Source organism: Centruroides vittatus, unplaced genomic scaffold (assembly GCF_030686945.1).
Source record: "Centruroides vittatus isolate TY-2023 unplaced genomic scaffold, ASM3068694v2 contig_377, whole genome shotgun sequence".
In the NCBI taxonomy this organism is placed as follows: Eukaryota; Metazoa; Arthropoda; class Arachnida; order Scorpiones; family Buthidae; genus Centruroides; species Centruroides vittatus.
Genome location: NW_027122198.1, coordinates 14960 through 155066, shown reverse-complemented (window position 1 = coordinate 155066; position 140107 = coordinate 14960). Strand labels below are relative to the sequence as shown.

The 140107-nt window shown below is 32.8% G+C and overlaps 2 protein-coding genes, 2 long non-coding RNA genes and 1 pseudogene across 6 annotated transcripts; 3 read left to right on the top strand and 2 right to left on the bottom strand.

Annotated features, from left to right (window-relative positions):
* Positions 1–23098: 23098 nt before the first annotated feature.
* LOC136975669 (uncharacterized) lies at positions 23099–24094 on the top strand. Its single transcript, XR_010880807.1, has 2 exons — positions 23099–23164; positions 23771–24094. It is a non-coding gene; the product is annotated as an uncharacterized lncRNA (long non-coding RNA).
* Positions 24095–29449: 5355 nt separating this feature from the next.
* Positions 29450–30258, bottom strand: LOC136975691 (uncharacterized). Its single transcript, XR_010880810.1, has 2 exons — positions 29936–30258; positions 29450–29519 (listed from the first exon to the last, which is right to left on the bottom strand). It is a non-coding gene; the product is annotated as an uncharacterized lncRNA (long non-coding RNA).
* Positions 30259–38351: 8093 nt separating this feature from the next.
* On the top strand, positions 38352–78145 carry LOC136975659 (nitric oxide synthase-interacting protein). Of its 3 annotated transcripts, XM_067270764.1 has the most exons (9): positions 38352–38401; positions 38550–38756; positions 49962–50073; positions 65690–65786; positions 67499–67620; positions 67695–67808; positions 69363–69433; positions 74990–75098; positions 77994–78145. In XM_067270764.1, exons 2-9 carry the CDS (start codon positions 38581–38583, stop codon positions 78063–78065), a joined length of 873 nt encoding a protein of 290 aa, XP_067126865.1. In that variant the 5' UTR covers positions 38352–38401; positions 38550–38580; the 3' UTR covers positions 78066–78145. The 3 variants fall into 3 exon arrangements, with proteins under 3 accessions (XP_067126865.1, XP_067126866.1, XP_067126864.1); XM_067270765.1 differs by lacking the exon at positions 38352–38401 and having other exon boundaries at positions 38441–38756; positions 65690–65777; XM_067270763.1 differs by lacking the exon at positions 38352–38401 and having other exon boundaries at positions 38444–38756.
* A 65-nt stretch (positions 78146–78210) lies between these two features.
* On the bottom strand, positions 78211–117539 carry Arl1 (ADP ribosylation factor-like 1). Its single transcript, XM_067270772.1, has 6 exons — positions 117391–117539; positions 92803–92937; positions 92531–92612; positions 84588–84699; positions 83719–83897; positions 78211–78533 (listed from the first exon to the last, which is right to left on the bottom strand). Exons 1-6 carry the CDS (start codon positions 117392–117394, stop codon positions 78503–78505), a joined length of 543 nt encoding a protein of 180 aa, XP_067126873.1. The 5' UTR covers positions 117395–117539; the 3' UTR covers positions 78211–78502.
* A 10398-nt stretch (positions 117540–127937) lies between these two features.
* LOC136975682 (deoxyuridine 5'-triphosphate nucleotidohydrolase pseudogene) lies at positions 127938–132562 on the top strand (annotated as a pseudogene).
* Positions 132563–140107: the final 7545 nt, after the last annotated feature.

The following is a 140107-nucleotide window of genomic DNA, read 5'->3' as shown; positions in this document are numbered from 1 at the left end:
TTCCTGAAATATAATTAGAGCGTATTAACTAAATCTATGTCTATGTTATCAGTGGTGGATGAGGAAATGTCTGTAGTATCATTAGTGGTAGTTGTGTGTGTGCTATAATCAGTCTTGTTGCTGGACTATTCTGACAGGTTACGTGATCTTCATTAATGTTAAATGTTTCTGTCTGTTGATGTATTTGATCAGCAACCTGTTGTTTGATAAGTTCAAGTGTTGTTTGTGAGATAAGGTTGTTGTGTATAATTGTTCTTTTTTGATCAACAACCCTTTGTTCGGTGACAGTGAGGTGAGGATATTGTTGTGTGAATTTTAGGTGTAGTTGTTGTCTGTATGTTGTCATGTTTATTTCCAGTTTTGTGATGGAGTAGTAAGTACGGATGATAAACTCATTCATTTCCATTGTCCATTTCATCCGTTGGCGTGGTTTTCTAGCCTTTGTGGTCTGTGGATGCATTGCCACAGAAACACCAAGGCTAGATTGGTTCCTCACATCTGTTGAGGGCATTGCTGAGCCATGCTTAAGCCGGCGCTGCTTTCGCCACCGGTAACCAAGGGAGAGTATGGCATATTTTTCGAACGTGAGCCTCTGCCTAACCCATGCACGCGAACCTTGTTAACCTGGGCGACGTCCAAGCCGGTATCACACTTTGATCTGTTACTATCATAATAAATATCCCACAAAATGTGGATGTGGTCACTCTTAGCTTCATTTCCTCCCATAGACTTTACTGGCATGGGTGTCCCTACCATGAGCTTGTGCTCCAGCCTGCATATGGATCAGTAAAATTACTGGGATCTCCGTCCACGACCAGGTGGTGACCACGGAAAAGTTATTATTATTATTATTATTATTATATTATTATGTAATATCGAATAACTGTGATAATTTTAAACAATAACAAAACTGTAATAATTATTGGATGATTTCTCAATTGTTAAAAGATTTGTTGGGTATTCTTTATCTCTTTTAACAAGTAAGAAAAATTAAAATTACACGAGTGAAACATTGTTTACGGAATTCAATTTCTTTAATCCTAATGTCCAATTTATATCCATTGATGAATACAATGTTTCCGTTCGATTCGCCCGTGGTGACACTCACATTAAAAGACACGGATCATTCCGTCTGCCTGGACACCATTTTACAATGCCACATCGATTCCAAATTAGTCAAAGTGCTTCGAAACAACGAGGAAGTGGGTTTGATCGACCACTGCGTCGAAGGAAGTCAATCGGATGGCAGAGATAAATCGAAACGTCACCGTTACGTTGAATTGCCGGAGGAACAAGAAAAATTCGCTTACGTTTATCCATTCCTTCTTCATTTTTTGGAAACAAAACACTTGATGTATCCGCGCGACAAGGACGTCGTCCTGAAATTCGTCCAAGCTCTAGAATACTTCGACGTCATCAAAGACGTCCAAGAGTTGTTCGTCGCCAAACACACGCGGGAATTAACTAATCGAGAAGTGACCCAAGTGCTGTTGGAAGGATCCATCAAATTAGTCGAACAGAAAGAAGAAACTGTAACGGATTTGGACGAATTCAACTACGTCGTTTCCAAGAGGGTACACAGAGAGTCCTTAATTGCCGTGACTAGGATTCGCGAGGACGGAAAGAGATTTGCCGTGTTCACCGTCTACGGCCAACACAAGACTCTAAAGGAGATGTTTCCCGACAAAGAGGTCGAGGAGGACTTCACCTATCGCAACTTGACCTCGGTGGTCCGTCTCGGCTCGGATCTACGCAACGATAGGGACTTGGTGAGCCAATTGGGCAGCATCTTATTGTACAGCGTTATGGGCAGACTGGGTTTCGGATTGACCTGCTTCTCAACCTTCTATGGAGACGAAAAAGACGTCTTCAGTGGATTGTGGCTTTTCTATAGAGAAAGACCCGGCGGAGGTAGGACCAGGAAAATCGTCGGACTCTCCCCTGGCAAAAAAATACCAGAAAAACCGTGTTTCTCTAAATGCTGCTCAAAGAAACCGGCAAAGTAAAATGACATTTGAGCATTTTCCGTTAATTATAATAGATTATCGAAATTTTGTCGTCTTCGTTTCATATAAATATTAAAATAGTGTCTTGCTATACTAAATTATAAATAATTTTAATTACATCTTTAAAATTTTCGTTAATAAATTTGGATACAACTGCAATTTTTATTGATATTCGTTTCATCTTTGTTTAATTATCCGAAATGTCAGAATTCACATCAGACACAATAATAACAATAAAACAACTTTAAAAAAAGGAACAGAAAAAAGTAAAATTGTGAAAAATTAGAAAAACTATTACATTTTATTTTTACATTCATTCATCTGGCTTTGACTTTCTTGGGAGGAACGGGAGAGTAAAATTAGTAGAGCACAGAGCGACTTCTCTCAACTGTAAAGTTTTCTACATTCGATATCTCGGTAATAACAAATTGAAAACTTTCTTACATTTGGATCACACTTTGTTTTAAACAGCATTTCTTACTTTATTCCACGTAAAATCGATGTCCATAAGCGAAGCCTCGAAAGTTCAGTGCGCCTGTATGTACTCTTCAGTGAGTCACGTATCAAAACAGTTAATCGACTCACTTTACTGAACTGATTCGAATTTTTCAAAACAGTTGAATCATTTTAAAGAACACTATTAGATATTGTTATGGTTGTCAACTCTCCCGGATCCGTTATTTCAATTCAAAGATTTTCCCCCCCGAAAGGAGTTACATAGATGACGGACACAACTCCATTGATAACGGAAAAGTATGATGTACAGGGGAAAGACATTACTGTACTAATTTGAGATGACGAGCATATATTTTAAATTAAATAAATTAAAAATACGATTAAAATGGCAGCTCGGCATTGGGACGACATCACAATAAATATTTGCTCGTTTCATGTACAGCATTAATTAATAAGCTAACATTTAACTGGTCATTATTTAATCATTACAGTAGAAAGTCGTTAATCTGAACCCCGGTAATCGGAATCGCCGGTAATCGGAACGATTTTCAGTCGGACTGTGTCGTGCTAAATCGAACGTTTTTGATACTAAATTTACTTCTAAAGTATAATTTTCATGTTTTTATATTCTTCAATATATTTATTTTGTTTGTACAAAATGAAAAAATAATTTTTAACGATACGATAGCCTCGATTATTATTATAAAAATTTTCGTTAGACTTAAAATCGACGAAAATTCAACACGAAGCGACACGCAACGGAGAAAAATTCAACACGAAGCGACACGCAACGGAGAAAAATTCAACATCGGATAGGTTAATATATTTTTTCGTACATAATTGGTAATCCGAACAAATCACTAATCTAAACAACCCCAATCCCCAATTGATTCCGATTAACGACTCTCTACTGAATTTTGCTCTGTAAAAGTATTATCTGATTAGTAGAGAGCTTTAATACTCGGTCATTTGGTCAGTGTTTCACTTCGATTTGATTAATAAAAATATACAGAATATTGCCTTATTAAAGCAAGCTCTGAAGCAGTAATACAGTATTTTCGTGCAATGTTATTTACTAAGTACGATCGGGAAAATAGTTCTACTTGCTAAGGAAAAAGTGTATTTGTTCGGAATTAGTGTAAGATTCGCCGACTTTAAAGGGGGATACAATTAATCCCGCGTCACTCCCACCAGTGTGAGATTTGGACTGGTGTAGACTGGGCTTAAATATCCCGCGTCAGGATGAGCTTAAGGGAACCCGTGTATGTGGGCGGTTGTGAAGGAGGCAAATGACGACAAGTGTTTACGTGCGGAAAACCGTTTATTTGGACGAATTCATGCTTACATCGGTTTGATCGTTCCAAATCTCAGCGATCTTCAGTAACGTGCACGAGTTCGGCTGGTCGATCTATCCAGTCCCGGGCGGACGAGAAGGGCCGTTGGACGATGTTGACGGGCGGTGACACACTTAAAGTTCCGAGCGACGACACTACACACACTGTCTTAATCCACAAGAGGCATGTCCGTCATTCCGAAAAACTCTTTTTTGACCTTGAAGTCCCAGTTTTTATACGTTTTTCTCGTGTACTATCCACCTTGCGGATTGGTCCCTCGTCCTTTTCCTTGCTTTCCGATTGGTCTCCCCTTTGTTTTCAAGCGCAAAACGAGACCATGTCGGGTCGCGGGAAAGGTCCGATTCGAGGTGTCTATTTGACACCCTTTGTCGACTATGCTCCAAGATTGTTGATAGAACCACAACACCTGCACTCATAATTTAATCCGTTGTTTGCAATTGATGTCATTTTGGAATTCGGTTAATGTTACCTTAGGATCCAAAATGGCGTCCAGGGATATTTTTCCCTACTTATGAGACTGCGACAGGGAAAAAATTTTTCCCTAGAGTCGCGACGTCGACGACGTGGGGAATTTTTCCCCGTTCGGTTTCTACCCTGCGTTCGACGTTGCCGAGTATCCTGTAACCTCGAAACGGTGATGGTAGTGTGTAAATTTGTGACGGTAGAGGGAGCCTTTTCGTGACGTCGTGCGAGAGTAAAATCGGCGGGAAATTCGTAGGTGTGTTACGAACGAATGTGCAAATACATGATCTGTGACGTGATTTCTGTTCATTTCTGGGCAATTTTATGCAAATCGACTAGTTTCCAGTTGGAATCGTTTACTGCTGTGTTGCGACGAATTGCGTATTGGATTAATTGCTGTTTTTTTTCGTAACGATATTTCATTCGCACACAAATCGCTATCGTTGAATATTTATTATTATTATTTCCTCCAGTATTAGTAAGTACTGTTATTTCTTTTATAACAATTTAATCCTAAAAGTTAGAGAACCAACTAATCAGAAATTAAGGAAAAAGCGTGTTTTTTCCCTATCCTTACCTCCCCTCGTTTAGTTTATTGCCAATTGTTCGATAATGACTAGTTTTGCCGATTTGAGTTGCAACGACGAATTTTGGTCGAGATGCACTTCCCGTGATTTCTACAAGTTGATGGAAGACGACTTTTCGGAGCTAGGTTTGCCTCCCCGTATCGATAACGCATCGAATTTTGCTGTAAAATTAGGCATACAGCCGACCGAGTCCGTTTGCATTCATTGCGATGAAGATAAGAATTGCTTCATATGTCAGGTGAACGACAGATCAGAAAACACTGTGGATTGGATCGTTTATAAATACGTGAATTCCGGCAGTACGATAATAACGGACGAATGGAAAGGATATATGCATATTGACGACATAGAAGGAGTAGTGGTCGAACATAAAACTGTCAACGATTCGAAAAATTTCGTCGACCCCCAAACAGGAGATCATACTCAAAATATCGAACAATAGAAAAGTGAGTAAAAAACTCCTCTTTTTGTTGTTTTTTATTGTTTATTTCGGTGAAAAAATCCGCGGAGTCTGCAGAGAAATTCAAGATAGCCGCGGTTCCGGCCGCCATCTTGAATGGAGGGAAAAAATTTTCCCCGTTGCAGTCTCCAACGTAGGGAAAAATTTCCCTGGCCGTCATTTTGGATCCTAAGGTAACATTAACCTGGAATTCTAACGATCACGCGATATTTTTCTATCTCTCCAATTTTTCCCTTTTTCTGAAATTGTTTTCCTAAGTTCAATTTTTTTCTTTGAATACTTGTGTCAACCTTATACTTCTTTATGAGTGCGTGTGTCAGAGTTCTACCTTTGGATTAAACATTAACAGGTCGTTTAACACGCGTTGACGTCATCCCGAGACTCGTTGTTTACATTTTTCGTTACGTTGTTTTGATTAAGAGTTTTTTCTTTCTCTCTCTCTCTCTCTCTCTCTTACATAATTTATCGTTATTTTTTTTCACAACAGAATTCTGCATTTTTGCGATTTCGAACTTTGTCTGGGTCCTCACATTAGAATAAGGTACGAATAATAGGAGAAAATTGTTTCTATTCAGTTGTTGTTGTTGAATTAAATACATGCCAACAACATTTCATCATTCGTTCTCTAAATATATTAAAGACTCGCGAATCACCCGTAATTATTAACACTTATGATAGTTACGTTTATTTATGTTGTGGAAATTTAATTTTAAGAAAGTTTAATATTACAAATACTCTCGACATCAAAGGGGCATGTAGTGTATTATTAATCAATAAAACTAAATTACAAGATACAACATGGAAATGGAATTATTTAGTTCATTTGCTATATAGCATTACACGTTTCGGCCACGAGTTATGGCCCTCCTCAGACTATAGTAAACGATACAAAAAAAAAAAAAAAAAACAAAATGTAAATTATTTAGCAATTTTACATGTAAAAAACTTATTGTATATTGTAAACATTACAAATTAAACAAATAATTTTTAAAACATTATATAAACATTTTAAAAATTTTAATCAAACGTTTTCATCTGTTAACATGTTTTATATATGTAGATGTCCTACCGCATCACATTTAATCTAACTGATGGTAATTTTAATTGAACTGATTAAGTATCAACTCGAAAATAGTAATTTGGCTGTATATTTATATACCGAAAATCAAAATTGTACTATAGATGAAAATTTTGTAAAATCGTCGCAAAAGGAAAATATATGTTTAAAAGAAAATATTTGGAGAATATACAGTATATATCCCAATAAGTGGGCCGTTGTTAGCAGTAAATGTTAACAACGGCCCACTTATTGGGATTTCATTCGTTTTGTTCGCAACCTGGATATTCTACGTTCTAACTACTAGGGTACTAATGGCCAGAGGCAGATCTACATTGGGACTAATAGGACTTCAGCCCTGGGCCCCCAAGTATCAAGGGCCCACAAAAATTGAATTATTATCATAAATTTTTAATACTTTTTCATTAACAATGAGCGCTTATCGTATAGTAAAAATAGCTAATATTAATAATATAATAATAATGATAATTTATAGTATTATTTTTTTTATTATAATTAATGTAAGGACAGGTCGCCAAGTTGCAATTTTAAATCCGCTGTTTCGAATTCGAATGCTATAAGGAGACTAATAATAATGGCTACTGTGCCTTATAAGGCAATGGCAATGCACCTCTTTGCAAGAAGAAAAATGAAAAAAGAAAGAAAGAAAAAACTCCAGAAATGGTAAAATTACTTAGTGTACGGGGCAAAAAATGGGGCCCCATTGGACTTCAATAAACCCTAGGCCCCAAAAAACCTAGATCCGCCCTTGCTAATGGCGGAGAGCTTTGCTTGCGGTTAAGAAAAAGTATTATCGATGTAGTTTTTGATAAGAATTTTGTTAATTTGTGCGGGAATTTAGCAAAATCTGGGACATTTATAACGAACTTCCCTCGAACGGAATTAGAACAACACAATATGCAAAAGAGAGGGACAGGCTGACTCCAGAAACTTGCCGGCGAAGAACTTTTTGAAATTGCTGATTCTAATTTGTATCGTGTAATAGTTTCGGTACAAAACGTAGGATTTTTGAAATCAAGAGAACGTGAACACACCAAGTGTAAATGTTCAAATTTGTACTTTTTTGAACCTATAAGAAAGCAGGAGGATGAGTAAATTTCACCGAGGTCTTTGTGTAAGTCGACGTAAGAAAATTTCTCAGATATTAATACACAGTTAAAGAATATTGAAGATGAAACAACCCTTAAAGACGACTATAAAGCTTCACGGGCTTAATAATTCTTTTCTACTCGGATTGGTAGATTAGAAGATAACGTAAAGAACTTACGAAGATAACAGAAATTAATGGGATCTCCAATTAGACAGTATAAATAAAATTCTAACGTAAATTATAGTAGTAGTGAACTTCCCATTTTATTCGTCAGACTATAAATCCGAATCGGTAAACTTCGTCAGAAAAGAGTTAGAAATATCGGCAACACCCACTAATATTTTAGATAAAGTAAATCGTAATCCTGATTTTTTAAAAATATTATCAAATTAACATTAAGACAATTTTGGAGGATAACTCCAGTATTATTTTAAAAAATACTAGCTGACCCGGCAAACGTTGTTTTGCCATATAAATTATTTCTAGGTAATTTCTAGCTGACCCGGCCACGCGTTGTTGTAGCTCAAAATGTATCTATTATAAATGTATAACACTTCCCCCGTGGGGGGAATTTCAAAAAATCCCTTCTTAGTGTACATTCTCTTGGCTTTTTATAGATTCGTATAGACTTCTGTACTCTCGTCGGTTTGCTTTGGTATGTGGATAAGTTGTGCTTATAGATTTTGGTTTGTAAGTGCGGGAATACATTAACCATTGTGTTATTTTATGTATAAAGAGTAATCGGAAGATTAGGGGTATAGAATTGTATCAAGTAAGCCTAAAATTTTTCAGACATTTTTGAAATATAACGTCAATAACAGCTTTGACCGTTTATCCGGAAAAGCTGTAACCGGTAAACCGGATTTAGGTGCAGTGGAGCTTTCGGCCTCTTATCAGATATAAATTCACCAAACTTCTAAGTTGTGGGGTCAATATTTAACTTAGAAACTCTCTTTTTTGATTGACCTCCGGGCGGTCATCGAACGCGTTTTGTGGACTTCCGGTCGAAGATTTTTCTTTGATATTATAACCTCTCTAAGTACACACCTTAAGCAACATGTGTTTAAAATTTGGTTAAAATCCGTTGATTACTTTTTAAATTATGGGCATTCTAATATTATATTCTATTTTCAACGTCTTCATCATCTATAAGGTTGCCATGGCTACGGTTACTTACCTTAGTTTGATAAATGTGTAAACCGAATGAAGACTTTTTCTGGCCGAATTTTAGCTATAAGTATATTGTGTAATATATTTTTGTCATATATTTTTGGACTTGGCATCCTATAGAATCTATATATATCTGCTATTAAGCTAATTTTATTATTATATGAAGGATTTGCTTATACCTATGAAATTTGATAACATGGAACCAACCATGGAAAATACAACTTTAGGAACTTTTCATAAAAACGCTCACGATATTTTAGAAGAAATTAAAAGATATATCGCTCGCAATACAAACGGGAAGCTAGGTACTGCTGTGCATTCACAATATATCACTGATCAATTCACTAAAGTAATTGCTTTAGCTGAAACTAGTCTTCGCAATATCGAACTACCAGAAATACTCGATAACAAATTTACCACTCTAGCTAAGAAAGAGGATTTACTGCAAAACTTTAATTTTGAGGGGATTTTTACCACCCAGAAAGTAATCTTGGAAAAATTAGATAAAATTGAAAACAAAACAACAACTTATGTTACTGTTGAAGATTTTGCTGAGGCCCAGAAAACTACTCTTGACAAACTTGGTGAAATTCAGAATAAAACAGCCCAATTTACCCCTACTGAAGGTTATAATGATATTCAAAAAGCTGTTCTTGAAGCATTGAACAAAATTGAAGACAAAACATTGGAATGCATTCCTTCATCACCATTATACAGTTCAATTGTGAAGACCGGTAGAAACATGGGAACTGGCAATAATTCTAGAATAAATTCTACAAAAGAAGTAATACTTGTTTATAGTAGAGAAAAAGACAATAATAACAGTGAAGTCGTCAGGAAAATTATGAATATTAAGATCAAGCCCTCCAACATACACATCGGCATAGACAAAATCAGGAAAATTAGAGGCGGGGGACTAGCTATCGAACTGGAAACCAATAGGGAGGCAGCAATTTTAGAAAAAACCATAGAAGACCAGATACCTGAGCTGGTAACGCGTCGTCCAAAAAAGAGATGGCCACATGTTGCTGTCTACTCAGTTCACACTGATATAATGAAGGAAGAACTCCCAAAGTTAATATATCAACAGAACCATACAATTTACGAAAACATCACAGAGGAAGACTTCATGAACCAATTTAGAATCAAATTTGCTTTGGGGAAAAAGACCTACACCTATAAAAACTGGGTAGCAGAAACATCACCATACGTTAGAAAGCTCCTCTTGGTAATGGAGAAGATTAATGTTGAATGGTCGCGCTGCAGAGTTGTAGATTTTTATCCGATTCTGCAGTGCTTTAAATGTTGTGGATATAACCATTCGGCACGTGATTGTACATACTCTGAAATCATTTGTAGTCATTGTACGGAAAACCATCTTTACAACGATTGCCCAAACCGGAATAAAGAGCCTATATGCTATCACTGTAAACGAGACAATCTACATAATCACCAACACAATGCTCGGGATAGTTCGTGCCCCATAAAGAAACGTATTAAAAAGTATATTATTTCACGAACAGAATATGGAAAGAAATAACTTTTATAAAATGCGTTTTCTGCAGATTAACGTAGGAAGAAGCATAGCTGCAACTTCCCTTTTAAGTAAAAATATAAGTGATTATGATATAGTGTTGGTCCAGGAACCATATTGTCTCAGGAACACACCTAAGTGCCTTCCTACCACCTGTCCTATACTTCGAGGGACTGATTTGTACCCATGGGCTATAATTCTAGTCCCAAATATCTACATATCTATCATGCACCACACTGAGTTTAGTAATCAGTATATAATTACTGTTGAGATTAATATAAATGAGGTTAGACTTATTGTGGTGAACGTATATATCCCTGGTCACGCTGATTCTGCGGATTTTATTAATAGACTTCAGAGAATTGTTGATGCATTTAGGGGTACACACATCTTGATCGCTGGTGATATGAATGCACACTCACCGGCTTGGGGCGGTGATGTTTTAGATGGTCGTGGCAGCTTACTGGAGGAGTTTTTTACACACAATGATCTTCTAATTATTAACAATCCACTCTCTCCGCCAACATTCACTTCACATAGAGGTGAGAGTTGGATTGATGTTTCTGTGGGATGCAATAGTACTTACACTAAAATTTCTAACTGGAGAGTTCTGACTGACGACAGCCTTACGGAACATGCTTTAATTACTTTTGATTTCTCAAACTCAGATGATGCTCAAGATCCAGTGTATGTTCTACCATTAAAATATGCTCTTAACCGTGCGAATTGGTTGGAGATGAAAGATTATTTGGAGGCACACCTGATAAGTCAATATTCAGAAAATCGCAATGAAACCTGTCAACAAATAGATAATAATATTAATACAATAACAAATGCTTGTGACCTATATATCCCGAAAAAGATACCCCAAAAAAGACAGGTTTCATGGTGGACTGCTGAACTCGAAAACCTTCGAAAAACAACACGACGACTCAGAAAAATGTACCAAAGGTGCAGAGACGATCAAATGCGCAGAATACGTAAAAATAATTATCTCACAAACCAATGGATGTACAAACAGGCCATTAAGAAAGAAAAAATAAACAGCTGGAAAGATTTTTGTACAGAAGCTTCTAAAAAGCCGTGGGGCTACATAACTAAAATGTGTACAAACAAACTAAGGCAAACTAAAATCATTAAAGCTCCCACGGGCACTGAAAATGAACCAAAGACATTAATTCAAACCTTGACCTCCCAGTTGGAGACGTATTGCCCGGGGGATGATCCAGAGAACGATACGAACTTGCAAAGGCATATCCGTACAGAAGCAGATCTAATAGATGGCACAGAAAATATGCCGCCGTTTTCTATAGGAGAAATAAGCCAAGCTTTTTGCAATTTAAAAAAGGTAAGGCCCCTGGCCTAGATAACATCACAGCTGATATTGCGAAAAAATTATGGTTTCTTATACCACGGCACTTTGTTCGACTCTATAATACATGCATCCAACACGCAATCTTTCCATCTGCCTGGAAGATTGCGAGAGTCGTACCGGTACCAAAGTCGGGGTCCCCTGATGAAGCAAGGCCTATTTCATTGCTGTCAATGCTTGGCAAAATACTTGAAAGGTTAATCACAAATAGACTTTCCTGGTTTGTTGAAAGAAATAAATGCCTCAGTAACATCCAATTTGGTTTTCGACCACAAAGATCGGCGGAGGACGCAGTAGAGGATATGGTTAAAAAATTAAAATGTTTACTTGAGAATAATAAGTATGTCCTTGGAATTAGTTTAGACATAACCAAAGCTTTTGATAGCGCATGGTGGCCGCTCATCAAACTCCAACTGCGAAAGATTAAATGTCCACGCAATATCTTCCAACTTATTCAAGATTATCTACGAAATAGAGCGGCTGTTCTACAATATGGACAGCATTATGTAAGAAAATCAGTTTCCAAAGGATGCCCTCAGGGGTCAGTATGCGGACCCTTACTTTGGAACATAACCTTTGACTGCTTCCTTAGAGAAGACTTTGGACAGGACCACTCTACTGCTTATGCGGACGATGTCATGATGTTGATTGGTGGTCGCTCAAGAGCGGATTTAGAGAACAAAGGCAATCTTTTGATTCAAAATGTATACAACTGGGGGATAGAGCATAAACTCCATTTCAATCCCATCAAAACAAAGGGAATAGTTTTTAATAAACCAAGAGGCAGTAATCTATACCGGCGACCACCTCATCTCGTAATGAACGGAAATGTCATCAAAGTGGAAAAAACATTGAAATATCTGGGAGTATTTATAGATTTTCGACTAAGCTGGGACAAACACATCGAGTTTATTACAAACCGCACCGGTCTTATTTTTCAAGCTTTCGCACAGGTAGCGAGGAAAAATTGGGGCCTTTCCACAGACGCAATGGCCATTATTTATGATGCTATTTACATCCCCATCATCACATATGCATGTGGGACTTGGGGATGGGCTACTAGTAAAGTTCATACAAAACGAAAGTTAATATCGTCACAGAGACGTGCCCTACTCCTACTTACTAAAGCCTATCGCTCTGCGAATAATCAAAGCCTTCAAGTGATAGCTAGAAGGCCACCAATCGATATGTTTGTTATTCAGCGATGTAAATTACAGCAAGTTAAATGGGGAAATACGATTCAAACAACCTTCCGAAATATAACATATGATGAAGTCGAATGGGCATTTCCATTTTACGAAACAACTAACCCAGATATCTTAGTATATTGTGACGATAATAATGTTCAAAAAACCGACATTCAAATTTTTACCGATGGTTCAAGAATAAATGGTATGGTTGGATGCAGCTTTGTTGCGTATATTAATAATGATGAAATTTATAATCAGACAATTAGATTAGACACTTGCTGCACGGTTTTTCAAGCAGAAATGCTCGCTATTAAATTGGCAATAAATTGGACTAAGGATTCATATGACAATGCTTATATACATATATATACGGATTCCCTGTCAGCACTTAATATTATAAACAGTACTAAATTGCACCCAATTGCTGAGGAGATTAGACAATTAATACGCTTATCTAACTGTAATTATACTGTTACCTGGGTTAGAGCCCACCAGGGAACAACTGGAAATGAAAGAGCTGACACCTTGGCCAAGCAGGCTGCAGAGAATACCTCTTTGATAATAAACTATAATAAACTCAGTCAGCGTACCTTACGACGAATGTTATGGGAAGACACAATGTACAATTGGCAAGATAGATGGAACGAAAACAGAAGTCATATAACTTATGATTACATACCGGATATACAACAATTTTATAAATTAAAATGGTTTACCCCGAATTATTATACCACTCAATTCTTTACTGGCCATGGGAAGTTCGCCAGCTATCTGGCCAGATTCACTAATAGGACATCGAATGAATGCCCTACTTGCCATATCATAGATGGCTCGAAACACTACTTCTATAATTGTGTAATGACTGAGAGAGAAAGACAAGAACTAAGGGTACTGATGGAGGAGCTTGGTGTGAGATGGCCATGCAACTTATCAGATATTTGGATAAACAAAAATGTTTACAATGCTTTTATAAAACTTGCCAAACAAACTGTTAAAATTGCAAATCAACTCATATATAATTAGTATATCTTTAGTATAAAATAACTTGGTGTATCATTGCTTATATTCAATTCCATTTACATACTACATCCATTATTGATATTCTATACTCAATTTCTCTTTAATAAAAGTGTCTATACTTTGAGTGAAGCGATGACCAGGTGCTTTCTCCTAATCAACTAAACATTAACTATCTTAGTGATTGCCCTACGAAAGGAAGTACTGTATTAACTATATGTACTGACAGAATACATTTGTACTGGCGAGTTCTAACTACCAGCTTGTACCGCAGCCTGTTTTATTAATTTGAGTACTAACAGAGCACACACTAAGAACGGCAATCTGTGTACTGATAAAGCACACTCTAAGAAGTGTAATACTCACCAGCTAGAAATGTACTTTTAACAGCTTATGATGGAACAGAGAAATTACTATGTCAGTGTCAACCCTTACGGGTGAGATGCTTAACGAACAACCTACGTTATTAATAAAACGTTTCGATGGAGAAGTGCTCCTTTGATATTGAACTTATAGGTGTGGTGAACTACTGTAATCTTCAATGGTCTCGTCGGGAGCAAACCGACCGACCTTTTTTTTTTTTACAGTGGTGTTCATTAATTTCCTTCAACGCGCTTGGCAGGTTTAGTGAGATCAACATGTCTATAATATCTTTCAACGAATTCTAGACTTTTAGTTTAGCTTTCTTAATTTACCACTTAAGTGCCTCAACGTCCTCCAATGTGTCTTCAGTATGTTCATAAGTGTTTTAATGTGCTTCGTATGCATTAGTGTGCCTAATAGGCTTAGTGCTTAGTGTGTTTCAATGTTTAAATCAATTCAATGTGCTTGAGTGTGTCTCAACATATCATTGTGGTGTTTTCAATGGGTCAAGTGTGCTTCGAATAAGTTTCGGCAAGCTCCTAAATCTGTGCAATGGGTTTTCTCTGTGTGCCTCGATATCTTAGTGTTCAGCGTGTTTCAAGTAATCAACGTGCCCTGATGTATACGACGTGTTTTTAACTGTAGTACGAAATTTCAGTTTTTTGTGGAAACCAATGTGTTTATGTTTGCTTCAGTTGTGCATTGAGAGGTGCTGCTTTTAGGTCGTCCCTTAGTGCGTGAACTCTACATCGTCTGAGAGTTGCGCCTTGTTAAAGGCAAAGTGTCTTAAACTATAGACATACTGGATCACCTGTAGACCACTCATCAGGCATTCTCCATTTTGGATCTCTGCTTTTCCTACAGGCAAACATTTCGACATTTTAATTGCTGAATAAAACTATGACTACCACGGATGTGCCTACAGTTTTCAGCAACTATAATTACCTATAATAACTATAATCTTTTTTTTTTTTTTTTTTTTGTTTTGTTTTGTTTTTTGTTCATTTAATTTATTCATTTAAACACTATGAATTATTATTACAAATACTATATTGTTCTTACATATACATATGTACTTATTCTATTTATTCTTTAATTACTTTAACTGTACTAATGTATATATATATTTACTCAATGTTACTCTATTTAATATTTTACAAACCTCTCGGTAATGCATACGCGGGGCCGAGAAATGTACTTTTGTACCTAAATAAAGAATGTATGTATGTATGTATGTATGTACATTCTCTTGACCCGGCCACGCATATTCTAGCTGACCCGGCCACGCGTTGTTGTGGCTCAAAATGTATCTATTATAAATGTATCACACTTCCCCCGTGGGGAGAATTTCAAAAAATCCCTTCTTAGTGTACATTCTCTTGACGTACCCTATTAAAACGCAATCAAAAACGCATCTAAAATAGTATAATAAAAGCCGAGTTCTTCACAGTAAGTCTTAATCCCGTCATTTTTCCCGCTGGGGAATATCGAAAAATCTCTTTTTAGTGTATATTCTGTTGACGTAACCTATTAAAACGCAATTAAAAACGCAAAAAACCGCATGTAAAATAGTATAATAGAAGCCGAGTTCTTCACGGTAAGCCTTAATCCCGTCCATCTCCCCCCACTGGGGGGGATTTCGACATGTATATTATATAAAAACACGTGCGTATTCGAATGCAACGTTGTGTCAAAATTTCAAAGGAATCGGTAGGAACAAACGAACGTTATATTTTATTTATATAGATAGATAGAAAATGATCTGCTTCAGTCCATTCTCACAGAAAAGCAGAATGCCTCACAGAAAAGCAAACTTAGGTCGTCGGAAGTTAGCGCCATCTGTTGGACATAAAAGCCTTAATCCATATATAAATATATTTTTGAAAGGGGGAAATGGTGTAGGGGTATATAGGGAATTTTATATATAAGATATTATCTAGTTTCCTTGCAGACGTCTGTTGGAGCTAAATACAGGAGATGTAAATTTGACTTAGGATGTCGAAGTCAGAGGAAAAAAAATTTGCTACCAGATATTATAATTTTATCGAAGGAAATACTGTTTACTGTAGACATTACGTCCGATAAATTAATACAAATTAGATTTTTTTTTTTTTTTGGAAAAGGTGTTTTGTTTGCCCAAAATCTGAATAACGTGATGACACAGGAGGATTAACGACATTACAGAAAAAATTACAAAAAACTAATAATCAAGATGTGACTACACTCAAACCTGTTTTTGTGCGAATTTTTATTTGTGCGATTTGTTTTGTGCGATTTTTTTGTGCGGTATATGAATTTCAATCGAATTGGTATACTGCACAAAAAAATTGCACAACACAAATCACACAAATAAAAAATCGCACAAAAACAGGTTTGAGTGTATAATTTGGACAATCATAGTACGCGGGGTGCTGCGAAAAGATTGGATGTAAAAATAAAAAGGTTTCAGCCTGTTCCAGCAATACTTTTTAAAAATTTTCTAATGTTTTCGGCTATTTATGCAGCCATCATTAGGAACGAACATATAATAGAATAGTTTTTAAAATTTTATATAAATATTATTATATAATAATAATAGGTATAAAGTGTATGTATGTATGTATGTATATATATGTATATATATATATATAATTTATTATTATTATTATTATTATTTATTTATGTTATTTCAATTGTATCATTGATCCATATTTGGAACATTAAATTTAAATTTTAAAAACTATTCTATTATATGTTTGTTCCTTGTGATGGCTGCATAAATAGCCGAAAACGTTAGAAAATTTTTAAAAATTTTGCTGGAACAGGTTGGAATCCTTTTTATTCTTACATTTATTACAGTTAACTTTTATTATTAGTATTTGGATGTTTGAGATAAGGATTTTAGCTGACGTACAAACAGTCGACCGTTTATAAATGTTGCTCCATCGAAACTGTTACTCTAACGTACAAGATATGAATAATAAAATGTTATTTTTTTAAATTTTGGGCGGTCCAGTTAGATTATCATTGTTTTTGTTTAGTAGACAGCTGACATTCTAAGTTCCAAATTATGTAAAGGGTAAATTTCAGCTAAATAATTTTGCAATTAAGGAAGCAAGTAGAGTACTGTACGTCCTTCTTTCGGAATGCACATTGGTTATAATACTGTACAGTCGTTACTCTTTCTTCCAAATACGTAACCATCTTACAGTTAAAATTACACAAGTTAAAATCTTGCCTATTAATTTAGTCTATGATCTTCCGGCGGAAATACAAATATGATTTTAGAGAAACGTTAATGCAAATTGATAAATATTCGCATCGTAGAAAATACGTAATTATCGGTAGAGTTTCAATAGTAGAATCGGAGACCAAACACTCATCTATGGTTTTGACAATTAGATCGAGTCTCAAGAAAATCAACGAAAGAAAAATAATTAGGCTGCATTTTCAAAAAATTGTAAAATCTATAAATTTCCTCTGTCGTCCATATGTCCGGTTGTCTGCCTGTTTTTTTTTTAATCTCGAGAAAGTAGTTACATAAATGAAAGATGAGACCAGGCCTTAGGACCAGGAGACCCCGATTAACTATATGTGAGGTCGCCGAACCGCGTGTGACGTCAGAATTTCCGAATCATTCCGAAGCGTGAGTGGAAGCGTTTGGCGTAGAGACAAACTCGACAGTTACAAATAGTTACCTGGTTTATTATAACCACAAGATTAAGCTTGCAGCTACAATAGTTGACAGTAGACGAAATCAAGTCTTCTAATTTGTTTCCTCCCTCGAAGGGTGAATCCAACTGGAACTACTTTTTCGGATCCCTTTCGGAAGGTAGCAGGCCCCGGGGCGTTAGGAGAAAGTTTGTTGCGAAGTCGAGGTGCAATCCAGTTCGATACCGTGATGCTGAGGCTTTTTCAGCGTATGGTGCCAGCGATAGGAAGACGGGGAGAAGCTCTCCACGTCCTTGAAATTTCCGTTATATTGAAACTTATAAAACTCCGTTTTATAAGTTTTTCGATAACATTCCGATAGGTCGATGCCGACTCGCCCCGCTTTCCGATTGGTATTCACTCATTACGAAACGTAACATGATCAGATCCCAGATGGCGGGAAAAGTCAACACCGACTGACAATTCGATCCCTATCGATGTTGTTCTATCTTAGGACTTAAATTCATCTATTGTTTTAACTTGAGAAGTACGTATTTCTCAGAAATTTCCACCAACGTGTCCTTTTATGGACATGAAATTCATACCTTTTTCTTAAATGGCTTTATAAAAAAATATTTCTACAAAGAAAATGTATTTTTTTCCTTTTCTTTTTTATTTTTAGTGTGGTATCAGCCCACTTCTGGAGCCTCACATATATACGAACTTCCAATGCAAACCAAAAGTCACGATATTTCAATTAAAAAATTTTTTCGCCGACGGAATTAGATACATCAATGGCATGGCTTCAGTGTTAACAGAAAAGTATGATGAATGGGAGCAAGACACTACTAAACTTAAGTGCATTGTGACGAAAATTTGCAGCCCGACATTGTGAGGATACCACAATAAACAATTATTTATTGATTTACAGCATCCCCGCGTTAAGCGGGGGTTTTACTGTATTTTAAATTAAATAAATTAAAAATTGCAGTCCGGCATTGTGACGATAAGCAGGGATGCGTTTCAAGACGACAAACCGCTAAACGAAACAGCGTTAAACGAGGTCATTTTAACATACAATAAATAGGGGTAGAGGAACACGCAACCAAAAATAAGCAAATTTTATTATAATTTTAAGTTATTTTTATATTGATTTGCATAATAATATATGTTAAATAACACATAAACATATTCATACAGAAATGTAAAGGTCGTTTTTTGTGATAAAAATCCGGGCTTTTCTGAAATTCTTGTTTTTTGCGATAAAGTCGTGTAGTTTCATTTGTTGCTTTTTTTTCTTTCCTTAAGCAAATGTCGGTAGCAGAAGATCGCATCCAAAACTCCTCGTTTTGCTTTTTCTCTTCTTTCAAAATCTGGATCATTCGCTACAATTTGATCAACGATTTCGGTTATTGTTACCAAACTTTTACTATAGCAAATTCTTTGTGTACTTCGTTTTCAGAATCTATACTTTCCAGTTCCACGCGGATTCCTTGTTCTGCCAGTTCTTGAAGGTCCTCGTTGGTAAGGCTCTCATCAGAAACCTCCTCAATATCCTGCTCGTCTACATCTAGTCCTGCTGTATCGATTAGGTTGACAATTTACTCAACCTAACGATACAGCGATAGGCTTTTCTCGTTGAGAATTCTCGGATACCTTCAGCCATAACTTCTTCCACACTCCGCACTCCGATGTTATACCTTTTCCAAAATTGCACAAAACAAATATAGATTTAAGAGAAGTACAGCGCTACGACGAATTCCTACCTTTTGCTGATTGGTTCGTGTTTGGGAATAATCGTGTTATATACGAATCAATGAAATGCCTCGTTATATTGAATCAGCGTTAATCGAGGCAGTGTTAAGTGGGGTCTTACTGTTTATGTTCTCCACCTCAAATTAGTAGTGTTTTATCCGGTACATCATATTTTTCCGTTAATAATAGAGTCGTTCCGGTCATCTAACACCTTTGGGAGAAATAGTTGAATTGATATCCCGCGTGACTTTCGGTTTGAATCGGAAGTTCGCATACAGTTAATCGGGGCCTCCTGCACATACGGTTTTCGAATGTAGTCTCGGATTTAATCTATCTAGCTTCGTTCTCGAAATTAAAGAAGGATGGACGAACGGACGACTGGAAATTTATAAGTTTACGATTGTTTCAAATTGTAGCTTAATAATTGCTCATATTTTTTAATGCTTTTGTAACCTTCCAACTGTCATTATTTTTGTTTTTTCATTTAGTACTTCTTCAGCTTAATTTGAATTAAATTTCTTACTTTTTGGACTTTTTCTAGTATCATAAACTTTCTACCGATACTAGAGATGTTATAGCCGAAGTTTTAAACGCTAAAACGTGTACGTCGGACGTTCAGCGCCGCTTTCCTGTAAGTCTAGAAGTTTGACAATGGTGTTTGGAAAGTCAGTGGAATCACGCTCGACATTCTAAACGCCATTGTCAAACTTCTAGGCTTACAGGAAGGCGGCGCTGAACGTCCGACGTACACGTTTTCGCGTTTAAAACTTTGGCCACAACCTCGCTATTAAATAAAAATGTACGTACACGTTTTCCGACGACATTAAAACTTGTTATTTGAAAACGTATTAAAATCGATAAAACCGCTTTATACACAAGTCGGTAATTTCAATACTTTTCTCAATTTCTAACGAACTCGTTATAACTTGTGTATCTAAAGAAACTACAGTAGAGCGTCGTTAATCGGAACGTCGGTAATCGAAATGGCCGGAAATCGGAACGATTTTCAGTCGGACTGTGTCGTGCTAAATCGAACGTTTTTGATACTAGATTTACTTCTAAAGTATAATTTTCATGTTTTTTTATATTCTTCGATATATTTATTTTGTTTGTACAAAATGCAGAAATAATTTTTAACGATACGATAGCCTCGATTATTATAATAAAAATTTTCGTTAGGCTTAAAATCGACGAAAATTCAACACGAAGCGACACGCAACGGAGAAAAATTTGAACATCGGACAGGTTAATATATTTTTTCGTACAAAGTCGGAAATCGGAACAAATGACTAATTGGAACAACCCCAGTCCCCAATTGACTCCAATTTTCGACGCTCTACTGTATTAATTTTAAAAAATGCGGTTATTTCGGGTTTTGCACACACGCTCAATCCCTCCTTATTCTTATTGTGGACCCGGTTGAACTTACGACGAGTAGCCTACCGTAAAGTTTTCACGTCGATAATAATGTTGCGCAACAATAGTGCGGTAGTCAAGAATATAATTAAACACACAAAATTAAGAATAGGGAAATTTGAAGGAAACCAATCGAATGGCGCATTATAGTTTTATGGAGTGCGGGAAAATTTGAATTAGGAGCTCCATGTACTGTACAGTGTTGGCTTCAAACATTTTTGTTAGGGGGAATTTTTGAGGAAATCTCCCGGTGTCCTCGTTCGTTTTCTAACGCCACCTTTCTTCAATGCTAGTCTTGCGCTTGTGGCAAAATGGCAATTAGAGTTTCCAGATATGGCCCAAATTTAAATTTCGATATTCACAGTAATTAGATTATAAAAGATTGGTCGAGGGCCCTCTTATGTATATAAACCTCCGGGGGATAACCCACACCGAATTGCCCCTTGACTAGTTAGGCGACCCCGCACCCCTGACGTTTGTCGTGTTCCTTTGTGATGACACAGACCTGGAGGCACAAAGTTACGTTTCATTATAATAAAGTTAAACAGTACTGGCTCAGCAAATAATTAATTTATCATACTACACGTTTTGTGTTGCCGAGTTAGTTTTATTGAAAAACTAATGTTTTCTGCCTACTCTATAGGCCAATGTTCCATTTCTCTGGTTAAGCCTGAGGACGGCCTATACAGTAGGCCGAAAACGTTAGTTTTTGAATAAAACTAACTTGGCAACACAAAAGGTGTACTGTGATATAATAAAGTTAATTATACGCGTTAACAAGAGTCGTTTATTATACGGATACAACAGGCCTCTGTCGGTGGGTCCAAGGCAATTGCCTATTTTGTCCGTAGGATAACGCGCCACCGAGCGGATCCGTTATTTTTCCGTTTGAAATCAAACTGCAATTAAATAGAAAGATTTATCCACCATTACCATTTAATTTCTATTTTATGGTTCTAGTTTGGTAACAGAAACGACGCAGCGGAATATAAAAGTCGTACCAAGTAATTATTTATAATGGGAGTTCCTACTGTTACATAGGCTATCGTTATACGAACAGAAACACACTCCGATTTACTTTCTAATTGCATCGTTTTCGACATAATTACGCCAACGGCAGCTGGAAATATATATTTTCTGCCTTTTCATTCTACTAATTTACTAAAGTTAAAAACCGTTAACTTTAAATGCGGAATAATAAACATTTTTAAGATACAGCGATAGTTACTAACGTCATTTTGCGCTTTTGTCGGACACATTTCTCTAATCTCAAAACAACGAAACGGAAAGTTTATCATTTGGAAACGAAAGAAGATATTAATGACGTTGGTCCATCGTCGAAATTTACTGTTTATTCGGACGAAAGCGCCGCCTTTCGTTTTGTCCGGTTCTGTTATTTGCATTACCCAAAACTCGTGGGAGAGATTTGGCAGATTAATGGCGAACTCCATTAGATAGATGACGACTTGGACAGGAGTTTTCGTAGACTTTAACCGAATTTCGCGGAACTGCTGAAGGTTCCTAGATTTACTCCTGACGCCACATAACGTCCAGATTGTTTTCCGGCCGCCAACCGCGGACACGTATCGGAAATTCGTGTTTTTGGCGCGTATTTACATTCGAAATGGAGTACAGTAGAGACTCTACTCCATTTCGAATAGAGTAGAGTAGAGACTTTAGAAAAGTAATGGACGAAAACAACAGGGAGGCGATTCGGTCCAAAACCCGAATTCGTATCGAATTTGAATCGAAAAACACGTCGGAAGGAAAACGGCGGGTGCGTCCGAGACGGAAAATTCTCGTCGACAACATAGATGTGACATCACACGTGCCGTGATTTTCATTTTTATCAGCGTAATGATGGTGGATGCATGCGGTGTCGCTACGGGCGAGACGGCGAAAAATCTGGGTTGAAACTAAACTTTCGTCCCGTTGCTCTATTAATTAATATACGGAAAGGGGACGCGGGAAGAAAACGTCCGTATTATTACATCGTCGAGCTACGAGCGTACGTAACAAGTTTAGACCCTCCTTTAGATGGTAATTAACGTACTTCAAACGGACGAAGTATCAAATTTGGAAGCGTGCCAAGGGAAACGCGTAAGCGCCGTCGAACCTTTCGAGTATATAAATATATGTCACCGTCGACAACGACACGCTTAGCTTTTTCGGAGATGAGAAATCTAATTGTAATCGTTTTCTCGGTAGCCGTGGCAATACACGGTGAGTTACTCACTCGTTCTATTTTAGACTTACACAATTAAGCTTTAATGTGTTACGCGGAAATACTTCCATGACCGTTATTCGTAATATGAACGGCAATGCAACTCTAGATGTATTTTAGATTTAATTTCCGAAAGAACTATCCTCACGTCATTTGATCTTTGGATCATTTATCGAAACTCTTCTGGGACATTTACGAAAGAATGGTCCACATTTTTCAAATTTTTCTGTACCAATGGATAAGTTTCGGTTTTCTTCAGATGAATAATCGAAAATTGTCGAATGCTTCGGATGAATTTTCAATTTATAAACGTCTTCTCTAATCCGTCGAATATGTTATTATTGAATTAATGGTGAAAAATCTGTAATTTGCAACGTCTGCGAATGAGGACGAAACTTGAGAATCGTTGTTTCGATTTTGTAATTTTCGAGCATTGATGGGAAATATATACTACATTTAAAGATGGGAGGAACAATATAATTGTCGAAAAATTTATATTTAAGTTTTAATATTATTTATTATATATAGACTATTATAGGCGTTAACGTAGTTTTTATATAACTATTGTATACAAATAATGCCATAAATTGTGTTTTCGAGTTTAGAAATGAAGTGTTTGAGGACGGGATATCCGATTAGAGAAAACGGTTGCAGAATTAGTTGCGTAGCCGGCGTAGAAGACGACTTATGCAATACTTACTGCCAGAATAAGGGAGCAGAATGGGGCATTTGTCAAGAGCCCGCTTCGTCTTGCTATTGTGAGAATAGGCCCCTCACAATGGCCACTTGGAATGTCGATTACGCGAATTGTGCGGCCTGGAAAGAAAATTCCGTTCAATTCTACGTTGACGCAAATTAAACTCCACGAAAGGAAAAACTGTTAAATGTTCACTAAGACGTTTATTTTAAATAAAAATTGAAGAAGTTAACTTGTCTGTCCGTTTGTTTCTTAAAGACTTTCTCGTAAACACAACGATTCTCTGCAAATTAGTCCACACGACTAAATGTATAAACTTGAAATTTTGGACTTTTAATCGAGCATTTAATGTACTCATCAAATATTTCAAAATTATAAGTTACGAATGTACTCGAGTTTTAAAACGCAATCTTTCGCAATACGAATATTGACTTTATAACGTGTTTCGACGTTTCTCTGGCTTTTCGGGAGGTGAAGGATTGGTGAAGTTGGATTGGGAGCGGGTGATAAAAACCGTGGTCTAAGTCAGCGGTCGGCAACCTTTCTCACCTCATGGACCACTAAACTCACAATTTTGAATCCCACGGACCATTATCATGAACTTTTTAAACAATACAAAATCTGTAGAATAATGATTATAAAAGTTCAATTTTACTATATTAATATGAAACTCGCGTGTTTAATTATAACAAATTAATGCAAGCCTAAAGTTCATTGCTGCTTGTTTGAAACAAGTTTATGGATTCTTAACGCTTTCTGCGAAGGACGACAATCTCATTCACAATATTGTTTATTGTTCATTATTTATTGATAGCAGTCGCTTCGTATTTGGTTTTAGATTCGAATAAAAAACCCCCAATAAGTGAAAAAGTCACTAAGCATTTTGCATTTCTTTCGTAATACCTCGCGTAACCTTCTGTTGATCAATATCCAAATTTCTCCACGGACCACCCAAATTTTCTCGCGGACCACCGGTTGCCGACCGTTGGTCTAAGTCAGCGATTCTCAAAGTGGGGGTCGCGACCCCTAAGGGGGTCGTGAAAAATATTTGGGGGGTCGCTGAAAAATTGATGCCAGATCAATTTTTTCAAATATTTTATAAATTTACTATGGATTCATGTTTAGAAATAATAGAAATAAAAACTATATAAAATAATTTTTACTTAAATAAATTGCACATATAAATAATAAAAATAATATAAATATTTAAATACGAGCCTAAGCCCCTCCCTCCGGGATGTTTTTTGACACATACTTATTCTTCGGGGGTCCTTTGAAATTTTTAAGTGCAGAAGGGGGGTCGCGGTCCAAAAAGTTTGAGAAACACTGGTCTAAGTAACTAAAAATGTACATTTATTGACGCGAGATTTTACGATAATTAAACTGCGAACACACACACAAATTGCTCCGGCTAAAGTTAAGAGTGAGCTTTAGGGATGTTTGGGTTTCGTCCCCAAACATCCCTAAAGCTCATTTGGCACGAATATTCTTCGAATCCCTAAAAAAAATAATGTTTATTTTTTCTAGGGATTCGAAGAATATTCGTGCCAAATTTGTTGAGAATACGTTAAACGGTATAGCATTATTTGCCTAACGCACATACGTACATATTTTGACTTTTATATATAGATTAAAATTTCTGTTATTGTACAGAATAAAGTAATTGTACAGTAGAACGTATTTTTCGTTAAATTATTAAGAATGGGTTAATAATTCTTGTAGTAATAATAAGTTTCAATTTTCATAATTAATAATTTGAACATCAGTAACCTTTTAAATACAGCCAGTCAGTTGTAATTTTATACTCGTATTGGTTAATTCTTAACGTTATTTGCCTGTCTCAATTTTTTGGATCACCGGTATAGTGTCTACCAGAGTAAAAAAAACGTGCGTGTAAAATTCACATTGTAAGGTGTAGGGGTAGTGAAAATATTTAGAGGGGACCTCAAAATTGCATTGCGCCTGGGCCCTCTCAAGTGGTAAATCCGCCAGGCCGGATGGCCGAGCGGTCAAGATGGCAGCCTACCGCTCTGGGGGACTCGGGTTCAAATCCGGACGGGCCAAAAAATCCCCAGGAATTTTTCGGGGGTGGTCCGACCGGATATGTCGGTCCCCGTCCCTCATCACCCAGTCGTCTCATTGTGGGCCTGGACGAACCCATAATGGGTTTGCTAAAAGGGGCCCTCTTAGTGCTCACAGAGATGAAAGAGTTTAAAAAAAAAATTAAAAAAAAGAAATATATATATATATATATATATATATATTTTAAATATACTTTGTACTTAAATGTACAAAGTATATTTGAAATAGTACTTAAATGTACAAAGTATATCGGGGCCGAGAAATGTACTTTTGTACCTAAATAAAGAATGTATGTATGTATGTATGTATGTACATTCTCTTGACCCGGCCACGCATATTCTAGCTGACCCGGCCACGCGTTGTTGTGGCTCAAAATGTATCTATTATAAATGTATAACACTTCCCCCGTGGGGAGAATTTCAAAAAATCCCTTCTTAGTGTACATTCTCTTGACGTACCCTATTAAAACGCAATCAAAAACGCATCTAAAATAGTATAATAAAAGCCGAGTTCTTCACAGTAAGCCTTAATCCCGTCATTTTTCCCGCTGGGGAATATCGAAAAATCCCTTTTTAGTGTATATTCTGTTGACGTAACCTATTAAAACGCAATTAAAAACGCAAAAAACCGCATGTAAATTAGTATAATAGAAGCCGAGTTCTTCACGGTAAGCCTTAATCCCGTCCATCTTCTCCCACTGGGGGGAATTTCGACATGTATATTATATAAAAACGCGTGCGTATTCGAATGCAACGTTGTGTCAAAATTTCAAAGGAATCGGTAGGAACAAATGAACGTTATATTTTATTTATATAGATAGAAGATAGAAAATGATCTGCTTCAGTCCATTCTCACAGAAAAGCATAATGCCTCACAGAAAAGCAAACTTAGGTCGTCGGAAGTTAGCGCCATCTGTTGGACATAAAAGCCTTAATCCATATATAAATATATTTTTGAAAGGGGGGAATGGTGTAGGGGTACGAAAAATAGATAGTAGCCGATTCTCAGACCTACTGAATATGCATATAAAATTTGGTGAAAATCGGTAAAGCCGTTTCTTAGGAGTAAGGTAACTAACATTGTGACACGAGAATTTTATATATAAGACTAGCTGACCCGGCCACGCGTTGCTGTGGCTCAAAATGTATCTATTATAAATGTATAACACTTCCCCCGTGGGGGGAATTTCAAAAAATCCCTTTTTAGTGTACATTCTCTTGACGTACCCTATTAAAACGCAATCAAAAACGCATCTAAAATAGTATAATAAAAGCCGAGTTCTTCACAGTAAGCCTTAATCCCGTCACTTTTCCCGCTGGGGAATATCGAAAAATCCCTTTTTAGTGTATATTCTGTTGACGTAACGTATTAAAACGCAATTAAAAACGCAAAAAACCGCATGCAAAATAGTATAATAAAAGCCGAGTTCTTCACAGTAAGCCTTAATCCCGTCACTTTTCCCGCTGGGGAATATCGAAAAATCCCTTTTTAGTGTATATTCTGTTGACGTAACGTATTAAAACGCAATTAAAAACGCAAAAAACCGCATGTAAAATAGTATAATAGAAGCCGAGTTCTTCACGGTAAGCCTTAATCCCGTCCATCTCCCCCACTGGGGGGAATTTCGACATGTATATTATATAAAAACACGTGCGTATTCGAATGCAACGTTGTGTCAAAATTTCAAAGGAATCGGTAGGAACAAACGAACGTTATATTTTATTTATATAGATAGATAGAAAATGATCCGCTTCAGTCCATTCTCACAGAAAAGCAGAATGCCTGACAGAAAAGCAAACTTAGGTCGTCGGAAGTTAGCGCCATCTGTTGGACATAAAAGCCTTAATCCATATATAAATACATTTTTGAAAGGGGGAAATGGTGTAGGGGTATGAAAAATAGATAGTAGCCGATTCTCAGACCTACTGAATATGCATATCAAATTTGGTAGAAATCGGTAAAGCCGTTTCGGAGGAGTAAGGTAACTAACATTGTGACACGAGAATTTTATATATAAGATTATATATATATAATATTTTAATATTATATATGTATAATATTAAAATATATTCTCTTTAATTTTTCTTTTTAATTTTTTATATGGTGGATTTACCACTATATATATATAGTGGTAAATCCGCCATTGCTTGTGGAGCCATTCACCATAAGTGACAGATAACGTCATTTCCGATCAATTTTCCCGTTTAGCAAACCGCTCAGCCGGTCTAAGCGTTCAAAATTTTCGCTTTCCGCGTTTTGTAATGTCGAGCAATTTCGCTTAGCGAATAAAAATTCCTTTCCGGTTTCCTTTTTGCTATTTGCTTTTGGTGCAGCCGACCTTTGAAATGTCGTTCTCTCACGCGACTGGAGTTTCGGCGGAAGGAGACAACTGACTCGACGAGTCGTAGAACACGAGAAATGAATAAAAGTTGATCGATTTTTTTAAAATTACGTAACATAATTTCGTATTTTACTTTTCCTATTATATGATGTTCGAATGAAGGCTATTAGGTACACGTAGAAAATCGTGAGATAAATTCAGTAACGGTCGTGGTCGGCGTTACTTCTTGTCTTGCAGTACTTTTGTGACGCGTGTATTTCGAGAGAAATTCAAAAGTAGTTTCGCTTGTACGTTTTTCACTTATACGATATTTAAGTCGGTTCTTTTGAAAAACGTACAACGTTTGACTGTATTTATTTTCGGATGGATAGATATGAGCATAAGAGCTTAAAACAATTGAAACAGAATAAATAAAATTAGAATAGATCAGTCGAGAGCTTGTATAGATTCCCAGATGGAGAGGCCCCTTTAGCGTTTTCTTTTTTACACAAATGTTCCTTGTTAATAAGTAACAGTCTTAAATAAATTTATATTTATGATAGTGACACTACCGCAAATACAAATTTATATACATGTTAGTTTGATACTCTCACCGAAACTCATTTAGTTTGATAGTCCGGTCGTAAGTTCTGTCAAACTAAAATTCAACTTATATCTTTTATCATTTATCATTTATGACTATTCGCCCAGTGGGCACTAACAGGACCTTATTCCGTATCCATTGCCGGTTCGGCCGACGTGTCTGGGACTGACCATCCCCGGAAAATTCCAGGGGTTTTTCGACCGTCGGGTTCAATTCGGGATTACAACTCGGGAGCGGGCAACTGTTGTTCGTCAGTTTTATCCAGTGTATAAAGAGTGATATTATTTGTGTGCAGGAAAGGACATTAAAAAACAAGTAGGGAAACCAGTTAACTACTTTAATTCTCATTTAAAATGAATATTTGAATTATTTTCGATATATTTTCTGAGAAAATTAAATGATATCAAACTAAGAATTTAACCGAATTTTCGTTCCAGTACGGACATTTCGAGGAAGCCGCAACCCAGGTCATCATCTTATCGGGTGCATTAAAACAGAGGCAGGCCGAAGCCATGGCACTGCAGACAGCGTCTTCCGCTCCCAGCTTTTGGCAATAAGCAACACACAAGTCGTCCTCTTCCAACGGTACACAACTGATTCTGCAGCCGTTTTCCGCTATCGGATATGCATACTCTAGAAGACATTCCATTTCTGAAATCAAGAATACAATTTACCTTATTTTTTATACGGGCTCACGGTAGCTACATAAAAAGTATAATAACGCTTATAATAGTCTATACAAAGATAATATTAAAACTTAAATATAAATTTCTCCCAGCTTCTGCTTTTAAATGTATAATGCTGAACGAAACTCGAAAATTTAAAAGCACCGAAACGACGATTCTCAACAGTTTCGTTCTTATTCAGAAAAGTGAATTTAGGCTTTTAATCATTACCATTATGAAAGTCTTAAATTCCGTTTCTCCTATTCGTTTATTTCTTTCGGAAATTAAATCTAAAATACATCTAGAGTGTTCATATTACGAATAACGGTCATGGAAGTATTTCCGCGTAACACATTAAAGCTTAATTGTGTAAGTCTAAAATAGAACGAGTGAGTAACTCACCGTGTATTGCCACGGCTACCGAGAAAACGATTACAATTAGATTTCTCATCTCCGAAAAAGCTAAGCGTGTCGTTGTCGACGGTGACATATATTTATATACTCGAAAGGTTCGACGGCGCTTACGCGTTTCCCTTGGCACGCTTCCAAATTTGATACTTCGTCCGTTTGAAGTACGTTAATTACCATCTAAAGGAGGGTCTAAACTTGTTACGTACGCTCGTAGCTCGACGATGTAATAATACGGACGTTTTCTTCCCGCGTCCCCTTTCCGTATATTAATTAATAGAGCAACGGGACGAAAGTTTAGTTTCAACCCAGATATTTCGCCGCGCGCTCGGTCAATTCGGCACCAATTTAAAAAATTAATTAATAAAAATTTAACATCGGAAAACGGGTATTTTTACTTTAATCCAGTTTACTAATATGTTTGTAATCGAATTCAGTCAAAAAAGTTTTAATTTCATCATAATTTATTGATGATTTTAATTTTTTAATATTAGAAGGTAATTAGCATAAATTACAAAGTGTCGTGTTTCATCTTCGCTCCTGTTCAAGTTTATTGCTCTAGGCACGCGCCGATGTTTGTTTTTAGTTCTACTGGTGATTAGGCTTTTATTTCAACCTCGTCCGTTTTGGTTACAGAAGATGGGGAGACGGGCGTCACGTGATCGCTTACCTCACATTTTACCACAGAAATTACCTTACCTTGAAAGTTTTATTTTTTTTCTCAATTTTAATTATTATTAACTATCTTTTTTTGATGGATTCTCATACTTATATGTGTTATGAAGTTGTAGATATTTTTTTTATTAAGTTTTACAAATTTATGTTTTTTTCTTCGATTTTTATATATAAAATATACGAAAATTCAGATATTTATTAAAATTTATCAGAAATGCTAAACTATAAGTACAGTGTGTTTTACAATACTATTACGAACAGATATCGTCAATTATTTTATAAACATATTTATAATTTTAATTTTTATAAATTATTTAAATTGATGCAACGCGAAGCGCTCAGAATCAATTAATTACTGTCGCGCGTTATTAAAGATGGCGATGGGACTCGATTCAATTACTTCTTCATTTCAGATGTTAATTAAAAAGTGTTATTTTCATATAATATTAAATAGTGTATGTTTATTATAATTAATAAATCTATATAGGAATAATATATATTAATTACTGAGTGTATTTAAAAAATAAAAAAAACGGAACAAAAATATAATAGAAAAAAATGTTTATACTATACCAAAATGTTTTTTACATCTATTCTATTAGATCTATAATAATCCTGACGATGGTGGACTTCACGCCGATCTCTGAATAAGCAAGAGACGAGAAAATTGACATCCAGGCGACACTTAACGCCTAGATGTCAATTATCTCGTCTCTTGCTTACATCTATTCTACTTTCAATACAAGAGTTATATAAATAATAATTAAGATAAACAGCATAAATTGGTAATACAGATAAAATTATATTATATATTATTTATTTATACATTTAAATATTCATTTCTATTATTCGTTTATACATTTTACATTATACAATGCTAAAATTTTATGTACATCTTGTATTGCAAGAATTATAATTAACGTATGCAAAAAAAGTTAATTTTTTATTTTCTGGGTTAGGCATAAGGGGTTGCTTTCAGTGACTTGCAAACAGGATTTTTTAGATGCAGTATTCAACAAATAAACAATTTTTATTGATATATATATCTATAAATATCGTTCATTTGTTGGACAATATTCAAAAGGTCCTGTTTGCAAGTCACTGAAAGCAACCCCTTATGCCTAACCCAGAAAATAAAAGAAATACAGAAAAATAGGTAATATAAAAAATGAATACGTTCATATAGTATTAACTTTCTAATTCTATTGTTCTTTCTGAACTTTCTATACATGACTTACATAAATTATGTGAGTGCTCACCACAAATGTATTTATTACATCGAAAACATTTATTTGTCGTCTTTCTGCCTTTTTTATAACCGCAATCAGAACAGGATGATCGCTTCCGTGATGTTGATGCTGCAGATGTGGATGCCGCAGATGTGGATGCTACTGATGTTGATGCCGGTGATGTCCCTGTTGATGCTGTTGTTGATTCTGATTCCGATTCTGATGTTTCATGTTGCAATTTAGAGAATTGAAGGGCTGCCGTTCTAATGTTTCTGGGTAAATTTTCTTTTTGTGCACGTAATTTTAATTGCGGAGTCATTAGTTCGATCGATAGCAGTTTCATGAAGTGTCTTCTGCGTTGATTTTGTGGAAGTTTATTATTCAGATAATAAATGACATGAGAATTTACGGCCGAAATATTTAGCAAACTATAAAAAATAACAAGGGGCCAGCGTCGGCAGTATCTTGCGCAATTATAACGTGACGCCAGTTTATCAACAACGTCGACGCCTCCCTTTGTAAGATTGTAAAACGTTACGATTTCGGGTTTGTTTTTTTCCTCGGTTGAAGAATCAATGCTATTGTTGTGGTGTAAAGTTGATAGTAAGAGAGTTACTTTATTTCTTTTGGGAGAATATGAAACTAAAGTACACTTTTTTTGGAATCCAAACATGCTACTGAATACAGTTCTGTTTCTCGAAGTAATGAACTCTGGCGGTATTTCTCTTTTATTTTTTTTTAAAGTACCGACTGACGTCAGCTTTATGTCTAATAATTTTAATGCAAGTTCGTAACTCGTAAACCAATTATCAAATGTTATATTCCTTCCAGAGCCTGCTACGGGTTTACATAATCTTAACACAACATCTTTAGGAGAATTACTTGTGAAATATTGGCCCTGCGGTTGCATTCCCGCATATACTTCTAAGTTGCTACTATAAAAAGTCCTTGAATCTGTCAAGGCAAAAATTTTTATCCCATATTTTGACGGCTTGCTTGGAATATATTGCCGGAATTGGCATCTGCCCTTAAATGCCTCCAACATCTCGTCTATAGTTAAATATTCCGATGGGTAATAATTCTTTTGGCAATTAGTAACAAATTTCTCAAAAAAATCTCGCACCGCAGCGAGTTTGTCAGTATTACGACGATCATTTCTAGTAGCTTTATCGTCAAATCTTAACGCTCTTATTAGAAAACTAAATCTTTTCTCTGACATCACAGGTTTTATAATTTCTATTCCGAAACCATCGGAGGTCCAAATATCTCGCAAATTTACTGTATTTAATTTCATCACCGCACATGCAAACAATATTCCTATAAAAGCTTTTATTTCACAAATATTTGTTGAGATGGCATCACGCTCGCGGCTAAATTTTTCTTTTATTCTCTCTATATACTTATTTGTATTTTCGACAATATGATTTAATATATCGTCATCAAAAAATAACTTCCAGCATTCCGAAGGTGTTTTGACGAACTTTGCTCTTCCATTTGGGCCAGGCAAATGAGTTATAATATTTTCTTTCTCTCTCCTCTGAGTTTGAAGGGGCATTTCCTTATTCCACCTAGTTACACGGTCTTTACCCATAAAAAATGAACCAGAAGTACTAACCTCGTCTAGGTCTGAACAAGATTGTTCAGATTCAGAGTCCGATTTTCGCTGCTCCAAAATATCATCCTCTTCCTCCGAAGAAAAAACATCATCATCATCTTCAATCATCTCTGTTATCTCCGAAGATGAAAGCAAGTAAAAATTACTTTTATCCATAGCGCTGTTTTAACACAATCGTAAAAAAGAAGAACTATACTCGAAACCAAAAACAGCAACAAAAACAATGACGAGCTAATGCGAAAAAACTGCACTTATATAGTATCAGAGTAAAAAGTCACGTGACAGAGAAGGGAGAGGACTAAAATTTACCAAATATGGAAATATGTGAATAGGGTTCCTTATTTGGTAAATTTTTTGTAAGCTCCCTTTTCTGTCACGTGACTCAATAATTACTGCCCTAGACCAAGCCTAACCTTGTTTGGGAATCGAAGTTTTAATTTAAAAAAATACAATTTGACAGGAGATTGATTTATTTTATTTATTTGTAGTTTGGTATCATCTTACGAAGTTTTATGACAGTAGTTCCAATAAAATTTTTATTTATTTAAGTAATTATAATTATTATTTTACCTATCATTCAGTGTTTTTACGGCAAAAATTGAAAATTTTAAAACATTCCATTTCTGGATTCATCTGAAGACAGGTACTAGAGTTATACCATTTATTTGAAAGTTTATTTACATTCTTAGAACAATAATACATATTTGAAAAGACGGCAAACAAAAAAAAAAAACCCTCATAAAACCCATATGATCTATAAGTATTAAACCAACAGCAATAAAAGAATATTCCAATTCATGAAAGACAAAATATAGGGGAAAAAATGTATTTTATAAAACTTAACATTTTCGATGCTACATTTTTATGTGCATAGTTCATATGTATTTTACAAGCGATTTTTTATATCGTCTATTGAAATGTGTACTATTGTACATGTGAGATTCCAGACAGGGTCCAAATACCTCGCAAAACGTAAGAGAAATAGAAAAATTTCTCTAGAAAAAGGACTGTGTAACATCAATATGTCGTGAAGGTACGAAATAAACAACGTAAGTCGCAGGTGTGACTTGATCATAGGTGTTAAATGTCAAATAGAAAGATTGAACTTCGACTTGGACGCTTGTATCAACGACAAAATTTATATAAAACGCAAAAACAGCATGGCCGGGGAGAAGAAAAAACAATCGCGTGATGGTCATAAAAATGTCATTACATCCTCGATTTCTCTACTATCTAACAGAATAAAATACTCGTTGGTGTAATAAAAAATGAAATTTTTATTATATTTTCTGTAATTTGATTTGTAAATGCAAAAATTAAACTTAAAAAACATCAACTCACTATAAATAATTTTATTTATTGACATCAGATTTATTAAATTTCACGAAATTGTATTATTTTTAACCTCAGAGTAGTAAAGCTTGTTTTTTCTAGCAAAAATAATAGACTCGCTAGTCCTCAACTGTCAAAAAGAAGAAACTACTAATCGCTTTATTACTTTGTTTTCAAAAACTCCCCTTTCTATCAGCTGATAGTAAAATGGCTAACAAATTGTTTACTTTCACTTAGAAAAATGTGATGATGTCATAAAACTTTATAAAAACATTTAAAAATACCAATGGAAAAATTTAAATTATTTCTGATCAAATTTCAGTTTATTAGAAGTAATTCACTTTAAAATAACGCCATTATAAACAAAGAAGCGCGCGCGCGCGCCACCGCTGCGGCTATTTTTAGTAACAACAACTGGCGGGAAATTTGAAAATTGAAATCCGAGATAACGCGCGCCATAGTGCCGATTTGGCACCAATAATTAATTAAAAATAACGGAACGCTTTAAGCAAAAAATGAATAGCGCATCATAAAATTGAAGAAAAATTAGACAGGTAATAATTTTTTCAGATTTTTCGGACAATTAGAATTTTTACACGAACTAATTAATAAATCGATTGGTGCCGAATCGGACGTTTTCTTCCCGCGTCCCCTTTCCGTATATTAATTAATAGAGCAACGGGACGAAAGTTTAGTTTCAACCCAGATTTTTCGCCGTCTCGCCCGTAGCGACACCGCATGCATCCACCATCATTACGCTGATAAAAATGAAAATCACGGCACGTGTGATGTCACATCTATGTTGTCGACGAGAATTTTCCGTCTCGGACGCACCCGCCGTTTTCCTTCCGACGTGTTTTTCGATTCAAATTCGATACGAATTCGGGTTTTGGACCGAATCGCCTCCCTGTTGTTTTCGTCCATTACTTTTCTAAAGTCTCTACTCTACTCTATTCGAAATGGAGTAGTCTCTACTGTACTCCATTTCGAATGTAAATACGCGCCAAAAACACGAATTTCCGATACGTGTCCGCGGTTGGCGGCCGGAAAACAATCTGGACGTTATGTGGCGTCAGGAGTAAATCTAGGAACCTTCAGCAGTTCCGCGAAATTCGGTTAAAGTCTACGAAAACTCCTGTCCAAGTCGTCATCTATCTAATGGAGTTCGCCATTAATCTGCCAAATCTCTCCCACGAGTTTTGGGTAATGCAAATAACAGAACCGGACAAAACGAAAGGCGGCGCTTTCGTCCGAATAAACAGTAAATTTCGACGATGGACCAACGTCATTAATATCTTCTTTCGTTTCCAAATGATAAACTTTCCGTTTCGTTGTTTTGAGATTAGAGAAATGTGTCCGACAAAAGCGCAAAATGACGTTAGTAACTATCGCTGTATCTTAAAAATGTTTATTATTCCGCATTTAAAGTTAACGGTTTTTAACTTTAGTAAATTAGTAGAATGAAAAGGCAGAAAATATATATTTCCAGCTGCCGTTGGCGTAATTATGTCGAAAACGATGCAATTAGAAAGTAAATCGGAGTGTGTTTCTGTTCGTATAACGATAGCCTATGTAACAGTAGGAACTCCCATTATAAATAATTACTTGGTACGGCTACTCATTTAATCGACGCAATTAAAAACCGGGTTTACTTTGTCAAAAGGGACGAAGAGTCACGTCGTCTTTGCGGTTTTTTTAAAAACTCTTTCTGGCCTTTGGACAGTAAGAGGGCCTCTTTAAGCAAACCTATTATGAATTCGGTCAGGCCCACAATGAAACGGTCGGGTAGTGAGGGACGGGGGCGGACAGATCTGGACGAACCATCCCCGCGAAAATTCCTGGAGATTTTTCGACCCGTTCGGATGCCCACCCGGGTGTCCCAGTGCGGTTGGCTGTCACCTTGACCGCTCGGCCATCCGGCCGCTTCTTTCAGTCTATTCGCTTGTGCCAGTAAATATAGGTGGCGTATGAGTCGACCAAAATGGCTGCCACAAAGGGGATAACGTGCTTGACAACGTACGAGAGTTACTTGTGTGTTGTCTTTTTAATAACTTTTCTCTCTGTAGTCAAAACGTTTTATTCGCATTTGTATCCGACATTCATCCTAGTTGATTTCGTAGTTGTTTAAGTCACGATGATTATTACACTTTGTGACATTTTAGAATATGTGGCTGATCGATAAAGATGTCTTACAGGAGAGGAAATACTAAAACTGATAACTTCACATCTATCCAGCTCTTTCTCAGCAAACAATTCACTTTAGTTTCACTACAGCTAATTTTGCTGAACTTAAAATTCTTTTATACAAATGATTTCACTCTATCTAATATAGGCCATCGTCAGGTTTAATATTATAAATGTTCCAAAATGGAACGTACCGTTTTCGAATATTTTACATATTTAAAATTCAAAAAAATAATTTAACTTTAAAATAAATTGAAAGAAGTGTGTATATTAAATAAATAAATAAACAAATAAAACACAGAAAACAAAGCTAAGTAGAAAGAAATGATTTAAGGGTTTTTAAATGCCATTTTTTTTTCTATTGTATATTTCCACGCTGTTGGAAGCGCATTAGCATCCATAGCATTCAGGCAACGGTTTTTCATTTTACTTTTATAAATTTCCACCTTTTCCATCTCCAAGGTCCTTTTCCATGGAGAGTGCACCGTTTAAATGACTTTAGCCTCTTCCCATTTTACAATCGTTCGTTCAGTCTGTGCCATAATTGCTAATAGTGTTGTGTCCTTTGTCAAAATTGTATATATGTTCTCGCAGACGTACCGCCAGGTTTCTTCTAGTCACACCACATAATCTTTTTCGATTCCTAACTGTTGATTTTCAAATGGAATTTTATATACCCCAGCTTTACCTTCCTTTTTTACGCCGTCTTTATCGTTTCGTAGCAAGCTACAGATATTAGGTGCTCTTTTATATATCATTCTCGATTTTTATAAAAAAAGAACATTTGATACAACGTTTACAAACGACACAACACAATATTATCAATTATAGCACAGACTGAACGAACGATTGTAAAATGGGAAGAGGCTAAAGTCATTTAAACGGTGCACTCTCCATCCATTGCGTTGGAGATGGAAAAAGTGGAAATTTATAAAAGTAAAATGAAAAACCGTTGCCTAAATGCTATGGATGCTAATGCGCTTCCAACAGCGAGGAAATATACAATAGAAAAAAGAATGGCACTTAAAAAACTCTTATATCATTTCTTTCTACTTAGTTTTGTTTTCTATGATTTATTTGTTTATTTATTTCTTTAATATACACACTTCTTTCAATTTATTTTAAAGTTAAATTATTTTTTTGAATTTTAAATATGTAAAATATTCGAAAGTGGTACGTTCCGTTTTGGAACATTTATAATATTAAACCTGACGATGGCCTATATTAGATAGGGTGAACACTTTCTATTCTAACAAACTATTTTATACCCATAGCAGCCGCCATTATGTAGTTCGCGCTAATACCATTAGGTGTCAGATCTATCGTTGGCACAAGCGAATTGTAACAGGCCATTCTGAGGAAATTACTGTTCTACAATCGTACACAAAGCTTTTCAAATACTCGTTAAATTTAAAATTTCTAACAGTTGAGAAAATTAAATAATTATTTTGGAATTATATTATAATTTAATACAAAAATAATTATGTTGAATTTTCCAAAGTAAGTTAACTTCTGCCGTATTAACCATTTTAATTTCTCGGTGGCGCCAACGTCGCGTAATGCTCGTCGTCAGGTCACAGTGAATTAAGGAGACCGGTAGAAAAATGACTCGACACGCCAAGAACTGTACTGCGGGTGCCGTGTACACTTACCACGAAAAACAGAAAGATACGAAGACTTGCGGATACGGTACTCAAAAGGACCGAATTGGGAAGGATTCTGTCAAGGATTTCGATTGCTGTTGTTTGACATTGCAGCCCTGTCACAACCCCGTGGTGACGTGAGTATTTTCTTTCTATCTCTGTAAGGTTCTGGCTCCCGACCTCCCTCCGTCGGACCTACCATCTTACCTGTGCTTTCGTTTTTATCTGTAATTGGGCTACAGTTTGAAAAAATTGTAGACCTATAGATTTTCACTGTCGTCCGTCTGTTTGTCTGTCTTTCCCGAATCTCGACAACGGAATTTGATAGATGTAAGGCGAGATCAGGTATGGAAACCTTAAAGGCAGGAGGCCCGATTAACTATATAAGAACTTCCAATGCAAACCGGAAGTCACGTTATTTCAGTTAAAAAATTTTCCTTTCAAATGTGTTACATAGATCTAGGGTGGGCAACCTTTTTTATAACATGGGCCAGAATAAATTTTATGCTTTTTCCGTGGGCCACAGTAGTTAATTGACGCCTTCTTGTGACCTGTAATTTTTTAGTCTGCGAATATAAAATAAAAAAAAAAAGAAGTTAATTACTACATTTATTTCTTACCGTTTTCGAAAAATTACAAAGAATTGGAAAAATAACTATTAGTTAGTTATTTTTCCAATTTAATAATCTATTAAAGATCTCGCGGGCCGGATAGAAACTTTTCGCAGGTTGTAGCTGGCCTACGGGCTGGAGGTTGCCCACCATTGAGATAGATGACCGGCACAACTCTATTGTTAAAGGAAACGTATGATGTTTCGGTAGAAGTGCATCTAGGTAGCCTTAATGGCGGTACTTCCAAGACTGTGGCATTTAATTATTTAGCCCATGTGACTATGCTGGTTTCGAGTAGCCCACTTGACTATTTGTGAAGTACTTGATGTTATATAGTTCTAGGGGTGGGACTCGCCTTCACCCAGGTGCTGAGGTGCAAGCAAAAGCCAGCACTGAGGTGCATGTCTATGTTCCAAGAATGCAGACTAGGCAGTAGACGACACAACACAATATTATCAATTATAGCACAGACTGAATGAACGATTGTAAAATGGGAAGAGGCTAAAGTCATTTAAACGGTGCACTCTCCATCCATTGCGATGGAGAGTGCATATTTACTGTATATTATCCAAAACGTGTTAAAAGCTGACCTTCGTCCCATGGGGACTACATTATAATTAGGATCTGGATTTCTAGGTGCAGTTTTAGAATGGATTGGGTGGTTTTTTTTCTCTGTTTTGGGTGCCAGTTTGGATTTTTTTTAAATGCTATATTATTAAGACAAAAACCAACAAGATGTACTATATTTACAAACTACATAATTGTTTATTGCAATTTAGACATAAAGATGAGCATTGTAATTTTTACGATAGTAACCATTTTAATGTTCTTAAAAGTGACGTTTTCTCGTTTGGAGGATAGAATGTTTTTATATAAAGAAAAAGATTTTTTTACATTGACTGAGACTAAGGGGACATGTTTCAGTTTTACTCAGAATTCTAGTTTGGTGCAATCCAGAATATTTTTCAAATCAGGAGTTTTTGATAAACTAGATTTGAGTTTGTCCAGAGCAAAACCTTCCAGTACATCAAGCGCCTGACTTACAACATTCCACTAATCCTGCATTTCAGTTCCACGTCTTTCCAGTTTGTTGATTTTATTCACCAGTAACTTGTACGAATGCACGGAGTAGAGCTCTGTGGTCACTACTAGATCGGCGACTAGTTTCTTGACACTGTCAACGGCTGCAGAATCGCCAGGAGGAAGTTCATTGATAAACACATGAATTTTTTCGAAGTTCTCACACAGTAAAATACCACACTGTTTATCCAAGACCCCAACGGATGACCAGATGTTAGAGTTCGTTGAGTTTGTATTTTCAAGTTGGTACAGTACATTCTGAACAACATTGGTTGTACATAGTGCCTGGTTGGTGATGCAACAAGAATGTTCAGCGCGTACTGTTTTGTGGAATCAGTTGTTTCTTCCAGTATAAATACTACAGGATTGTCTCCAACAACCAGTGGCATAGCTAACATAACTGGCGCCTGGGGCATGACACTTTATTGGCGTTCGTGGCCTGACACTTTATTGGCGCCCTCCTACCCCCTCCAGAAACACATATAGTTTGTCCTGGAGACCATTTGGGCATCCCTCTGTGAGTGCAGCCTGGTGCATGATACACCCCCTTGCACCCCCTCGCTATGCCACTGCCGACGTCCAGATGCCCCTATAAATATATGCTCAAAATTCCTCCTTTTTTGTTTGCCTTCTCTATGCTTTTCCGAACTTGTGTCGCCTGATTTTCATTTCTTGGTGTTTCACATCAACCAAAATCACAATTGCAAATGGAACAGCCAAGAAACTTTCCGTCTGTGCATATACCTTCATCTTTAAACTTATTTGCTAAAATGTTCAATTTAGATGCAGACAATTTTGCTATTTTCTAATGTCACCAACACCGAACAAAGGAAATTGGAACTTGTGCTCACAAGTCCGAGTAAGGTGACCTCAATACAGAATTTTCTAGATTGTTCTTTTCTTAGAAAAGAAAACACGTGTTGCAGATTTATAATGAATCTGTTTACGTTCTTAAAACAACCCTAAGGCTTAGTTGTTTAGTCCAGAAAATTCTGTTTTACCCTCTTTTCTCTCAACAAAAGAAGAGAGTAAGCTAATTATTATAATTTTTTTCCTCAGCATACATGGTTTGGTTTAACGAATTTGTTTTTTCCCCCTCGAGAATGAATAAAAACCACCGAAAAAAGAGAGAATTGTCAACATATTCTTTGAAAAGGCAAAGAAGGGGGAAGCTGGGTGCAAAATATATAGTTTAGGTGCTAGTCACTGTTTTGGGGCATGGTTTTGGGGGGGGGGTGCATTTGGGTGCTAAAATATGGCAATGAGTGGGTCTACTGCACTAAAACCAACTTAGTTTGTCTTTTTACACTCTGCCCCTTTCAAAAATTGAGTGGGTGCAGCACCCAAAAATCCAAACCTTAATTATAATGATGATTAAACACACAAAATACAAATTATATAAATAAACATAAAAGTCTATAATGCTAATATAATAATGGATGTCAATTGGTGATGCAATGAATATTCGGTATTCAGCCTATTTTTTGCTATTCAGCCGAATACCGAATACCTAAAAACAGGAGTAAGAAATAACAAAAACACAGTAAATTAATCATTTCGGTATTTAGATTTAATGTTATTGGGTTAGTGTTGTTTGTTTATATTTATTTATAACTTATAACGTGCACAAAATAAAAAAAATAATATTAGTCACATGTATTCACAATTTATAATTACAAAGGTCAGCACACATACACACCTATTTATTTGAGAATAGTTGCACATCTGAGGGTCTGATTCTGCCTGTCCTTCGTTTTAAGCACTTGTCTTTGCTCTTCCCTTTCTCTTTCCTCTATTGTTCTAGTCCACATATGCTTATGCATACATCATATGTCTGCGCACGATACTTTCGATTCGTCACTTTTCCGTGGTAGATTTCTGATTTTACAATTACTTGACTCGTAGCCTGGTGATAACTGAGAAAAGAGACCGATAGGAGGTTGGTATAAGTCACAGTTATGATTTCACAGATTCGAGACAGCTTCGTAGCCTGAACGGCCCCATGCTTTTGCCTGTGCATGCTAAGTGACTTTCATTGCAATCATTTAGCTTTCTGAAGTCTATGAGAACAATTATTTGGCATTGATGTCTGTGAATTTCATGCCAATAACCTGCCTCAACTTGTTCGATTATGTTATCAACTCAATTTTGTATTTATTTTCACATTTTCACTTCGTAGTCCTTCGCTGTTCTTTTTCCATTATTTACACGTGTCGGTCTTTTCATTGTTATCCACATTTGATATTATCACTTATCGCATACTGCCATGATGCTCTTGTCTGTCCGCTACAACTGTCAAGAATTAATGCAATTGGTGAAGTGTAGTGAGAGTGGGCCAATAGAGAGCAGGGTCCTTGCCATAATGTAGTTTGTGCGCCAATTTTCGTAGTGCGTTAATCAAGCCGAATCGTTTGGCCGAATATTCGGCTACTTGGCCATGCTCCTGGACGAATATACTATTCATTGCAACACTAATGTCAATAAACATATGTCCAACAAACTAAAATATTCATAACTGATACTCTAATCTAGTGGTTCTCAACCTGTGGGTTGAGACCTCTTTGGGGTCGAATGACCCATTTACGAGGGTTGCCTAAGACCATCAGAAAATACATATTTTTGATGGTCTTGAGAACTGAGACATCGCTCCTCTAGGCGGGTCCACCCTAATGCAGATATGCCCACATAAGAGTACCCAGCAAGGTGATATCATGCAAACCCTGTCACATACACTCTGCATAAATACAGGTGTTGGCACCATAATGTACTGTACTTATGTGGACCAGTCACACATGTGTAAAGAGCAGCTGCTGTGTTGAAAGCAGCTACTCTGTTAAAAGCAGCTACTGTGTTGAAAGCAACAGTCTTGGAGGTAAAATGACACTTCATGAATTTAATTACTATAATTAAAATCATCAACTACTGCAAAAAAAAATATTTGTACCATGGGAACTTAATCTGGATGCTGATTGGTCTTATTATATTCAGCTGAGTACTGCCCCCTTGTGATAGTAATAGGTACGTAAAGAAAACAACACAGAGAATGGTAAATCATAGGAATCTTTAATGAACTGCATTGACTAAACTATGCTGCCATGTATCATCTTTTGTATTATTAGGCTATTGTTATATATTATTTTCATTAGCAAACTATACTATGACAATGGATTGTGTAGGGAACATTAAGAAATATTTTTTATAATACTATATTTTCTTATACAGGGTGGGCCAGTGAAAACGAAACAGCAGAGTGTTCGTGTTCGTCCACGCAAACCGCTTGGACAGGTCGATTTTACTCTCGAGGGGACATCTTTTGCAATAAAATTTTTGCGATTCTGAATACAACAGACAACAAAAAATTTTAAAAACTCATTTATTTTGTATTAACTAAACAAGCATTTATTTCGAAAAAAATGTTTGTTTAGTTAATATTCAGAATCACAAAAACTTTATTGCAAAAGATGTCCCCTCGAGAGTAAAATTGACCTGTCCGAGCGGTTTGCGTGGACAAACACGAACACTGTCGTTTCGTTTTTGCTGGCCCACCCTGTATAGTGAGGATTTTTTTACAGCATGGTTTTACCTCAATAATTACAGCAGGAATTGAGAAATTGCAATATGTTATTTGTTGTGAAGTTCTATCAGCCAAATCTATGAAGCTGAACAAACTAAAATGCCATTTTGATAGCAAGCATCTGAGGTTTGCTGGCAAGGATACTAACTATTTTAGAAGCAAAGCTGATGGACTCAAGAAAGCCAGACTCGACACTGGTGGCAAGTACCACAAACAAAATGTAGCAGCCGTTGAAGCTTTGTATTTGGTGACACTCAGAATCACCAGAGCTATGAAACCTTACACCATTGCTGAAGATTTACTATTGCCATTGGCCAAAGACATTGTTCGAGTTATGATTGGAGACGAATTTGTTACGAAATTGAATGCAATTTCCTTATCTAACGACAACGTCCACAAAAGAATAGATGACATGTCTGCTGATATTGTTGATCAGGTAATCCAGTAAATTAAATCTGCTCCACTTTGAATATTTAGTATCCAGCTTGATGAATCTACAGACGTTGCAAACTGTTCATAGTTACTGGTTTACATGAGATATATTAATGATGGTGACTTTAAAGATGTGTTTCTTTTTTGCAAACCTACTTTTGAAACGAAAACTACTGCACGTGATGTATTTGTCAAGTTTGTTCATTTATGAAAGAGCATAAGATCTCTGGGGAAAGGATTTGTGGTGTTTGCACAGATGGTATTTTAGCTATGCTAGGATGTCAATCTGGATTTCAATGTTTGGTACTGAATTAGTCACAAAATGTCATTGGAACTTACTGTATGATTCATTGGCAAATATTAGCAATGAAGATTCCATCACAAGAGTTACAAGAAGTAATGAAAAGCATTATAATTTCTGTCAATTTTGTAAATGCAAGCACTTTAAATAGTCAACTGTTTTTGCAACTGTGCAACAAGTTGGATGTGCTGAACAATGCTCTGCTATTTCACACTGAAGTGAGATGGTTGTCGAGAGGAAAAGTTTTAAAACATGTTTTTGAGCATCGTGATGAACTCAAAATGTTTTTTAATCAGAAAGCAAGACTGCAGTTTGAAGCACTTTTCAGCAATAAAAGTAAATTGCAGAAAATAGCTTACTTGGTTGAGATCTTTGCCATCTTGAATGAATTAAATTTATCACTGCAAGGACCAAATGCAACATGCCTTGATTTGTCTGAAAAGATCTGATCATTCCAGATGAAACTTCAGCTTTGGCAAAAAAAATTGGATGAAAATAAAATTTACATGTTGCTACCTAATCTGCTTTTTTTGAGGAACATGACATTGAACCAGAGAAAAGGATTATGATGATAATTTCTGTTGTCTTCTAAATACTATAAGTGAAAATAAAAAAGAAATGAAATAATGATGAATCATTATTTCATTTCTTTTTGAGATTTTGTTTAATTGATTACTTACACTATAAAGTGTAGACACTCGGACACTTGCCAAGTGTCCGAGTGTCTACACTTTATAGTGTTTAGGAGACAGCAATAATTACCGACATGGTTTCAAATGCATTAAAGTGATAATTTCAGTGAAAGAACACTTGAACATTGTTGCAGATGAAATTTCATTGTACTTTCCAAATCTACCCAATACCCCATTTTCACTTGCCAGAGGCCCATTCACAGTCAAAGTTGAAGATGTTCCTGAGACAGCACAAGAGGAGTTCATTGAACTTTTTAACAGCAATGCAGTGAGAACTGATTATATAATGCCAGTTACAAAATTCTGGATCAAGCGTTTGCAGTCATATCCTGTTCTATCTGAGACTGTGTTGTGCCGCCTTGTTCTATTTCCAACAACATATCTTTGTGAAACATGGTTTTCCAGCTTGTTGGTTATCAAGTCTAAATTCAGAAGTAGACTTGTTGTGGAAGATGTGTACATTATGATTCATAACAGTAGCAATATTACAATTATGAAGTAGCAACAAAAATACTGTAATTTTATGGTTGGGTCACCACAACATGTGGAACTGTATTAAAGGGTCGTGGCATTAGGAAGGTTGAGAACCACTGCTCTAATCAATTAAATGAAATAAACATGTAACAATGCTTTAAACATTGTTTCATTCGTCCACAGTTAACCAAGTTGAAATTTAATTTTTTTTAATTTTTGGAATGATTTTCAAAGTTGTACTAATCATTCCATTCAAATATTGTTTAACTGATGGAGTCTTAAAGGAAGTAGCGCAATCTAACATATCAAATTTAAAATATTCTAACATAGTCTGAAATATAATTAATTAATATATTTCATCAACAAATATTGTCTCAAAACAAAATTATAAATGATACTTTCAAGAATTTTATAATTATAAGAAACATTGGTAAAATTGCACTTAGGTAGTCAAAAAAAAAAAAAAAAATTAAATTTTAACCTGGTTAACTGTGGATGGATGAAACAATATTTAAAGCATTGTTACATGTTTATTTTGTTTAATTGATTAGAGTATCACTTATGAAATATTTTAATTTGTTGGATATGTGTTTATTGACATCCATTATTATATTAGAGTTATAGACTTTTATGTTTGTTTATATAATTTGTATTTTGTATGTTTAATCATTACTATAATTATAATATATATAATCCAAATATATATTTATTATTTATTGCTTGTATTATTTGTAGTTAGAATATCTTTCAAAATACAGGTATAGGACAAAATAATAGGAACACCTGTGAAAGAATGCAAAATATTTATTAGTAGGGAGTTGGGCCACCATTGGCCTGAATTACAGCTTGTATCTGATGTGGGATTGACAAATAAAGGTTGTGCAGAAAGTTCACAGCCAAGGGAATTCACAGCCATTCCTACTGCAGAGTGGTCTCGAGTTCAGGTAGTGTGCATGGAGGAGGAAACCGAGCAAGGACTTTGTTCTCTAAAAAAACCCCACACAGGCTCAATGATGTTGAGATCAGGGGACTGAGGACACCATGTGAGATGTTCCACTTCATCATTATGCTCATCCAACCATGTTTGAACACAGCAAGCCATATGTACCGGGGCATTGTCATCTTGGAATAGAGGATGTTCTCCAGGAAACAGAATATGAAGCATAGGGTATAAATGATCTGCAAGAATACTGCAATAATGCTTGCCTCTGACCTTTTCCCTCAGGACTACAAGTGACCCCAAGCCACGCCATGATATCACTCCCCACAGCATCACAGAGCCTCCTCCGTGCTTCACGGTAGGAACCAAACAGTCAACATGAAATGCCTCTGCTGGTGTTTGCCAGACAAACACACATCCGGTGGTCTGAAATAATGTAAATGATGATTAGTCAGGCCAGATGACCTGTTCCCATTGCTGTTGTGTCCAGTTTCAGTGGTCTCAGCACCACTGTCATCGCTTCATAGCATTCTGCGGTGACACTAATGACTTTGGGATGGCTACTCGGCCATGAATGCTTGCAGCATGCAGTTCTCGTTGAATAGTTTTGGTGGATACGGGGTTCTAGAGATGGGTGTTCATTTCAGAGGTTATCTGTGGCAGTGTAGTCTTATGTTTTTGGGTGACTATCCTCTTCAATGCTCGTCTATCCTGGTCGGTCAACTTCGACTTTCTCCCACTATTCTGCTTCGCAGAGGACACCTTTCCCAGTTTTGTGTAGGCTGTCATAACCCTTAACACAGTAGACCTTGAAACACTCATAAGGTTGGCTGTTCTAGACATTGACGCTCCAGTGAGGCGAGCTCCAATAATCATGCCTCTTTGCACATCGGACAGGTCGGACATAATGGCGCTTTGCTGGGAACAGAATTTTCTCATGCAACTGTCATGTTGCCAAATGCTCGACTGATACTTTCCCTTTCACTCCTGCTGGATGGCAGAATGTTGAGACGTGGTGGGGCTGTATTGGGTGGTCGAAGTACAACACATTTCGAAAGGGGCGTTCCTATTATTTTGTCCTATACCTGTAACTGAATCTATATTTGAATGTATTAAAATAAGTTTTAGCTGGATGATTCTCGTATTTAATTGAGGAGAGTTAATAATAATATGTGAAGTCTGATTGAGAAAAGCCGAGTCAACTTATTTTTATTGCCTAGATATAAAATGATGTATTTTTCCTAAATGCTACTGACATCTCTTGTGTGTCTGCCAAATATAGTTATTCTATATTATTCCTTCTTGCTTAAGTATTGTTTATGAACATCAGTTGGTATGTTGTCTATTTCGTTTATTATGTTTAAAACCACTGAGTGATATGTGGACATTAATATTTTATTTCCATAAGTTTCTAACATAATTTAAACGATTAAATTCGTCTATAGAGAAAATTTCAAAAGCTGTACATAAGATTTCAGGTGATTTTGCAACCCTGAAAAGGACAAACTTCTTTGGAAAGTGGACAGTATCCTGTAAAGCATAAAAATCAAAACTGGAAGAAACTTTGACAACTCACACTTCAACCCCTTTATTTTCCAGAAATATTTTTTAATTAAATAAACATTTTTGGCTCACTTGATAAGCATTCTTCAGGTTAACAACCAAATCAAAACACTGACAACTCTAGTCTGAAGGGTTTGATTCTGAAAATCTAGTAGAAACAAGCCATGTATATGTGGCACCCAATTTGCATAATCTTGCGGGGAACAAGTTTTCCTACCTGCATGCACACAATCTACTGTGTGCATGCAGGTGCCCAAGCCCTGTCTAAAAACTGCCTAAATCAACTCAAAGGTCAAAGCTGGAATACCAGGGAACATGTTTCCCAAACACCTGATTTGCATAATCTTGCGGGGATGAATGTCCCAAAGTTGTCTCTAGCTGTCCAAAATACCTCTAAAACTGCCCAATTTATGGGGTCAAAGATCAAAGTTTGATTGTCCACAATACACCAAAAACTATAGTTCCTTCCCTTCTGTTTTCCATAATTTCACCATTTACCATTCTAATTTGCATAATCTCACACTGTTATATTTTGCATTTAGTATGTATCATTTTCTTTGATGTTTGAAAGAAAATGTTTTCTAATTACAATTTACAGAATTTAAAATTTAAAACCTTATAGTGGTATATGCCAAGTAAAGACAAAAATAGAGGTATTTTTCAGTAATTTTTATTTTTATACCATGTACTATGTAAGATTTTAAATTCTAATTACAACACCGTTTCGAACATTGGTTATCAAAGTGTTCCGATTTGGTTGTTAACCCGAAGAATGTTTATCAAGTGAGCCCAAAATATTTCTTTAATTAAAAAGTGTTGTTGGGAAGTAAAGGTATTTATATGTGAGTTGTTGGCAGTATCACTGATATCCTTGAAAAAGTTGAAATACTAACATAATGGAAAAAAATTGTTTATGATTGTGAGTGTTGGTCAAAGATGAACAATTAGAGAAATTGTCTATGACACAGAAATGTCTTTTAGTTTGTGTCCAGCATTCTTGACAAGTGATTTGGATGTTGTCTTGGCAAAGTTTTTGTAACTGCCAATGAAATGCAAATGATCCTAAAAAAACATCTTAATGAAAATTTCTCTCATTACAATAAGCAAAAAACTGAAAGTTTACAGCAAAATGACAATGATGTCTGTCATTTTCATTGTCATTAAGTAAATATAATATATCTAAAGTATACTGGATAAGACTAAATAAATCAATGTTTTAGATAAAAATTTTCTTATATCATTATGGTGAAATTAAATATAAATGATCAAAAAAAGATGTCTAGTTTGCTGTTCAAAAGGATTTGGTGATGTATAAACCATAAAATTAATGTGAAAAGCTTTTTTCTTGATTTCCAAAAATGTTTCAGAGGTGCTTCTAATAATGGCAGAATCTTCCAAATAAATGGAAACTTACTTCAATGGAGATTAATTCTTTACCCTGAAATTTTAACTTCAGAATTTCATTTCAATACTTTTTGATCATATCGTATATCTTTAATATACTAAAGAATGCTTTGTTAAGAACCATACCTAGTCATATTTATTATCAGTTTTATATTTAATTTAGAAAAGATAATAAATACAAAGAATAACAATCACAAAATGCAGTAACATAAATTTGTTTGCTTTATTTTATTACTTTTTATATTAAAATTGTGTTTTTTTTATGTTTTAGACCTCAAGGATTTTTATATGACAAAGAAGCTATTTTGGAATATGTAATTCATAAAAAGAAAGAAATAGCAAAACAGCTGAAAGAATATGAAAGACAAAAAAAGAAAGAAGAGGTAATTAGTTCTCTGTATTATCCTATATGTGTAGTGTGTGAGAATTTGCTAAATTTATATTACCAAATAACATTTATTTGAAGATTGTTTTCAATCTTCAGTTTATATTGAGTGAAAATGTTTCTTCAAAAACTTTCTTCATAACTTGAACTTAAATGTTTTTTATTTTATGAGGATGATTCTAAGTTTTATAGCCTTTTATGATACTTCTGTGTAATAAATTATGACTTACTAAATTCTCTAGAGATTTACTAAAATTTCTGACAAGTTTTGAATTTTAAGACTAAACAATTAATGAATTTCATTTAAAAGTTTTTTAATTATTTAGTTTATAAACCATAACAACATTAGTAATAATTATTATAGTGAAGCATCAAATATCTGGACTGATCCGGATTTTCAAATATATGTATAAATTAGCATTTTAGGTACTGTTAAATTCAAATACAGTGGGTAATCGGTTAATGAACATAATCCATTCCAAGGCTTTGTTCGCTATCCAAATTGTTCGTTAACCGATTATCGATTTACCATAGGTTTTTATGGGAATTTGATTAATTCATTCTGAAGACCCCAAAAAGTAAAAAAATATATATTTTCTTACTATATTTATTTATATGTAATAATAAAAATACATAGTCTTGCATTTTTATTAGTCATGTTTTTCTGTTTGTGGGAGTTAAAGAATCTGCCTAATGTCTATTGCTTTTCTCTCTTCTTCAGGATTTTCAGAAGTAATTAATAGCATTGTAATTGTAGAGATCCCCAAGCCTATTAACCTCAACCTGGTTTGTATGCCATATTAAGACTGTTGATCTGACATCCCTCGCTTCTTCAAAAGATCTTTAATTAATAGTAGATACCAGCATTAATCCTCTTTTCCAGAATAAAACATTTTGCCGAGTTTCTTGGTGTTCTTCATTCAAGAGTTCTTGGCATTCTTCTGTTGTCAGATCCATTTAATGTTCCATTATGAGCTCTTCAATGTTTCCTATTTCTCAGATGTGATTTTTGTTACTCCTTTAGCTGCTTTAGTCGTCTTGATTATACTGTATCTTTCTTAGATAAGATTGAACTGGGCCCTACTGTAGATTTGTCCAAGCCATACTGCCCAGCAACATCAGACATTTTCTGCCCACTCTCTACCTTTGCTATTATACTCTCACCTTTTGAAAATAAAAACCGACGGAAAACTTAACGAGTGCCTTCCTGACAGTCTCGCAAATACTATAAAAGAATTGTTTCTGTCAGAAAAAGAAAAGGCTGGAACTACCAGGGAGTATTTCAAAGTTTGAGGAATACTATCTGATTAGTATATATCGGATTGAACGTCGATTCGGAGCGTGAGACAAGTTGACATCGAAGTTTTGAATTGTTACCTGAAAATCAATCAGTGTTTGCTATTTCTGTTGCTTCTTTTTATCTTTGTTCAGTGAAGTGTTTGTTGTCCAACCATAAAAATCTTTCACGAAAGTGTTCATTATCCGATTTGTTCGTTAACTGATCACTCACTTTACATTGTAATTCAATATGTATTTTCTTAGCATAAGGTTGCTGTTGAGAACAAATCACACAGGAACTGTTTCTGTGATGATTTGTTCTCAACAGCAAGCAACCAAGATTGTAATTCAAGTTTGGGTTCTTGGTTCACAAGTACTTAACAAAGAGCATAAGAATACTAGAAAGATTCAAAATACAACATGCAGAATCACTATGTTTAAACAGAAAATTATTAATTATAATTTCAAAATTAAAAATTTATGAATTTTGAGTGAATGTTAGAATATCAACAAACAACTTACTGTTTGAACAGTTACTATTCAATTTTCAACAGTTGAATCTTATTTTTGACGCTTTACTGTATTACTATTTTTTTAAACAAAAATATTCAAATACCGATTAGTTGGATGCACAAATGATTAAGATTTATCATAATTGAAAGTTGCTTGTAATGATAAAATTACCTACAAATACTTTATTATAACTTAATATTTAAAATATTTGTAGGTAATTTTTTATAGGAAATAATTTAAATTATCTAAAATCAAATAAAATCAAGTTTTCTAATATATTTTTATAAAATTTATAAATTTGGTTCCCATAAATTGGATTAAAATTATCATTAACTAGCAGATGAGCCCAGCGTTGCTCAGACAAAAAGTAACGTTAGCAAAGATTAAGATTATTAGATTATAGTCTATCTTACCCGTTTTCACTGAGTGCAAGAATTAGGTCCTCCCTCTTCTGAAACTAATTAGAAAATTTTTAAATATCTGCTTACCACACCGGGATAATGATAATTAAGACTCACTGCAAACACATGGACATTTTGGATAAAGAAAATAAAATAAAAGAACTCCATGAAAAATCAGGGAAGTAACTTTTAAAAAATGGAATTTTCAAGCACAGGTTATGAGAGATATAAATGGGAGAATAATCTTGGAGACAGAAGAAATAGTGAAAAGATGATATGAATATGGAAAGTAATTATTCCAGGACAACAGGGAGGAGATTGAATCTCCCAGGAGTTAGAAGGCCCACCAATACTCAAATAGGAAGTTGTAAAAGTCATTGACAAACTTAAACCCAGTAAGGCTTCTGGCCCAGACAATATAGAGCCAGAATGGATCAAAGCTCTAGATGATGGAGGCATCAATGCCCTAGTTAAGCTATGCAACAACATCTATGAACTGGGATACCTTCCTGAAGACTTCAAACAGTCTATATTTGTTCCAATCCCCAAAAGACCAAAAGCAAATAGGTGTGAGGCTTTTAGAACCATAAGCTTAATTAGTCATGTGGCAAAGATTCTAACTTATATCTTGTTAAATACAAAGGAAGATGTACTGAAGACATAAGTGAAACACAAAGTAGTTTCCAAGAGAATAAAGGAACAAGAGAAGGTATTTTCAATCTGAAAACTATTTTTGAAAGAAAAACAGAAAAATATTTATCTGTTTTATAGTTTATACCAGTGATTTTTAACCTTTTTATACTCTCGGCCCACCAAATATTTCATATTTTTTTTGTGACTCCCATTTACATTTGTTAAATTATGTATAATAAATTGATTTTTTTTAAATTATTGCTTTATTTTTTATATAATAAATGTAAATCATAACTTTATTATTTCATTATCTATTTAAATAACATTCAAACTTCACAATTAAACATAAAAACTCATTAATTTTTAACAAAAAATAAAATAAACATTTAAAAATTCATAGAAAAAACAAAAAATATTCAAAAATAATTTAACGAGATTTCTTGTGGTTTTGTAATTCCTTGAACTTCTATGCTTATGAATTCATATTTGATATAATCATGATTGTATTTTTTAATTTTGATGTTACTTAATTTTATACCTTTAGTTTTAGGACTTGTGGTTTTTTTTCTGTTGCATTTTTCATTGTATCATCATCGGAACTTTCACTAATATTTTCTTCACTATATTTTCTTTTTGAAGGTCCTGGTCTGTGATTACTTACATTAAAAAAATTTTATAATGTTCCTTTCTGTTTTTTGCTCATTTTTATGGGTTAATTATAAATAATTAAAACTAAACACACAATATAAGAAAGAAATGCACTATTATTCAATCCAAAGTTGATGCTAAAACTAAACTAAAACTAAAACACCCACAACTTGTTGTAAAGATTTTGCATATCTTTTGCAAAAATATTTAAATTTTCAAAGCCCACTATTTTTCCTAATTATTTTTAAAATTCCAAGCATTAATAGTTTCTTAGAATTACTTTGGAATAAAAGAAGTAAATACTGCAGTGTAAGTAGCATATTTGCATTTATTTCTTCTGTACTAACAAAATTGTATGTAGGAAGAAATAAAAAAAAAAATGAATAGGAAAAACTTTGTTTCTTATTTCACTTTTCAATACAATATTTGGTTATACATCAATTTTCTTTTTATTATATTCTGAAGGAAATTTTGCATAATTTGGTGGCCCTCTGTTAAGAATCACTGGTCTATACAAAGGCATTTGATAATGTGAAACATGATTACCTTATTAAATGTCTATTAGAAAATGGTGTGGATGGAAAGGATGTCAGATTGCTTACCTATTTATACTGGAACAGAGCTGCAATAAGGATTGGTAAAGAATTTTTGCAAAGCTTCCCAAAAAGGAGTAATGCAGGGTTGTATGCTGTCTCTGATTTTGTTCAATCTTTAAGAAATCTTTATGAAAAATCTTTGTTCAATCTTTCAGAAAAAATTTTCAGTCAGGTCAAAGATCTAAAAGGAGTAAACGTAGGAGGCAAAAATTTCAATAATCTTAGGTATGCTGATGATACTGCTATTAGCAGAAAATGAATGGGATCTAATGATGCTGATAGAAGAAATATCAGAATTGAGCAATCAATTCGGACTAACACTGAACTGCAAAAAGACTAAAACTATGGTCAGTTGCAATGAGAAAGAAACTCCAAAAGTAAATATTAAAATTGGAAACAGTAAACTGGAGCAGGTCAAAAGTTGTCTATCTGGGACATATCATTACAGATGAGGAAAGAATGATCTGGAAATTGGAAGGAGGATTGGAATTGCAAGGACTGCATTTACAAACATGAAACAAGTGTTGACATCAAGGGAGATTAGTATACAAACAAGAGTTAGGTTGGCAAAATGTTATGTTTGTTCAACCCTGCTTTATGGAGCAGAGAGTTGGACAATGAATACAAATAATGAAAAGAAATTAAAGGCATTTGAAATGTGGATGAATTGAAGAATGCTGAGAGTTCCTTGGAGGGCAAGAAGAAATGAAAATATCCTGGCAACTGCAAATCAGAAAAGAACCTTACTAGAAGTAGTAAGGAAAAGAAAACTGACTTATCTGGGGCATGTACAGTACTGTGACACCAAAGTCTACAAAAACTATTACTGGAGGGAATGATTGAAGGGCAAAGAGGCAGGGGCAGGCCAAGAATGAACTGGTTCAACAACATCATGAATTGGACATAATTAATGTATGAAGAGTGCTCAAGAGAAGCACAAGATAGAGCATGGTGGCATGAAATGATCATTAACCTCCTGACAGGAGAAGACACCTGAAGAAGAAGAAGCAAACACTAACTGGTGCATAGTACCACTAAGAAGTAAGTGATGAATAACAAATGTTTTTGTAACTCTTTCTGGGTTCTTCTTCAGATTTACTAAATTCAAAAAATAAGCTGGATCTTCCTAAATCATTCTTAAATATAAATTTTAACATAAAATTGAACATTAAGATGAAGAGTTCAAATAAAACGAACTTATGCACATGCACTCCCTGTGTGAACTTTATATATGATGGAACACTAAATATCGTTGAGGATTTTTAGAAGAGTCTAAAATATGTTCAATTTCTTGCATAAATACAAAAAAGGAATCTAAAATAGTACAATAGAAGCCAAGTTCTTTGGGTAATCCTCAACCCCCTCTCTCTCCCTCTAACCCCTGCAGTGGGAATTTTGAAAAATCCCTTCTTAGTATACATTCTCATGACGTACCCTAACTGTGTACCAAATTTCAACTTTCAACTCCTACCCGTTTGGGCTCTGTGCTTATTATTATTACTATTATCAACTCATTTTGATTATATTGTAAGATTTAAATGGAAAATATTCTAGTGCATATTTGAGTTCAAATATATTATTTATTGGGCTACAATTTGAAAAAATTGTAGACCTATAAATTCTCAGTTGTTTGTTTGTCTGTCCTTCATTAATCTTGCAAATGGTGTTAAATAGATGAAAGTTAAGATGAGAGGTAGAAAGATTAGGGGCAGGAGGTCCCAATTAACTCTATATGAACTTCCAGTATCAACCAGAAGTCACGTGACTTCAATTTTAAAATTTTCCCCAGAGCGGAGTTACATAGATGATCGGCATGACTTTGTTGTTGTTATGTAAAATATGATGTACAGGGACAAGACACTACAGTACTAATTTGAGGTGGAGAGCATGTATTATAAATGAAATAAATTTAAAATATGATTAAAAATTGCAGCCCGGCATTGTGATGATGTCACAATAATTTTTGTTCATTTATTTAACATTCAAACATTGCACCTATTTCTATATTTATTAAAGCAAGATAGCATAAAATAATATAAACATGAAAATTTTTAATATAGGCTCATAATAATACTTTTTTTAATAATACAGTGGAACCCTGGTTAATGACCAAATTGGTTAACAAACTTTTATTTTGCGAAAATTCTGTCTCAGATAACAAACTTAACAGCTTTTTGTGTCAAATTTGTAAGCTTGCCGACTTTTATGGGGAATCAGTTAATCGTGCATCGGTGATGGTCTAGGGTCCATTCATACATTGGTGATGGCGGAAGAGACAAAGATGACAAGTATTTTACAGTGAAAATTGTTTATTAGAACGGGAAGATGCTTACATATTTGAGGTGGTTGGAAATGGCTTATCTACAGTATTTTCTCCCAGCACTGAGGAGCAATGTATTGCTGGTCCTACAATAGTCCAATTTTACAAATCTGTATACCAAGGCACTGTTCACTAGGTGTTTTCAGGTTACCAATGATACCGACTTAACTCTTAGAGCTTTTTGGAAGGAGCATTTTAACATCCTGCATTGCATCAACCTTATTGACAAAGCTTGGAGTGAGGTCTCTCACCACACTTTGCAATCAGCTTGGAGGAAACTTTAGCCAACTTGTGTCCCAGAACGAAACTTTCAGGAATTTGAAGAAGAGAGCTCTCCTGATGTAGTGCATGAAATCATGTCCATTGGCAAAAGTTTGAGTAGAGGTAGATGATGCAGATGTGGAGGAGTCGCTGAAAGACCATCAAAATGAACTAACGACAGAAGAGCTGGTTGCCATGCAGGAAGAACAGATGAAAATCTTACAAGAAGAGCATTCGTCAGAGGAAGAAGCTAGGGAAGAAATCACCAGTGCTGAGATCAAGGAAATTTGCAGAAAATGGAATGATGTGCAAGAATTTATCGAGAAGCACCATCCTAACAAAGTTGTGGCTAATAGTGTCATTAATTTAATGAACGACACTGCATTCTAGTGCATTTTAAAAAAATTTTGATTAAGAGAGTAAGACAATCAACTTTAGACTACTTTCGTGTTCCTTATCAAGAGAGACCTCGACTCGAAGAACCTCCCAATGCAGTGCTACCCGATATTTTTATGCAGTGCTACCCGATATTCCTCTTCCAAGCATTAAGCTCCGTAGAAACAAAGGTATGTACAGTACTACTTTATTAAATAAAGTTTACATATTTGTTGCTGTAATGACAGATACTACATTTTCTTATCTTTTCATCAAAGAAAACCCATTTTACAAATAAAATTACAAAAATACTGATGGGTAGAATGGATTAATTGTATTTGCATTAATTTCTATGGGAAAAATTGCTTCTGTTAATGAACAATTTGGTTAACGAATGGACTTGTGGAACGGATTAAGTTCATTAACTGGGGTTCCATTGTACTATTTATTGGTTACTTATCAGTTATTTCATAGGAGAATACTATAATAAAGTTATTAATTCATTGTAAATATCAACAAAAGCTAATAATAATATATTCTATTACAAATTTTATCACATTTGAAATAAAGAAGTTATGAAATGATAAAAATTTAAATAAAAGGAAAAAATGCTAAGTTTTAATATTTATTGAAAAGTTGTGCTATATAGAAAAGAGAAAATTAATAAGGCGCACATTCTATTTCATTAGTTAGAATTAGTGATTTGAGAGAAAACAGATAGAGGAAATATATGTTCTTTTTTAAATAATTGATTTGTGTCAACTTCAAACGACCACTCTGCTGTAGTAGATTTGTCCTTTTGCTGACTGTATGCTGATTCTTCCAATCCTTACTCATTTAATGGAACATTCTTATTGCATTTAATTAATTTGCCATTTTGTTGGCAAATTAATATTTCATCAGAGTTTGAGAGCATAAGATTGATTGAGTAATTGATAACATCTTTTTATCTATTTGATATTAGGTGTAAATATATGTATTATTTATTATTTATGTTGTAGTTTGTTGTTTTCAAATCAAACCATTGTTACATTCAAAAAATAAAAAACTGAGGATATATGTGTTTGCACATGAAAATAGAATATCACTTTGATTAACGTGTATGGCAAAAATTTACCAATATGTTTCAACGATTTCTTTGTTTATTTTTTTAATATAGGTATCACCATGTCCTTGAATGTGTTTTTAATGTTTACAATGATTTTTAAAATAATTTGAAACATTCTACCATGTGTTGATGTTACTCCTTTGAAATTTTAGTAATAATATCTGATAGCATTTCTTTTACACTTTCTAATATTTGCCAAGCTATTTTGAAACTTCCACACTCATAATAGCCTAGTTCTGATTTTATTTCAGCTTTATTTTACATTAATATTTTACCCATTTTATTATCTTTTTTTTTTACCTCGTATATTTACTCAAAAAATTCAGGAAGAGTATATTTTGGAATCATTGTGTACTACTTTTATTTTTGCAATTTCAAAAAAGACTATGTATCTTTGTCTGCAGGTATAGTGAATATCTTCAAACTCTGTATCTACTGTATAATTAAATTTACTTTCTAGTTGTGACTAGACTAAATTCCATTCAACACTGTGGTATCCAGTTTTCATCTATTGTTACTAATTTAGTTATTACTCAGCATGAAATAGCTAAGAAATTTGAGAATAAAAACTTACCATTGTATCATTCACATCAGTAAAGCATTTGATTCAGTTCTTTAGTATTATTAGACTTTTAAAAAAAAAACATTTTGATGTTCACCTTAATTTTCTAACTTGGCTAAATCATTACTTTTTATTGCAAAATTAAAGTAGGAGACTTTTGGTTTTGTAATTTTTCACCAGTGTTCAGAATTCTTTGGGATCTGTTTTAAGTAGTAGGATTTTTATCACTTATCTGGATCTTGCTGCTGTTTGTGTAAATTATAAAATTACAGCTTATGTTGATGATTTAAAAATCATTAACATCAATCCAGAAACTCTACATGCTGATCTCAGTATGTTAGTTGCCTTCCTTGAGTCCCCAAATCTTAAAATTACAGGTATACCTCACCTTACGTCTATAATTGGTTCCAGGAGAGGCGGCGTAAGTCGAATTTACTTGTCACTAGGATGAACCACAAATTACCATTCCCAGTTCTGCATTTTATTTATAAATGCATTTTTAATAATATATGATTAGAAGAATCCATTTTAAGCTTACAAACAAATAAATTTTAGTTTTTAATATAGTATAGAAAAAAGTAATCTAAATTTATGAATACATGTACAGTACATACAGTACATACTTGTGAATGTACTGTACTACATGTTTACAATTTGGTGATATTTACAGTACATTGCAGACTCTTTATTTGTGAATGTGGTTTCTCTAAGACATTATAAAATAAGATGATTTTTTAAGGTTGAATAACAAATACAGTTATTGAAATTATTTTGTGATAGTAGAAAATAAACTAATTTATGTTAAATTTACCAATATCGAGTGGCACTGACGATGACGCCAAATGGCAGATATTGAAACTACCTTGGAAAATGCCAATAATGAGTACTTAAAGACCACTAAATAAGACGACAACACAGAAACACAGGTGTTTTCATGTTTTGTTCTCTAGGATTTATGATGATTGTATTAACATTTACTGTAAATGTACAGTACATATTTTAATGATTTTATGTGCTTTTAATGCTTTTCTAGTGATATTATGACTTCAATATTTGTGGCGGATGGATGTAAAGTCGAATAAAATGACTTAAACTTGGTTTTTATTTTTCCATATATTTTTTTGACAAATGACGCATAATCGAGAATAACGTAACTCGAGGTATACCTGTAATTTATCCAAAACAGCATCTACATGGTATTTATTGTTAGGAAGTTCAAATTATTATGCCTTTTATTCAGTATTTATGGGCAGAAAATTTATTATGTTCATTCTTACAGTGAAACAGGAATAATAATTAATGAAAATTAACTTTTAAACATATTATTGACAACTAGTAAAGAATCTATAAGAAGGAAAATCTTTTGTCATCACTGTAATTTTCTCATGCTCAGTTTTGAGATCTCTCTTCTTCACTAATTTTCAATCTGGTCAACTGCTGCCTACTTTATAATCATCATGAGCTCCATCAATTCTTAACAATATTTTGAATGCATTTTTCAAGCTTTATCTTTTCTTTAACAAACTACATCATCAGGCTTATGCTGATTAGAGTGAGGTAACACAAGTAAATATGGATTCCAAAAATTTTTCATTAATTATTTCAATCAGCTATTATTTTTATGGATACTTCAATGGTGGTCCTCCGGAAATTCAGATTTCACCTATCATTTTGCCACTTCTGGTTTTATGTTGTCGCATTGCAATCTGCCGATTATTCTGTGTGAATGGTCAACATTGATAGGAACATCTCACAAAGATGAATGCATCATCTCACTTATTTGTGAAGTTTACTGGAATTGAGTTAACCCTATTCTGTCTAATCTCATAAAGCTTGCAATAATTTCTTTTCTATAATAGACATTGTCTTGAAACTTTCACTAGAAAATACACTTTTCTAGTAAAAAAATTTCATTACAAATTTATTAGTAAAGTAAAATTAAAAAATCATAATAAATAATTTTAGAATTTTAAAATTTTTTCTTAGAGTAGTAAAGTATTCTATGTAATTTAGTAAAAGTCTTCTTGAACTTCTGTAATTTTCTTTCAATAATTTAATATACCATTTAAAAGACAGATGCTGTTGAATAAATATGCAAAATTTGCATTTTGCTTGAATTTTTTTTTTTTTTAAATTTGAAAAATTGATGAAAATTAATTTTTTATGATTAATAATAATGTCAAAAATTTTTGATCATAGTATGTTCTGAAAAAATAAAAAAAGTATTCAAATAATTAAATACATTTTAAAAAAAGTTTTCTGAAGATCACTTTTTAATTTACATTTTCTTGCTGATGGAATAGTTAATAATGTAAAAACTCACTATCTTGATATTCACCCAGCTGATTTTTCAAACCAATGGAACTTCTAATGCCTCAGTGTTCTAATATGTTGAATGCAGAAGAACTCCCATGTAAATTTGAATTTAAAATCATCTAGAATTGACTAATAGGATGTGTCCAAGTGTAAAAGTTCCAAAACTGTTTTTCATAATTACGTATCAAACAGTCCAACATGGCTTGTCACACTTGTTAATAGTTAATATATAATTATTGATGGATTCAAAGTGTCAACTTTGGATTAGAATTGTCATTCTTGTCTGTCACAATGGGTTGCAAAATACATTTCCACAATCTGTCAAGAACCAAACTAAATCAGAGATGCCTTGTAAAGATAATAAATACACTCAAATAACCTTGAATAAACAGCAAAAATTTAATAACTAAGATGTTTTCAGACATTTTTAACTTCTTTCTAGTAGAATACATAATGGAGTGCCACATCAGTAGTTTCAAAAAGATAGTCCAAAATACAAATTTAAATTTTTATCATCTGAACATTAATATATTGTAAAATGAATGCATAAGTTTGATAATATTCAAAAAAATTAAAAAATGATTACATATAAATAAAAAGTAAATAAAATAAAGGAATACATAAAATAATAATAATAATGATAATAATTGAGTTCAGCAATTTTGTTTATTAAGTATTATTTGTTTAAGTACGGAATATCACATTTTCTTTGGTATCAAGATAATAAAATATAAACAAATAGCATTATTGAATTCACATTGCAGGCCGCAAGTAATTGTCTTGTGGGCCATGACTGCTATATCTTTGACATGCCTGCTCTAAGACATTATAAAATAAAATGATTTTGTAAGGTTAAATAACAAATAGTTATTAAAATTATTTTGCAATAGTAGAAAATAAACTAATTTATGTTAAATTTACCAATATCGAGTGGCACTGACAACGACGCCAAATGGTAGATGTTGGAACTACCTTGGAAAATGCCAATAATGAGCACTTGAAGACCGCTAAATAAGACGACAACACAAACACAGGTGTTTTCATGTTTTGTTCTCTAGGATTTATGATGATTATATTAACATTTACTGTAAATGTACATATTTTTATATGATTTATGTGCTTTTAACACTTTTCTAGTGATATGACAACTTCAGTATTTGTGGCGGACAGACATAAAGTCAAATAAAATGACTTAAACTCGATTTTTATTTTTCCATATTTCTTTTTGACAAACAATGTATAATTGAGATTGACTTAACTCACAGGTATACTAGACTCACAACAACCTTTATGTCATCAGTAAAATATTTAATTATAAACAAACGTTTTCGACCGTAAAATTTCCAGTCTTCATGAGGTTAAAAGTTCTGAGATTCGAATAGCCGTTGTGCTTGAAGATTTAAAAATATTTTTTAGAACGTATGTAATGTTGCATATAGAAATTCATTATGCACATGCGTACCAAGCATGGCATGAATAAAAGAATGTACAAATGAAAGAAAATATTAATCTCTTTTTACATACAAAACAGTGGAGAGATGCACTAATAGAAGTTATGGAGTTTTCACCTTCATAATAGATGTTCCAAGTCTTAGAAATATTAATTGTGTTCTTGGAGTTGATGCAGTTATTACATAACCCTGCTTTGTATATTTTGAGAGTTTCTAGGAAACGTATGTGTTCTCTTCGGTGTGATATTTTAATTATTTGCGCGTTATGTAGGTCAGCTCTTATGCCCGGGGTCAAAGCATAAGTAGATAGGGCAGTGGTAACTTTGTTATGATCAATGTCATACCTGTGTTTGCGTAAATGCTTATCTAGAGAACATATCGTAGAGCCAATATACACAAGGTCCCTTTGAAATCTGTGGTCCCATAATGGGACAGAATATACTCCTGGAGCCAATCTTTTGTCTATCCGATGTTTGCAGTTGCAGATGATGTCATAAATCGTATTACGCCTCTTATATGCAATTTTTTTGTTTGTAATTGCCATAATTTCTTTATAAATAGGGTCAAGGTGGTGGTTATATTGAACTACAACCCAAGATTGAGTATTATTCGAGTTGCCAGTGCATGCATTGTAGTTGTTGCTATTATATGCTTGCAACGAATTTTATAATTAAATATTTGGTTAATGTTACCCTAGGATCCAAAATGGCAACGGGGGAAATTTTTCCCTACGTTGGAGACTGCAACGGGGAAAAAATTTTTCCCTTGATTCAAGATGGCCGCGTTTCCGGCCGCCATTTGAATTTCTCTGCAGACTCCGTGGACGTTAACCGAAATAAACAATAAAAAAAAATAAATTTTTACTCACTTTTTGATGGTGGTTGCCTACTTCTTCCTACTTTTTTTTTTTTCCTTTCCGATCCATTTTTTTTTTGGTTTCGCCAGTCTCGATACTTTCCTTTTCGCTTGGTGCGGCTCTTTTCTTCCCTGTTCTTTTCGATTCGGCTGCTCTTTTATTGGTCGATTGGCGTTTCCCTTCGTTCGATTTATTACTACTTGGCCATATAAACGACAGAATGCAACCCAAAGAAATGTGGCCGAATTTACTTTTAAATGTTCCTTCAAAGGCAGAAGTCTTCGTTCCTCACTTACTACATCGCAACAAACAGCTTTCTCTATTACTCCGATAATATAATTTGCATTTAGAATCGCACGGAATGCAAACGAACTTGGTCGGCAGTATGCCTAATTTTACAGTAAATTTCAATGCGTTATCGATACGGGGAGGCAAACCTAGCTCCAAAAAGTCATCTTCCATTAACTTGTAGAAATCACGGGTGGTGCAACTCGACCGAAATTCGTTGTTGCAACTCGAATTGGCAAAACTACTCATTATCTAACAATTGGCAATAAACTAAATGCGGGGAGGTGAGGAGAAAAAAAAATGAAATATCGTAACGAGAAAAAAAACAGCAATTACGTAATTCGTCGCAACACTGCAGTAAATGATTCCAACTGGAAACTAGTCGATTTGCATAAAATTGCCCAGAAAGGAACATAAATCACATCGTACATTATGCATTTGCATATTCGTTCGTAACACCCCTACGTATTTCCCGCCTATTTAACTTTCGCACGACGTTACGAAAAAGCTCCCTCTACCGTTGCAAATATACACTACTGTCTCCGTTTCGAGGTTACAGGAAACTCGGTTACGTCCAACGCAGGGTAGAAACCGAAAGAAGGGAAAAAAATCCCCACGTCGTCGACGTCTCGACTCTAGGGAAAAATTTTTTCCCCGTCGCAGTCTCCAACGTAGGGAAAAATTTCTCCCGTCGTCATCTTGGATCCTAAGGTAACATTAACCAAATATTTTACTGGTGACATAAAGGTTGTTGTGAGTCTAGTATATAATATACCACTACCCATAAAGTAGTGTGGATAACCTGTTTACAAGGTCACAGGTATACCTCAGGTTACATCATTTTATCTGATTTCATGGTCTTCTCCTGAATAGACCAACATGCCAGACAATCAGTGAAAATATGGGAAATCAGAAGTTTGATGGAATGAATGTTTTGGTTGTGCAGTGTCAAAAATAGAACATTTAGGTTTTTGAATAGGTTTGAATTGAATGTTTTAGTGTGTTGCATTATTAGTTTAAATGGAAGTTTTTTTAGTTTTAATAATGGAAGCAAGATGACCATTTTTTCTTCTGACTGAAGACATTCCAGAGTTTCATGGGTGATCTAGACACCAAGGAGTGTTGAATCACAGATTGGGTTTAGTAAAGCCTATGTTGTTTTGTGGTGTTTTGTTGTATGCATTATTGTGGTGTGAGACTGTGAGAGACTAAATAAGCTTTGTCACATCTGCCATCATGTTCATTTTTTTTTTTTTGAAAAGCATAACTAAACATTTCTCTAAACGCACCGAAAGCTGGAATGGTTGAATAAAAACACCCCCCACCACTCATAGCTACTCTCATTAAATTTTAATCTGATGAAGTAAAAATGTCTTTTTACATCAAATAAGTTACAAAAAGCTTTAAAAACAGAACATTTCATATGAGAAATCACATAGGTTACAAATTATTTGTTATGTGAACAGATGCAGTTTAAAAAATGATACATGTTAACTAACTCAAATACAATTAAATTGACTTAATTGACTTAATTTACTTATTCTATATAAAAGTAGCTGTCTTGCTCAATGAAGACCCCTAAAAATGACTGAAAACTTGCATTTCCATTAAAGTTTAATGTACTGGAGTATGTACAAGTGGTATGCAGTGTTTTTAAACATTTCTCATAAATTTAGGGTAAGAGATTTATAAATTGAAATTAGAATGCAAATTGGACTTGAATATAAAAATTAGATATTATAAATTGTATGTTCATAAAATAGTAGGAAAATAGGTATATAGAAGTGATAGACATTGAAAATATCATGTAAATATAAATCACAGTAGAAACTTTTATACTTTTATATATATTCAATTCATAATTTATTATGAAATAAACAAATATTTGATCAAAACATAAAATTATTGATGTGAAATAATATAATTTATTTTGTTGTATATAAAATTGTAAGGTTTACATATTTTTCCATAAAAAGAATATATGTTAATTTTGATTCTTTTATTTTAGCAAGAACTGTTGGAATTAGCAAAGGCAGAACAAGCTTCTAAAGCTGAAACATTTTTGAAGGATGAGAAAAATTTTACAGCTTTTAATGGTAATTCAGGTAAATCATTTTGTATGTAAATTTCAATAATTATTAGGAAGTAGTACGGCATAAAAGTAATATGTAAATATAAATACAGTAAATCTCCTGATAACTTGGATACATTTTTTTGAAAAATTGTATGGTAATTTAATTTTTTTTGGCAATAGAAAATTATAATTAACAAGTAATTATTGACCCTTTCAAAACCTTGTTTGAAAGGGTCAATAACTTGAGTGAACAAACGTTTTCGAATCTCCACCGAGATCTGCTTCAGGTTTGTTGGTATTCCGACCTTGGAATGCCAGGAATTCAAATTTGGATTTCAAGATTTGAACATCAATGAACCTGAAGCAGATCTTGGTGGAGATTCGAAAATGTTTGTTCACTCAAGTAAACATTGTTACTTACTGGAAATACAAAGGTTTTGAAAGGATAAATTACAAGATTCCAGTAATCAAGTAGTGTAAAGTTGGTGAAGTAATTATTAACAAAATATTTAGGATAATAAAAGTTAAAAAAATTCAGGTTGATATATACAGTAGAACCCCAAATATTTAAGTCCCAATTAAAGGTGTTCCACATTCTCAAGGTAACTTATGAGCAAATACACTACTATTCTTATGTTGTAATTCATAAAAGAAAGTTAAAAGTGATAAATATCTATTACGAAACAATATTTTTTGTTAAATTTTATTATTTAACTTTAATGCAAAACAAATCATTTGTATTAAAATGCACCTACAAAAATATTTTTTTTATTCAAAATATTGTATATATTAGCTGTATAGTAAATGATGTAAAAAATATTCTTATACACAGTTACATTTGCTAAGTTATAAGAAAAAACTGAAAAGTGCTACTGTGTAAATCTTTTTTGTTCTTAATTTTTAATCCAAGATGGTTGTGGCTATCTGTTCTATTCAAGTTTTTGGTTATATGAGGTGGTTTTGGTCCACGTTTACTCAAATAATCGGGTTTCTATTGTATTAGTAAAAAATATTACAAAATACGATTTAAGTGGTTTTCGAGGGCACCAAATTTAATTAAATATTTGGTCCATTTTTTGTGAAATTTGATTTGTTGGCAGATCACCATTTGATTTTCAGCTGTGAATGAAACAGTTTGTTAGTGCTAACATTAGAAAAAAAATAAGATACCGTATCTTATTTTTTAAGATATTGTATTTTCTATTGGGTCTACTTGACTAATGAAACTGTGTCATTTTGTACCATCCAAGTGTCGTAATAAACATGACAATTGTAGGTTAAAATAACCAAACTTTTTATATGGTTTTTGTTTTAATATTTGTTATATCCTAGTATTTGATTTGTATAACTACAAACCTTATCTTATTGTATGGGTTTATCATACTGAGTGACCAATCTAATACATTTTAAAAATTTTCTTCCTCTACTATACACAATTTAAAGAATTTTTAAATAATGTTAGATTGTCGCTTGGTGGGATAAGCTCTTATGTAAGATAACATTTGTAGTTATTTAAATTAAATATTAAATATACTATAATATAATAGAAGGATTAGAAGTACAAAATAATCTAATAATCTTAATGTTTGTACTTATTTTTTCCCAGGCAATGCTGGGCTTACCTGCTAGTTTCTAATATTTTTTACTAAAATGTAATGTACATAATTGGCATGAGGTTTTGATCTTCTATATATTTTAAATATTTAATAGTAACTAATATGTATAAAATTATATTTTTTGTAGATGAAGCTAGTACTAGTAAACAAAGTATTTGTAACATGAAAAATGGCAATGAGAAAGTTCTGCCAAGTTTTTGGATTCCATCTCTAACTCCGGAAGCAAAAAAATGCAACTTGAAAAAACCGGTTTGTATTTTATTAGTTAATTTCTATTTAACACATCTAATATACACAAGTACTAAATTGGTTATATATTTCAGGATTCCACCGTCTATTGTCCGATGAGTGGAAAGCCACTAAAAATTAAAGATCTCGTTCCCATACAGTTTATGATAATACAAGATTCTGAACCAAAGTCTCTCATCGCTCGTAAAGTAAGTTGTTTTATTAATTTAAAGACTAACGTCTAAAGTGAAATTGTTATATTATAATGATAACATTAAATTATCAAAACCATTCCTTTCATACTTTTACAGCTTGGGTTCATTTAAGATAAATAAATGTATTCAGTTTATTCATAGACCTGCTTCAGGCATAGCGTTAGCTTTCAGAAAATGCATCATTCTGAAATTCTACATATGAATGTTAAAATCGTTCTATGATGCTAATTTTTAAATTTAAAATATACAATCCATAAAAATAATCATCAAATATACAAGCCATATTTTAGCTGGACAAGCATGAAAGGTATGGTTTTGATGATAATTGTTCCAGCATTGTACTTTGAATAACATTAAGTTAGAAAATCAAAAAAACAAGGTAGTAGCTACTATTTATACATTTGCAAAAAATGTATTTATTTAGTTATTTGAATGTTGCAACATTAATCCTCTATTTTTTCTGATAAACAAATCCTTCGAAACAGTAACCTTTTCGAATATATTAACAAAAATTCAAATTACAGAGGATATTTAGATTATAGTAATTAACGTAAAATTAATTGATTATTTATTTGTTTATTGTTTAAATAATATACATATTTTTAAATTGTATCCTGAATGTAAATTTTAATGTAATGTATTCAAATCATGTAATCAATTCAAACTTTCAACAAAACATTCTATTTTTGATTAGCCATTTGTTCAATGTCGTATATACCTGAGGACGTCTATTTCACATAGATGAAAATGTTTGTAAACTTTTTCTTTTTTTTGTTATGAGTTGTTGAATTCAAATAAATTGTAAATGCTACTTCATACTGCCAGCCATTGGAAAATTTTATGAAAAATTTCAAGAGAAACATCCATATTTGACAAACAGGAAGAGGATTATTTTGTCATGTGACAACATCAGAATCCATATCACAATAGTCACCTGATAGAAATTAAGAGCCTAGTTGAAAGTTTTAAAAAATTTGCTGGTATGAATTTATTTTTAGGAAAAAATACATTTCTTAAGACTAGATGAGTCAATTTTGTTCTGTCTCTTCACACGCTGTTGAGGCAATAACAGCGTGTGAAGTTTTGAGTCACCTTTTATTATAGGCTACTTGTCTGCCATGCAATGCAAAAAAGTGAAGGAACAGAATGAAGGAAGTGACTCATCTATTATGTATAGTCTTAAGAAATGTACTTTTTCTAGATGAAAGTTCTTCCCTGTTCCCCTTATGACCCCAATTTGGCACTTACGGACTACCACCTCTTTTGATCCCTTTAAACTATTTCTATAACAGTTCTGATTTGAAAGCAGCTCTCCAGAATTGCAAAGAAATCTTTGAATCAAAATATTTGATGATTTTATAAAAGACAGGATTATTTATTGCAATCTAATACTTTAGATTTTCTGTGCTTATGATATTCATTATAGTTCTTTTTTGTAGCTAGATTGCAGATTATTTATTTTAAAAAAGATATAAAACTAATAATAATTTTAAAAAGTTTCTGAATATTTTTTACAAATATTTCTAACATTTAATTTATCCTTCCCAGGCAAGATACAAATGTGCTGTCACACATGATGTCCTCAGTAATTCTATTCCCTGTGCAGTATTGAAAACATCGTAAGTACAGTACATTTCTTATTTTATAACATTGCTAGAAAAGATAAATGATTTCCTTTACGTTCCAGATGATTATAATGCTTAAAAAATTTAATTTGAATTTATTTAATTTCCATGTGTAAATATAATAGAGCCGAAGCATTATTTATGATATTTAATTATAATTTTAGATATTTTTTTAGAACAATGATGTACTGTATCTTTAGAATAGATAATTTTAAGTAAGAATGGCTTTTACTTTCATACTTAAAATATCTTTTCAAAGTGGTAAATGTGCACCAAACCTAATAGTTGTGAGGTTGCCGAATTAGTGATATCCAAATGTCAGGGCTTATCGTATGTGGGGTGAAGGAAAGTGAGGCAAATAGGTGCAGTAACAAACAAACCCATTTATTTATACTAAGTCTTACAATCTAGTGTGTCTTGTCTTCTGGAGGCACTGGACTGTTGTCATTGGCCCCTGGGCAATCAGTCGATGCTTCGATGGTGTGGGAGGTTCAGTGACAAAGGGTGATAGCCCAAAGTTCAAACAGGATGGTGTCCACACGTGGAGGCAGGGAAAAGTCTGGACAGTTGACTACAGTTGGAAGCTGGGGAAAGTCTGCCTTTATCCTTGAGATCCAGATTTTTAAAAGATTTTCTTTCCCAGATCTCTAGCTTTTGATTGGTTGGTTTTCTGTATCTAGGCAGATAACAGACCATTTTGGGCTACCAAAGGTTTAATTTGACACTGTTTTAATCCGACCAAGGAAATTAATTGCATCTTGAAACTTCTGCTCGTATTTAATTCTTATAAGTATGACACACAATCTCAGTGCTGCATCTCCTTTTAAGGTTATTTAAGAACTTATTTTTTTCTCTCAATTGATAATTTTATTATTTTCCGACTTTATTTAGGTTTTTCGTCCAATATTTACGAGCATTAGAATCAAAGCCCAATTCCTTGATTTGACACTTTTATGATATTTTTAACACGTGAGCTCAAGTATTGCTCAGGCCTCACATAGTAGATGGGTGGAAATAAATGGAAAGTCAAGAAAAATGCTACAAGATTTTCTCATCTACATATTTTATTATTAATTTGTTAAAACTCTCAATGATTGGTTACATAAATTAAATAAAGAAGTTCACTTCAATTATTATGCAATTAGAGCTATTATCATAAGTCAAAATCATCGAAATTCTACAAGCTCTAGAAATTGAAACTGTTGGAATTATTAGTAAAGTTTACAATATTTGGCAATGAATGCATGAAACTCACGTAATAATTTTTGTGTTAGTGTCAATAATAATAATTTTACTTATAGAATACTTTATCTACTTTAAGTATTTTGATTCTCCTCTGTTAATAGTATATTGACTTACAATTGTACTTTATTCATAATTATGAAAAATGCAAGAATTAAACAATTTCCGATATGAAGCAATACAGTCTGGAAACACCTGTAACTGATAATATTTGCAAAATATAAAAAATTAGCAAAATACCTTCCACGCACAATTATGACTTGCTTTTATGTTCAAGTTGTGTCTTGAAGCATGTCTCTGTCTATAGATGTGGCATCCTTTAACAAGGAATACTACACCTATGTCCTCCACAAAGTTTAATCAATCTTTGCACAAAGGTAGTGTTCAAAATGGTTTGGATGACTATTATCATATCATTCTATGGACTATAATAAATGATTTATGACTAATTGAATATGGAATTACCAATGGTGGATGAGTAATACGGTAGTTTGATCTTTTCTTGCTGCTGCTGCTCCTTTCTTCTCAGGCAGATCAGCACCCATTTGACCAAAGGCATGTTTTTAACTATTCCACGATATTGTATCTCTTCAAATAACAATTGTGTTGGTATTTTAATGAGAAAGTTTAATATCATAACTATTAATTTAATATAACTAATGTTATCAATATCCTTAAAACTTTAAAAATGACATAAGTGTTTTTATTAAAATATTGCTGTATAACCAGTAAATCAAAGAAGTCATCTCATGTAGTAAGCTTATGTTATTTATTATCCCAATCAGGACAATGGCATGTAGTATATTCTCAATAGTACACTCAAACCTGTTTTTGTGCGGTCTATTTTTGTGCGATTTGTTTTGTGTGATTTTTTGTGTGCGGTATATGAATTTCAATCAAATTGGTAAACTGCACAAAAATAATTGCACAAAACACATTGCACGTATAAAAAATAGCACAAAAAAAGACCGCACAAAAACAGGTTTGACTGTAATTATTTTTGGCAGTTATGTTAACATTACCAAAATATCCTTCACTCAAGAAATGGAAAGCAGTGCAGAAATTATAATAGCTTTCAATCCATAAATGGTTTACCCATAAGCACTTGCAATTAGGGATACATTTTATAAATCTGTTTTGATCATAATCTACAGAATCACAGACAAGACTGTCACTCTATAAATGTGAAGCATGCTTCTTGATGCTGAGAAAATTTTCTCTATCAGTCAGAAGCCCAAAAGAACATCGAGTGACAAATCATAGGTTTGAATAATGTAACGGATAACTGGTGTTCAAACAAAAATTCACCATGAATGTTTTCAAACTCCCATAGTTGGAATACAACCATTCAAACAATTGAAAGCTTTGTGTTGCAAAGATTTTACATTCCGTCGGACATCCATTTAATGCCTGAAGAAGAACTCTAGCGAGTTTGAAAATGTTCTTGGTGAATTTTTGTTTGTTTTTTTCTTTGAACACCGGTCACCAGTTCATAGGGTATGTTGTTGACTATTCCCTGGTGTTAACAGTGTGGTTGTTGACTATTCATAGGTTTGAAAATGCCAGCAGATAATTGAAAGGGCAAGAGGGATTGCAGAGTGATAACATGTTTTGTGTGTGCTCCAGTTATCATTCTTGCATACCTCTTTGATATTGAGAAATACCTTAATTCTGAAGAATTTCTCTGGCAAGGTACTGTACTTTAAAAATTCTACCAGAAAACTATTTTTCTCTAGTGCAGCCTCATGACACCACCTTTCTTTGGAAGTTAAAGTGATTCTGGTGTATTGTCAGCCTGACCTAAGAATTTTGTATGTAAATCCTTTCTTGTGTGTTTGTCCCATGAATCACAAGGAGAAAAATTTTTTTTTACATTTGGAACTGTTTGTTTTCTCAAAAAGAATTCATGTACAGACTTGCTCATTTTGCCTGACATGGCTAGTTAACAAAATAACATGTAAAACTGTTTTGTTAACTAGCTGTGTTATTTTTCAACTACCAATGTTATATTCTTAAAACAATGTAACCATGTATTGCTAGTCTTGAAGTTTAAGTTAGCAATGTCAGATCAGACTCAACTTGACTTTCCATACTGATTTAACTTTAATAACAGAAAAAAGCTGTAAAAATTTCTTCTTGTCTTTCTCTAACTATGAGCAGACAAACCTCCACTCTCCAAAAACACCTTCTTGTGTCTGATTTCCTTATTTTCTGAATCTGAAAACAGTTGTCTGCACTTACATTTTCCTGTTTGCATTTGTTAACAGATGAATATTTACAAATAAATAGACATCACTCAAAAGTATTTAAATAATTATAATCATAACATAGTTAAATGCCAAAAAATTATCCTTGTTAGAGGAGAGTTTCTACAACTAGCCAACGGCAGCAGATGGATAGCTTAATTTTTAAACCTCAATAACTTATTAAGGCCTGTAGAATGAAACTGTTTGCAGGGTTGCATTATAGTATCAAACACTACCTTTGTGCCAAAATTCTTTAAAATCAATAGAGGACATAAGTATAGTACTCCTTGCAAGTGTTTTCCATTGCCATGGCTCCATGGTGTCTTTTCTAGAAATCAAAAAATGTCTCTGCATTATTCAGTGGTAAGTCCAGCCTGCTTTTCCTCAAGGAATTTCTAAATACTGTTGCAGGAGTGGCTTTTCAGGAAAAAAGACCCTCCCATTTGATGAATATGAAACCAAAGAAGTCCATGGATCCACATACATTTCTTTTCTTTAAGAATGCCTTGTGTTGAAATGAACCGTCTTGCCACATTTGTATTGTTCTGCAACAAACTCCAAGATTTTTTGTAACACCGGCAACCTGCTAATGACCATGTAAAGTCATTTGTACCATAATGCAGTCTACCTGTAACTACAAATAATAGATATAATGCTTAGTTATTACCTTCCAAAAGTTTATGAATTTTTAAAAAATTCATAAACTTATATTACTATGGCAATCCAGTTTGTGCACTTGTGAGAATTGTTCCAAACTCCATAGAGTTCCTTCTTTCAGATTAATGTCTCATTTATCGAAACTATAACTGTATTGACCTTTACATTTTTTGGTCCTTATGACTGGAAGAGGACTATCACAAACCTACCTGCCATGTTTTGTGGCATTCATGGTCCGACTACCTTGTCTACTGTGGTCATATATTCACTCTTAGAACTGGCCAGGTGGTGCAGATACAATTTCCTAACATTATGTTTGTCTTGTGGGTTGTGATGACATAGAGAATCGCATCTTTCTTGTCTTGGCTAGCAGGTCTTAGAAGCATCTGCATCTGTTGTAAACAGAATAATTTATTAACTCTTGGAAAAGAAGACACTTGCTCACCAAGAGCTGCTACTTGTTTCTTCTTTGCTTTATTTACGACAACTCCAATTACAGCAGACCAATAGATGGTTGTTCCATTACATCAAGGTTCCTTAACAATCACACAATATATTTGAAACTCTGTGGCAGAACACTAGATTGTGCCACTTGTCGGTATGGCATTTAAAACATTATATTCATGTGTAAGAAACTATAGAAAAGTGAGTCAAACACTATCTGTGAGGTTTAGAAGTGAAATTTTTTCCATTTGTGAGTCAGGAAATTTCATCTGTATTAAGTTTGGAGTTTGCTGCAATATTTATCATTATTTCTTATAAAACACTTGTTGTCTAGAAAAATTTGATTAATATTCAGGATGCAAGACATTCTAAATTGTAAGAAAAACATTGTCTACTGTATAGATTGGGCTGCCAAGACTTGAAATAGTTGGATGATGGGGCAATGCTTTGCATTTGACCTTTCTGCTGGAAAATTCAAAATTTAGTGTCATCTTTATTGATCGACGACTAAATCCATACAAGTAAGCACAGCGAAGCATTCGTGGATACACTACATATGCAAAAACAGGGAAATGGGAACAGTGATGCCAGGATTTGATAAAATGTCAATTATTCATAACAAAATTTTATGTCAGAAACAAGGGGGCAAAATCCTCATGCTTTGCCTCTTCGTGTTTTAATTTTGATGCTAAATTATATGCCCAGAAGAGAGAATTTCTAAGAATCCAATTCTATGACAAGATGATATGGAAAAAATATTCAAAGTGGTCTAGTACACGATAATAAATGTGTTTGGCATACCAAGCTTTTTTCCATGCAATTGTTTTATTGCGATTATTAGAATTGAAATCGTAAATCAATCCTTTTCAATTTGTAGTTTGATGTTTACTACATTTAATTATAAAATGAATAAATAAACACTGTTTTTATGCCTACTCTTGTTTTTTCTTTCTTTCTTTAGAGGTAGCGTCGTCACCGTGGAGTGCGTGGAGAAAATCATTAAAAAGGAGATGATCGATCCAATAAATGGAAAGAAGTTGACCGAGAAGGACATCATATACCTACAGAGGGTAACTGTTTTTATTTAATTATTGGGGACAGAGACATTTTAAGAATTTCAACATATCTAAAGTACTGATCAAAAGGCAAAGTCTCAGAGATACTGCTTAAAAAGCACAATTACATTTTAAAACCAATAATTTTACTCTTAAGAACGTATCTGAGAATTTGTATGTGGATGATATTCAATTAGAATATATTGCCAAACTGTTTTTAGTCAAAATTTGAACAATTCCCTTAAACAGTAACATCAACAAGTCTGCATGAATGATTTTCTCATTTTTTACTGCTTCAAAAAACCTAGGTCGTCCTATATGCACAAGTGAAGGATTTATTGAGTTTTTGTGAACTGTATATTTGCATTTACTACAGGATGCTCACCCTTCTGTTTTTAAGGGTCGATTTACACACAACAGTGATGTGCCGGCACAGTGCAGTAAGCGTCGATAAATATCGCACATAGCCAATCAGAGTTTCATGTACAACACTTGTATGATTAACAGAATACAGATCATGTGTCATAGATGAAACTCTGATTGGCTGTGTATGATATTTATCGATGTTTATGCACCAAACGGTCACTGTGCCGGCACGTCACCGTTGTGTGTAAATCGACCCTAAACATGTATTTTATTTGGGTCGATTGTTTGAATCGTTCTTGCATATTGGCGGGAGTAAAGATCATTAACAGTAGGAAAAGCAATGCTTTTTGAATTGAATTCTAAAATCACATGAGTGCCCAATATAAGTTTTAATCCATTCCCATGTGAAAATAGATTATTATTCAGAAATCAGAATTTGGAGAAACTCTTAAGTGTAATTGACAGAGTGGATTAGACTTAAGAATTGGCAAAAAAAAAAAAAAAAAGGTTCTGGATTGTCCAGCTTTACATGAACAAATTACGTTGTCAATTTTACAAGATTTTTTCTTAAAGTTTAAAATGCCATATTTTTGCAAACAATGTGTGTCTACATTAATTTGATATTTTATTTGTGATTAAAGATCAAAATGTCACACCTCGTCTTATATGCGAGTAAATCTCAATTTTTAAGGGAGTGAAAGTTATGTGAAGGTCTCTTGACAAATCATATCAAATACAATTAATAAATGCATGCACAATCTTTTGGCATTAATGCATCCGTTAGAATTAAAGGGCTACCCATAAATGATGTCCACACAAAGGGAGGGGGGTTGAGCTTTAGAGGCTATATAAAATTTAATGAACTAAATGGATAAGAAATTTTGAAACAAAACATACAGGTTATTTGTTTCTACCATTCAAAACATAATAACTCAGACTTTAAGAGGGATTTTGTTGGACATCTGAAGAGAGGAGGGAGAGTAAATTATGCTCACATTTTTCTTAAAAATACTTATGGACAACCCCTAAGGCAGAGATTGCCAAAGTGGTCGATATATTATTATTGGGAGTCGATGAAAAGATCAAAACTTACAAATTTTGACCCGAATATAGCTAATCCTGCAAAGGATCATCTGTCTCATTGATTGTCAGTTACAAAAATTATTGTAAATATATATATACAATAAATGCAAAAAATGTAAAACTAAAAGAAATGTATTAAAATAGTAAGAGCTTTTTTTATTTGTAACACCAACTTTTTGGTGGGGGTTGATGTGGGGTTTAGAAAAGTTGTAGGGGGTCAATGGTATATATATTAACACCGAAAGACAGTATGTATTTATTTGGTGTTGCTTTTAAGTGTTCATCAATTTTATTATCATATTAAATACAATGTCAGAAAGGAATGCAAACAAATTTGTCAAAAAACTACGTAATTGTAATTGTGGTCAAAATTTTTCTTTTTGCAAAAAAGGCCATTACTCAAACATGTAGCAAACAACTGTGGTGCCAACCGATTCATAATTACAAGAAGAATTGCAGCCGGGAAATTTTCTGCCAAACTTGGCAACTGGGAGGCAAAATCGTCTAGATCAAACTTTAGAATAATCTAAATGGCCAACGCTCTGTTGTTCCTTGTATTCTTCGATTGACATTTTATCTACTTCGGAATAGCTTACTAGTTAAAGATGTATCCTGTGTTGTCATAAGTCCAACAAAGCAAAATTCAAGCTGGTCCACGATCTTAAACCTTTTCTTCAGAGGCAAGGTAACATGTCAGTGATTCTCAAGGCGATCTTCCAAAATAACAAATGGGCATCATATTGGTCTGATGTTTTGAGTGGGTTTGACCTGATTACTGATGTCAGGTTAAACACAACCAATTTCTTTTCATTCTAGAGTTTTTGTATTTAGAGAATCTGCAGTAAAAACGATAGATTAAACATTTGAATATCTTTAGACAACCGACCCGCATTAAAATCCTTCAGTCATCTCTTAGTCACACAACAGCATAATTTTGAAGGCTTCTTACATAGCATTATTTGTGATTACATGATATCCAATTTACAAACAGCTATTTGTCTAGATGATGATATTCCTACCTCAGTTTTAGTTTAGGACCAGGAGAGTGGCACACACCAGTTTAAAAAGAAAGCATGCTGAATGCTTCTTATCATAATGTCAGAATACAGGCACCAGATTTTGAAGATACTCAAAGCTTTTCCAGGGTACTATTTGATAGTATATGAATGCATGTTTTTCTATAGACAAATTGTCCAAATTTTGGGAGTGGGAACAATAGGCCTTTGCCCTAGAGAATGACTCTGATCGATAGCATAACTTGTCATGAGACAGATTTTTGAAAAATAAAGCATGCACGAATGGTTCTTCTCATTTACTACGAATCATAACACCTTAATTAATCTGCTCTGTTCCATTAAATTTAGCATAATTGTACAATTCAATTCTCCATTTTACAGATGCAGATGCTTGTATTTTTGATCATATAATTTCTTTACTTTCTTCCTTTTTATTTTTCTCTAGGGCGGAACGGGCTACTCCAGCACCAACAAAAGTCTGAAAGCAGAAATAAAGAAACCGGTCATGATGGCTTAAATGCATATATGTACAGTACATTATTCGTTCGTGTGTACAACTTGTGCTTGTCACCCAATAAATATTTTTTGTTGCCAAAATGGCAGTCTCGATTCCCAGGCAAGACCGTTAACGAATTGCGGCCCTTTTTGAATTAGATGCTCTGTTTTGTAAATTTTATTTCTATACATTTTATTTTAAAAAACATTTTGCACAAACACTAGAGAGAAAATTCATTTTCTGTCCAATCGCTCCGCGTTGGACGCAGGAAGATCGGCGCCGGGAACAAAACAGGGAGACTAGAAACGGGGCCGGTCTCCGAGGTCCGGGCTCGGGAACCTGGCCAGTCGAACCGTCCAAAAACCCTTCCTGACGAAAAGAGACGATCACGTTACGGCAAAGACAGATGCCCCGCAAGGTGGTCCTCTTTGGAATAATCAAAGCTGCTATAAAATGTCTCACTTGGTATTTGTAAGAGCGTTGGATAACCTGCAAAATAAATAAATTATTTATAAAATCACTATTATTACTAGAAGAAAAAATTCAAAGAATTTAAATTTAATGTAATCTTTTCCAAGAAGGGATTTAATTTGTGTCATTTTGAAAAAAGCAGAAAGCATTTGTTCTGTATTGCAAGTTTTTTGAAGATATTCAAAGTCCAACATTTAAGTGTAACTTAAAAGACACACTGACAGGTCTGTTAATAAAATTTAGTTAATAATCACTAAAATTATAGAAACTCTATGATTATAACACTTTTGATAGTGAATATTAAAAATTTAATTATTAGCAAAATGTCATACTATTTTATAGTAGTTTCGCTAGTAAAAATTTGCATATTTGTGTTAAAGGGGTCACGGAGGAAGACGACGATACAGTAATGCCTCGGATTTTGTCAGCGTGCCACGTGACCTCATTGTTTTTGCAAAATTAGCAGAGTGACCAACACGTTTTTCTGCTCGGCGTGCATTGTATCTAGCCAAACAATTCCATTGCTTCCCTTCCTTTTAGCTCCATCATGGGACCAAAGAATGTTTCCAGAGCCAGCAGTCCTTCGAAGAAGGCCAGGACCACGACCGGGTTGAAGGATATCATTAAAGAATATGAGAGTGGCATTAAGATTGCCAAAATTGGGCGCATGTACTGTATGGGAAGTCACCATCCACAATAAGTTCCGTTGTGGTGATAAAGGAGGCTAATATAGCGAAAGACCTAGATGTGCTAACAAGACAGAGATTGCAAACAATTGAATATGCCAAACAGTTGTCATTAATTTCGATCAATGAAAAACAATTAGATGGCGATTCTGTTTCGGAGACCATCGTATTAGTTTGTTTATACTCATTTTATATTAATTTCTTATTGATTTTAGTATTAAACACTATATTTTCTATAAAATGTGAAATTGGTATGTATTTTGCATACCAATTTCACATTTTATTCACATTCATTTTGGAGTATCTAGAATGAATTAATTGGATTTACATTGATTCATACGGAAATCATTGCCTCGGGTTTTGCTAATTGTTTTCAGAGAGATTATTGACGAAGATCGAGGTATCACTGTATTATATTTACAAAGTAGAATAAGGAATAAACTCATAAAAGACTAGATATATTTTATATTTCATTGTTAAAGTAGTATACAGTATATAAGTAATGATAAATATATTTATTCTATTATGTTTTGATTATTTTCTGTATATCTATTAAAATGTATTTACTTAATTTGTGAATGTAATAACTTTTCAGTTATTTAATGGGCAACTATTTCCATGATATTTTTCATCAACAAAGAACCTGCTGACATTGTGCAAATTTAACAAATCGAAGATTTTGGCAATTATTCTCAACACAATTTAACTGTCACTGTTTAAAAAGAAAAAACAAACTTGTTTTACATTTTTCATGTATGTGTCCAGAAGCAAACCATGCATGTTTAATCAAATTATTAAATATTGGTGCAGATAATTGATGATGATGAATTGAATGTAATTTTATTATGCCATTTCTAGTTGTCCAAAACAATTTCATTGACAAATCATTACAGAATAATTGTGTAGCATTTAAAATTTCTTTAGCTAAAAGTTTTGTCTATGAAATCCAACATCTAAAGGTTGTCACATAGACGTACACTTTGGTGGAATAATTAGTACTTTGCATGAATTTTGATTTGTAGATGTTTGAAATACTGTATTATAAATATTAATATTTTGTCCACTCCACGAGTCAATTATTAATAGAGAGTTTTCTGTTGTATTTGGAGATAACATGTCTTTTATATAGTTTGTAATAATTGCTGTAGATAATTTGCCAAATGAGCTAGTTGTAACAGTTACATTTGGAGCATTGAACAGCGATGTTTGAACTCTACGTCCAAAGGTTCCACGAGCCTCTTGTAAGCATATAAATACATTACCTACAACTTGTCCATTAGCATCAATATTTAATTAAACAGTGTAGGAATGCATAACTATTACCTGGAGAAAGAAAAAAAAATACTATTTGATTTGCACATTTTTATATGAAAGTGTTCTTGGTGAAATCATTTTGTATGAAAAATCATACTGACCACTACTGAATATAAAGTTACACGAATAAGATGACAAACAAAAAGGATATTTTAGTAAAAGCTGCGCAGTTTCAAACAGTAAAATATTTATTATCATTTTTGAATTTTTTAAGATACTAATCTGTATTCTTTTTTAAATTTTGCAACCCAGGAATCACTAGTAAACTTAATTGAACTATTCAGCTCAAGAAATTTTTGTAATGCCCATATTTTTAATTGATTACCTTTAACAATTTTATAGCTGCCTTGAGCTTTGTCAAACATTTAAATGTCCTGATTCACAGTCAGTGTCTGCATTATCAATATCTTTAATCAAATTATTATTTTCCATCTCTCAAAACTGTCATCTCTACGTAAAATATCTACATTATTTGTAGGCCAGACATTATCACAAATGTTTAAATTCTGCTATTTTGAATATTTACATCTTTTATCAGGCAGATGATGAACATTATTCAGTAAAACTGCTCTGGGAATATATTTACATTCAATTCTTCCATTTTCAAAAATTCTAGAATTTATTCTTAAATGTAATAGTGTTATCTTCCTCAGCAACCCTTTCACTACTAAAAATTTTCATATTTGTGTTAAACTACTATAAAACAGTACAATATTTGATTGCTAATAACTCTGCTGTCAAACAAGTAATTTATTATTGCCAGAATGCAGTCTCAAAAAATCGGTAGATGCACAGAGCAGATTGTTACAGAAATTTGTTAAAACCAAAATGAGTTAAGGATCCAACAGATCAATTTTTGTTTCGGGATGCCATTTTCTAGAATGACTTTTTAGAGCTGTTTTTGTTTTAAAACACCATCTGTCAGACTTCTTAAAATCTCATTCTAGCATTAAAGAACTTACTACACACAGCAATTTGTCAATAAAAATATCAAAGAGGGAATTTTTGTTCATTTGGCAATAACAGTTGCTACTGAGTATGCAGCCTATGGGCTTAAAAAACAAAAACATGCTCAACAAGAGTGTCTGTTAATGATATTTTAAAGTTTCACTTAATTCAGCACTAAATAATTTGTGTAGAATTTTGTGCTTTTGAAAAAGAAGACATGCAGTCTGTTTATTGCAGTAAACAAACTATCTGAATAAACATATAATAATCAAACACTTAAAATTGTGTTTGTGCACACTTCCTATAAAGTGTTATTTATTGTTATAAAAATTTTAAACAATAACCTTTACTTCTGGCGACAAACTTTTAACAATTCGTCAAATGAACGCTTTCAACCTTATCCAAGATCTGCTTCAGGTTATAGAACAATTCCAAAACCAGAATGCTAGGAAAAGAACATTTTGAAGATTGTTTTTTGTATGTTCAAAATACAGTAGAGAGTCGTTAATCAAAATCAATTGGGGACTGGGGTTGTTGAGATTAGTGATTTGTTCCGATTATGTACGAAAAAATATATTAACCTGTCCGTTGTTCAAATTTTTCTCCGTTACGTGTCGCTTCGTGTTGAATTTTCGTCGATTTTAAGCCTAACGAAAATTTTTATAATAATAATTGAGGCTATTGTATCGTTAAAAATTATTTCTTCATTTTGTACAAACAAAATAAATATACTGAAGAATATAAAAACATAAAAATTATACTTTAGAAGTAAATCTAGTATCAAAAACGTTCGATTCAGCACGACACAGTGCAACTGAAAATCGTTCCGATTAAGGGTGATTCCGATTACCGACTCTCTACTGTATTTTAAATTTAATCTTCAAAACATTCTTTTCCTAGCATTCCAGTTTTGGAATTGTTCTATAACCTGAAGCAGATCTTGGATAAGGTTGAAAGCATTCATTTGACAAATTATTAAAAGTTTGTCAGCAGAAGTAAAGGTTATTTATTGTTATTGTTAGAAGATATCTTTAAAAGTTTTTAACATACAAGCAATGCAAAGAATCTGCTTGTCTATTCTGTGAAATAGAAAATAGAGATTGAGCCCGTGAGGAACAAACATTTCTTTCTCTTAGAAGTTGAAAAATGGACCTATGTTAATATGCTAACTGCCACAATCAAAAAATTTTTGCGTCCTCAGGCTGGTTTTTTACAGATTTATGTTCCTTTCACGAATTTACTCTAGAAATCAACTTTTTAAAACTATTTATGCTAATTTTAAGTTTTGTTTGTGTCCAACATACAGGAAAACCTCCAAGGGGGCATTTCTAAGTGGAATGCATTTCCTTTGCACCCAACAAAGCCCCATCATTTATAACATGTCCCTTCCTCTGTATATGGGACACTACTTACAAAACTGCAGAAAATACTGTAAAGTACATACTAGTAAAAAGGGGGGGAAAATTGAAATTTTTTTCTAAATTAAGAAAAAAAATTTTGTGTAATTTAAAAAGTTTTAAATTTTTGACAATTTGTGTGTTCACCATTGATGATTTATATTTCTGTTTCTATCTGGCAATTCTGGACCAAATGTGTGTATGTTAGAAATGGTTAGCTATCAAAAGGAAAAAAGAATGTCCTCTGTAGGCCAGCCAAAGGAGAGTCATGCAGGAGCATCGCAATGGCACATCACGTTTCAAAATCAAGCATGTCGCATATTAGTAAGAATAAGACAGCAATAACATGTGCAAGGAAAGACGATTTTATTCCAAACCAAAGATGGATTACTTGTAGCATGAATGACAGTCTGGATGAGAAAGTTCTAGAATTTTTTCAGTCTTGCCAAATTTATACATAAAAGCCAAGTTTCATATATGCTGTCTCACTCACAGGTCGATACAAGTTTGTTTTGCATTATTTTTAAATTAAATTTATAGAAATTCTCTGGGAGGTACTACTGTTAGTGTGTAAATGGTCATCAAGGCACAGACCTTGTACCTTTGAACATGAAGGTTGTGAGCCACACAAGCGATACCTTGTGGTGGTTAACATGTTAAAATAACATATAAAAGAAATAACGGTGTGGCATCATTTGATGCCATTGTCATTTACGACGTAATTTCCTTCTGCATATGGGTTTTAATCCAGCTTTTGGATCGTCAGAATATAAAACATTCTGTGGGGGATTTGTCTTTATCCAATGAATAAATTAAATCTAGTAATAATAAATTGACTGAAAGAGCAGAGCAACTCACCAATCCATGGCATCATCCAGTCCCTCTCCTTTGGTGGCTGAAGTTTTGAATATCTGAAACGTTCTGTTTTTCAAGGCATCCAGTCCCAGCGCCTGGTGCACCTCCGCCACGCACATGGAACCTTCAATGTCCTGTTTGTTGGCCAGCACCATTAGAATTGCCTTTTTTAACTCTTCTTCCTAATATGGAACAATTTTCAAATCGATTAGACGATGAGATTCTACACCCGTACACACAAAGCAGCAATAAAAAAAAATTATACACCATGGAATCCATTTACAATAAATATTTTGGAATTTTCCCGCACTGATAAAATTAAGTTCTGTTTATTAAATGATGACCAACTGGTAACGTTGAGTACGACATTAAAACTATATTATAATTAACAAATATCCAATTCATACATTTTATAAATTGTTCTTGTGCAGAAATGCACAAACAAGTATAATTTGTCCAGCATCGTCCATTTACCTACTTACTATAGTGTATAATTGAAGTAAGGAATACTAGAAATTTAAACTACTATATTGTATGCAAATAAAACAATTACATTTAATTTGTTGTTTAAAGCACTAGTTAACAAACTATTGTCATTTTATCATTACATGCAGAGGTCCATAATGCTAAAGGACTGATTTTAAACACCTGTTTACTTCACAGTTATGGTAATGGTAACCAAAGTTTTATGGTCATATTTTAGATTACATTGTAGGACTTACTAATCCGCAAGACGTAAAACAAATGATAACAATATTTGCAATTACGATAAGCGGAAAACATTGTATGTAAATTTTCCATCCTCTCAGTAATATATACAAACTTAATTAAATTAGAACATCTATTATTTGCATTAAAAAAGCAACGGTTACCTCTAACATGGAAACGAGTTCTTGCTTGGAAATACCGATTCTGTCTCTGTCTGCACTATCTACCACGTAAATAATTGCATCCGTGTTAGAAAAATAGCACCTCCAATACGGCCTGAAAATATATATTTATAATATTTTAAAAAAACAAGTTTTCTACAATTAGATATTTCAAGTATTACATAATTTGCATTTGTAAAATTTTTGATTGGTCTACAATCTTGGCAATTGAATGCAGACTGAAATGGTGCCAGATTACTGGAAGTGAGGCAAATTCAACTGTTTATTTGTTTGGAAAGAAAATGTTTAATATAATGAACTGATGGTGCAAATAAAAGGGTGTACAGAATAGCAACAAAATATGAAAGGATCCTACACTCACACTATGTTTTACAGCTCCAAAACCAATCTTTCAGCCTTTTAAAAGCTGAAAGATTGGTTTTGGTTGTCATCATCTAATTTTTGCTTCTACTGCAGTTTTGCCAGCCATTGGCAGTTGGCAGATTGCATAGTTGGCAGAATCCACAAATTTTAGGGGAAATTATGGTATTTTTAGTGGAAGTTTTGAAAGATTGTATTTAAATGTAAATACAATCTTTCAAATTACTTTAATTACTATCTTTAATTACTTTTGTATTTAAATGGTATTACATTGTAGGATAATGTACCTTTTCAGGTGGCTTAAAATGATTGGAGCTCGTGCTCAATTTCCTGCCACATTTAGTGGAATCCAGATTATATAAAATGGGCTATTGAAAAAGTAAAACATTTTGTGTAAATATTTTTCAAACAGGTATGATCTTAGGGGTCTTGTTGGGATAGTAAGATTGAAATGAAATGTGGACAAATACAAATGTCACTATCCGTAATGATTTTTGTCTCAAATGTACGATGGGTGTCTATGACTTATTAGCAACATATTTAATAAAACAAATTGTAACGGATACAGGAACCCAAAAAGCTTTTTCCTCAAAACTATGGGAACATAAGAATTTAGTAAACTGATGTGGAGACCTTTACTAGCATGTATGGTATCAAATTTGCAATTGATTCGTATCCAAACATTTCACTTTCACTATCTGGCATTTTAACATCGTGCCATCATCAACCTTTTTTGCCTATACCCTAGCCTCTATGTATCTCAAGAAGAAAAGGTATATATAAATCTAGAGGTGCAAGATCTAGATGACTTAAAGAACATAAAATAGGACCATTGCAACCTACCTACTGGCTAGAATTTTGCATATGCATAATCCCCATTTTACTAGTAAAACCAGGGAAACACTTATCAAAGCAATTACTTTTGTCACTTTAAAATAAAAAATGAATGTGACAATATGTACTGCACAATTTCTATGGCTTAAAGTGATCTTATGCAAACAGAAATAAACAGAAAATTTTAACCGATATTTCTCGGATGTGTGTTCAGAATTGTGGAGCATAGACTAAAAGGTAATTCAAATTTGTAATAACTGTAATTTTGATATTTTCTAGTAAAATGTAATGATTTTATACCTTTTCTATTCCTCTTTTCAAGTACAAATTGTACTGCAATTTTTATAATTTTTAATGAATCTGCCAATCGAAAATTATCTATTATTCCTTTTCCGTCCTCCATTTAATTTTAAAAAACTTATGAAAACAACAGTGTAAAATGTTAGGTAACCAAAGAACGTTCTCCGAAAACAGTAAGAAGCACTCTTAGTCTCGAAATTTGACATGCTACTAAGAAAAACATGTCGGGTTGCCCTTCTGATTAAGGAATGCGGACGATTCTAGCATGTCCCGATAATTGCTGGCTTTTGGAGCATTTTTCTTTCAAGAAAAAACATCAAAACTACATGGGCTAGTGCAAACTGGATGTTTATTTTGGGACTCACAAAACACAGGCAAGTTTACAGATTCTGGCTACGGCAATTCTGTTTGACTGTTACCTTTGCCCAACAAATAGAACATGGCTTTGTCATCGAACGTAACACCGACTGCAAGAGCAAAACTTTTCAAGTTACCCGTAATCGGTGGGAAAAATCCAGAGAGAAAAAAAAATTAACCAGATTAATAACTATCTTAATTCAATCAATAGATTGTAGACCCCCGTATGCAAGAATAATGAATTGTTTCTAGTACTGACAAACTTTTGCAATTATTCTACAGTCTGATGCTAAAGTTTTTCAAATTATTTTTGTCCAAATTAACGAGTAAAATCTGAAAATAAATGGTTTCAAACTTGTTTATTTAATGTAATGTAAATATTATACAATTTAATATTTTTCAGAAGTGTAGTTTTCATTTTAAAGAGCATTAAGTTTAAGCATTTAAATTAGTTTACTTATTTGCCACACATATCTAATAAAAATTAATGGTGACAAATATCAAATACCCGAATATTGGCACGTGAACATTAACTGTGTGATCGAGTACTTTTGGAAAGACTGCATATGCAGGCCTAGGAGTGCTATTTCCCCTTTGAAAAAGTGAGAAAAGTGAGTTGAAATACAGAAAAAGTGAATAAAAAGTGAGTGCAATAGTGACAAAACAAAGTGAAAACACAGAAGGAAAACTCAGCAAAACAGCGGTAAAAATTGTTATTTCTTTTTATTCTGTTATGGTTAAACACATTTTAAAAATTTCTGTATATACTGTAATATAGTAGCCACTCGTTATATCGCGTTTTTTTGGTCCCCTAAATTTTAAAAGCATTTGAGTCAATTAATTTTAAATTACCAATTACCACTGAATTTCTATTTGCAACGAAATACGAGAAAGAGCTAAATATGCAGAACAGGTGGATAGATCGATTGTCATTTGTTTCCTTTTGATATAAAAGTTGTTTATTTATTAGTTTTAAGTACAGTCTCCTCATTTACAAGTTTCTGTGAATTCGAAATTTCATACATTTATGTGAATTAAGGGTATTGCGTCAATTCACATAAAGGTGTGAAATTTCGAATTCACCACATAACATGTAAGGAAAAGATCTCTCTAATTCTGAACGAAAACTTCTAAAATTTTTATACAGTAGTAACTTCATTTTGCTTTTTAGAGAATTTTTACTCTGTAATTTTATAAGTTTTGATGTTCTATTATATATTCAATATTCATTTTTTTTTAAATTTTCAATTACAGCATTTATAATTTTTATTGAAAAATATAAACTACACGAATTTCTAATAAGCGATTTATATAGTACTGTATAATAAAATCGCAATTGATGTTTTGTTTTTATATCGACAGTATTTGTCTTTCAATGTCATTGTTAAAGAAACAATGCTAAATGGGCGTTCATGGTTTCGATGTTTACGTAAACGTCAATTAATTCGATATAACCTACGAATAAAATTCAGGATTGAAAAACTAAGCTTATTTTATATCAGAAACACTTGCTGATGAAAGAACAGAGATTCCATAGCATGTATAATCTGTTTAGTAAAAGCCCAGAATTTTTATTACTCTGTTATATCGCGTTTTTTTTTCTGTTTCCCGATAACCAGTGGCTTCTGTATTTCCAGTAAACCATGAATACTTGAAATGTCTTTGGCTTCTGTAAATAATCAGTCATGAAAGATGATGTTCTTTTATTAAGATTATTCTGCATGTTATCAACTTCCTTCTATTTCGCTTCCTCTTGCTTTTGAACACTTAACACTAATAAGCATCACACGTGCTGCTTGTACTTCATTCATGTTCTTGCTGTTAATAGCCTTCTCCAGTTTTTTTGTTTGCTGCTTCTAACAAAACTTAGACTGTCGCATGTATTTCATTTTCTTCTACATTTTTCTGGTTTAAACTCAGTTGCCGTTCCATAATCTTCATGTTACGAACAGCTTTCTTTTGTTGTTCTTCAAAACATTTCTGTGCTCTTTTTTCCGTTTCTCTTATTCTTTTAACTTCTTTTCATTTTCCAATCGTTCTTGATAATTTCTATGCACTGAGGAAGCTAATTTCAGTCGTCCTTTGCAATAGGTACAAGGTGTGGGCTTTGGTCATACATGTTCAGTCCCTCCTTAACAATCAAAAGTGAATTAAGCATTCTTTCCAACACTGATGCTCTATCATGAGAAAGTGCCCGGCATAAAATTGATCCTCTCATTCATGGGAATGGGATTTTCGATGCTGATTTCACTAATTTGGCTATTCTCGGATATTTATCATTATCAGAAACTGTTTATTTTTTAATGCTTCGAGATGTGTAAATATTGATTTCCAAATAAAATAATAAATCTGAAATAAATATACTCCAAATAATATAAGTAAAATAATATTTTATTAATGATTTCATAAATAACAAAAAACTTTTTCCTGCAGATGAATAAAAACCAACATCATTGCAAAGTTGTTAACCTTTGGGAAGCCTGTGAAAATCTTTCTCACAAGCAATTACGTGTTGTACTTTTTACAACACTTCGAATATTTTAATTTATTTGGTAAATTTTATATGTAAATATGAATTTACATTTTCGTTTACTTTTTTAGTCTCTCAATTAATGCACAATTATAATCGGCATAAGAGAAGATTAAAAAATGGATATTTCACAACCAAAGTAATCACACATTTTATGAAAATAACACTTACTATATGGAATAATTATACTTGTAGTCAATTTAAACATACATTTATGGAAAGATGTAGATGTGATTTAACGTTAACAATATGCTATGAAATCATTAAAGTAATTTTATTAAACTCAAGTTTATGAAATTATTTAAAGATAAATCAAGTAAAAAAATATTTTTGTAAACGACAACTCCATAACCCGATTGTTAATTAAAACCAAATAATCTGCCAAATTATTGGGCTATAACCAGCGATAACTAAATGGTCAGAAACGAAATCTTTTTTAGTGGTAGGAGGTTACGCTACTATCTCGTGTTAATTTTAATAATTATATATTTTGAATTTAAAAGCGGCAGCAGTGTTGTCAGCTTGAGAGATTAATCCCTCTGTGTAATGTGCTTTCCCCTGCAAAAGGACTTTAGTGATTTTCTTAGAAAACAGCCAAAACTGCAGGGATGCTTAGAATACTTATTTTTAAACTCTGTAGAAGGAAATGCAATTCGGATAAGGTAGATTTTGGCAAATAATGAAAATATGGCATGAGTACATAACTTTACTCAACACTGGCTTCTGAATTTGTAATGAGAGGGATTTTTTAAGTGCATAAAAGATTTTTTTAAATACGTTGAAATAAATTTTTGTTTTCTATAACCTAACGACACTGAGCGGGCAGTTGCAATTTTGAGTCTGCTCAGAGCTGCGTATTTTCTTCTAAAAAATTCTATTCTGATAGTCCGATAATTCGGCAATTCGTTTGGCTTTAAAATTATTTTTGGTTTGCCCCACATCTTAATTGAGCACGTGAAAATGACCAAAAAAGTGAGAAAAGTGAGAAAATGACCTGAAAAGTGAGAAAAGTGAGGATACTTCAGAAAAGTGAGTACAAGTGAGAAAAGTGAGCGACTCCGAGGCCTGCATATGTCAGATGATTTGTGTGATTTTGAAATCAAACAAACAAAATGTTCTTAAAAAGTGATTAAATAATAGTAAATGCTTGTCAAATGTTGGATTCAAAATTCCTACAAAGCAATCCAATGCCTACTGCTTAGACTTTTTAATTGAAAATTCATTCTAATGAAATTATTTTTGATTCTTAAAAGATCAATTTTGCAAACAAATTTTTAATTGGTTAAAATTTTTAATTTAGCAGTTGTAAAAAACATTTTTTCTAATTATTGAGTTTAAAAAAATTTATTTTATTACGTAAAAATAATTTGTCCTGCTATTAATCTGCAAGTGTAAAACTATATGGCTTTAAAAGGGAGGAGGTGTTTTTTTAAATCACAAAGCATTAAAATTTAAATATGGCAATTGTCTTTTATGCTGCTTTTATATGTTATTGTTACCTATTCCTCACAAACAATAACAACTTAAAGATTTTTACTTAAATATTTTAAAAAAATGTAAATGTCTGAATTAATTGTGGAAATGTTAAAATAACACATACATGAACACACATGATATCGTCGGGATTTTAATCGATTTTAAAATAATACAATTTTACAGCAAAAAACTTTTTAAAATCTTAATACACATGTAAAAATTAAAACTAATGCATTAGACGTGTGTTTAAGGTTTAAAAAAAACAGAAGTTAGTCTTTAATTACAGTAATGAAAAATGGCATTTGTGTATTTACATTTCTATTATACAACTAACTAAATACACCAACTCCTGTAAGTGATCGGGCTAAATTTTGGATAAATGATTATAGATTAGAAATAAATTTGGCACTAGAGTTAGGCATCATCTCTTATTAAAATTAATAATAATTAATCTATAATCATTTATCCAAAATTTAGCCAAATCATTTATGGCAGTTGTTGGTGTATTTGCTTATGATATCGGGTTTCATTTGATGTATGTTTGTATACGAGTAACTTCTGGATTATTTTTAAAGAAATTTTTTCCACTCCATATATATGTTTTCATAACAAATTTAAACTTCATGTTGTTTATGGCAATAAATTTGTTTTTCATGCTTGACATAAATGAAAGAATTCAGTAAAATCACACAAATACCCCAAAAAACCAGTTAAAAGCAACTTCTTTACTATCACAAATGTTTTAGTTCATCTAGAATGGCGATTTCCAACTACAGTACACAATTGGTCATTTAAGGGTATGTGAGAAAAAAATAATAGTTAGTCATTTTTAAAAGAATATTCGGATTCTGTGCTCGAGCCCTTTGATGACGTCATGGTACTTGATGCTTAGTTATTATATTTTTGTTGTATTCATCTGTGTCCTTTACTTTAAAGAGAGCCAATTATCTTGTTTTCCATAATTGTCTTATATAAAGTGACACACTTTCCACCACCTGGAAAGCATACATTTATCTTTCCTGAGTCTAACCTGTGCAAGATCATCAGTTTGACTTTTTATTTTATTTTATGTATTCATTCTTTTGTTGGAAATGTTTAAAATTTGATGTTTAAAATTGCTGTATTCGGTTACACTCCATTACCCTACAATGTTTGTTCTAGATAAACAAAACTGCTTGTGATAGTAAAGATAGTTGTTTTTAACTGGGTTTTTGTATGATTTTGTCGTTACTTACGACCAATATGACTTAGCACGAACAAAAACAATTGTTTAAATTGACGATTATTTATGCATTTAAAGAATCTCTTGGAATTTCAATGTATGTCTACGTCATGCAAATTCTTGTTCGCAAACCCTCCCAAATGTAACTGCCACATAAATCACACACATTAAGTCAACATTTAATATTCATATCCTCAACATTCCATCTTAATTTAAATCTTATGAAAAAAATATAATTAACACAAACTTTTGGAAAGTCAGAAGCACTGGGTCTCTTTGGATACAAAAAGCTTAAGAGACACGTTACCCAAATTCTTTTGGATACCAGGATTGAAAAAAAAGCAAGTACTCAACACAAATTTCTAGCATTCAGCACTAATATTAGTAAACATATAGCATTACACTTATTATTGCTTAAATTTAATGTTTCTTTTGTAAAAGAACTGAAAATGTATCAAAAAAATTATGTTGTTATTTCTTTATATCAGTGATTCTCAACCACTGTGCCACGGAACTTTAGTGTGCTGCAATATTTTTGAAGTGTGCTGTCACTGCAAATACCCATACATAAGCGACGTCAGACAGGTAGTTTAATCTGTTCTACCTTCCTAGGGCGAGTTTGGAAATTGTAACTGGTGTTACCGGTAACTGCTGGTAGTTTCCAAGGCATTTAGAAAATGTTACTTAAATAACCAAGTACGTTTAAAAATCACTGTTATGACGTCAACGGTTGTCCTGCTCTATATACCAAGGTGCTGCCAAATTTTTAAATTATTAAAAGTGTACCGTGATAAAAAAAAGGTTGAGAATCACTGCTTTATATAATAATAAAATTTAAAAAATTACCTAATACTAGTTTGCCCTCCAAGGTCCCAAACTTGAAATTTTAAATTTTTATATGTAACTTGTTCAACATTAAAACCAATTGCTGAAATAAAAAAACATATTTATTTTCTTATTATAACAACAAACTCATGACATTGTTCAAATGACAAACTAAAATTTATGCTCTATCACAAAGTAAATTAAATAAGTGGTGTAATTTTCATTGTATACTATATTTAATACTTATCTAATTTAAAATATTAAAAACCTTAGTCTCTATTCCTCAAACTTACTAGGAATTGTAGTTACTACTTCACCCACTTGTAACCGGTACAGAATGGTGGTCTTTCCTGCGCCATCCAACCCCAGAATGAGAATTCGCATTTCCCGGCTTCCCAGTAAATTTCTGAAATAACTCAGTAAACCACCTATGAAAAAGTCATAAAAATTAAAGTTTTTCTAGTAATTTATACTTTGTTCAAAACATCAAAATATTTATATTCATCTAAAATCACAATAATACAATTAAATCTTTATTCTTGTAGCTGTTAATTGTAATTTATGAATATCACATATTATTATTATTAACATAAATTTTTAAAACATAAAACTCTTAATGAAAAAGCTGTTAATTAAGTAATTCTGAAGATATTTTGTATTATCCTTAAACTTTACATTCTAAAAAAATTCAAAAGCAGTTATTTCTAGAAGTTACAAATAAATATTTACATCAATTTAACTTTTTCTGAGAAACTATAATAAAAATGAGAGAGAATTTTGAAAAAGAAACTAACATATTAGTAGAGAGTCTCTAGTAATAATTCTTATGGCAGAATATATTTGCAAAAATAAAAGGAAAGTAAAAAAGACACTGAGTGCAGTGTTAACAGTTTTTTATTTTCGCTATTGCTTTCAACAAACTTATGTTCATCATCATCAGGTGAATGAGATTTAAAAAGAGAATGCAATATGCTAATGCAAATGGAACAATTATTATTTAAATTGAAATTAAATAAGAAAGTAAAAACACTGAGTGTGGCATTTTCTTTTTATATAATATTTGGTTTGAGGTTTAAGCTGTATTGATTTACAAAAATATATTATGGTTAAGCAAGACACTGGCTATAAAAACATTTTGCTAAGACCAGGATATTCCCTTTAGATAGTCAAAGAAATAAGATTTATGGCTGAAATATATCAAAGAAAAGATATCTTAAAATGCAATTCTGAGGCAGTTAAATGTTTAAAATTAATTTGTTGTTAAAAATAATTTAGGAAATCGAATCTGAAAGAAGCGAGCCTTTTCTAAATTATACTGGAAACAAACTGTTAATTTTAACAACAACATTATACAAAAAATGGAATACTAATTTATAAAGTTAGAATATTTGTAATTATACTATTTGAATTTATAGAAGCTTTTAGAAAAGATATTTTCGTGTACTTTATTTTTTAGAATGTAGATTGAGGATGAGGGTAAAATACTTTCAAGAAATACATTTAAGAAAATACACTTTGTAAATAGTGATCTGGCTGCAGCGAGGTACACCGTCCTCACTATTGTACATCAGCACGAAAGATTAAAGTCAATCCGAAATGCATCTTAGGTCACTGAACATACACTGTAGATGTTATGGAGACCAATTCCAATAACATGCAGTTCCATCTGAGATTCCCAAAGCATCCTATAAACCAACGGTGGGCAACCTCTGGCCCGTGGGCCAGCTAAGGCCCACGAAAAGTTTCTATCTGGCCCGCGAGAACTTTAATAGATTATTAAATTGGAAAAATAACTAACTAATTAATAGTTATTTTTCCAATTTTCTTGTATTCTTTGTAATTTTTCAAAAATGATAAGAGAAATAAATGTAGTAATTAACTTCTTTATTTCATATTTGCAGACTAAAAAATTACAGGTTACAAGACGACATCAATTAATTACTACGGCCCGCGGAAGAAACATAAAATTTATTCTGGCCCATGTTATAAAAAAGGTTGCCCATCCTTGCTATAAACTATTCAAAATTTTTATTTTATATAAACTAAATTTTAATTCAATTTTATATAATCCGAAAGAGAAATGAAACTATTCTAACATCAAAACTCAGTAATCTGATAAAACTAAACAAAGCACACTCACTTGAAACCAAAAAATTCACAGTATAAATTGAGCTATTGTTGATCACCTAGATAATCTTCGACACATCCAATTAAAACTGTTTATGTCAACATCGATCCAAAACCAAAATTAATCAGCATTCGCTTATTGTAACTATAGGATATTTAATAGTTAATTTCTGGTTCTTACTTTCAACAATGAACAACCAAAAACCACCAATGAACTTTTTAAATTGTCAAGTCTGCACATTGTCATCCTTCTGTATTATGAAGTGTTAGACAAAAACAGTATGCAGATTTATAATATTTCAAATTTTCAATTGGGTACTAAACGATCTACTCAATCTAAAATCAAAATTTTGAATTTTCACTTATGTTAGAGATGTGCCATGTTCTGCATCACTATAGAAACATTATTTGAGCCATTGATTTTGAAAGTAGGGCACGTCCATTTTGTAAAGAAAATAGTTAAAGCTAATTTTTATTACAAATTAACACAAAATTTATGTTTCTAATCAATTCACAATAAATATCTTTTAATATCAGTATAAATTTGTTATTAGTAATTTATCCTGTCAACAACATTTATTGTGTGTTGATTTTAAAAGTGAAGCAAGTCCATTCTAAAGAAAAATATTAAGATATAATGGATTTATTACCTTATGTACGACCCATTTGCTATAAATACGTTAAAAATCTGCATCATCTAAACTAAAAAATATAATTATATGCATGCAACTTATAACTGAATATTTTTTCCTATAAAATTAAATTTACTTTTTGCTTTATTGTTGCTTCTTGAAAAAAGTATAAAATGTTGAAATAAAATAAATAAGCAAATAAATAAAATATTCAATTTTTTGTTACTATAATTACATTCCATTAAAAAAATTCAACGTTTTCAACAAATCATTACTTTCGAAAGTGAGGCAAGTCCATTGGCGCATACCAACACCAGGATTTTTTTTCACCTAACACAGACAACCATTATTGCATATTAAATTTGCATGAAATAAGAACAAAAAATTATAAAATAAGACTATTACTGTTTACAAATATTTTTAAATCCATTCAAATTCAACCAAACCATTAAATATCTATCAATAACATAATATGGACTTGCCCCACTTTCAAATTCAATGGCTCATTTCTTTATTCTTATGTCTAATACATAAAAAATAACAAGGTTTAAAATATTTTGTATCTAATTATTCAAGATCTCAATTTGGAATCATCAAAATTCAGAAAAAAGAATTAACTGTCAAGAAAGTATTCTCCCCATTTGTTCAAATAATATAGATTCTAACAAATTTTACTTCATCAATCCTAAAGTTTCTTTATACTATAAAACATATAAAAACAAATAATACACCTGTACTATATTAAAATAAACATTCAAATTCATTCAAACAACCATTTAAACCATGGATTATTTCATAAAATTACTTCTCAAATGTAGATCATGTTTATAAATACAGTGGAACCTTGGTATACGTCTGCTTTAGAATATGCCCTATTTCGACGAAACAAATTTTGCTCGGTATACAACTTAATTCAATTATACGTGCCATCTATGAACAAGTAGCACTATCTGTGTACTAGACCAGACTAGACGTTCGCAGTCCCACGGTTTATAACTTTGTTAAATTTCTTCTGATTTTAATTTGCAAGTAAAACTTTTTATTGATCATGAATTGCAAAAAGGCAAATGAAAAGAAACAGAAAACTAAAAAAAAATGACTAGAATCACAATGGAACTGAAAAAAAAGATTATTGAGAAATATGAAGGTGGCATGGGTGTTTAGATTTAACTGTTGCATACCATATTCTGAGAACAACGATATTGACGATCATGAAAAATAAAGACATTATTAAATTTGCTAACGTTGCAAAAGGGGTTTAATCAATTTCTAAACAGATTATTACTATTAAGGAGAGTTTGATTTGATTTGGATTTAATGATTTAAATAATATAATACAATATACTGTAATAACTTTAAAAATATATAATAAAATTTATTTTTTTATTAATATGCTGTGTTTAAATTATTTTACAACCCCATTAATATATTATAGGGTTTTTTTTTACGTGAGAACTGATTAATCATTTTTACATTACTTCTTATGGGAAAGGTTGGTTTGGTATACGTCCTATTCGGTATAAGTCCAAACATCAGGAACGGGTTAAGGTCGTATACTGAGGTTCGACTGTATGAGAAAAAGTTTATTTTCACCTGGTGAAAATAAATATATAGTATTTTGTCTTATTTTTGACTGAGTTTTCTTCCTTTTTGAAACTATACCAGTATAATAAATCCTATTTATAAACAAGGTCTACATGGATAAATAATATTTAAACAAAAATTGAAATATTCAAGAATTACTTCTCAAACTTTTGCTTAATTATCAAATTTACTTAATTTTTTCCTAATTATTTTTCACTATACTAGATAAAATATCAAAATTTATGTAATTATATAATTAAAACTTTGTATTGTAATTAAGTTAATTGCCAGAGTTTACGACAATCACTGCATAACATATAAATCAAATTATATTTCTAAGTAAATAAAAAATTGCCTATCTTTTCATTGTAATAAGTGGGTCATTTTGTATTTGCTAGATTTTAAAAATTGAAAAGTTGCCAGAATAAACTTTAAAATATAAAAATGCAATTTTTGATATTAAAACAAGTGCTCGACTGCAGTTAATAGATACAAATGTAATATCATAAAAAATTAATTAAAAATCTAATAATTTTCTTTAATTATAAATTTATGATATTACATTTTATACACCATATTTCTATTTAATGTATTTTTAAAGCAACAATATTGCTTTAAAAATACATTAAATAGAAATATGGAAAATTTAGAGGTTTTGTCAGATTAATAATACTACATTCTGAATTTTATGATTTATTCATAGTAATAACAACAAATTTTAAATAATTTATGCACAATATTAATCCCATAATATGCTTAACCCATTGATATATCTATATATAACCTAATGTTGTACAATCTTGCAACTATAAAATTCAAATGTAATATCATATCATCTATCATGATTAAAGATTTAATGGGAAACAAATGTAGCAGAAAACATTAATACTGTATTGTCATTCCGAAAACTAAATTATTCTAAAATTCATTATTCTCCTCTCTGATCCATATTTGATAACAAAAAAAGTACTCTATGAACTGATGACCATTTGTGACGAAAAAAACAAAAAAGAAAGTTCACCACTAATTTCAAACTCCCGAGTTTTTCAGGTGTTAAATGGAATTTCTGATGGAACATAAAAACATTTGGATTACTGTAATCCAAAATGAGTTTCGTGTTGTGTGTTGTTTATTCAATAATGTCTCGAGAATGTAAGGATTTATTTATCATACTTGAATTTTTTAATTTGCCATACAACACAAAACTCATTATTATTAATATAATTTTAAATTACTGTAAATGAATGTTAAATTTATTCAGAAGAATCAAATATTATTACATTGAAATATATTTATGAAAAAATATCATCCAAACCCCGTTTTTTATCCTGCAAATTATTTTTTAATAAAATGAATGTCGTTGGTGCTCTTATAGGTTGTCTTTGGGTTTTAAGTATGAAACATTACCATCTACAATGCCTTGTGAATTGATTTAATATATAAATATTGAACCAAAGAGTATCAAATTTATTAAGAAATAAACAGAAAATGTAATGTTACAAATTAAATCTTTATTTACATTTGTAACATGTTTCATTTTGATTTTGCAAAAAATATAAGGTTTGCTTTCATTTTTTGGCTCTTTAGTATGGTGTGGAAGCTGAAGGACGGCAAGATAGGCTTTTACACAGCACTTAGCAATGCTGCAGAGCAACATATTAAGGAGTAGCTAGACAGGATTTTAACCTCTATTTATTTCATTACATTTTCAGGAAAAGTCTTGATAGACATTTTATTCTGTCCCCCTACAATAACATATCATAAAAACAAATAACACCCCATAAAACAAAAAAAAGTAAAAGAATACAAAAAAAAAAAAAAAAATAATAAAACTGGTAACAAATCTTTAAAAGATGTATAGCACTTTTTTACATTTCAATTTAAAATCAGGAATCAAGATGATAAAAGTTTGTCAAAATTATTAACATTTTGCAATATACAGTAAAAGAAAGATTGTTGGGATAGATTTAGACAATAAAAAGGAGTAATAACATAAGTAAATGAGAAAAGTTCTACTAGTGAAACAATATAAGACATTTTATAGGTCTTTCTTTGGGTACCCTAGGTCTCTGTACACGTAAAAACAGTGCTATTATCTTGCAGAATACCCTGTATATAAAATTATATATGAATTGTATTATATTTAAAACGTTTAAAGATAACAATTTTAAACAGTTGCAACAAATTTCTTAAATTCGATTTTATATTGATACACAAAAAATCTTTCCTGATGTATAAACACATGAAAGTGAGAAATTTGTAACGACATTAGAGTTATACATAAGGTATTGAATATAACTTAGATCTCATATGCAATACCATGCACATAACTTCAATGTCATTACAAATTTCTCACTGCACAAGAACCTTTTAGGCACACTGTTTTATATGACAGTTGATACTTGTCCTCACAATGGATAATTAACAGTTTAATTTTATGATTAGCAGATAATCTCTTCGTTTGTTTTTTAGTGCAATAAAATTAAAATTTGATTAGGAAATAAACCCTTATTTCATTTTAGTCAAAATCAGTTCAATTTGTCAAATCATAAAACTGATTACTGAACTTCCCCAATTTTACTCTTATTCTAGTACTGTCAAAATTAACTCTGTTAAGTTTCAAAATTAAGAATTAAAATATATATAACTTATAATCATAGTTCTAGAAACATATATCACTACAGGTACTCCTCACTTTACGACAGAGTTCCGTTCCGACGACTATGCCATTAAGCAAATTGGTCGATAAGTGAGGAACTTGAGCCGGGAATATAGGATCGTTGTAAAATTATACAAATTATGCAACAAACTTCAAATTTCATAAAAAGACTATTATAGTACACTACTAGCCTATTATAGTACTATAAGACAATTATAGTAAGCGCAAGCCTATTATAGTACGCTTAGTGCACATGTCACCATTCACCACTGATCAACACAAGCTGAGAAAGGGGATTCCCCAAATCGCAGGTCGAAACTCGATTGGTTGTAAGTGTGAGTGGTCGTAAAGTGAGGAGTACCTGTATAGTAGTTTTCACAAATCATGCAAAGAAATGCTGTATAATGAAATAAGGAAATGAGTAATCAAAAATAAAGATATTTACTTAAAACAACACATACATAATAAAATATATTCCTAGTTTTAAGTTGAAAATATAATAAACTGATAAGTACAGGTTCATATTATTACAACATAAAAGAAAATTTGATTTTTTTAATATGTTGGTACTAGTCTATCAAATCTAACAGTAAACTTTTGTCTATTTAAATTAATTGGTTCCAACCTATTTTTGACAAAAAACAGTCTTACAGTATTTAGATGGTAGAAGCAATTTATGAAGTGTTCTTTTATACTACTAAAAGAATAATTAGTTAATAAAAAAAATAACACTTTAGTGTTGAGATGTTACAAATTGCGACTTTTTAGATTTTAGACATGTTCACTAGCACTTTCAATAGCTTATAGCTACCAGTGACAAATCAAATACAATTCTTTTTGAATGTTTGGCTTTTGAATGAACTTTTGAAATTATCTAATACACATGAATGGAATTCAGAATAAATATGTGCCATTTGCCGTTATTAGTTAATAATAAGTTAAAATATTAAGATCAAATAATTGACATATTAAATAGTTTTAAACTATTATAAAGGTTAGATATAGATAAGGCACACAATACTTTCTCAAAATATATACATATGTTAGAAAATCCAAATTAATTACCTTTAAAAAATAAACCAAATACTTTAAATTATATGCAATTTTATTTAATATTTTATTGTAATTTTATAATCATAGTTTTAATCAATCTTTAAAAATAGCATAAATAAAGAGAGAAATGGAAGAGGTGAATGGGTTTTTAAATTATTATAAATTTATAAACTGATATTTGTAGTTTGTGTTTGCATTTTAAAAAGTTGTAAGCAGATATTAACAAAATAATTATTTTTTAATGTTAATAATATATTACATTATGTTAATGTTTAAGTTATTATGGGAACAGAGTAATTTCCAAAATACCTGTCTACAGTCAAATTTATAGTTTTTTTTTATTGCATCATCATCATTATTGTTTTTTTTTAATCAATTGCTAACCAATAACACAAAATTAGATAGTAATCATTTTCGATATATAACTTAACATGTTACGTAGAAATAATTGGAATATTTAGTTATGTTAAATTGATTATAATTACATATATCAAATTTATGTGAATAACCTGTAAGTAATTTGTAAAAACAATTTGAGAGCAATTTGGGCTATCTGCTGTTTTTGAAATTTGTAATTTCTTATTAATTCCTCAGATTTTACTTTGTCTAAAATCAGGAGACCATCTTTGGAAAGCACACAATATTCTCTACATGCCATTCACCATTATCAGTTTTCTCCAAACCATTGAAGGCACATACATTAGAGTTTTTTGTCAAAAACAAATACCAAGAATTGATATCAATATTAACTAAAATTATTTAAAATAACAATATCTATTGTAATAAAGACAAGCCTTGTTACCAGAAGACATATGCCTCCTTTTACTGTATAACCAAATACAAATATCATTACATAATTTTAGATTACAACAACATATTATGATTTTAAATAAAAACAGAATATCTTTTACTAAACAAGCAGTGTCCCAAATAGCGATGAAAATAAATGCTACATCCACTGTTCGTGAGTTAGCTAATATGGATTAATCAGACGAGAATGAGGTTTATTTGCCATTTTGGAAGTTCTTTATTGTCAATATTATGTCAAAGATATAGGTCAAACTGATGAGGTGCATTGTTCAAAATGCATCTGTGACATAATATTAACAATAAAGCACTTCCAAAATGGCAAATAAACCTTGTCATCATCTGACTAGTCCACATTAGCTAACGCAAGAATAGCGGATATAGGTTTTATTTTCAAGAATATTTTTACTTTTATATATAAACAACAACTCTATAACCAGAATTTTTTTAATCAATCACAACCGATCGATCTGCCGAATTATTGGGCAATTAAAAGGTTAATTTAATAATTATATATTAAGAAAATTGTTTCAAGGTAAGCAGTTAAACTGCCACCTTAATCTGTGTGGTATCCAGGCGTTGCAGGTTTGAGTCCTGCTTCGGGCAAATTCTTTTCATCCAGAAATTACAAATTAAAATTAATTATTATAATTAACACAAGATGGCAGATTACCAATAGACATATTTCTAACAAAGTCTAAGTATGAAATTAGCCTTTTAATAGCATGATAATTTGACAGATCATGTAGATCAGATGCTACATCCACTGTTCTTGTGATAAACTTGTGATTAATTTTTTAGTTTTGAGTATTCTTAAAGATCGTATCCTTATTATGGGGAGCTAAATCATGAAACAAGTTAAACAACTTAGTTATTACCATTGGATGAATGATAACCAATGTGATTAATTTTGTGAAGTATTTACTTCTAAGCTTAACACAAGGATCTTTGGCAGTCAATTAACAAATGCAACACTGAAATGATTTCTTTATCACAAAACTGACATGTAAGCATCATATTTAAAAAATTTATCTTCAAAATTTATTTATATAATTTAAACTTTGAAATGGAGTGATATTCTATGCTAAATTTTACTATAAGCTGAAAACTTGTGCAACACAGAAATGGAAAGACTTTTGGGTGAAGATCCCAAATAAAGAGGCAAATTACGATTTCACTTGTGGATATGTAATTATAATTGACTCTCTAGTAAAATGGTTACTACAGAACATGACATTCTGTATTCTAAGAATAATTTCAAACCTTTCGAAGAAATCAGGTCATATGATGAGAAGACTACCAATACTAGAAGTTTGTTTGTTTTGTCATTTTCACATCAATTTGACATCATTTTTTAAATTATCCATGGTAAAACTGGAAAGATGACATCTAATTGACATTATTAATGTGAATAAATTCACACAAAAATAACCTTGAAAACTGCAAAAATTTTACTAACTATAACTCGCACGTGATCTCTACTACATTGGGACCACTTTGAGATCCATCCAATAATGTTTAAAAGAACACAGGGACGATGTTAGAAAATCCAACCCTAATACCGCCTTTGCAGCATATGTCAACACTAAACATGATTCTAAGAGTACTGAATGGAACTGAGCCCAAATTGTCAAAAAAAAAAAGAAAAAAAAAAAAAAACAAAACAAAAAGGGAATCACAGATGCATTCACTATGTGAAAGCTTTACATACTTATAGAGCAACTTATAAGGAACATTCTATCAACTATAAGGATATTAATTCTGTCGACAGCATGGAGGTCATTCTTTGTGCACCCTGTACACAAATAACGCAAAGCCTCGAGATAGCTATGGAATAAACTATTCACATCATTTGATTTAATGGATAGGGTTCATTTTTTTAAAGATATTTTGAAGTTATTTAATTTTAATGTTTCTTTGTATTTATTTATTTAGCTTTTATGTATTCATTTATTTTATTCATGTGTTATTTATATGCAATCATCTTTGTATTTTTGAGTATTTTTAAACTTTACATTCTAATTGCATTGTCTTAATCCCCAGATGTTAAATTTAAATTGGCATTCCCATTTAAGTACTCTACAAAGAGGATAATAAAAATGTCTGAAAATGTTAGTTACTAAATTTTTTGCTGTTTCCAAGGTTAATTTTGTGTGAATTTACTTATATTTGCAAGACAACTCTGATTTAGCATTATTAATGTATACACTTTCTGGGTAAAACAAACAGAGCTAAGGTCTTTGTTAATATTAGTGTTTGTTGGAATTAACTGGGGGCAGTTTCAAATACTTTTTTAAAACAGAAAAATTCATTTCCGTTTTAAAAAAATTTCTTGACTAATGATGATGATAATACACTGGACGACAAAAAAATAACACACCATGAAGGACTTGTTGGATTTGAATAAAAATTGGTATGTGACAGTCATAGCTAGACAGGTATATGATTGCAAACCATAAAGCAAAAACATACTTTATTGTGCAGTAATGTGCAATATAGTGCAGGTGCTAATATCCCATTGGGCCGCCTCTAGCGTGGATACAAGCTGTGATATGCCTCGGCATGGAGGCATAAAGGTTGCATATAATGTTCTGTGACATATCTGTCCACGCGTGATGCAACTGAGACTCAAGATACATCAGATCCCGCAGCTGTCACCCCAGGTGGTCCCACACATGTTCAATTAACAATAAATCTGGAGACCGTGCAGGCCAAGGAAGTGTGGCAACATTACATAGGCATGCTTGGGAGACAGCTGCAGTGTGTATTTGGGCATTATCCTGCTGGAATATGCCTATCAGAAGCCCTGCCATGAGGGGCAACACATGTGGCTGGAGGATGTATTGCACATATCGTTGAGCTGTGAGGGTAGTATGCATGACAACTAGAGGGGTCCTACTGTCATATGTTACGGCTCCTCACGCCATAACACTGGGGGTTGGGCCTGTGTGCCGCTCCCACAGTATAGGCTGGGTTGATGCCTTGACAAGCACGCTGCCATACCAAACAAAAGTGGGATTCATCGCTGAAGACAATACACTGCCACTCAATAGCTGTCCATGATTGTCGTGCATGACACCACTGCAGATGGAGACGTCGGTGGGTGGCTGTTAACAGTAGAAAACATACTGAGCATTGGAAGACCAATCCGCCTTCTACTAAGCGCCTGGAAATGGTGTGGCCAAATACACGGTTCGGTAATACAGGAGCCACCGCTGCATGAATGGTAGACAACAAAGCTGTAGGTGCTGTCCGTGCTTGACATACAATGAGACAATCCTCCCTCCTGGAGGTCTATCGATAGCATCTGGAGCCCGTTTGCCGTTCGTGCATACCCCTACGTACCACTGCTCATAACACATCCTAATAGTTCCATCAGAACGATTCAGGTGGTGGCCAATCCAGCAGTATGACCATCTTGCTTCTCTCAATCCAACGATGCGACCTCTCTCTCAAACTCACTTAACTGAGCATAAGGCCATTGAGTGTGTCGTAGAGGTATGCCTGTCACTCAACAAAGTCACAACCACCAATACAAGTGCAGGACATATGCACAAGTCATCACAGCATGCACCTTTATACCAGACAGAGGAAGCACTTTTCTGCCTTCTGGTGGCTATATGACACAAGAACCTGTTCCCAAAAGCTAATCATTTACATATCTAGCTATGATGATGCAACATACCAATAAGTTTTTCATGGTGTGTTATATTTTTGTCGTCCAGTGTATATTGTTGAAAGTGCTTGCAGGTACCTTTTGTTTTTAAAAAGCCATTACTGCCAAAAGACATCTTTTAGTGTGTTATACTTGAAGAATTAGTATGAGGTGTAAGTAAAAGTCTCAGTTGTACTGGACCAACTATTTGGCTTCCAGAAATCCAGCTATTTTTGAATTTGACAGGTTACAGTACAGCTGTAGTTTATCACATGGCCTTATGCTTTGTTTTGTGGCACACACATCACATCAAGTGTGACTGCTGAAATACAGTACATTAAAAACAACTTTGTTCTTTACTTTCCATCATTTATGTTTTAAATACATAATATTTAGCCTGTGTCCAGAAAACCCAGAAATCTGGACTTTTTCTAGTTTCAAGCTTACCAGATATTTAATATCTATGTTATGAACAAAGTGATTAATACGGGCATTATGAATAATGACCAACAAAATCGGGCATTGTAATAAATTTCAACAATTTATCAAGCTGACCGGTCATTATGAACACTGCTACCACCTAGTACGGCAAAGTGATAACACATTGAGGAGTGATCATAGCCAATCAGAACTTACATCTTAGTTGCGCATGCGTATTGCATTTAGTACCAAATTTTAAATTTATGAGACCAGTAATTAATCTTTCTTCTTTGACAAAAGTAACGATCATGGAGAAATCATTAAGTGATATGAATAATCGTTTCAACAACCGATTAAACGAGTTAATAGCAGAAAAAGGTGAGAACAATCAAATTTTTACAAAATTAGCATGTTTGTCAATGATACAAAAAGTGAAAGAGTCAAAAATGAAAGTTACCTCTAAGTTACTGGAAGAATATCAGCGTTTACGTAGATATGACATTATATCTATCGGAAATTTAGAAAAATTAATTATGCCTGTAAAAGAAGGTAATGTGATTAAATATTATGTTTACACGGAAGAAATTTTTCAGATATTGCACGATGCCCATATCGCTATTGGACATGGTGATAGAAACTGCATGGAGAAAGAATTAAGTACGAAATATAAAAATATTACAAGGGAGATGATTGTAATTTATTTGAACTTGTGCGAAAGCTGTCAGAAAAAACAGAATGTTCCTAAGAAAGGCTTGGTAGTTAAACCAATTTTATGTAATAAAATGAACTCAAGATGTCAGGTCGATCTTATAGATATGCAGTCGCAAGCCGATGAGGATTATAAATTTATACTCATGTATCAAGACCATCTAACTAAATTTGTTCAACTATGACCATTAAAAACCAAAAGGGCTGAAGATGTAGCCTATGTTCTTTTAGACATTTTTACAATTTTCGGTGCACCGAGTATTCTATAAAGCGATAACAGCAGAGAATTCGCCAATAATGTCAAAGAAATGTGTAATATGTGGCCCGAGTTAAAAATGGTGCATGGAAAGCCCAGGCACTCACAAAGTCAGGGTTCAGTAGAAAGATGTAATCAAGATGTAGAAAATATGCTTAGTTCTTGGTTGGAAACTAACAATACTAACAAATGGTCAGAGGGATTACGTTTTGTACAACTGATGAAAAATCCATCACATCATACTGGTATAAACTGCAGCCCTTATGAGGCCATGTTTGAAGCAAAGTTAAAAGTTGGACTAAAGAATTTTATACCCAATGAATCGTTGACCAACATTAATACGGAGGAGGATCTAGAGAGACTTTTTAAAACTATCAACGAAGTAAGTCAAAGTTGTTCAAACTCTGAAAGTTCAGGTACCGTCCAAGAAAACATCATAAAAGATTATTCGATAACGCCATCTTCACATAGCAATATAACTGATGAAGTTCAAAGATCTACATAGTCTTCACATGAAAAAAATCTAAACCAGGATGTTATTAGTATTACAGAATTGGTGAGTGAAGAAGAAACAATCCAAACAATTGATCCAAAAATAGAAAAAAAAAAAACAAGAAATGTATCTAAAACAAGGGAGATGGCTTTGTTAAATCTTAAAAAGCAAGCAGAAAAAATGATTGGTACATCAAATTCCAAATACACAGCAGCTAATGTTGTTGATACAGTAAAAATTTGTGTACCTGATGTAGATGAGCCCGCAGTGATGGAAAAAATATTTTAGGTGTCATTGTTGCGGTTAAAGATAAAAACCTTTATAAACTGGGTACCAAATATGGCATATTAAATGTATTATATTCCAGAAACCAATTTACTGTTTGTAAAGAAAACTTCATTTCTGCTGAAGACATACAGTACCAGGTAAAGAAATTTCACTTAGAGAATGTGCAATAATGTCATTAATTTCTGTAGGTCAAGGCTATAGTCGATGCTGCTGCAAAATTGGTTGCAAATCTAATAGATGCAAATGCTACAAAGAAAAAAAATTATGTAATTCCAAATGTCATCAAAATCTTAATTGCTTGAATAAATAAACTAAAAAACATTTAATATTTTATATAATTTATACCAAAAATGAAACTCCAGAAGTTTCCTGTATATTGATTTTTTAATTAAGTATAAATTTTTTAATTAAGTATAAATTTGTTAATAAAGACTTTTTGTTAATATTAGTTTAATTAATATAGTTAATAGTACTTTGAAATAATTTACAAAAAATAAATATTTCTAAATGAAATAAGTGGAGTTTTTTTAATCAAATTTAAAATTCGGTACTAAACACGATATGCACACACAACTGAGTGCCGATTGGCTAGCATATGTCAGATGATCACTCCTCAATGTATTATCATCACTTTACCTGACTAGGTAGTAGCAGTATTCATAATGACCGGTCAATTTGATAAATGAATGAATATTTATCACACTGCCCGCCCTTTTTGGTCATTATTCATAATGCCTGATTAATCACTTTGTCCATAACATCTACACTAAACAACACCGGGGTGAAGTCATCTATGTACCAAATCCTGTTACTGGTGTGAAAAAAAAAAAAAAGAAAAAACATTACTTCACAAACGTTTTTGAACTAGAAACAGTTCTTCTTCAGGTGAAATGGCAAATTTCCGATAAAATGCAACTAAAAAGAATCTGCTGATTCACCCGAAGAACTGTTTCTGGTTCAAAAACATTTGTGAAGTAACATTTTTTTGTTCTTTTCATTTTTTTATTTGAGTTTCACACACTGGTAACAGGTTTTGGTGCATAGATACCAGATATTTAATCTGATAACTGCATCAATATTAAAAGTCAGTTGTAATATATTAATGTTAAAACATTAACTTGTTATTAACTGAAATATAAGCACATGCCCTTTTATTTTGAACACTGGTAAATTTATGATAGTTTTCTTAGAATCATTATATAGAGAATGAAAATTACCAGTATTTAGAAGCTGACTCTTATTTAATTACAGTGGTGCCTCGTATAACGTACGCCTTGAATATTGGACGCTGCGAACAACGGACTTTCTCTTTGACCGTTACGTGACTCAAGCAACGGACTGGCTGCGAACAACAGACTTTCCGTTCGGCAGTTACATGAGTCGATCAACGGACTTTCTGCAATAAAGTGCAAATCGTTTTTCCACTCTTTTGCCATTGCCATTGACAATCTACTATTTTTAGATGTTTTCCCCTTCTTGGCTTCCCAGAATAGCTTTTTGACGTGGAAAACAGGTGTTGAAGAGAGAGAAACAGACCACCTTGAACATGTTTTTCAAGAAGCCAGCTGACAAAAAACAAAGGATGGAACAAGAGGAGTTGATCCTGCAAGCTCCGGTAGCCTCTCCTGAATCTGACTCCGATTAAAAAACAATAAAAAGAGACCCGCTGCAAAGTGTAAAAAGTGTGTCTGTATGAATGTGTGAAGAAAGTGTTCCTTCACCTCCTCACAACATCTGACTACTCAGCATAATTGGTAACTCCTCCATTTTCATTTTGTTTTAATGGTACAGTATGGTTATTTTATGCTGCAGAATTAATTAGATGTTTTAACATGTATTTCTATAGAAAAATGCATTTCGTATAATGGACTTTTCACTTAACGGACGTGCACCTGAAACAAATTAAGTACGTTATATGAGGCACCACTGTATATGATAGTCCTCTACAACAAATAATAGCAAGTGATCACCTCTCAAACTTATAACATTGGGTACTGTGTTATCAATTTAAAAAATTTTTCTTAAATTTATTTTAGCATTTATCATCATTTAATTAATAAAACAAAGCACAGTAATTAAAACATTTGACATTTGGTGACCATTTGTATTTTTAATACATGCAGTATTTAAGTTTTGTTTCTAATACAAGGATCCCCACTTTACATGTACATAAAGATGTACATTAGTACTTGTTTTTGCTAACTGAAAGAAATACAAAGAGAATTTTTACTTCTAAGAAAAAGGCAAAAAGCAAAAATAGCATCTAGAGTTTGTTTTGCAGGGAGTCATTTTTTGAGACATTGTGCACCACAAATAGTGAAAGAAATCTCAAAACTTTCAAACCCAGGGAACTATATTTAGCATCAAATCATTACAGCTTTGAACTGTGTCTATGGCCATTTCTGCTTTATGTTGGTTTGTGTGTATCCGTTAGCAAAATATGTTGTAAGGTGCAAAAAGCCTAGGGCTTAGGGCCTAAACTCTTAGGGGTGTTACATTTATAGTAAAACTGGATGTAATTAACATGTTAAACTATGCAAGGCTGCCAAGAACATTGTTAAACTTGATTTCTTGAAGTGCTTCATGTAGCAATCCTCATTGTAGTCTTACTGGTTCAAGATTCACTTTCTCCCAGTTGATTGTTACCCTGGACTCATTCGTATATTGGGCTAGCACAATAGATAGTTTATTTTTACGAATGTCATACTTGTGCTTGGCAATCCTATGCAACCGAGCCTATTAGTAAACCCTACATAAGTGAGATTTTGATCAAGTCTACCATCTTATAGAGATACTGCATATATTCCTGAAGCTTTATTGGTTTGATGATAATCTAGAGAGACTACAAATGCATCTGAACATTAATTTAGTTTTAGTATATCTTGTTACCTGTCTGTACATAAAGCAGGGCAGAAATCTACAACTTGTTTTTGCTTGTACATATGCCCATGCATTACCTTTCTCTGTTGGATATTTATCCCTATCCCTAGTACTCTGGATGTTATTTATTAGACTCAGTTTAAGTTCTTTGCCATAACCATGTGCACGGGCTACTCTATTAATGCATTTCAATTCCTTATTACTACTGATAATGTTAGAACAATTCATTAACAGTCTTAACTAAAGATCTAAATGCCACCACTTTGTAGGGACATGGATCACTGGATACGTCTGAGTTAGAGTGGCCATAGGAAAGTTGTAAGTCAGATGATAAAAGTATTGAAAAAGTAGAACATAAAGGTAGTCATGAATGGTTGGATAGTTTTTGAAGCAAAGCTAATTTCACAACAAAGGTTACTGAAGAGATTTCTAGTGTAGTTTCACTAATTACACTGTACTTACATTTCTATTTTATATGCTATGTATTAATATTTATCGTATCGTTCCTGCTTTTACTATGTGTAAGTTGCTATTTAAGTTGTATGTGTTATTTAATAGGTTAATTTTGGATCTGGAAAATGCTCAAATTTTTCCCACAATTAATGTTAATTACTTCTTTGCTTTATAAAATTTCAGCTTACAAAGGGTTTCATAGGAATGCTCTTCTTATAGATAACAGGATAAACCTGTATTCTGTTTTATTTTCCCATTTTACTTATTTTATAATTACATTTACATTGAAATGCTAATAATAAAATAGGAAAAATAAACACTATTCCAAACATGTAGGATATACACTACATTCTGATACAGGTCGTGAAAAAGTTTTATTTCAATTCTAACAATTTTTTAAACTTGGAAGTTATCTAAATAAAGTTACATTATTAAATTATAAGTTATAAATAAACTGTTTTTTTTTAGAAGATTATTATTATTAATAAGTTGAATCTATCACTAAAGGCAACTAATATATTTGTAATTTTATAATTTGATTGAGCCATTACTGTTTTTAGACAAAAAATGATAATTTATTAATGTATGTTTACATAACAGATTAAATAGCTCTTATATACAAGGTTGATTTTAGTGCCATAGTAGCATAATTAGGGGTTACAAGCATGAAATAAATTGTCTCAAAATGTTCTGAAAATGTAATCTCACAATTTTTGTTTCAAATTGAGATACTGTCTTCTCTACTTTTCTGCTTATTGAAATCTAAATAAATATATATGTTTTTATTCACATGCTTAAGCACTTTTGGACTTACTATATCTGTCCATCTTTACTTTCATCTTAAAACTACATTGGTGGATGGGCACCTATTCAATCTATTCATTAATTATTCTTGTGTGTGCACGTTATTTAAAAAATTAACCTCTCTATCCATACAATTTTGCCAACATCTGAATCCTTCCCATCTCTTTTCATAAATCCTCTCAATGTCATTTTTACCTCTGTTTCTACAGGCACTTATAAGACTAAATTTAGCAGATAAAGGAATATAGAGAGGATGTAAGGATAGTTAAGGAGAAGACAGTACTTAGCATGATGGATTATGATAAAAATATGAATGTAGACTTTAAGGAAACAAAAATCATAACGTCAGTTCAAGACAAGATGAACTTGTGGATGACAGGAAAGGGTTAAAATATATTAAGAAAGTTTAAAAAGTGAGGTGATTAATATGAAAGATACAGATAATTTAACAGTAGCATGGAGGTCAGTGAAGAAACAAGGGGAAAGGACAGAAGAATATAAGATTGAACAGTTTAATGATTTGACATTAGTAGAGAGCACGTGCATTGTTAGCTGGATTTTGTAGTATTCCAAAATGTAGATTATTATTCAAATAGAATATAATGAAATAATGAATTCTGAAGATGAACAAGTCTGAAAGCACTTAATCATGCAAGTAAAAATATATATTTAGATTCTAATAAGCAAAAAGTACAGTTCATTGGTGTGTGAAGTTAATTTGAAGCTAATCAGATATCGTGTTAGATATTTCTAAATTTTTATTAGACAATCATGTCTTTATACAGTTGTTATGTAGCAGTGGTCGCCAGTCTTTCTGTCCTTGTGAACAACTAAATTCAATTTTGAATCCTCTGGACCAATACTATAAATATTTTTAAAATGACAGAAACATCTATATAATAATGATTATAAAACTTTGATTTTTATTAATATAAAATGCACTTATCTAATTATAACAAAATTATGTGAAGTTTGTTGCTGCTTGTTTGAAATAAGTTTATGACTTTGCTCTTTTCCACAAAGGACGACAATTGCATTCAACATTCATCATTGTCGATTATTTATTGATAACAGTCATTTCACGTTTGGTTTTAGACTCAAATAAAAATGAGTGAGAAAAAGCAACAAAATGTTTTGCATTTCTTTTGTAATACTTCGCTTAACCTTGAATTGATCAATGTCCAAATTTCTCCACAGACCATCAGTGGTCCACTGGTTGGCAACAGCTCCTATACAGTATCTAAAAAAGATGTGTCATCCTTTTGTATACAATGTGAGAAACATGGCTTCTATTTTGACTTTAAAGATTTCTCTCCCTCAATTCAAACACAACCACAAAGTTTCAGAGAAAAATTTTGAGAAATTTCAGAGAAATTTGCCATCCATTCATAATTTTTATCCTTGGAAAGCACAAGACACTGTATTCAAATATGTATATGTTACCAGCAAAATCCGATTTTATGCCATTAATATTGTTCATCTAATTGATTGCCTTTTAATTTTATTTTAACCATTAATATACTTGAATAATAATTCTAAACTAGTTTGGCCTGACACGCGTACGCCAAACTAGTTTGGCGTAAAATCGGGTTTTGCCAGTAATATATACAATAAATTTATCAAATTATCAATAAATTTAACAATTCAAAATATCCAACAAAATTTATTTATTTGAACTCTAGTTCATCAATGCACTACACCAGGCCTGGCCAGCCCGCAGGCCACATGCGGTCAGTCACGTTAAATCGTGTGGCCCGCTAAGCGATATTAGATATCTATTAAAACTTTTGATTCCCGTTATGTGTATACCAAAACAATTAAATAAATGAAAATTTGCATGTGTCATTGTTATAATGCGCAAGTGCGAGTACGAACTCTTGGTATAACAATAAAATCTTATTCATTTTGTATTTGTTTTACTTTTTTAAAAGCATATTTGCCTAAATTGTGGCCCACCGTAATGTTAACGTGATCAATGTGGCCCGCAAAACAATTTGGGTTGGCCAGGCCTGCACTACACCTTACAATTCCAACAAAACATTTTAATTTGCAGATGCTTTTGACCTTATTTGAAGACCATCTTCAGATGAGAGATTCAAATCATTTAACCACTACAGAATTTAAAGCATTTCACACATTAAAACATTCTACTTTAGAACTGTTTAAAAATGTTTACAGTTTGATATTTAAACAAGCATTCTTAGAAGAAATAATATACAATAAACAAAATAATATACATATGTGTACATCAAAAAATATATCGAGTGTCTGGAAAATCTGAACAAGTTTGTGTAATGTAGTTTATACCTTGGAAACAAACCAAAAACAAAAAAACTACAGACTAAATAGTCATTTGAAAGGTAACAAAAAGCTCTACATCAAATTATAGTTTGTGCAGCGTAATTAAATATTATTGGCTGTTAACCAGAACCTGAGATTTTGTGCAATTTTTTCCAGATGCCCATTATATAACAATTTATATAGATAATTTCTTAAAGCCTTTCAGTTAAATCCCTACCATACATTCCCTCACATTAACCCGAGTCTATAACCAACAGGGAATTTCATCTTCTGCTTGAACATTACTAAAATGACAAAGTACATATATCAAATGCATGGAACTTAGCATATGACATTTGGTAACATTCAAGATGATGATAAATTCACTGTTGCATACATAACTTGGGTTAAAATGAAGGATACATGAAAGACTAACTGAAAGGCTTTGTTAAGAAATTATCTATGTAAACTGTTATACAGTTAAACCTGTCCAATGGAAACAAGATATAAACAATTGGTTTCAAAATATAAATGTTTATACACAGCAAACAGTAATAGGTTTGATTGGTGGTATAGTATTTTTTACTAATATAATAGCAAATGCAGTACATATCTGTATTGGGTATAAAATAAAACATTTTTGACATATCTTAACAGAAATAGTTTGTCAATAGCTTCCGATGCCTGACTTTCTTCAACCAATAAGATGCAAGACAAATTTGTAACCACTCAGAAAAGCAGCATTAATTGCAACTGTATTACAAGAGACGTTTCTCAACTACAATTTATACTATCAAAATGTAATCACTAAGCTTTGAATTTGTAATTGACACTTAAATCTGTAATTTGAGATATATAGGTTTTTAGAGAAAATTATTCAGATAAACATGGAAAATATATTAAATTTAGGCTGAAAATGCAGGGGGAAAGGAAATTTGAGATAAAATGTTTGAGACAGACAGGTTCAACTATATATATTTTTTATTTACATTTATATATATTCTTTTGTTTATTTTATATTATTTAATTCTTCTAAGAATGTTAATGTTTAAATTTCACAATGTAAAAATTTTTAAACAGTTCTAAAATTAGAACACTAACATGCAGAAAGCTTCAATTTCTGTACTGGTCAAATGATTGGAATTTATCTCATCTGAAGATGACCTTTAAATAATAGCAAGGTTGAGGCCGAAGTTTTAAACACGAAAACATGTACATTGGACATTCGGCGCTGCTTTCCCGTAAGCTTAGAAGTTTGGCAATGGCGATTGGAAAGTCAGTGGAATCATGCTCGACATTCCAGATGCCATTGTCAAACTTCTAGGCTTACAGGAAAGCGGTGCCCAACATCCGACATACATGTTTTTGTGTTTAAAACTTTGGCCTCAACCTCGCTAATGTTAAAAGCATTTCACATAAAGATGTTTTGTTGGAATTGTAGGGTATAGTATACTAGTAAATTTATAGTTTTCAGTTTACATTAATACATGAATTCCAATCCAGTAATTATATTTAATCATGTTTGAAAAATCAATTTAAATCAACCATACAACTTTGGATTTATATATATAAAGAACATAAAATATTTCTAAAATTGCATTGTTTAACATTGTAATATATAAAGGCAATTTCTTCTTAATTATAGAATTTATTTAATGACCTAATATTTTTACATAACAATGAAGTTAAAAAAAATGGAACTAATCCAAAATGGTAAACTAGATATCAAAGGTCAAGAAGCCGATGCAGTAGTTGTAAGACCTTTCTGAATGGTGTATTTATGTTCCTTGATCCTCATCTTTAGATTACTTGCAGTAGCATCAATATATTCACCAGGCCGGTTCACCCTACAATCGTATGTAAATAGGAATAGTATAGACTTCTGGGATACAATTTCGGTTCAATGAAGACAACCATTGAAAACGGAAGAAAACATATGTTTAGACGACAATTAATTGCCGATTTGAAGGTTCATTTAACATTATCTTTTGAACAAACCTTCACTCCTTAAAAATTATATATACATATATAAACAGCAATTTTTATATTCTTATAAAAAAACAAATGTTTTTAAAGATGGATAGTGTATCTATTGCTTCAGTCAGTAATAACATTTAGCATTTTCATTCTGGGAGGGCAGAGGTGGACAGATGTCATCTGTATATTTTATCATTAAATTTGTAAAATTTAGTGATTAATTTTGAGTAAGACACACACACAAAAAGTTTAATGAGATTAAATATGAACTAACTGCCAAGTAATTACAAAGAAACCTCCAATAAAGATCAATATAGGTAGATTTGAAGTCAATTATTTCTTGGTGGGCTGGTGCTCACCCCCATCTCACCCTAGTCATCCACGAAATAAAATAAAATTTAACAATATTCGATTAGTTGAATTTGAAGTGAATATCATTAAATTTTACTTCATTTCAATTTAAATGATATTCTAGAGTTTTTATAAAGTTGTTAAAACTTTTTGGATATTTTTGTTCGAAAACTAATAAATAGCAGTTTTGAAAATGTTTAACGAATTAATTTTTAAAGGTAATTTTAAATGAACAATAATATTGCTCATGGCTGTTACATTTTGACTAAATCATAAAATTTACATATGTTGTCTCTATTATTTTACTAATTTGTTTTGTATATTCAATTTTACACAATACATTGTTAATTGTTCCATTTTATATAATTACAACAAAACATTAATCAAAACATCTTGAACGAATTCATTCCAAATTTCAAAAAGAGTCACTGTTTGTCCCCACATGTTTCTCGTTTAAGTATGTAACATGTTCTTGAGATCACACATCCCACAACATTAGCAATCCGATTTTCTGTATCAAGTAAGATAAATTTATGTTAGTTACTTAATTTCCGTTTCGTAATTTACTCTCCGACACATCCATCTGATTTCTAATATTCAGAACAATAACATTTTAATAATAACTACTCAAAACTGGGTACACACTTAATAACGCAAACTAAACTGATCTCCGACACGAGTCAGTCCGAATATGACCACTGGAGGCAGTTGAAACCACAACTCGGTTTAAAATTGTGCCAAAGATCGGTTTCACCAGCCGGTATTTTCTCGTACAAATTTGAGATCAGTTTTCACGGTAAAGCACCCGGAAGAAAATTTTCAAAGGCATCAAGCCATGTCACAATTGCAACATTTGCCAAATTTTGTAAATACGAAAAAACAATATACACGAAGGAAGCAAGAAATTACATACGGTAACCAAAAATACGTCGCATCATTTAATAGCAAAATGCGTCCAACAATTTTAAAGAAGGGAAAGATTAGTTCGGGTAAGTGGCGGCGATCAGTCTCTCAACAAGAGAAAGAGCATAGAACGATGGAAAAATTCAGAATTTTGTAGGCAAATTGCAGCAGACACGGTTTGCAACTATCAAAATGACGAAATCAAAGGCTTAAAGTGACAAGACTTTAGTGGTACTCAAAGTTTGGAAACTCTCAATGTAACAAAGCACGAACTTAAAAGCCAAACAAATGATGAACCGTAATGTAAAGTTTGCATTGAAAAATCACAACCAGTTGAATGAGGCGACAGAAAGGGAGGAATGCGATAAGATTCTTATCTTGTACGAAACCAGTGAAATTTCGTTTTTAATTGATAAATTGGACGGAAAGAGAAAGGAACACCTCCCAATTTGCATGTATAAACGCTCGGTAAACGATGTCGTGTGTTGATAAACGACCGACTCGTATAACCAGTTAAATAATTACAAATGGCGTGTTTTCCAGTTACTTACCCATCGTTTGATTTCTCGAAAATTATTTTCTCTCGATTTAGAAAAAAACAAAACCTTCCGATAACTAATATTTAATTTTTTTTCCCCACATTCGCAGCGAGACGTGTCGCTGACCCAATGCGCATGCGCATATGCGTTCCTACACCGGTGACGATCCGGCCTGGTTGGCCCTCTGTCGATGGAAAACGTAGGAAATATTTTTTAAAAAATTAACTTTTTAAATGTATTATTGTTGTTGTATTTTAAAATTGTTTTAGTATAGATACAGTTAATTACAAATAATTAGGAAAAGTAATAATGTTAAGGTTTAATGGAGATCCCGCCCTTCGAAAATATGCAAATTAAGATTTTTCATTTTTAACCCTTCCCGTCCTGTGGGCGTTTAGAGGGCTTTTTAGTCTGCCCTTCGTGGATTCGTTCTCGTGGGCCAATAATGGGAGCCGCCGAGTGCTAACTTTTAGTTTTACGCTGCTCTTGTCTAAAGCCGTTTAAGACCAGAACGGCTACAAATTGAAAATAATTAGACTTAAAAACTAATTTTTTATATGTAAAATATAAACAAAAAACTTTTTAGATGTATCATCTTTTGTATTGTGTTTTCCTGTGTACCTAGTCTGCAAAACGCTTTGCTGTGTCTTCTGCTACGGGAGAAAAGAAGAGGAAGGCTCAACGAGAAATTTAATTCCTTTCAGACTTTTTCTGTTTGTGTTGATCGTTACGTTCTAAATTGTGGCAAAGATCTCATATATGTACTGCACGTCATGTATTAATAATAAAAACAATGTGCTATCTGGACATTTTAAACATGTAGAATCACTCAAAGAAAACCTTATTCATCTTTATTCGTTGTTATCTGCAAGGGCGGATGCAACACGATTGTGGCGACATCATTGGTCATAAATCTATAAGTCGCCACCAGGAGGAAACTCCACGAACTTAACGGACCTTGACAACCTAACTCAGAATCTCATCTTTTCGTTCAGATCTCGTTATGCGTACACGCGTGTTGATTCTGTGTTTACCCGGTATTATAGCACCATAGTTCGTGTAACCCAGGGTTACCAAACTACGGCCCGCTGCCACACTGTGCCACAAATGAGCTAAAATATAATTATTTATATGGAAATATCATAGATTGTAGATAAACTTATTATGTAAAAACATTAAAATAAGTATAAGTAAAAATGCCAAAATTGGTCCAATCTAATTTTTGCATCTGACAGTAATATAATTTTTAGGAAAATAAGTGAAATAAAAAATTCGGTGACTTTATGCGACTTTTGGTATCAGAGCGCTTTTTATGTAAATACCTGCGATAAAGTATCTAAGGAAAGCGATTACCAGCTTGCTGCAGCCATCATGTTTGTGTATTGGAAAATAAATATGTTGGTTGTCTATAATTTTTGTTTGTTCAGTGTACTGTATTGAACAAAATGGTTATGAGACCCGCACTCGTCATTCTCTATTATCTGGTCCGTTGTGAAAAAAGTTTGGTGACTACTGGTGCAACCCAAAGAATTAATTAATTAAAGGTGGAGTTATTAAAATCTTTTGTGGCCTGGTATTGTATCATAAGATAAATCATCGCCTCCTCCGTATGGAACTTGGTAATTATTTACAAACTAGCGTTACGAAGACAAAAACACTCTAGATAAATCCCACCGACAATTAACTCTCAATTATTTGCTTAAATTATTAAAAGCTGCTATTATAGCTAAAAGTTTCGTTGAAATTTACTCAACACAACAAAATGCTGACAAAAATTTTCAAATAATTCAGGAGGAGCGATAGGGATGTTTCTTCTATACTGCTTAGAGAATTCTGTTCGTTCTCAAAGTTTTATCGATCGATATTCATAAAACTCTTTCATTTTCCATTGTAAATAAAGAAATATTTAGAAACGAGTTGCATAACTTTCCTAACAAAATATTTTTGGTTAGGAAACACGCTAGAAAAGTTTAAAATTGTATGGGGGCCATCTGTTATGATATTTTATCCAAAAAATAAGTTTTATATTATTTATAATAAAAAGACAAACGGCTTTATTTTATGGATGAAGACAAGTTTTAAAATTTAATACGATTAAAATTTTTATAAAATCCGATTACACCCGAGATACGATACACGATCTTTCCTCTCTCCCCATCCCTACAAACTTGTTAAGCCCTGGTCACACTATGCGGTTTCCAGCCGCGCGAGCGACTGAAACCGCGACGGCTGTTCCCGTAAACTAGTAATCCCCCCTCGAAAACCGGCGCGACTGCAACCGCAACTAGAAACATAAAGTTTGTTCTACTCGAGACGGTTGCAAACGCGCATCCAATCAGAAAACGTCTTTGTGCCACGTCATACTTTGTGTTGTATATTTGTCAACATATCTTGATTATAACATTTGTATTAACTCAGTTTCAGTACGTTTAAATGCTATATTTGATATAAATCAAATCTGAATTTATAAAAGTTATTGTTAGACTTATTTTAAAAAGTTTGATTATTTTTAATAATATACAATTGAATAAAATAAATGCTTATATAAAAGAAAAAAATATATCAATTAAAAATAAATTAAATCATTTGAACTTTCCTCTGAACAACATTTACTCTCAAATATTCACTTTTATAAGATGATAAATAGCATCCAAAACTTCTGGGATAATGACTGATATCGAATTATGGGCCCCTCTAAATTGGTATGCCAAACTACGAAACGTTTCGCCTAAATTATATATAAGTATAAATTATATTCATACGGATATATCCCCTATAACCTTCGGCATCCGAAAGCCTTAATTCATTCATCAGCTGGTGAAAGCACGATTGTTTACCCTAGGGATGGCCAAAACGTGGCGCATTGGACGATTACAAGTGATGCTTCAGTCAGTTCTGAGCAACATTGCGAGATTTGGCTTCTTTGCGATTAAGAATGTTACATAGAAAAATTAATTTTTTATAGTCTGTCTTGGCAAGTTCATTTGTTGCACAATTCGTTGCAACCTACTTTAAAGATAAAATGAGTGTTCTCCACATAGTAAATTACAGTGTATGCATGTATTTTGAGTCTTGCGATCTTTATTTCCGATCAATTTACAGGCGTGTAAATGGCCGAAAACATTTATTGTGATTAAAGTTATTGCCGGAAAATCACGAATGGTTTTTTTTTTAAATTTTATCGACAAATCTTGGGTTATTAAAATAATTTTTGGGGGGTTGGCTACTTTTGGGCAACTTTTTAAAAAATTTTGGTTACAAACACTAAAAACATCTGGCAACACTAGTTCTGAGTGAGCCCTTGGTTAATCTTCACCAAACGAGACTCTGGCAGCTATAGCACCATCATGGAACGATCACCATCTCGTACAGGAGATCATTGCTGACTGTTGTAAATTGGTGCTTCAATAAACTGGCATAAATTAATTAATTTAACTGCGTGATTAAGTTATTCCTTTTTCTCTCCTAAGCGAAGCAGATTTATTCTTATCTCTATTTATCAACTCCTAACAATGAACGTAAAACGGTATAAAAAGTGTTCGAGTTATATGGCGCATCTGAACTCGTCTGTCAAAAAATTGGCGCATGGTATGCAAAAGGTTGGCCACCCCTGGTTTAGCCCGTTGATTTTCATTTCGCCAAGTTTTAACCCAGCATGAACGTTTTTTCTTATTTTTCTCCGTATATTCTCGCCAGCCCTAACAAAACTATCGCCTTTTTTCTTTCATTCATTCCAGAAAAGGAACTGCTTGCCATTTTAATAAGAAAAGTGGCTAAAATTCCGTAAATACTCTGAAGTAGAACGTAAAATGTCGGTAAACTCACAAAAGTAGACAAAAACAAGCTACTGTAATTTTATTGGTTTATTATAGGATCACGTGTTTCCGAGTTGCAATGTCAACGAACAATGTGTGACCACAAGAAGACGCGCGCGACTCGCGCTTGTTGCGGTTGCGGTCGCCTGCGCGGCTGGAAATCGTATAGTGTGACCAAGGCTTTACGACAGATGGCCGATCAGTTAAGGTGGCAGCCTACCGCTCTGATGGACCCGGAATAGAATTTGAACGGGTCAAAAACTCCCCAGCAATTTTTCTGGGTCTGTTTACCTCTTGGCCGACAATGAGGCATTGTGGGCCTGGCCAAACCCATAATGGGCTTGTTAAAATAGGCCGTCTTAGTGCACACGGAATGGAGAGTTTAAAATTTCAAGGTTTATTTTTTTACCATCAAAATTGAACTGTAACAACGCCTCTTACATACATACAAGTCACTGTGCCAAATTAGATTTCTTATTTTCCCCATCCTGCAATATTTAACGAAATTACATATTAAAATTCCAACACACATTCATGGAATTTAATAAAAATAATTTTAACCTTTCTCAATTCAGGAGCTCTCAAAACGTGAACTGTGGACATTTGCAAAACGCCGGAGGATACACCATACCAATGTTTTCCCGTGTTATATACATAACAGCCGGGAAATTACAACATCGACATTATTCGATTTTCATTTAATCTTAACAATCTGTGAAATCTTCTTTGAAATCCAAATCACGGTTTATGTAAGTATCTAAATTTCCTATCGAAATCACAATAGAGAACGAAGTGTTTTTGTTCTTTTGTTTTCTCTTGGAGGAAAAAATTGCCTATATAAAAAAAATAATAATAAAAATAAAAATAACTTCCGGTAGGTCATGGAGAAACACATTCATTTCTGAGACGTCATTTCCGATTTTGAGGACAAGTCTTCTTACTGTTATTTGTTTCAACAATCATCGTCCTCTGCCTTTACAACCGTGTCTAGGGAAATGCAAATATTGTATTAAAATGTACACATTTAATATCTGTTGCAGGTGATTACCTTCGCCATTCTGATTTTAGTGACGTCAAAAACGGCGAATTTTTATTTGCATAGAATACGTAAAATATTTGAAAATAAATCGATTACGTAATTTAGCGATTTTAGACAAGTGTAAAGAATTCTTTGTGTTTTAAATGTAAAGGTGTCAGATCGTCTAATAAAAGGCTGACACTCGATCGTTTTTAACTTTGTGAATTTTTACCTATTTTTACCTTTGTTTGAGAATTTTATTCTTCAAAACCATTGTAACTATTACTTCTGTGGTTGTGTGAAAGGATTAAAAGATAGACTCGAAAATGTTATATTTTTGTGAATAGTCTAAACTTCAAATTATGAAGTACAATTATTTAATCAATTTGAAAGTTGACTAATAGATTTCTTTATTAAGCCAATACGTACTCTACATTAATAATAATAATAATAGAAGAATTCTTACATCCCACAGTACATAGACTACAAAAACAAATTAAAATATTAAAAACAGCTAATAAATTTATTATCGAAAATAGCATAAGGAAGAGTTAAAATCACCTTCAAAACATCATTTAAAACAGAAAAAGAAAAACCAAATTGATGAAGGGTACTGATTTATCCAAAATGCACATATTGGTTTAATAAAGAAATCTCAGTTAACTTTCAAATTAATTAACTGTAGAAAAATTAATATTATTTTTTCTACTTTTATTGTTAAAGATTAACAGGTCTAGATTATAGTAATAAGTATTAAAACTTTATCACGGAAAAAGATATTTAAAAAAGTGTGTGTAGAAGTAGAAATTGAAAGTGTGTGTAGAAGTAATTTTTTAAAATTACTTCTACACACATTTTCAATTTTTTTTTAGAAATAGATAAATTCATTTATTATAAAGGAGACAAACAAAAATTTATTTAGAAAACACAAATATTTGTTTTATTTGGGTCTCTAACTAATAAAAACCGACGAAACACCATTTTAAAGTGCATTTTTATTCAAATAATGTATTTTTAAATAATATGTAGCCGAGTCAAATTTGTAGCCCAAAAAGAAGACAATGCGCCAGATGTTTTTTATGCCAAACTACTAAATGAATAGCCTAAGTTGGCGCAAAGTAGCTAAATCTGGCAACGCTGGTAACGGTTTGAAAAACCCGCCATATGTACAGTACAATACATGTAGTGCCATCTAGCGTGATGACGTCACTTTTCTTAATTTCTAAAAGAGTTTGATAATTAACTACAGTCGAGTTCGCATAAGTCTGAATAACTCGACACCATTGGTTAAGTAGTCAGTTTTCTGTTATCCCCGCCGACTTACATAGGCACTAATGTTAAAAATCTCCGGTTTATTCGACACCGTTTAACTCGTCACTACTGGATAAGTCGACATACTTTTGCTGTCCCACACTCCGATAAGTCGTCACCCCCTCTTGAAAAAAAGAATTCACTCTGCACGTGTGGTGCCAATTTATTTCTTTCAGGAGGGGGAGTCGATTTATTTATTTATATATAATTAATATATTTAATAATATAATAATGTATTAATATTATTAATATATATATATATACATATTAATAAAAATGCCCTAACATTTTATGTATTTTTATGTGTAAAATAATAACAGATAAACAAAAAGAAAATACAGTAGAACCTCTATTATCTGGACTACTTGGGGATGAAAGTAGTCCGGATAAGGTAAAATCCGGATAACCGAAAAAAAATTGGCAGTGAAAGACATGTACTGTACATACAATATGAATAATTTTTATTTGTCTAGATTTACATATAGCTTCAATATTAAATTATTTCTTATTAAGGAATTCAATTAATGACTTGTTTAAAGCTAGCTGTTCTTTTTGAAGCTGCTAAATCGCGAATACTTTTAAGACATATAAGTTGTCCTGAGTTACACTCTTCTTAGCTCTCAAACCACTTCATGGTGACATCTAAGCACTGAAAAGCTTCAGAATTTGTAGGACCAATATTTCTTACTTCGCAAATCTCCTCTTCGTCTTCTCGATCTTGTTCATCTGAGGCAGATATTTCTTTAATTATTTCCTCACCATTCAAAATTTGGAATCCAGGATCGTTTGCATCGCAATTTAACCACTCGGTTATATCTTTTTCGTCACATTCAGCACTTATTGAAATTTGTGCTATTGCTTCCGCAATGTCTCCTATACCACTCTCTACTGTGTTACTAGAATTTACTAATGGTCTTTTCAAAATTTTGTGCCATGCATTCCATCACGTACGTACTGTACATAAACAGTGTCGCAATTTGCCAAGTGCAAATCAGCAAATTCGTACAATTTTTGTTTATTTTGAACAATCCGGATAATCGAAAATCTGGATAATAGAAGTCCGGATAATCGAGGTTCTACTGTATACAATCTACATCAACGTCACACCAGAATCCAATTTTGCATTTTCTCAAGCTAGAGGCATTAAGAATCCTTAGACGTTACTTGCCAACGATTGACAATTGCGAAGATGGTGTTTTAAATGATCGTTGGAAAAGAAAGTTGAGACAGTTATGTGCTCAAAACAAACAACACTAAACGAATTTTTCAATTTTGCTAATTGTAGTTTTGTGGTTTTTTTTCTAAGTTCGCTTTAGTCATCACATCGGATAACTTCCCCTTGGGGTCTCGACTTATGCGGACTTGACTGTAATTATTTTTTAATGTTTAATGGTTTTCAAATATAATAGTAAACTTCAATAATAGACATTTCTTATAGATCAGGGATGGCGAACCTTTTTGTGTTCGCATGCCATATTGTAAGCATACTTAGCTTTAAAGATGGTAATGCGTGCCAAAGTTTCAGACTTCGAATAACGATATTTAAAGAAATTAAACGAATACGCTTTAATTAGAATAAATGTAAAAAAGCTGACTGAAAAAAAAGGATGATCAGGTGATAAACCGAAAAGATGATTGAAAAAGACAGAAATCGTATGATACTTTACGTGCCAGATGATTTCTTCTTACGTGCCAGTTTGGACACGCGTGCTACATGTTCGCCACCCCTGTTATAGATGATCCCTTGACGGAAAATACTAATTTATGTGTCGCCATCTAGTGAACAGAAAGAAAAATAGACAGACAGAAATCCGTTACAGTTTAATTTAGGTAACATAGATTTTGAAGGTATGTGTAACTAGTTTTTTATATGCTTTCTCAATTGTGTTGAAGGGCCCAAACCGCATTCTTGATGACCCTGGTTTTTATCAAAAGATTTTAGTGAAGTTCTACGAGTTTATTCTCGAGTTCATTTGGAAAGTTGTAAACCATTCTTTTACAAGACGATAGTATCTGATTGGGAGTATACTAGTTAAACCAGGGTGAACTTAATCTAATTTCGTGGTATCCGAGAAAGTTTACAGTGGTTTGCGAGTTGCTAAAAACCTGGAAAAAAGAATGTCAACGAGGGTTCGTTCTTCCAGTGGAAAAAGGTTATCCAAAAGGTCTGTACGGCACAATGCTTCCCAATGTCCAAGGCGAGTAGGCGATCTCCAAGTAAGCACTGACACAGTTAATTGCTGGAGAAATTTCGGGATGGTACTCCTCGAAGAACGGGCGCCGACTGACTATTTTGGCCATCGCTTCAGTATACCTCTGTTATCGCCTGACCAAGAGGTCAGTAGATCGCGAGTAGTAGTCAAATGGGTAGCACTAATCACAAAATTCTCATAGGATGACATGTATGGATAGCACTAATCACAAAATTGTCGAGTAAATAATTTTTAGACTTACCTTTTCAGATTATAAGAACTGCGATTGGTGGGGTTTTGATATAAATTAATTTTTAAGATACGTTAGAATTTATGTTAACGCCAGCATCGGTCAGGAAGCATGCGGTTTTATTATTACCTACAACGGCAACAGAAGTTATTCTGTTTCCCCTCGTTTGTACAAGTCACTCGATAGCTGCATTGCTGCGGTAAATTATTTTTCTTTCGATATTCCTGATAATTTTCCTATTGTTTTGCGTTATTTTAAAGTTAACGGAGAAATATGGAAAGGAGATGGAAAATTTGGTTTTGTAATTGTGGACAACGATGGAAGAATTAATGAAGTTAGTAATAATTTATATTATTCGTTCGAAAAATGTTCGGATGTTATGAGAGAAGTTTATGTTGAAAAGAATAAAAAGAATATATTAATATTTAGAGAGATAAATTGCAGATCGAGACATTATAAATTTACTAAAGTTCATAAAATCGATTGATATGTATTTTAAACATCCAAGTAACTGTATAATTGCGGGACAGTCGCAGTGTGAAATGGCTACACTAGTGAGAAAAATTATTCGTTGCAAAATTTATGAAAAACAATTAAAGAAAATTTTATGGTGTTATTCTGTATATTTACCGTTTTTTCGAGACGAAAAAGATATTACGTTTATGTATGGCCTGCCTGAATATGTGCATGGATGGGATTTAGTAATAATTGATGATTTGATGCACGAACTTAGTTCAAAAACTGCATTCCTGTTTACGACAGAGTCTCACCATTATAATGTAAGTGTGATCTTGATAATGCAAAATCTGTTTCCGAAAAATAGAATTATGAGAGATATAACTTTAAATATCCATTATTTGATTTTGTTTAAAAATAATCGTGATGGAAGTCAAGTATCAAGTTAAAGTTGTTTGGGGAGGCAAGCTTTTGCAGGAAAATGTAATTTTTTTATGAATGCGTATAAAAAAGCGACAGAAAAGGATTTTGGTTATTTGTTATTGGATTTTCACCCTAAAACGGATAAGAAACTTTTGGTGCGGGATTCGTGTTTTCTGGATAAACAAGGTATTTTTTGGATATACTTACCGATAAAATGAAGAACGTAAAGAAAAATTATCATATGCTGGCGCTTTTAGCCAAAACTACCCTTCTCAACGAAGGGCAATATTGAAAGAAGCTACTCCCGATCAAGTTAAAGTTTTGTGCGAAATATGCGATAATTTGCGGAGAGGAAATATACCCGCTAATGTTCATAAATTACGAAAATATAAAAAAATAATTAGAAAATTAAGTGAAAAACACGTCCCTTTAAATACCAAGAAAAAAATTTTAATTAACGTATCGACTTTTCTTTCTAATTTCACCATCCTAGCATTGCTTTGATCCCCGATTATCTCCACTTTCTCACATTCTCCCACTATGGTATTTGCACTCTCCTCAATCGCTGTACTAATAGCTCTCCTCTCATAACGGCCACTGTACTTGGCCTCAATTGTTTCCTCCGCTTCGGCTACTTCGAAAGCCTCCTCTAATGTTTTTGGAGCTTTTCTCATTACATTACCCTTTATAATCCCTCTCAAACCTTTAACGAAACGCTCCAGGATCATATCATTTCGTAACAAACTTATATTTTGATGACTTCTCGCTGCCCTAGCGAGTAAGGTTCGTGTACGGATTGAATAACTGTCACTGATTTACTACTCCCTTATTTTAGGGACAGTAATTGATCTATTATATCTCTATCACCCGCTTCTTTCTTACTAAAACATTTTATTAGGTCCCGCTTAATGCCACTGTAAGATTCAGGGTATTGTTCTAATAAGCACATAAACGTGTTTAGCGGCTCACCCTTTAGTCTCGATTGTAGAATGTCCACCTTAACCTCATCGTTCCAACCTGCTAGGCGTGCAATGTTTTCGACTGTTCAAAAAAACTGTCTCACATTCACCACATCGCTTTGTGACCCAGAGAACATGGGGATCATACCAAGGAATCCCGTTACGACCAGTGGTAGGCTGGGGATAACACCTCCTCCAGATCTTGAGGAGCTTCCCACTGAACTACTAGTGGCCATTATAACTCAATTATATATATAGCAAACAAATAACTATAAATATAACACAATTTACCCGCTAGTAGACTTTACGAGTCAATAATCTATATAAACAAAGAACCGTACACCCCGTTATAGTTGGGATCCTGTCGCAGACGCCATTGTGGTGGTTCGGAAGGAAATATTTGCGAGTCCGCTAGTAACGGTTTCAAATAACGACACAGAGAGAAAATTCACACAATCAATACTCCTTTTATTTCTTCCTGAACGCGGTTCTTCTAATACACGGATCTCAACTCGACAGAATTACTTCTATAACTTTACAGGGGAGCAGGTCACCTCCTATTACTTCTCATATATACAACACGAACGAACAACATAAACGAACAGGAAGATAAAAAGGGAGAACTTAATAACTAATTTACAACTAACCTTATAACTATCTAAGAACTAACAAGGAAAAGGAACGGATAGACTAAGAAAGTAAAGAAAAGGCAGATAGGAAGTACCGGCCCAAGTCGTGTAGTTAACGTCCCATATGATTTTCACGCTCTCACAATTGTAGTAGTCTCCCTCTACTCCACCAGTAGTTCTATGCCTAGATTCTTTGGCTCACTCGATGTCTTAGAGATCTTCGTAGCCTCCTTTCCTCTTTGGTCTCGGCAGGTTCTCTCTCAATTCGTAGTCCCCTTTCTTTCTCAGTCTGGAGCACCTCTGTATCCATCGATGTCCAGCCAGAAAGTGTCTCCTTTCTTTTTCCTATGCTGCCTTGGGCCTATACTTTCTTTGTCTATGTCCCCAATTTCGGGGAAGTCTTAATCTCCTCCTTTGTTCGACTCTTGGTTCTTGAAAAGGGCAACCCTCCCCCTCGAGCGGTAACGGTTTACGTATGAGTTGCTTTGAGACAATGGGAAGGACTTTGAAAAAAGGAATGAGAGAAGAAAATAGAAACGAAATACAGAACTTATGAACCATGTATATAAAACTAAAATATGGCTGATGGCCGCATATGGATACGAAAAGAAATTAATTTATCCCACTTATGTAAGTAAATTTCAATTTGAAAAAGAGATAACTTTGTTATTGTATAAATCCCACTATTTTTAAATTAGGAATTTTAATAGATTAATGTCTGATAAATTTTTACCTAGAAAATACTGTAAAAAATGCCTAAATGTATTCAAAAGAGAATGTACTTTAAATGATCACGTTAAATTTTGTTCTAATCATAAATATCAAAAAGTATCCACCCCAAAAGGAGACAATGCGATTGTAAAGTTTCATTCGGCAGAGAAATCATTATTTCACCCCGTATGTTGTTATGTTGACTTTGAATCAATTTTGGAAGAGGTTTCTTCCGATGAAATAGATCGTAGTGTAAGTTTTACTAAAAATATCGAAATTCATAAACCTATATGTTCCATTATAATTATTGAAAATGAAGATAAAATAATATTTATATTGTAATTTTTATTTGAGTGATAATGCTGTTAATAATTTTCTAATTGATATCCAAAAGCAGCTAAGTAATTTATTAGATAAAATAAATCGCAACGTTAAAATTAATTTAAATACTGTTTCTAATATTTCGAAACATTTATGCCATATTTGTAAGGAAAAATTTAATAATGATGATCTGCGTGTATTGGACCATGATCACTAGACAAGCAAAATTTGTGGATATGCCCATAATCATTGCAATTTGAATTATCGATTAAAAACATACTGATTATACTTCATAACTTTTCAGGTTATGATTCGCATTTAATTTTTTAAAAATATTCCTTCCAAATTATTTTCGAAAATTAAGATTATCGCTATAAACTCTGAAAAATCTACAACATTTTCATTAGATTATTATAAATTCATTGACAGTTTTCAGTTTTTAAATTCTAGTCTCTCTGTTTTAACTGAGAATTTAAAAAATGCAAATTATAATTTTCCAATTTTTAATCATTTTTTCCGTCGCAGCAAATATAGAGAATTATTAAAAAGAAAGGGAATTTTTCCATATTTCTATTTTAAAAATAAGCAAATATTAGATGAAAAACAGTTACCTCCTAAAAAATGTTTTTATAACGAGTTATCGCAAGAAAATATTACAGATGAAGATTACAATCACGCCCAGTTAGTTTGGGAAAAATTTAACTGTAAAACTTTCAAAGACTATTTAAAATTATACCAATATGTTGATACTATATTATTAGCAGATATATTCCAGAATTTAAGAAAATTAAGTCTAACATATTATAATTTAGATGCCGTATATTTTATAACTGCACCTGATTTAACATTGAATTGCGGTTTAAAAATGACAAAAATTCAATTAGAACTTTTTAACAATGTGGACAAGTACTTATTCATTGAACAGGCCATGATAGGCGGAATAAGTTTAGCAGGGGAAAAGATTTGCGCGAGCTAATAATCCATTAATACCGGAAACATATGATAAAAATCAACCTCATAATTATATTCTGTCGATAGATGCAAATAATCTTTATGGGTTTGTAATGAGCGCATACTTACCTATAAATAGTGTTAGATGGCTACACGAAGACGAAAAATAGACGCTTTAGACATACCTAATATATCTGATAAAAATAGCATAGGATATATCTTAGAAGTTGATTTAAAATATCCCAAAATTCTTCATGATAGACATAACGATTTGCCGCTTGCTGCTGAGCACATTAACATCCCGTACGATTTATTATCTAATTATCAAAAAACAGTATTAAATAAATGAAATTTAAAATATGCTAATACTAATAAAAAATTAACTCCTACTCTTTTCGATAAAACAAACTATGTAGTTTGTTATAGAAATTTAAAATTTTATCTAGAAGAGTGTCTGATAATAACTAAAATTCATAGAGTATTGGCATTTTGTCAAAGTGCATGGCTTAAAAAATATATTCATTTTAATAATAAAAAAAGACAAGAATCAACTAATGATTTTGACAAATCATTTTTTAAATTAATGAATAATAGTTTTTTCGGAAAAACCTGCCAAAATGTAGGAAAGCGTATTAATTTAAAAGCAGCTACAACATTAAATCAATATCGTAGATATCTGTCTAAACCGTCTGTAGAAAAATTTCAAATTATAAATGACAATCTTACAATTTTTAAAATAAAAAAACCTAATTTAATTTTAGTCAAACCAATTTATATAGGTTTTTGTGTATTAGAATTAAGAAAATTACACATTTACGAAACATTTTATAAAATATTTAAAAATAGATATGGTGAAAACGTACATTTATTATATATCGACACAGACTCTCTAACGCTTCAAATATATTCAAATGACGTATACGAAGATTTTAAATCATTTCCCGATATTTTTGGATTTAGTAATTATCCCAAAACTCACAAATTATATAACGAAACGAACAAAAACAAACTGGGTTATTTTAAAGACGAAACTCAATCGAAACCAATAATTGAATTTTGCTCCCTATAACCGAAAATGTATTCTTATATTTTCGATAAACAAAATAAAAAAACTGCTAAAGGTATTAAAAAATCTGTTATAAAAACATTTAATCATGATAAATATAAAGAAGTTTTGTGTAATACAGAATTATTAAGGCACCAGCAATATGGAATTAAAAGCAAAAATCATGTAGTAACAACATATCTACAAAATAAAATTTCACTTTTTCCTTTTTACGATAAAAAATTCATTTTAGATAATGGAATAGATGTACTATCATTTGGTCACTACAGTTTCTACTTTTAATTTGCATATTTATCATCATCTTCACAATATGGCTTTTTAATAGTATACAAAAGAAAATATACTTATGTAATACACAGAATATGCAGTAAAACTTAGCCCTGTTTAAAACAAACATGTATTAAAGCGGCATCGCTAAAATTGCCGAATAATAAAACATATAAATGTAAATTTTTTGTAATTAATGATAAAATAACATTACCAACATTCAACAAATATTTTATAAATTGTGATTGTATGAAATGTAATAATAATAATTAAATATTATATTTTTAGAAATTGTATATTTTAAAAAATTATCCGAAACTGCAAAAATCCCGAAAAAAGGTTCCGCAGGGACGGCTGGTTATGATATTTTTTGTGTTAACTGCTTTGAACTTAAACTCAATGAACTTAAAGTAGTATTTGTAGATCTTGCCATCGAAATGCCAAATAGTAACTGCTATGCTAGAATTGCTCCAAAATCTTTATTGTCGTTAAATAATATAATAAATGCAGAAGTTATCGACTCCGATTATCGTGGAAACATCGGCGTAATGATGTATAACTTTGGACCTGAGACTGTTATTTTTGCACCTGGATTTCCAATAGCCCAAATAATATTCGAAAAAATAATGCAACCTACTTTTTTAGAAAAGGAGTTGTTAAGTAGCACCAACAGGGGGGAAATGGGCTTTGGTGACTATACCTATTCTCAGAAAGAGGGATTTGGCAACTATGACGAAATTCTCATTTCTGAAGACTCATGTGAAAAAGATGATGATGATTCGGGGACCTCTACCTTATCCGATTCTGGAGACTAAAAATAATTTCGAAAAAGAAGGTTTATAAGGAAAATATTATTTTGTAATGGTTTAAGGTGATTATTTTTGTACTCAAATAATGTATCCAATTTTGTACTCAATATATATTGGTTTAGGTGATTGTAATATACTCAATTATTTTTGTACTCAAATAATGTACTCAATTTTGTACTCAATATATATTGGTTTAGGTGATTGTAATATTTTAATTTTGTACTCATTCTGAATGAATACACATTTTATAATGTACCTGAATATTACATTTTTGTACTCATTCTGAATAAATACCCATTTCATTAAGTATATACTCAAATAAAGCAGCAAATAATATTAAAATGTTTATTTATTTATTTATTTATTTGTAGACAAAGAACCACTCCCAATTGACTGGAAAATTTTCTCATCTTCGTCTGTAAACGAAGACACAATAAGACAATTTCACAACTTTGTTCACTGGGACACAATTAGCCAACGACGCGATTTATCTCTCTAATTTATTTCGGATTATGCGGATAAATTAAATTGGGAACACATATGAAAAAATTAAAAATTTTCAACCACATTTATTTCAACCCATCTTGATTACGAAAAATGGCATTTAATTTGTCAATATCAACAATGAAATGACCTTTTCCTTACAAATTATTCAGACCATCTTGATTGGAATAAAGTCGCCGAATTTCAAACTCTCTCCAATGATTTTATTATCTTCTTCATACATAAATTTGATATAAAAAACTATTAAAACACCAACAATTAAAAACATCAACTTTACGTAAAATAGAAGAGCACCTAAACTGGATTTTTGTTTCTCGTTATCAAAAACTTGACGAAGACTTTATTGACAAATTTCAAACTAGTGTCTTGGTGTCACATTATAAAATATCAAAATTTAACCAGAAAATGCATTGTTAGCAAGCGCAAAAATTTATTTCTGTACCTAATGTCAGAAATATTTAGTTTAGAAAAACTGAGAGAAAGATATAATTATTAAACGTATCCATAATGCAAAGTAAAAATCTTTCAAAATAATTTCAGTATTAAATTACTTTGTGATAATAAAACTTAACTTGCCAGAAAAATAAATATAATTTACTTGACAATTTGTGAAATAATTTACTTACAAGTTAGTATACAGATAAATTTTAACAACTTAATTTATATCAACCAACTTATATTTACTTGACAAAATAATATGAAAAATTATTTACTTAACAATTTTTGTGATTAGAATGTGTCATACATTATATCGAATGGGAATTTTGTGATTAGTGCTACCCATACATTATATCGAATGAAAATTGAAATTTTTGTGATTAGTGCTACCCATACATGTTATCCTATGAGAATTTTGTGATTAGTGCTACCCATTTGACTACTACTATCACGGGAGTGTTTTTTTTCGTCGTCGTGAAAGTTTTAAGTGGAGATTTTCTCAGGTAGGTAAGGACAACAACAGTTGAGCACATATGGCGTCATTGTCGATTAGAATTGGGTTTTGGAGACTTTCGAGTTCGGAGTGGAGAGGACATGGTTTCGTGGGAAGGAACGCACACCAGCCAGAAAACTAATAATATACCCGTTTATCATTGAACGTATTTACATAGATTTTACGTATTTACATAGATAGGACTTAAGAATTAGTCCAGTAATTGTTGAGAATCTAAGGATTCGTAGGGAGTTATTAACACAATAGAAGGGTCCGCGACCCTGACCGCGTTTATGGAAAGAACTCAAGAGAGAGCTTACATATCATCGCGAGTAGGGTAAACACCTCAAAGTGCAATAGTCCTTCGACTTTTGCACTTTCGACTTTGGTGATGCAATAGTCCTTCGACGTCATCAAAGGTTCTCGGACAACGTAAGGTTGTTGGACTTGGTTAAGTCGAAAATGAAGTTAGTTCGAATCCGAACGAAGTAGGTGACATTGAGGTGGGATCTTTGGGAGGATGAACAGCAACGGCGGCAGAGATGATAATCCAGGAGTGCACACACTAGACAGATGTCAGTACTTTCTCGTGATGCGCTATTGTCCTGCCTTTTATTCGGAGACTCCTTTCTCGAGATTCCCCCAGCATACGTCAGGGGTGATGGTTTCTCTGGACCAATGATGGATTAAATGACACAATTTTGACACAACAGTTAAATCATCTTTTACAAAGAGTATTTTCATGGAAACGAGTCTTTATGACCGATTTTTATGAGAAAATTTGTCGGTTGTTTTTCCTTTTTTGAGCTAACCTTAAATTTCTCTCAAAATCGCTTCCCTTTGTAAAGACGACAGACGAAAATCAAATAAACGTTCGAATTACTCCTGGCCCTCACATGAACGCAATCTTCGTAATTTGATCTCCTTCTATAATACTCGCTGTGAGAGCATGTTTGAACATGCATATACTTCTTTCACAGACACGCTCTCGTCACAAATTTGAACAAGTCGTGCTGTCACTAGTATAAAAGAGGTGCTGGCGATTGCACCATTTCAGTTAAGTTAGTTTGTGCGTCTGGTTTATTTTAGTTCGCGGTCAACCATGAAACTGAATTGTTTTTTTTAAATTTCTAATGCGAAATGGATAAATTTGTGAAAAAACGAAGTGACCCATCTACATCCAGTGAATAGGTTGGTAAAAAGACAAGTTTGTACAATGACAGTTATTTAAATTATGGTTTCACCTCATTGGATGAAAAAACACAGTGCGTTGTTGCTCTCAAGTTCTCTCCGATGAAAGAATAAAGACATCAAAATTAATTTGACACTTGGAAACTGAACATCCAGTTCATTCATAAAAACAAACCTTTGCAATTTTTCGAAAGAAAATTACATACCTTGAGAAATCAACAAACTTCTATTTGTAAGTTAAGCCATACTGATAAAAGTGTACTTGAAGCATCTTACCTCGTAGCATTAAGAGTAGCCAAGATGTCCAAACCCCATACAATCGCCAGAAACCTCATATTTCCTGCTGCAATTGATACGGTCAGTGTTTTGGTAGTTGTGGAAGAAGCAAAAAAATTGATAAACATTCCGCTTTCTAACGACACAATATCAAGGCGAATCGATGACAGGGCTGCCAATGTTTGCGATCAAATAATTCAGCATGTGAGTTCGAGTGAATTTTTTAAATGAATCAAGAGATGTAGCAGGCATGTCTCAGTTCTTATGTTTTGCGATAGGGACACATCAATCTAAGAAAATATGTTGTTTTGCATAACAGTATTGGGTCATGCAACAAGACAATGTCTTTTTGATGTTTTTTATGAAGCTACGAGAAACTATACTAACATAGATTGGACAAAATGTATTGCAGTATGTAGTGATGGTACAAAGGCGATAACAGGAAAGAACAGTGGATTAATGAAAATGTTAAGAGATCATCTTATACCGAGGGCGGAATGGACGCACTGCTTCTTTCACAGACACGCTCTCGTCACAAAAAATATGCTGGAAGATCTCAAATTGTTTGTGAAGCTGTAAAGTTGGTTACTTTTATTAAAAGCCGACCGTTACAGAACAGGCTGTTTGCTAAACTATGCGATGAAATGGGCGAAAATAAAAATCTCTTCTTTCATGGTATATTTTAGTATTTTCAGATATCTTACAGTTGTTACGAAATATAATTATTTTCGTTTTGGAAGGATTTATTGTTAAATATAATGATTGCAGAAATTTATTAAGTTGATTTATTTTCCTTTGTAGTGAAATTTTTGTTGGAGCCAGGAGCACAAGGTCGTCCGCAAAAAGAATATAATGATAAGTTCTATTTCCTATTGTAATTCCATCGGTTAGTTCAGTAAATAGACGATCAATACCAATAAGATAGAAATTGAATAGATATGGAGATAAGGGATCACCTTGGAAAACTCCACGACGTAAATGTAAATTTTGAAAAATATTGTTGCCTTGTTTTATCTTAATAATATAATTTAGATACAATTTTGAAATTACTGAAGTGAATCGAGTACTTGCACCACTGGATTTGAGCTTATGTATCAATAAAGGCACATATATTGAATCAAATGCTTTTTGGATGTCGATAAAAGCAGCATATATTTTCCTATGTTTTTTTTAAAAGATAGAGTTGAATTATCATTAATAAAGTAAAAATTGCAAGTTCGGTTCCTTTATTAGTAGTAAATGCATATTGAAATTCAGCTTCCAGACCCATTGTTCTAGTCCATAACTTAAATTTATTTGCAGCAAAAATTAAAAAAACATAAAAGAGATATAACATACTTCAATTCAAAACTAACAACCTCATTTGAAGCTGTGAGGTAAAACATTTTCTTATTACATTTTCCTCATTGAAAGAAGTGAGGTAAAACATTTTCTTATTACTGGTAGTAATGCTATTAGTCTATAGTTGCTGGGAGAGAACGGATCACCCTTTTTATATATCATTGTTATAATGGCTGAATTCCAGGATTCAGGAAAATACGCAGATTTGTACATACTATTAAATAAATTTAGTATTATTATTCTAGAACTAGTTGATAATATTTTTAAGAAATCAATAGGAATATTATCACATCCTGGTGTTGTCTTGCTTTTTGATTTCTCAATAACACTCTCCAACTCAGTTATTGTAAAGTCAGAATCCAAGATATCATTATAAACTTCTATACTTGTGTTTAGCGGTATTTCCATATTAATTTGTGGAAATCTATTATAGAATTGTTTCCAGGTATTAAAGTCTATTTTAGCAGAATTTCAATTTAAGTATGATTTAGGTCGAAATCTTCGTATTGTATTCCAGAATATGCTGCCATTATTGTTATTTTTAATTAGGTTTTGTTCTATTTTCCGAAAATAATTTAATTTTTTAGTTTTAAGAAGATTATTATACATTCGTTTAGTTTTTTTATAACTGTTGAAGTTGAATACTGTTGAGTTTTTCCTGAATTTTTTCAATGCTACTTGTTTTGTTAATTTCATTTTATAACAATCTGAATCAAACCATCCTTGCTTAGGTCTAGTATTTTTGTTTATGTATTTGTATTCGTTTAATATAGTTATTATTAAACTATATATTTTTTCACTATTGGTACTTGTAATTTCTGGAATTGCTTTAAGTCGGTTGTCAATCTCCCTCCGATATTTTGAGAATTTATATTTTATTTTTGAACTATTTATACTTTGCTTATTAGTTCCTTTTGTTGAGGATATTCGAAATTTGGTTATTGTGGGGAAATGATCTGATGCATCCATTAATGTTGTCGTAAATTCCGTACATTAATCCAGAAGTAGTTCAGAACATATTGTAAAGTCAATTGTTGATTTCCCCAAATGAGTTAAACAAGTATATTCCGCAGGATAATCGGGCTTAATACGACCATTCAATATATAGAGTTTATTTTCTTTTATGAAGTTTAGCAGCTTTTTCCCCAAATTATTAACCTGTTTATCCTTTGATACTCGATTATTATTAATTAAATAATTTGGTCCCTTATATCTGGAATCCATTTCCTCACCAATTCGAGAATTGAAATCACCCAATATAATAATATATGGAGTTATATAGAGCCATGATTCTATAACTTTAAAGATTTCGTTTAGAGTATTTACATCCCCGGGAGGAATATAAGTTAATAATATCATCATTATTTGATTGTTCTTATTTAATTCTTTATTTCCAATTATTGTGATGAGAAGTAATATATAGTTTCTTGATTTATTTACTTGAATTATTTTGCAGTATTCCCTTTCCATCAATAAACACAAGCCACCACTTGGTCTTCCGGGGCCAACTGGTTTACTTGCAAGTGAAGATTCAATCAAAAATTTTTTCGAGAAATTTGTAGTATAAAATTTTTCCATTGTTATCCAAGTTTCCGTTATTCCAATAATAGCCGGATTATATCTAATATGCAAAGAATTAATAACTTAAGTTTTATTTTTTAGACCTTGACAATTCCAATTTAGTATATCAAAAGAACAATTATTATTAGGTTTATTCAAACTTTGGGTTTGCTTTTGATTTGTGTTATATCAACTTCCCGAAACTGTCGTTTTATGGTAAGGTAAAAAAGTATCAACATATACCAGACTTTTCCGATTAATGTTATAAGTAATTTTCTCGGGTCCTGATGTTAAAATATCATTATGCAGTTTAGCTTGTGCATTCTGTTTCCGTATTTCGTGTAACACTGGAAGTAGATTTTTTCGTCTTATTTTTGTATTTTTATTAAGATCTGGGGATATTTGAGAATCTCTCCAATCTTCTAACTGATTTTGCATTTTTTTCCGAATAAAAGCAGAAAAGATTCGATTACGAAGTTGAATATTTTTAAAAGTTACTTTAGTAGTAATTTTTGGGCAAGATTCTAGGTCCGAATGACGCGGGGGAGGGGCGGCAAATTGCCTCAATAGTCGGGAGTGCAATTCAGTAAATGTTCAATAGTTGTGATATTCGAGGCAACGGAAGAAGAAGTACTGGTACGTGTTGACAACTTTCAAAATCCGAAACTACGTAATTTACTTTACTTCTTCCCAATACTAAAGTCTTTTGATAACGTACAAACTCGAGTGTGGATTAAGTGAACGAATCGGACAATCGTCGCGAAACGATTCCGAATGAGACGAAAAGGGGGCTCCCGCAAGTTGTGTATCATTTCGGTATTTCCCTAAAGTTTTCTGAATAATATCACAATAATTTGGAGCAAGTTCTGCACCTGTGAGGTAACAACAGCATCATTCAGTGACGGAGCAGACTGTTTTAGATGATGCATGGAAACTCTGTTAATGTTACCTATGGTAGCGAATATGGCGGCTTATCTCTGAAACAGTGGGGATGCACGTTCTAACCTATTCTAATAAATTACCCCTATTTAATAATTTGGTTGGCAATAATTGTGGTAATTTATTAGAATAGGCTAGGTTAGAACGTGCGTCCCCACGGTTTTCAGAGACGAGCCGCCATATTCGCTACCATAGGTAACATTAACCGGAAACTCGTTCCGCGATATCATAAAAGCCATGGTCGAGTGATGTGAATCGCTTTCCTCTTTACATAAACTCTTCAGTATAACCGATCTCAGCGTCAGGAAACCTTCTACCGTTTAAATCACGATAATCCTTACGTAATTGTCCAACGGTTATGTTCGAGGGACAGGAAATCGACAGCGAAGGCACGATTTGTTTCGTTTCTAGTAAAAGATTGTTGAATCCGCTCATTTTCGATCTTGTATTGGGTTGAGTCATAAATAAGTTCTGTTAGCGAGTAAGTGTAAATGACTGTCAAATACTTGCCAGATGTTGTGTTGCTTCAACTGAGTTTTATTAGTGGCTATTAGCAAATAGTCTATAAATGTAAATTTTAACACTGAAGTGTCAATAATGTAATAAAAAATTATTTTTGAATTCATTTAAAATGGAACATTTGAAAGTGCATGTACGCCATATCATGTTGTGGGAGTTTAAACTCGGCAATAACGCTACAGAAACAACAAAAAAGATTTGCAATGTCTACGGCAGTGGTGTAATTTCAGACAGAGCAGTTCGAAAGTGGTTTACAAAATTTCGTTCTGGTGATTTTTCCTTAAAAGATG

Excerpts from the sequence above, each read along its gene's own strand:
- LOC136975659 (XM_067270764.1), top strand. The coding sequence starts at position 38,581 with ATGACTCGACACGCCAAGAACTGTACTGCGGGTGCCGTGTACACTTAC. Across the intron at positions 65,787-67,498 it reads AGCTTTTAATGGTAATTCAG|ATGAAGCTAGTACTAGTAAA; the intron begins GTAAATCATTTT and ends TATTTTTTGTAG. Across the intron at positions 69,434-74,989 it reads TGTGCAGTATTGAAAACATC|AGGTAGCGTCGTCACCGTGG; the intron begins GTAAGTACAGTA and ends TTCTTTCTTTAG.
- Arl1 (XM_067270772.1), bottom strand. Across the intron at positions 84,700-92,530 it reads GGAGGGCAAACTAGTATTAG|GCCGTATTGGAGGTGCTATT; the intron begins GTAATTTTTTAA and ends ATATATTTTCAG. Across the intron at positions 83,898-84,587 it reads AACTCGTTTCCATGTTAGAG|GAAGAAGAGTTAAAAAAGGC; the intron begins GTAACCGTTGCT and ends GTTCCATATTAG.